The 142,356-nt window shown below is 51.8% G+C and overlaps 3 protein-coding genes across 4 annotated transcripts; 1 reads left to right on the top strand and 2 right to left on the bottom strand.

Moving 5' to 3' along the window:
• Window positions 1–4,439: 4,439 nt before the first annotated feature.
• Window positions 4,440–8,707, bottom strand: LOC123929086. 2 transcript variants are annotated; one of them, XM_045984329.1, is made up of 3 exons: window positions 8,396–8,707; window positions 6,643–6,737; window positions 4,440–4,800 (listed from the first exon to the last, which is right to left on the bottom strand). In XM_045984329.1, the coding sequence occupies exons 1-3, from the start codon at window positions 8,539–8,541 to the stop codon at window positions 4,697–4,699; spliced, it is 345 nt and encodes a 114-aa protein (XP_045840285.1). In that variant the 5' UTR covers window positions 8,542–8,707; the 3' UTR covers window positions 4,440–4,696. The 2 variants fall into 2 exon arrangements, with proteins under 2 accessions (XP_045840285.1, XP_045840284.1); XM_045984328.1 differs by lacking the exon at window positions 8,396–8,707 and having other exon boundaries at window positions 6,643–7,578.
• Window positions 8,708–26,892: 18,185 nt separating this feature from the next.
• Window positions 26,893–94,749, bottom strand: LOC123930003 (receptor-type tyrosine-protein phosphatase N2-like). The gene is made up of 13 exons (XM_045986231.1): window positions 94,679–94,749; window positions 92,004–92,208; window positions 91,782–91,854; window positions 91,605–91,690; window positions 81,365–81,512; window positions 69,740–69,813; window positions 63,645–63,722; window positions 55,021–55,140; window positions 53,933–54,099; window positions 48,114–48,167; window positions 45,844–45,908; window positions 32,343–32,416; window positions 26,893–26,964 (listed from the first exon to the last, which is right to left on the bottom strand). Exons 1-13 carry the CDS (start codon window positions 94,747–94,749, stop codon window positions 26,893–26,895), a joined length of 1,287 nt encoding a protein of 428 aa, XP_045842187.1.
• A 16,522-nt stretch (window positions 94,750–111,271) lies between these two features.
• Window positions 111,272–120,016, top strand: LOC123929090 (60S acidic ribosomal protein P1-like). The gene is made up of 2 exons (XM_045984333.1): window positions 111,272–111,662; window positions 119,513–120,016. Exon 2 carries the CDS (start codon window positions 119,631–119,633, stop codon window positions 119,973–119,975), a length of 345 nt encoding a protein of 114 aa, XP_045840289.1. The 5' UTR covers window positions 111,272–111,662; window positions 119,513–119,630; the 3' UTR covers window positions 119,976–120,016.
• The last annotated feature ends 22,340 nt before the right edge of the window (window positions 120,017–142,356 follow it).

A 142,356-nucleotide genomic window follows, 5' to 3' on the forward strand; every position in this document is an offset into this window, starting at 1 on the left:
GGGGCAGGAGGACTGGCATGAGAGTGAGCACTGACTGTCCAGCTGTCCTCTAGCCAAGGGGGTTTAAACCTGAGAGCATTTATCCTGTTTTGCATTTGAAATAAAACAGGCTGAGCCCTTCTAACAGGTATCAGTCCTTCCTGCAGATAATTAAGAGGAGGCTTGAGGTCCTCTTGGGAACAAAGCCTGGGCTCTGGAGAGAGCGGCCTCCGCAGCCTTCAGGATGCCCACAAAACCCACCCTCCTGTCTGTACCGTGGAGCTGGACAGAACTCTGGGTAAGTGCCTGTGTGACTGTGAGCATGTGAGCACGTGTGCGTGTCTGTTACTATGATCATGTGTGTGTGAGCACGAGAGTGTGCACACGCACATACCCGTGTGTTTGTGTCTGTGTGTTAGTGCATAGGGACATGTGTGTACATGTGCACGTGTGTCTCCAAGTGAGCATGTGGGTCGTGTGTGTACATATCTGATCATGTGTGTCTGCCTGTGAGTGCGGTCGTCTGTGCATGTGAAGGAGTGTATACCTGTGTGTGAATGTGGGTACATGTGTGCAGATGAGTGTGAGCACGTGTCTGCATGTGACCATGTGTGTGCATGTGTGTGGACACGTGTTTGCATGCGTGTGAGCACATGTCTGCGTGTGAGTGGGTGGGTGGGTGTGAGCATGTGCATGTACATGTGTGTGATTATGTCTGTGTTAGTGCATGGGCAATGTGTCTCCATGTGAGTGCACATGTGGGTCATGTGTGTACATGTGACCACGTGTGTATGCTGTATGTGATTGTACATGTGAACAAGTGATTGTATGGGTGTGTGTGTGAGCACGCATGACTATGTGTTCCCATGTCTCCAGAAGCCCCCGTGGTGAGTGAGTGGGGATGAGAGGTCAGGATATGCTGCAGGGCTGGGCTCCGTGCAGCATCAGGTGAGGCGGGGCAGCGGCCGTTAGGCAAGGGGGCCAGGCCCCAACCGTGTGTGCTCCTGGCTGCGCCCCATGGGCATGTGGCCTCTCCCCGAGCTGAGCGTGTCTGCCACAGGCCCGCCAGCGCCCTGGGCTTCTCTGGGACCGATACACAGGTTACTCCTCCTGCATTTCCGCTGTGCGCGCTGCTCTGCCAGCCCCTGCGGTTCCCCCAAGCAAAGTTGCAGCTGTGGCCTGGAATCTGCTGGGCCGTGGCAGCTCTCCATCTGTCCTCTTGCTTCCTGCAGCCCGCTTGGCTCTCTTTGGCTCTGATTCCAGGTTGGGCAGGAGGGTGGGAGGCCCAAGGGTGAGTGGGCCTGGCCCTCCAGCCACACCTCCGCCCTTCCCAGCCTCCCTGGCATCTGGGTCTTCTCCCCAAAGTCACACGGGGCGGGGGGCCGGGAAGAGTGAGGGCCAGAGCTGGGAGCCAGGCTCAGGAGGCAGCCAGCATCCGGCTCTCCATCCCGTCGAGACTCTAGGCTCGCTTCAGGGGGTGTGGCGACCCTTGGGTGCACGGCAGGTGCGGCCTCCTGGCAGGCCTCACCTCTTCCTACGACTCCAGAGAAACAGTTTCATCAGGGGCCTTCCCAGACTGAATCTCGGAGCCCGGGCCGTGCCTGCCAGCATTAAGCAGAGAGCGGCTGTGGGACGGCCTAGGACAGGCTCAGCACCATGGTGGGTTTGGCAGGGACCGGTGTGGAGGCCTCCCTCCGAGGACGGGCAGCCCGCCGGGCCCTCCACCCCACCTGCTCTCACCACAGTGGATGTCGGCTTCCCCGGGGCCCGGGGGAGTGCAGGGTCAGGACGTTCCAATGCTGGTTTCCCCAAATCTCTCACCCCGTTTTCTTCCCCTGGCACAGTTTGGCTCAGGCTGCAGGAGGGCAGACCAAGGGGCCCTGCCACCATCTCTCCAAGCCTGGAGAAGCTGTCGAGGGGCCCACACAACATCATCCACCTGGCAGGGGTCCAACCCCCCCACACACTGGAGACCTGGTAGCGTGGCCTCATTTTGAACCCGAGGTACCTCTGAAGGAAGCTCTATCCCTCCAGGCTGAGCACCAGGTGGCTGAGGATGGTCCTTCTCTGTGTCCCCACCTCTGTCCTCACCCACCCACTCTGCCCCCAGCTGCAAAAACTCAGACACACATGTGCCACAGACCTTCCCCCTGTTCTCCATGCCCCTGAGCCTTTGCACACACTGTTCTCTCTGCCTCAAGGTCCTTCCCTCGGCTCTGCTGGGGTAATTCCTACAGATCCTTCCAGACCAGCCGGTATGGTGACCCTGAGCCTGCATGGCAAGCACAGTCCTCTGCTACTGGGTTTCTTCCCCTCTGTGACCACCCTCCTCTGCCCCCTGAGGCTGTGAGCTGGGGGGGCAGCTTTCCTACCGCTCACCCCAGCCACCAGCCAGCTAGCACACAGCAGCCCACTGTGCTCATTAGGACCCTTCTTCTGGGGTGAACGAGTGGGAAAGACAGCAGGCTCCCACAGAGACAGAGGGTGTGGCGATGAGGCCCAGGGATCCGACAGCAGGGTGTGGGTGTTGGGGGGTGGGTGTGTGTGAACTCAGAGGATTTGGCCATGGCCCTTCGCCTGACGGTTGTGTGGATGGGGACATGGCCAAATTGGGTAGGGCCACCGGTCCAAGTGACACCAAGACCTATCCCTCCTGGTCTCCCCATGTGCATCCCAAGCTCCCACCTGGAGGCCAGCCCTTCCCTGCTCCATGCTCCCTTGCCCCACACCCTGCCTCTAGGACATGGGAGGAAAAAGATAGGCAGGGGGCCCCTCCTGGTGCTGACGTTGGATGGGGTAGTGGGGGGTGCACAGAGCTGTGGCAGGTCCTGGGGTCAGTGTGTAGCATGGGGTCAGGGGAGGCTCCACTCTGCACTGCCAGCCGGTCTGCGGAGAAGGGAGATGCAGGCAGGGAGCCTGGTGGCCATACCACAGGTGTTCACAGGGTGTCAGATGTCCTTTTAGGGTCACAGCGTCCGGCAGCCTCCGTGAGCTCACGTCCATGCTGCGGTACTCACTGCCCACAGCACTGACGCCCGCCCAGCCCCGCACCAGGGAGCAAGGACTCCGGCCAGCAAGCCTGCAGCGGGAAGCGGAAAGCCGCATGGGGAGCCCAGCGAACACGCCCGGGCAGGCGTCACCAAGTCCGAGCGGGTCCCCGCAAGCCTGCAGCGGTGCATGCAGCGGGTCTGTGAGTGCGGGGTTCCTGTGGCGGCTCTGGGAGCCGGCCCTGTGGAGCAGTGTCCGGGCGGCGCGGGCGGAGCAGGCAGGCAGTCATCTGCGCACATACTCGCCGGCAGCCCGGCCCCGCCGTGGTCGCGCAGCACCTTGTCCACCATCCAGATGTAGCCGTCGATCAGCGCCCTCATCTCCGGGGTGAAGGACTCAGGGTCGTGCGGGCGCCGGCCACACCGTCGGAAGCTGCATTCTTTGTTGTTCTCCACGCACAGCAGACACTCCTCGCTCACGGACACGTTGAGGAAGGCCACCATCTCCCGCAGCGTGCGCAGCTCCTCCTAGTGCACCACCAGCAGCCACTTGCCGAACTGCAGCCAGTCCAGCATGTGGTAGATGTGCACGAAGTCTGGCCACTCTACGGGTAGAGACGCGCAGGTCAGCCCCGCCTCCCGGGCGCTGCGGGCACGGAGCCCGGGGAGGCGGGCGACCAGGACAGGTGACCCCTCAGACCAGGCCCTCCTGACGCCCCGCGGGCAGTAAGAGCAGCACCTCGGGGCCAGCCTGGGTCACCGGGCCATGTCTGCCTCGGTGGCCGTGCAGCGCCACACAAGGACAGATGCGGCGTGTGTGGAAGAGCTGGTTCCCTCTCTCGTGGATGGTGAGCGCCCTGCCTGCGGGGCCCACGCCGGGGCAGGGAGAGCTACGTGGCCCTCGCGGCAAAGTGGTGTTTGTCACAGGTGGGAGATGGGGTGACCCTGATCCACGCTCACCTTGCTCTGTGTGGCGGGGACAAGCAGGGGCACCGGGAGAAAGGGCGCAGGCCTGAGCACCTGCCGGAGTCTTCCTGTGAAGCTAAGTGAGCGAGGTCCCTGCCTGATGCCCACCACGTCCCGTGGGGGTGGCCAGTCCACCCCATGATGCTGACGAGCAGCCCACAACGTTTGGGGAGGATCTATCCATGAGAGCTTATCCCAGCAAATACAGACCTGCTGTGGCTTTTGTCTTGCTGGGGACAGTGTCAATATCAACAAATACAGCTTGTGACCATCCTGCCACCTCGGATGGCGTGGGAACACTTCGCTTTCCCTGGTCTTCATGACCACGATCAGACAGGGACTGCCTTGGTGTCTCGGGTGGGTAAACTGGGCCCCTGGGAGCCAAGGAGGGACCAGAGCTCAGCCTCCTGCACCTGGGGCGCCAGCAAGGGGCAGGGAGGGCTGGAGGCGATGGGGGCATCTGCCGGGACAGGGTCTGTGGGGACAGGCCTGCCTGCCGGACGGCCCCACACCTGCTGCCCTCTGACCGCTCAGTGTCCCAACACTTGCCACCTGGACCCGTGTCCCAGCCACAATGCAGGCGGGCAGCAGCCGAGCCCGGATAGGGCCGGGAACGGGTGTCTTTGCACAGGAGAAGAGCTGCCGGGCCTCCCCACCTCCCTTCTGCCCACCTTTGCTCTTCCAGTTTCAGTTAGCCTCATAGCCCAGGTGCCTGGTACACTTGTGGTTGAACTCGGCCACCAGGGACCTGTATGGGTTCCAGATCAGCAGGATGGCTGAGTCGAACATCTCGATCTCCCTGTGGCCGCTCTCGTGAGTCTTCTTGCAGATGGTGCGCAGGCTGCGCCAGTGTCCTCGCCTTTGAACCCTGCAGGGGAGATGGGGGGGGACACTGAGGATGGTGATGGACCCCGCCATGGCAGCAGGCAGAGCTGAGCATACCTCCAGGAGACCCCACAAGTCTGGTGGCAGGGGCCTGATGCCCCTGTAGACCCTGCAAGCATGTGTGTGTGGGCGTCGCCAACAACCTGTGAGGGAGTCGTGGCCGCAGGCATGGCTCAGAGTGGGCAGACACCTGCCAGGATCACAGGGCAGCACGGGGCTCTGGGCACCTGGTGCAGGTGTCCCTGTTAGGATGGGCTTCCAGCCCCCGCCCAGCAGTGGGCCTCGGGGTCCTGTGGCCAGTCCAAGCCCTCCCCACCCGTAACAGAGTCACACGTGGGTCAGCAAGACGCTGTGGGCTCGTTCAGTGGTGGCATTTATGCTGGGGATGGAGGGGCTCCACATGCAGTCCCAGGGAGCACAGCGCCTCCCAGGAACTAGGAGTAGGGGCCCGATTAGGGGGTGCATCTGGATGTCACAGAAGGACCCCTGGAGGGGTGCCCCAGAACCTAGACTCCAGCCATATCCCGACACACTCGGGGTCCGCCAGCTGGGAACCCATTCTCCATAAACGAGCATGTGTGTCTCCTGGGCTCCTGGGGACAGCGCCGAGCCCCAACACCACCTGCTTTGTGAGCGGGGGCGGGGTGCACGCAAAGGTGCAGCAGGCAGGGCCAGGTTCTTTGATGCTGGGAAACAAGGCTCTTCTGAGTCGGGTTTGCCTCCTGGAACCCAGCACAGTTCAAACAGATCTCTGTCCCAGGCCTAACAACTGCCAGTCTTCGCCGGGGCTCCTACTGCCCAGCACCAGGGACGAGGGAAGGAGGAGCCAGACCATGGGCTGTAAACACGGGATCGGGATCGGGTCCCCAGCACCCCAAGACTTGCAGTGTCTTCTGTGTGCGGTGGGCTGTCCCCACAGCGGCTGCTCTGCATGTCGCACGGGCCACAGTCACCCAGGACAGACCAGGTGCCCATGCATGTCACTGGGGGGCCGGTGCAGAGGCCGGCAGCCACCCGTGCCAGTCCCATCAGCCTCACAGGGGGAACCTCCAGGGCCATCACACATGGCCATGCCAGCCACTGGGCCCCCGGGCCACTTGCAGACCAAGACCACCAGCTGTGCAGATGGCTACGGTCCTCTAGATGAGCAGGTGGCCAGCAGCCCATGCCACGGGCCAGGCTGTGCCAGGCCACAGAAGGCAGGACCCCAGAACAGGTCATCCGGCCAACCCCTGGGGGTGCCGGTAACACTCAGGGCATAGGGATGAGCGACCAGCTTTCTTGACTTCTCCCACCAGACCAGAGCCCCCGTCAAGCTCAGGACGCTGTGGACCTGGGCTTCACTTCCTAAACCAAAGTCTGGTCAGGAATCTGGACGCAACAGGGGTGACACCTGACGGCAGACTGACAGCCCCTCGCTTGGCTGGGGTTCTCGGTCCTACTCAGCACAGGGAGGCCTCTCGCTTCTGCAGGGGGAGACCAGGGGCCACACAACTCCAGGGGGTTTTGCACCCATCTTCAAAAACACAGCGTTTTGAGGCGCTCCTTCTGGCCACACAGAAAGTCAGACAAACGAGCTGGTGATGTCTCACAGAATTACTGCGGATTCTGACAACGAAGGGAAATTCGGAAAGTGGTCATAGAGTGGGAGCGCAAGCCACCAGGATGGATGTCCCGAGTCCTGGGCTGGCCGCAGGGCTGGGAATGTGTTTGCAATGCTGGTTCCCCGGCCCCCTGGACCAGCCCCAGGACTCCAGGCCCCGTGGCCCTCACTCACCCTTGTTGTACAGGGTCCCGCACATCATGCCCCAGCCGCCAAACTCACCCTCCATGGGCGTCTGGTAGACCTCACAGTACTTGGTCAGCCTCTGAGCCTTGGGTTCCTGGCCACACAGCGCACTATCCACGGCATCCCGGAGGCTGAACAGAGGTGTGGGGTAAGCACAGTAGACCTCCCAGCCCCACAGGATGGCCAGAGGGATCTTCTGCTGGGGAGCGAGGGGGGAGAAGCATGTGGGGTGCCCACTGGGGCCAGGCCTCCTGGCTCCTGTCAACATGGACGGTGCCCATCCTTCCCGAGCCAGGAGAGGCAGGGTGCATGGGAAATCACTTTTGCCCCCAGCAGCTGAGAGCGGGTTGGGGACCTGACAACAGTCAGCATGAGCCAGGCCTGGGGCTAACATTGGGGGCCGGAGGGAGTGCAGGGAGGACCAGGGCAGGGGCGTCTGCAGGAGCCAGTGCATGTGAGGGTCAGGATGGGGCAGGTGAGCACACATACTGCGTTGTGGGCCCACTGGCCCTGAGTCCCGAAGGGACCTCTGGCCTTCCCGCTGGGGCTCCCTGGGGCCCAAACACCACCGACGGCACGCGACCCAGACCAGTCCTCGAGAAGCCCAGCCCAACCCCAGCCTTGGCTCCACGTGGGGGTCCATGAAGTCACTGTGGCCTCGCTCACCAAAGCGGAACACTGAAAACTACAGAAGTGCTCCACAGCGAGGGAGGGGTCGTGTAAGCACCACGATGTCTGCGCGAGGGAGCCCAAGATGGGGAAAGTGCTGCCCGTGCCAGGACGGAGCAGTCCCTGAGCCCGACCCACCAGCGAGGAATAGGAGCTGCCCGTCCCCTCCCCAGACGCCGCTTGGCAGGAACCGCGGCACCGTCCGGACGGGACGGGTGCCTGCTTCCACGGCCACGACCCCCTCTGGCTCAGGCAGTATGTGGGGGGCAGCGTGTTCCCCTCGGAGCACTGGGAGGGTAAAGTGGGTCACCCGGCATATGGGGCACCTCCACGTTTGCAGATGGAGTGGCCAAGTCTGTTGCAGCGGAGCTCCTTGGACTGGTGATAGCAGTGGGCACTCTCGGGGCTGTGGACTTCCGGCAGGTGTGCAGAAGCCCTGGGAGGGCCCATGTAGCAGGTGCACACGGCCTTCCACCCACTGTTCTGCTCCCACATGAGGAGCATGGGAACGCGGGCCTCAGCCAGGTGCTGTGAGCCCCCAAGGACACCCTGGATACCTCGAAATGCTAGAGCCACAGAGACCCACTCCAAAGGCTGCTGCTTGGCCTGGAAAGTGCAGGAAACGCTCTGTCTTGGCCCTAATGGGCGCATCTCAAGAGGCACCAGGGAGGGCAGGCTTCCCGGCGTCCCCAGAAGCCTGCTTCCTGCAGCTCTGAGCCACCGGCGGGGTCAGAAGCAGGGGGACTCCCTGGGTCCAAATCCTAACTAGGGATTTGGGTAGGGGATGGGTAACCTTGGACAGCATGCGTGACCTTCTCCACCTCCATTTCCTCACCTACAATCACAGCATGTCTCAGCACCCACCAGACATGGCCATTAGGAAGGTGGAGTGACTTTCTATGTGGCGAGGGGTGTGGCCACCGCCAGATGAACAAGGACATATGTGCCACCATCAGCAGGATACTCCCGTCCTAGCCCCATCCTGTTATGTGGCCTCCGGTCACAGTCCCCAGCACAAGGAAGCAGCCCTGAGCTCAGCCTACTGCCACGCCCCGGGGCCCACATGTGGGCCACTGGACCGCACCCCAGACCTCAGCACTCTGGGGGTCCCGTTGCTTACCAGCCCGACCTGGCCTTGACCACCGTGTCCCACCTAGAGGTCCTGCACGAGGCTGGGACAGAGGCCTCTGCACCCCGCCTGTCTGCAAAATCGTCTCCGAGCCCTGGCTGAGACAATGGCACACGTGTGACCGTGGCCCTGGTCATGGGCCGGGTTCAGCGCCCAGCCCTGTCCATCGGCACAACTGCTAAGCCGTCCACTCTCCCCAAGCCCGAGCCAGCACGTCTCACTAACAAACCCAGTCAGTTTGACACCTGCCATCGGGGAAGGCATGATCCTTCCAGCCTCACGGCCCAGTGGACAGCACCGTGGCCAGCCTGGGGTGCCCATGCAAGCACAGATCACACGGCCAACCCAAACCTGCGTCCCGCCCGGGCTCCTGCCCCGTGCAGCACACCGCGCACGCGCATGCGTCACAAGTGCCGTTACCTTCTGGGAACAAAACTCTGAGTACACATCTACCATCACGTTGGCCTGCTCCAGGGAGTCTGGGAAGGTGTGGGTGCCGTTCTCCGGCAGTTGGAAGCATCCACGGTACATGACAGTCCTCCCTGTGGGGACAGAATGGGTCTCTGGTGAGACATGATTCCCCTGGCTATTGGTGCCTGTCCAGGGGAAACAGTGGCTTTGGGGTCTAGAAAGTGGCAAATAGAGTCAGTGGGGGTTTCAAGACAGACAGCAGACCACTCTGGACGGCGTGTGGCAGGCCAGGCTCCTGAGACCCTGGGCACCCGAACCTCTCCATCACGGTCACCAACAAGGGACCACATGGCTGCAGCTGCTGACTTCAGGCCACTTCTGCCAGCTCCGCGGGATGGTTTCTGTCCCCCCTCTGTCCCTCCTTTCTTCTCTCACCAGCTCCGCAGGATGGTGTCTGTCCCCCCTCCATTCCTCCTTCCCTCTGCTAGCTTCCTGGCGATGGTATCTATCACCCCCCCTTCGTTCTCCCACCAGCTCCTGGGGAATAGTGTCCACCCCACTCCGTCCCTCCTTCCTTCTCCTACCAACTCCTGGCAGATGGTGTCTATCCCCCCACTCTGTCCATCCTTCCTTCTCTCACTAGCTCTGCAGGATCGTGTCTGTCCCACCCCACCACCCCGTCCCTCCTTCCTTCTCCTGCCAGCTCCCTGGGGATGGTGTCCATCCCTCCTTCCTTCTCCCACCAGCTCCTGGGGGGATGGTGTCCTCCTCGCCCCATCCCTCCTTTCTTCCACAGATCTGCACTAGGCCACCCAAGCTGCTGATATTCTGGAAAATTCTACGTCCCTGCCATGCAGGTATGAGGAGAAAAGTAGATCCAGAAAAGTGAAATGCTGCTACGGCCCCTCGCTGTGCTGTGGGGTCAGACCCGCACTCCCGCCAGCCCCAGGAAGGCTCCCCAAGCCCACAAGCTGTCTTCCAGCCCAGGTGGAGTAGTACAGGCCCGAGTGGGGTCCTGGCTGCCGGGCCTTCTGGAATGTTCCAGCTCTGACAGCTTGCACTCATGAGGGCTGCTTAGGTGGGAGCCTCACTGTCATGCCCGCTTTGCCCAACCGCCTCAATAGCGCGGAGACCCCGTCACCAGCCAGTGCCCTGGGTGGTGTCTCCATGCACGACTGTAGAGCAGAACCAGTCCTGGAGTCTGGGAGCCTGTCAGGTGGGCCAGCCCTCCATGGCGAGTGGGCCCAGCGAGTGCCCGGCAGGGACGGACACGTAAGAAGCAGTGTGACTTGCCATGGGCTGGTGGTCCCAGTGGCACCGGCTGCATCCGTCTGTGCCACCATCACGGGGAGTGACTGCCATCCAGGGCACAGGGCCCCCTCGTGCCCGGGGACAGCCCAGGGCCTCTGGGGTCACACAGCACGTGTGAGACCCCCAGATGAGCGTGTCTGTCCTGCAGGCCACGAGCCCACACAGCCCTCGGCTGCCCCCACGCCCACCACACGAGCCCCTCCAGTGAGGCCTGCAGGGAAGGGAGGCCGCCAGCTCTTCCCTGTGTTGGGCTCCGGGTGGCAGACGGAGCACAGGGAGAAGCGGCCACACTCACGCTTCCTGGAGCCAGGCGGCAGCTCCTCCACATCGTAGACGGACAGTTGGCCGACACCCCCGCACAAGGAGCCCTTCTTCCCTTTGCACTCGTGGTTACTTGCCTCGGCCTGACGCTGGTCACCGGGAGCCGGTTCCCACAGTAGCACTTGGCCGGACCTCCAAGCCTGCATAGGTGTAGGACCTGCAGGGAGAGCGGCCCGGCTGAGTCGCTGCCCTGGTCCCATGGCAGCGGTGACCGAGGTCGGGGTCAGGTCGGGAGGCCGGGGCCGCAACGGTTGGACAACAGCTGCCATAGGGGCCCATCTTCAGCCAGACTTAGAGGTCCCCCAGCTGGCAGGGAGCAGGCCGTGCTTCGTGATAAACTAGTTTGATCAGCCCCACTCGTGCCCAAATAAGAGCTCTGTCCCGAGGCCCCACCCTGGGAACAGTGGGCCCGAGGCCATGGTGGTCTATGAATGGGCTCTCAGGGCCAGAGGACGGGAGCCTGAATTCGGGGCACCTGTCAGCACCTGGGACGCCAGCACTCCCGCAGTGGATGAATTCAGCACCGGGCTCATGTTGGTCCTCGCTGGGCCAGCACAGGTCTGAAGCACCAGCTGCCAGGCCTCCGCCGAGGGCTGCTCCCCACCTGCAAGGACCAGGCATGGCACCAGCATGGGGGAGGAAAGACAGCAGACAGGCCCCAGCTCAGGCCACATGGGACACGAGCTCTGGAGACAGGCCAGGGCGTTCACGCTCCTGGCTCCAAGGACTGAAAACTCCCTGCACTCCTCATCCCCATGTGTGGCCACTGGCTGGCCATGGGGCCCAACTGTCCCTGTCTACCTGCGAGTCTGTTCCCCAAACTTCTGGGGAAAAGCTCCCAGGAGCATGACTAACACGACCCAGGATCCCTGCCAGGCTCACAGCCCTTCAATGGCTGCTCTGCGTGGGGCACAGCCAGCCTGCTGTGAGTGGAAAGACAATGTTTGGACCCTCGTGGCCTGGCATTCCCAGGGCAGAGATCCAGCGCGGCCCCCCTGCAGCATGGCCCTTTCCAGCTCAACTCGCAGAGCCCCCAGGTCCCAAAGCCCTGGAGAGGGCTGGGTCTGGGATCGCGGGGGCAGGCCCTCTGTCTGCAGCCAGAGCTGGATTTAAACTCTCAGCTGGGAAGCCATTCACACCAGTCTCCAGAGCTCTTGCTTTCTCGTTAAGCTGGCGTGCGCCAGGCCCACACATTGTCTTTCTGCTCACACCAGCCCAGCTGTACCCTGCGCACAGAGCAGCCATTGAGGGGCTGTGGGCCTGGCAGGGGTCCCAGGCCGTGTTAGTCACGCTCCTGGGAGCTTTCCTTCCCAGGACAAGACTGTCCTTATGCCGAGGGCCACCCTCATGCCACGGCCTGGCTCCTGGCAGCAGCAGGGCCCCTGCCAGCCCCTAGCAGCCCGCTTCAGGGGTACCGCCAACTGGAGCCAAAGCCCAGTGTGAGAGCCGAGGGCAGCCCTGGGAGGCCTCGCTGAGCGCCTCCCGCCTTCCCACTACGGGCCCCAGTCTCCATGAGCAGGTGCGCAGTCCCTCACCCTCTCCCGGGCTTTAGGGACTGTGTAAAGCTATGTAGATATGTGTCAATGTACCTCCTCATACACACATATACGGAGTTGGATTTCTTTGTTCCTGTTTTTATTTTTGTTTTTCATTACCTTGAACAACTCTATAAAAGTTATCTTTAGAGGCACCTGGGTGGCTCAGTTGGTTAAGCAGTTGCCTTGGGCTCAGGTCATGATCCCAGGGTCCTGGGATCAAGCCCCACTTTGGGCTCCCAGAGAAGCAGAGATCCCGCTTCTCCCTCTCCCTCTGCCTGTGGCTCTGCATACTTGTGCTCGCTCTCTCTCTCTCTGTCAAATAAATAAATATAAAATCTTTTTTTTAAAGTTATCTTTATAAGTTCTTACAAATTGGTACATTTGGTTCTACAGAATAGTTTTCTAGGAAAGGAATAGGCTTTTTTTATTAGTAGATATTGTCATATTCTCATTTTACAGATTAATCATACTGAGGCTTTTTAGAACAGAAGGCTGAACTCGGTTAATCACATTACATTTCAGCCAGAAATCTAAGCCTACCCTTTCACCTCATGTCCATATCAACATGAAATCTGGAGCATTTAAACTTTCTCTCGGGTTAAATCAATATATAGATTTCTATTTCCTTAGTAATTAGTCAATTTCCTTTTTCCCCAGGGTGTTAGTCATTTGGATTTGCACTTTGTACATTGTATATTCATATCTTTGCCCATTTTTAGACTCTGTGTTTGTCTTTTTTCCTGACAATTTGTAAGAACTTTTTGTGTATTACTGAAATGAACTCATGGCCCGTTATTTGCATTTTCATCTTTTCCAGATATATCACATCTAACTTGCTTGGTATATCTTTTTTTTTTTTTTTTTGGATACAGATGGCTTAAATTTCATTTAATAAATGCTGAGTTTCTAGATATTCTAGGTGTCTAGCATTGTACATGAACTATCTAGATTTTCTTGCACTATTGCCAGAAAACAATCAGTGTTTTAATTCGACTGGTGTTAATTTTTGAAATAGTGTAAGACAGACAGGATCCCTTTTTAGTTCCTCGTAGATCAATGCATTGCTGTTTCAGGACTGAATATGAAATTTGCTAGTCTTTTCTCATTGAATGCCTCTACCACAATTGCTGTGTTAACTTTACTATTTTGACAAGGTATTCAGAGTCTGATGCTTATTGGACTGAGCTACCCAAGCACCCCTCAATTCCTTTATTCATAACAACTGATTCTCTTTCTCTATTAACTTGTTTTGTCAAAGGTGAGAAAGACCAAGAAATATGTAGAAAGTCCGTGATTTGTCTTCCTCATCCCTTCCATTCATTTCTGCCTTTTAATGTCTATTTCTCCTCTTTGCTTCCTGAGAACCTTCTTTCTACTTCTTCCCACCCTCCATTGGTATCACTCCAGCCTCCTGTCGAGCCCGCCTTTCTTTATTCCTCTCAAATTAGTCATATCCTAATGCCTTTCTACGTGTTTTCCTATCATGAGATAGGTTGATATATAACTTTGTACTCCGTTATAATTTTTACAGTGATCCCCAAAAGTAGGTATTATTATTCTTATCAATGTTACTGAAGAGGCTATACGACCTGTCCAAGAACCAAAAAATGCCAAGAATTGGCAAAGCTTATATTCAAACACAGACATTCTGATCAAAAATTTCATGTGTTTTTTGCTGTCCTTTATTTGTAAATGACTGTTTTGTTTGATTGACTAATCTGAGTTAGGGTGACATGATTAAGAATCAGTAGATAATTTTCCAAAGTGTATCATGTCAAATGCGTTTTCTACATCAATTGAGAGAACCATGTGGTTCTTCTCTCATTGATTTGTTCTGTCCCATTGATTGATTTGCGAATGTTGAACCACCCTTGCAACCCATGGATAAATCCCACTGGGTCACAGTGGATGATCTTTTTAATGTACTGTTGGATCCTATTAGCGAGGATCTTGTTGAGAATCTTGGCATCCATGTTCATCAGGGACATTGGTCTGAAATTCTCCTTTTCCATGGGGTCTTTGCCTGGTTTGGGGATCAAGGTAATGCTGGCTTCCTAAAAAGAGTCTGGAAGTTTTCCTTCTGCTTCAATTTTCTGAAACAGCCTCAGGAGAATGGGTATTATTTCTTCTTTGAAAGTTTGTTAGAATTCCCCAGGGAACCCGTCAGGTCCAGGGTTCCTGTTTTTTGGGAGGTTTTTGATCACTTCTTCAGTCTTGTTAATAGATATTGGTCTATTCAGCTTGTCAGTTTCTTTCTGATTCAGTTTTGGAAGTTTATAGGTTTCCAGGAATGCATCCATTTCATCTAGGTTGCTTAGCTTTTTGGCATATAACTGTTGATAATAATTTCTGATGATTGTTTCTATTTCCTTGGTGTTAGTCGTGATCTCTCCCTTTTCATATATAATTTTATTAATTTGGGTCTTCTCTGTCTTTTGGATTAGTTCGGCCAATGGTTTCTCGATCTTATTGATTTGTTCAATAAACCAGCTTCTAGTTTCACTGATGCATTCTACTGTATCTCTAGTTTCTATCTCATTGATCTCCACTTTAATCTTGATTATTTCCCTTCTTGTGTATAGGGTTGGTTTAATTTGTTGTTGATGCTCCAGTTCTTTAAGGTGCAAAGTTTAACTGATTTAACTCACCATTTAATAGATTTATTTGGTCACAGAAATGAGTCTGTGTATGTGTGTGTGTTTTTTCTTCAGGACATAGTTTTAAGTTATTACCTCTACCAAAAAAATCATATTTCAAAATGAGGCAAATAGGTTTAAATGTGGAAATATTTCACATGCCATAGGAGAGTGACTAAGAAACCAGAGTAAAGACTAGAAGTAATAATAATAAAATATAAATAAAATAATAATAATATAATATAAATAATATACAAAATATATTATAAATAATATAAATATTATATATTATAAATAATATAAAATAATAATAAAATATAAATAAAATAATAATTTAAAAAGACTAGAGTAATCCAGAAGTTGGAATTATTATTTATAGGAATATAATGAATAATAAATATCTATTATTTACCAGGGACAACTACGGTACTCAGAATGTCACTGGACATCTCAGATGTACCCTTACTTCACAATTCTAAATACTCAAATATTAGATACTACATTTCTTTTACATGGAACAGCATGCACTCCTTATGGCAAGGCATCATGAACATGTGCATTTGTATTAGAATCTCCATATGTAGCAAATAAAAACACAGAGGACACAGTTATATATGCTTCTCAGATAAAGGACAAATGTTATTTTTAGTATAAGCATGTGCCATACAATACTTGGGATTCATGTATACTAACATTATCCATTTTTACCTGAATTCAAATTGAACTATGTATCATGTACTTTATCTGGCAACTATTTTTATGTATCTAACACTATACTCAAATCTGTGTTCATATTGATGTTCAAGACAATAACACCTGCCAACAGCTACATAGGATCATCACATTGAATTAACCTTTTTTTTAATGTTATGATAGAACCCATATAACATAAAGTTTGCTGTCTTAACCATTTTTAGGTATGCGGTTCAGTAGTGTTAAGTGCATTCGCATTGTGCCACCAATCTCCAGAGCTCTTTCCATCTTGCAAAACAGAAGTTCTATACCCGTGGAAGAACCTGTCATTTCCCCCTCACTGCGGCCCATCAATCACCATTCTACTTTCTGTCTTTTTGAATTTAACTACTCTAGGAACCTCTTATAAGTAGAATCATGAAGTATTGGGGTTTTTGTTTTTGTTTTCCGGTGACTGTCTTATTTCACTAAGCATAGTGTCTTTAAGGTTTACACAGGTAGCAGGTGTCAGAATTTCCTACCCTTTTAAAGGCTGAATAGTATTCTACTTTTAGTTCTCTATTCACCTGTAAATAGATATTTGGATTGCTTTTACCTCTTTTGGTTATTACAAACAATGCTTCAGAGTTGGTGTCTTGGTCCCTTCGGGCTACAGTAACAAAAGTCCACTGACTGGGTAGCCTATAAGCAACAGAAATGCATTTCTCACAGTTTCGGAGGCGTGTTTGGGTGAGGGCTCTCTTACAAGATGCAGACTTCTCACTGTGTCTATCCATGGTAGAAGGGGCTGGGCAGCTCTGTGGGATCTTTCTTATGAAGGCACTAATCCTGTTCATGAATATTCTACCCTGAACCTATTTACCTGCCAAAGGCCTCACCTCCTAACACCTCCACACTGGGCATTAAAATTCTAACATTTAAATGTTGGGAGATCATCATAATTTAGACCATAGATTGATTTCTCCTCAGGATCTTCTTCTTATCCTATAAATGGCCATTTTCTCCCTGTATTGTCTGTCTGTATCCTAACTTTATTTTCTTATTGAAACACCTGTCACATTAAGCTAGGGCCAAACTCATTTAAATTTAATTATCTCTTTAAAGACTGTATCCAGATACAATCACTTTCTGAGCTACTAGGAGTTAGGAATTTGGAGGGACATAATTCTGTTAGAAATAGGTATAAAACCAAAAGTGAAATTCCTAGACCATTTGGAAATTTTTTTTTGAACTTTTGTTTTTATTTTTTTTGGAAACTCCATACTGGTTTTCATAATAACTGCACCTTTTTAATATATTTAAAAATAGTGCATAAGGATTCTCTTTTCTCCACATCCTTCACAACACTTGTTACTTTTTTTGATAGTAGCCATCACAGTGGGTGTGAGGTGCTATCTCATTGTGCTTTTGACTTGCATTTTCCTAATGTTGAAAATCTTTTCACAAACTTATAGGCCATTTCTGTATCTTACTGCAAAAATGTCTATTGGAGTCCTTTGCCCATTATTTGTTTTTATTTTACTTATTTATTTTTTTAAGATTTTATTTATTTATTTGTGAGAAAGAGATAAAATTAACGCAAGCAGGAGGAGCAACAGGCAGAGGGAGAAGCAGACTCCCTGCTGAGCAAGGAGCCTGATGCAGAACTTGATCCCAGGACTCTGGGATCATGACCTGAGCTGAAGGCAGACACTTAACCCACTGTGACCTTTTTTTAAATTGGATTGTTTTGTTGTTGAATTGAAGGAGTTTTTTTTTTTTTTTTATGTATTCTGGATATTAAACCTCTGTCAATATATGATGTACAAATATTTTCTATCATTCTGTAGGCTGCCTTTCACTCTATTGATTATGTCCTTTATGCACCAAAGTTTTCAATTTTGATGTATTCACTTTTTCTGTGTTAATTTTTGCTGCCTGTGCTTTTTCTGTCATATTCAAGGAATGCATTTCCACGTCCTATATCATAAAAACTTTCCCGTTTTCTTCTAAAAGTTGTATAGTTGTAGCTCTTACATTTAAGTTTTTGACTCATTTTGAGTTAAGTTTTGTATATGGTGTAAAGTAAGTGTACACTTCATTGTGTTGCTTGTGAATTTGCAATTTCCCTAATAGCATTTGTTAGAAAGACTTTCCTTTCCCCGTTGAATGATTTTGGCACCTTTGCCAAAGATCATTTGACCATTTAGATGAGAGCTTATTACTGGATTCCCTGTTCTTTCCATTGACCTATAGGTCTGTCTTTATTCGAGTACTACGTTGCTTTTAGTACTGTTGTTTTATGATAACTTTCAAAATAAGGAACTGTGAGAACTCCAACTTCATTCTTTTTCAAGATTGTCTTGGCTATCCTTGTCTCTTGTGATGAATTTTACGATAGCTGTTTTTATTTCTGTAAAAAAATTGCATTGGGATTTTCATAGAGATCACATAAGTCTATTTTTTTGGTGGATAGTTATTCTGTTCTTACTCCAATACAGTTCTTAGTGTTTAGAGTCATTTCTAATTTTATTAGTTTGGATATTACCTCTCCATGGGAGTTATGTTAAAGATGCTACCTGGCAGCAAAAAGCACTTCTGAGATAGGATAGCATAAAGAGAAAAATAAAAACCTTAATTTTTCAAGTATCAAAAGTTAAAAAAAAAAACAACTTGATATGTATGTACGTATTTATGTATTGTTGTGCTCTGGCTGCCATAAAAAAATACCACAGGCTGCATGGCTTAAATAGTAGGAACATATTTTCTCATACTTCTAGAAATTAGAAGTTCAAAATCAAGGAATCTACAGCTTTGGTTATAGATGAGTTCTCTTGCTGATTTTCAGAGAGCTGCCTTCTTCTGTGTCCTCCCATGACCTTTCTTCTGTGCTTGATGAGAGAATGCTGTTCTCTGATGTCTCTTCCTCTTCTTATAAGGGCACCGGTTCTGTTGGTTTTGAGCTGAACTTTATGACCTCTTTCAACCTTCATTACCTTCTGAAGTCCTTCTCACAGAATACAGTCACAGTAGGTTTAGACCTCACCTGTGAATTTGGGGGTGGGAGTGATCAGTCCATAATAACATAGATTAAAAAATAAAGAATAAAAATGTGTGTCACTAAAAAATAATGGCAGCCTCTCATTGAAATGGCCACCTCTGCTGCTGGGGACAGAATTAACAAAGTGGAGGAATAATGGATAATACTTTATCCAGTGTCCAACATTGTAAAAACCAACCTCGTGTGAATGAGAAGACCAACCTCCCTCACTCATTGGCTTTTTAAAAAAATTTTAATTTTTTTTCAGTGTTCCAAAATTCATTGTCTATGCACCACTCCCAGTGCTCCATGCAATATGTGCCCTCTACAATACCGACCACCAGGCTCACCCCACCCTCACCCCCCGCAAGCCCTCAGTTTGTCTCTTCAGAGTCCACAGTCTCTCATGGTTCCTCTCCCCCTCTGATTTCTCCCAACTCACTTCTCCTCTCCATCTCCTAATGTCCTCTGTGTTATTCCTTTTGCTTTATAAGTAAGTGAAACAGTATGATACTTGACTCTCTCTGTTTGACATATTTAACTCAGCATAATCTTTCCGAGTCCCGTCCATGTTGATACAAAAGTCATGTATTCATCCTTTCTGAAAGAGGCATAATACTCCGTTGTAAATAGGAGCCATATCTTCTTTACCCATTCATCTGTTTAAGGGCATCTTGGTTCTTTCCACAATATGATGACTGTGGCCATTGCTGCTATGCAATGGGTGTAAAAGAAGGGTACAGATGTCCCCTCCTTTCACTACATCTCTCTCTTTGGAGTACATACCCAGTAGTACAATAGCAGGGTCATAGGGAAGCTCTATTTTTAATTTCTTAAGGAATCTCCACACTGTTTTCCAAAGTAGCTGCACCAACTTGCATTCCCACCAATAGTGTGAGAGGGTTCCTCTTTCTCCACTTCCTTTCCAAAAATAGTTGTTTACTGTCTTGTTAATTTTGGCCATTCTAACTGGTGCAAGGTTGTATTTCAGTGTGATTTGATATGAATCTCCCTGATGGTCAATGATGATGAAAATTTTTTCATGCGTCTGTTAGCCATTTGTATGTTTTCTTTGGAGAAGTGTCTGTTCATGTCTTCTGCCCATTTTTTGGCGTGATTATCTGTTTTGTGTGTGTTGAGTTTGAGGAGTTCTTTATAGATCTTGGATATCAGCCATTTGTCTGTAGTGTCATTTGCAAATATCTTCTCCTATTCTGTGGGTTGCCTCTTTGTTTCATTGACTGTTTCCTTTGCTTTGCAGGAGCTTTTGATCTTGATGAAGTCCCAAAAGTTCATTTTCCCTTTTGTTTCCTTTGCCTTTGCATACTTTATCTGGAAAGAAGTAGCTGTGGCCTATGTCAAAGAGGTTACTGCCTGTGTTTTCCTCTGGGATTTTGATAGATTCCTGCCTCACGTTGAGGTCTTTCATCCATTTTGTGTTTCTCTATGTGTATGGTGTAAGAGAATGGTCGAATTTCATTCTTCTACACATAGCTGTCCAATTTTCCCAGCACCATTTATTGAAAAGATGGTCTTTTTCCCACTATATATTTTTTGCTGCTTTGTTGAAGATTATTTGAACGTAGCTTCCAAGTGTTTGAACTCCTCCAAACTTTTTCTTGTGGTTGAATTCCAGTTTCAAAGCACTGTGGTCTGAGAATATGCAGGGAATAATCTCAGTCTTTTGGTATTGGTTGAACCCTGATTTGTGACACAGTATGTGCTCTTTTTGTCCATCTCTTTGTCAGTTTTTTCATTTGGGGCCCATTCTGGCTGGGTCTTCTCTCTCTCTCTCTCTCTATCTCTATCTCTTTTTCTCTCTCTTTCTCTTTTCTTTCTTTTTGGTGGTGACTTACAATTCCTCAGAAACATTCCATGGTGTACCTTGCCCAGATCATGGTTAATATATTCAGCTACACATCCCTTTCACCACCTCTCACCAAAATGACTAGGAGGAGGAACACCCGACAGAGGACAAATTCGGAGACTGTGCCCTCGCCATCAGTGCTACTGGATATGGACATAAACAGTATCTCAGAAAGGGAATTCAGGGTAACAAAAATCCAGGCAGTCACTACCTTGGAGACAATCATTAGTGACAATATGCAATTGATTAGGGCAGAAGTGAAAGCTGCCCAGGAAGAAGTCAAAAGTGCTATCAATGAGATCCAATCTAATCTAAGTACTCTAACAGCTAGGGTAAGCAAGGCATAATGAAGAATTAGTGATGTAGAGGACAAACTGATAGAGAAAAAGGATCAGGAGGAGGCCTGGATCAAACTGCTTAGAAGCCATGAAAACAGAATTAGGGAAATAAATGGTGCCATGCAATGTTCCAGTGTCAGAAGTATTGGGATCCCTGAGGGGGAGGCAAAAGAAAGAAGACTAGAAGATATAGTTAAACAAATTCTCATGAAAATTTTCCCAATCTGGGGAATGGAACCAGCGTTCCTGTCCTAGAGGTAGAAAGATCACCTCCCAAGATGATCAAATCTAGAAAGACCTCAAGGCACTTGATTACAAGACTGACAAATCATAATTTTAGACAAGCGTTTTTGAGAGCAGCTAGGGCGAAGAGATTCCTTACATACAGAGTAAGGTCCATCAGAATCATGTCAGACCTGTCCACAGAAACTTGGCAAGCCAGAAAGGGCTGGCAAGACATACTCAGTGCGTTAAATGAGAAGAACATGCAGGCAAGAATCCTTTATCTAGCAAGGATGACATTCAAAATGGACGGAGAGATAAAGAGCTTCCAAGACTAGCAAGGTTTAAAAGAGTATGTGGCCACCAACCTGGCACTACAAGAAATAGTAATGGGGATTGTATAAAAGAAAAAACCCAAGAGTGACATAGAACAGGAATTTGTAGAGACAATCTCTAGAAACAAGGACTTCACAGGCAATGCGATGTCAATAAAAACATATCTTTCAATAATCACTCTCAGTGTGAACGGCCTATATGCACCCATAATACGGCACAGGGTTGCAGATTGGTTAAAATGATAGGACCCGTTCATATGTTGTCTACAAGAGACCCATTTGGAACCTAAGGATACATCCAGACTGAAAGTGAAGGGATGGAGAAGAATCTTTCATGCCAATGGGCCTAAAGACAAAGCTGGGGTAGTGATTCTCATATCAGATAAATTAGATTTTAAACTAAAGACTGTAGTCAGAGATAAAGAAGGACACGATGTCATTCTTAAAGGGTCTGTCCACCAAGAAGATCTAACAATTATAAATATTTATGCCCCCAATATGGGAGCAGCCAACTACATAAGACAACGGGTAGTCAAGATAAAGAGTCATATTGGTATGAATACATTAATAGTAGGGGATCTTAACATGCCACTCTCAGTAATAGATCATCCAAGAAGAAAATAAATAAAGAAACAAGAGCATTGAATGACACATTCGACCAGATGAACCTCATAGATATGGATAGAACATTCCCCCTAAAACAACAGAGAATTCATTCATCTTGAGCTCTCAGTGGCTTTCAAAAAAATGACACACTATACATTTTTTATTTTTTGAAAACAAGCAAGTATAAATGAGAACATTTACATTTCTAGATATTCAGTTTATATTTGGAGGAAGAGTGGATTCTAGGAAATTGAGTGAGATTATAGTAACAATTTCCCTTTCCTTTAATTTAGAATAAAATATTTAATTTAGAATAAAAGTTTCCTGAAAATGCAAAATATTAAGTCTTTATTGATATTGCAGTGAGAAAAAATGTGAGCTGATGTATAAATGGTAATGATTTATATTTTTAGACAAATACTGTTCTAGCCTCCACATGATCTCTTCTAAAAAAAAAAAAACTCAAGTAAAAGTTAAAAAGAATTAGAGGAACTACTGAGTATTGGACAGTGCTCCTACATATGAATGAAATTGCAAAATTCTTACTTGAAAGCAAAATTGGTGTTTTTACCTTTATAAAATTTAGGAAAACTACACCCTTGAAAAATCACTGCCTTCTAAAATTATATCAAAAATCTATGCTATTTCAGTCACCACGAATACATCAGAACTGTGTACAGACTTTCAAGTATCATTTAAAACCACCAGTTTCTTTACCAAGATTATGGATTTAAAATAGTAGTTAATCAATTCTTTATATAATAATACTGTTTCTTGTATCACTGTTTATGTTATTTATTTATTTTTAAAATTTATTCTCCCTCTTTCTTTTTTAAACTAACACAGCCAGAGTTTCCCAATTACCCATGAAAATCATGTCGCCTGAAGTCAAGTCACTCGCTATTTAGAATAACAATATTTTTGAACTCACTGATAGGAAGTTCCACTTTCACTGTTTTTGACAGCAAGTTAATTCTCCTCTATTACAGTGACAGGTAGCAAAATTTAGTCAAGGACAGCTGACTTGCAAACAGAACATTGTATAATAAGAGTATTAGTATCAGAATATGGTGAATTACAGCCATAGCTTGAATTAAGACCTGGAAGATATTCTAAATCTATCACTCCAAAACTATATTACCCTCAGCTTTTTTTAATCATTCAAATTGAAAAGGTAAAACAAAATAATGAAATGGAAATGTAGTAATAGTTGTTTTACATAATGAAAAGGGTGTTGAAGGGACTAAATGTCTGTGAAAATGCCTGGCATAGTGAATTTCAAATAGACTTTATTAATGAGTATTCTACAAGAACTTTATATGTTTTTTTAAAAAAAACACATAGTGTTATATGTGTTTTAGAGACACATGGAATTATAAGTTATGGTTTAGATCATTTCTGTTCCTAGAATGACATTTTGATATACGTGGGGAGCCAGTGGTTTTATGTGGCCCAGAGAAATGATGCTTTCAAATGTCCAGTATCTGAAAACTTGATATTCTTTTGTATTTATCACCCAGGGTTCAGCAATTCATCTTTAAAATTATTTAGGTACTATGTACTATATACTCCTAAGAAAGAATGATATGGAAATAATCTGAGTTGCCCCCTCCTTACCATTTAATCTTAAATAATCATACTGGATGTGGATTACTAGGACAATATATCAGATTTTCAAAAAACAACAAATAGGGGTGCCTGGGTGGCTCAGTGGGTTAAAGCCTCTGCCTTCGACTCAGGTCATGATCTCAAGGTCCTGGGATCCAGCCCTGCATCTGGCTTTCTGCTCAGCAGGGAACCCGCTTCCTCCTCTCTCTCTGCCTGCCTCTCTGCCTACCTGTGATCTCTGTCTCTGTCAAATAAATAAATAAATAAATAAAATATTTTAAAAGTAACAAATAAATATACAAGAAAACAGAAAAACTGCATGCTTAGCTCCCTTCTGTGACTAACACTCCTTGTATGAGTTTAGACAACTCATCTGACCTTTTATATACTTGGCAATTCTATTAAAAAATGGGAGGAAAATATCATGTCTTGTATCCGAAATCTTAAGGGGATCTTAAGAGAGTCTTAAGTTCCCTTCAAACATTAAGATGTTTAATCAGTATAAAGCAGTATAATCTATTATAATCAGTATAAAACATCTATTTAAATCTTCCACAATTTCCAAACAAAAACCATTCTACAAATGCAATCCCTTGACTCTGGAAAAGAACCTGAGGGTTTTGAAGGGGTGGGGGGGGGGGATGGGAGGTTGAGGGAACCAGGTGGTGGGTAATAGGGAGGGCACGTATTGCATGGAGCACTGGGTGTTGTTCAAAAACAATAAATACTGTTAGGTTGAAAAATAAATAAATAAAAATTTTTTAAAAAGATGACATCATCCAAAAGGAGCTATTCTTTGTTAAATATTCATAAAACCCAGTCATTTCTATACTGCCTGTGGTACATCAGCTATAAGGAAATACAATATTATTAACACGAAGGAAATTAAAATAAACATAAAGTGCATTTAAAATGCAAATTAGTTTATCTGATTGCACAGCCTACACTCAGAGTACCTCAAACCTGCAAACTCTATGACAAGCAAGATTACAAAGTGAGATTAGCTCTGTGCCAGTAACATGTAATTTTGCTAAAGTAAGTGATTAAATTCCTCACATGCTTCATTTTTAATCATATATGTTGCTTTGGAAATTTAACAACTAAACTAAGAAAAAAACTATGAGTTTTTTTATGTTGATACAGAAACATATAAGGAAACTTGCCACAAAAAATACACGCGCCCTTGGCTTCGTGGCCTGGATGATGAGGAGGACTTGCTGTGTCACGACCGTGGACTGGCCGAGTGTGCATCCTACGATAGGCTCAGCGCGTCTCTGCCTGTGCACGGTCACGGGGAGCCGGCTCTGGCCACCCTCCAGCACAGTGCCTCCCGGGGCCATCTATGTGGGGTCAGAGCCGGGGCTCAGAACCGGCCCCCAGCCCTCATGCGGCTTGGTGTCCACACTCGCCAACGGGGATGGCGGGTTCCTTCTTGTCCTTTCCTCAGAGCTGGCATGGACCACATGTTTCCAGCATATCTTGTCCTGTGTTCCTGTATTCACGGTGGGAGGGGACCTTTCCTTGGGGATAACCAAGACTCTGGGGCCGGCCAGGGGTGCATTCGGACGTTGGCTTATCACGAGAGGCCTCCCTTGTGTGACGAGCTCAGTGTGTGCGGGACCAGTGACCACAGTGTCAGTGACTCACGGCAGTGGCGGCACAGTCCCCTGAAGCCCGGGCAGGGTTTGACCGTGAGGCCGACTCTGCACGGGGCGTCTGAGAGACAGATGTGACTGGTGTCCACCCAGTGAGACCGGGCAGGCTGATCTCCCAAGAAGTGCACGCCAGTGTGTGGGGGGACACTGAGGCCCTCAAGCCGATGGGACCTAATTCCATGACAGCTGACTCCACACACCGCCTGCTCTGCTGCGGTCCCCGAGGCGTTGCAGGACCAGTCACAGCGCCCCACCCTGTGCGGCCCGTCCCTTGTCAGGTGAGATTCCTGAGTGAGCGTGTGTCCTCTCGGAGTGGCCACTTGGATGTGCAGAGATGGGCCATTTGCCAGGAGGGGGTGGGACCCTGAGGCCCAGGAAGGAAGGGTCACCGGCCACTACCCCTGAGCTCACAGCATGCAGATGGGCACGGGAAGGGGGTGTGGGGACACTGCACGGAGCACGGCCCTGGATGGTCACAGAAATCCTGCGACCTGTCTCTGGGATGCTCTAGCCTTGGCACACGGCTGACCCTGCTAGTCAGACCTCTTGGAAAGGCTCCCACCTGCTCCCCGACCTCTAGGAGCAAAGGATGGGCAGGAAAGTTGTTCTGTCCTCCCCAAATAAAGACCATTCGAATGTGAAATCCAAAGTTTAATCTGACACAACTAAATATATTCGTATATCTCACACTGGAGGATTTTTCGAAACATCAGAAGTTAGAAATTACAAGTAGCTATTGCTTCCTATATTCAGATACATTTGTTTTTATTCATTATTTTGATTCCAAATAGGGAGAGACAACTCTGGCAAAAAATCGTGGATCTATGAGAGCAGATGGCATGAGAGTGTCTCTTAAAGACGCAGACAGTGTTCTGGCCTCTTCCTCCCCAGCACAGGCCACGGACGCTGCTGGGTCCTGGGAGGAAGACTCTGTTCAGGGCGGGAAGGATTTGTGGGGTCAGCAGGCAAGGAAGGCAACCCAGAGTCTCCCCACACCAAGTCCTATCACAAAAGCTACAGCCTGTCTGTCTGCCTTCCTAGAAGCCGTCATTCCAGCGACATGAGTTCCTCTCGTGGCGGGGGGCGGGGGGGGGCGGCAAATTCAAATCCCCTCGACAATCAAGTCACACCAGTGTCTGACCCAGGTGACCCGGGGGAGGCCCAGAAAATGCTGCCATTTCCACTCTTCTCCCTGCTGTGGGGATCTCACACCCAGTAAAGCCAGAAACACCTGTCACCCTGCATCTCCTTCTGTGAACGGGGAGCCCAGAGGCTGCTCTCGACACCGGCAGGGCCCAGGTCATCTCCCAAGAGGTTAGCACAAGTGCCTGCGGGAGCCAGTGGGCTCGCCAGGGACCCCAGAGCTCGTTACCTGCCAGGCTGGCTCCCCCAGTTCTGGTCATCCCCAAGGAAAGAGTGGATTAGCAGGAGCGGCTTTGGCAATATGCAAATCCGGACTTTAAAGTTAAAAATGTGGCTCTAGACTGGTGGGAGATGTGAGGCCTTCCCTGGGGCGGCTGGCCTGGGGCTTGTGTGCCCAGAGACCCTGCCCTTCTTTGGGAGGTGGAGGGCGGAGATGGGCTGTCAACAGCGCCCTCTCCCCGCCCAGCTGGCCCATCCCTCCAAGCTACAGTCCACAAGCCAGCTCTCTCGGTGGCGACATGCGGAGTGCGCCCGCCTCATGGCTGCAACACCGTTTGCTGGTAAGAACGTGGAAGTGTGCTTTACGGAAGTAAAAACAGATATGGTGACTGTCGCTGTGATTGGATGATCCCACAGATCTCCCCTTAGCATTATCTGGGTGAACACGAATGCACATTGTAACCAGGGACCGTGCTGACGAGGCAGGGACACTGGAGACACACAGCTAAGCGGCATCACGATTCGCAGCAACGGTCACGGGTGTGGGCCGCTCCCAGCCTCGGTGGTCACTGCAGGAGGGCCCTGAAGATGGCGTTCACCTCCTCCGCCATGGCCATCAGTGCAAACTCAAACTGCTCCTGGAGGGACAAGAAAGGGAGGGAGAGTGGGTGGGACCATGTTCCTCTCAACTCCAGCCTTCAGCTCGGCTGTGTTGTTCTGCAGAAACAGTTCACGAAAGAAAAGAAAGGCCACTTATGTCCCTAGAAAGGAGAGGACGGATGGCTTGCACGACGAGACCCCGTTTTCATGGTGACTAGGGTTTCTCGCTCATCTTCTGTCATGGAGGGGCCCCCGCCTGGTCCCTTGGATTGCACAGGGACGGCAGAGTGCCCAGCCCCTGGGGCCCAGGGCAGACACAGACCCTGGCCGCTCTGAGCTCCAGACCCCACGCCAGCTGCCGCGGGACCAGCCACACGGCCTCCCCTCGGAAAGGCAGAGGGTAGTGTCATCGCGGTCATGGGCCATTGACCTAGTGTCCAGCTGCGCCCCATCCTGTCGCACCTGCCAGGAAGCCCCACCTCACCACAGCATGTCCAGTTGCAGACGTGTGTGAGCACACATGTGCTCCCAGCCACGGGCACACGCTGGAGGGGGCACGCTGTCTCACACGCAAACCTGCCAAGACCAGGAGGTGGGAGCGAGGGCGGTGTCAGGACTGTTCTCTGGAAGTGGGGGGCTCAGCAGCCGGAAGCAAAGCCCACTCTTCCACGCGGCTCCCAGGCCACCTCCCTGACCCGCCTGCCACTGCACGGGAGGCTCACAGTCATCCCAGAGTTCACAGGGATAAAGAAGTCGCAAACACCATTGCTTCTGGTGAAGGAAAGCCTGGGGGATGGTTTCAGTGCGCGAGAACGCAAGGGGAAGGCAGCTGCAGATCCAGAAATCAGGTTAATACTGACTCTGAATGCCGGGCACGTGGCAGAAACAACAGAACGGTGGGATACTTCAGCGCTCACTTTGGGACCAAAGACTGTCACTGGGTGTTCTCTTCATGCTGGCACTGAAGGACTGACCCGTGTGGACCCGCATGGCGACCTTGCTAGTGGGCGCACAGCCTCCTGACGCACATTCTGGACACGACCGTCACAGGGGTGCCCGGTCGAGTGCAGCAGTGGCTTCAGGAGGCAGGCCCCATGCGCCCGGCATCCCTCCTCACTCGAAGATCCCAGAGGAGTGGCCTCTGGCTGTCACCGGGGACAGGAAGCTGTCTGCTGTCACTTTCTCTCCCGGTAACAGCCTGTTCAGGGGGACACGCCTTCGGGAGGACCCAGTTTAGGACGTCCGAACAGTCACACCCAACCATTTCTTCCCCAATCGCCGACTTGACGATGGGGAGAGCAGGGTTTCGTGATGACTTGAAACGTGCAAAGACAAATGGAGACTCTGGGACACTCACATCCAGGATCATGTGCCTGCTACAGCTTCTGACACCCTGAAAGTCAATCCCGGGACATAACGTTGATGAGGAAGGTGGCAAGTTCACACACTGCGAAGCCTCCGTGGCTGTCAGGAGGACCCGGTCGGGCCAACACGTGCTACAGCGGCCGCGACCAAAGCAGACGGCATATGTGAGCCGGTGCCTCGACTGCCCTCATCAGACAGTCCATGTTGGCAGCAGTGTGGCACGTCTGCAGGCTTAGATCCTTACTGGGTGGTTCGGGTGGACCCGGGAACAGGAGGGCCTGCGGGACATGGTTGGGGGTGGCACGACCCTGGGTCCCAACACGGGAGTAGCTCTGGGCACACTGGTAGCAGGAGTGGGGGGCTTCCTGGGACGAGGGACTCCTGGCAGAGGCGTGCTGTGCGCTGCGCCTCGGGGCAAGTTGGCAAGGACATGGGGCTTGTCAGCCCCTCTGCTCCTTCCTGGAGAAGCAGCCGCGAGTGGCCGTGCCGCCGTGTGCTCTGGTCTCTGGCCCCCGGTGAACACGGGTGCACACTCACATTTCAGTGGTATCACCTCTGCTGAGAGGCCTGCGTCGGCGCCTCAGAAGTCCGGGGAGCCGAGCCGACAAGCTGGGCAGACCCAGCCTGCGACGAGCTTTTGCCATGGTGACTGCAAGTACGAGTGGAGGCGTTCAGGACTGCTGTGTCTGTGCGGGTGTGTGTGTTTGCATTTATAGTCACACTCAGATTCGTGTTTGCGATCCCTGTGGCTCACACAAAGAGCTCGGGGCACACACAACATTGCCATAGTACTGTCATCGTTACTGATTTTGAAGGGGGTCACAGTGAATGCCTGTCCCGGGGGCTGTCACCCTGCACGCAGAGCCAACGGCCCCTCCCCTCCTGGGCAGCGCTTTCCCGCGCCTCCCTCAAGGTGGGGGGGGGCGGGACGGAACGCTCTCCGTGCCCCCAGCTCCGGAGAGGGACAGGCGGGAGGTGTGGGCAGCACACGTGTACCCCATGCACACCCACCTGGGGCCAAGCGACATCAGTCCTTCCTGGGGACACACGGGTCAGTCGGCTTTTCTTTTTGAAAATGAATGTCGAAGAGAAAGTATCGTTAGAGAGCATTCAGGCCTTCAGTTAAGGAGGCACCTTCACGAGATGAGGGCACGGAGGGGAGGGTCTGTCCCACAGCAGGCGTAGAAGACGAGACATTGCTCACCCCGTGACTGTGCTGTTTTCACTATGTCCGCGATTGCATCTCCCTTCCTGAAATGCGCGTCCTAGCATGCTCCTGACAAATGTGTGGTGAGGGGCTTGGGTGGCCTCTCCTTTGGCTCAGGTGGCCTCCATCAGCTCGGGTCTCACGGGCTGTGACCCCGCTGCACAGGACGTGCCCTCGGCTGACGCCAGCTCCGTGGCCAGTTCCTGCCCCCGGAGACGTGCAGCCCGTGTCTGGGCCTCGTTGGACTGAGTGTTTGCTTCCAGGTGGAGAAGCGGCTCTCGGGTTTTTTGAACGTGAAGATGGAGTTGTGCGGTCAAGGCTGTGCGCTGGGGCCGGGGCCGTCTCCAGTCCTGGTGGCGAGGCGCCTGCCGGCCCCTGTTCCGTGTCTTCGGCTCCCGTGGCAAAGTCCGACCACACGCGTTTGCGTGAACTGTCCACAGGCGACCTTCTCTTCGCTTCGACAGAAGAGTATTCACATTATACGACACTGTTTTTCTCACAGGAATTTCCCTTTTGTTCAATTGACCGTGAGGGAAACTCCGTCTCGTGGAGTAGGGCTGGGCAAAGCCGCCGTGAATTAAGGCAGACGGGGGTCTGGATGTGCTTCTTTCTTCACGCCTGGAGATTCCAAGAATTGCATTCACGGACACACTTCGCGACAACTCTTGAACGCCGACCTGAAGGAAGAGGGTCCAGTCCTGCCGGGAAGCTATGTGACGCCAATTCTCTGCTGCCTGCTTCATCTCCCTTTCCCACAAGGCCTGGGGGCCACCCCCTGGGCCTCAGGACCTCATGCCATGAGGTCCGTTCTGGCAAACAGGACGCAGACAAGAGGGCCGATGGGTTTTGGGGTGTGTTAGGCATTGTCCCCACAGTTTCTCCCAGATCCACTCTGGAGTCTGCGTTTTGGGTGTCCTTGAACCGTCTGGGGTGGAGGAAGCCTGCCTGGGCGGGTACCCAGGTGCAGAGAGTAAAGCGGGTCTCAAACTGATGATTTCCTGCAGATTATCTGTGCAGCATCGAGATTCAGGGGAGAGAGAATCCATTTCTCATTCCTAGTTATTAAGTGTCCTTGCTCACCAGGTCCCGGTTCTCAGCAACCCCCTGCCCCCCACCCAGCCTCCTCCGTGGCTGCTGGTGGCCTGGTGGGGCCAGACCATCCAGGACAGTGCACTGACCCTGCCGAGCTGGCCCTTAGGAGGCCACCGCCAAGTGGCAAGGGCAGGCTAGTGGGACAGACATTCCCTGGGCACAAAACCTGCAGGTTACTTGTCACTGCTGACATTGTGATAGAGCACAACAACAAAGACACATGAAAAACACCAAAGCTCTCCCCCAGGACACTGCTCACACCAAGGAGAGTAGCCTGGTGGACAGCCCCTGAGTCGAGTGACCGAAGCTCACTTCCTTTTGAGATGGTCCTGCCTGAGGGGTACAGCCGGAATCCATCACAGGGACGGCAGACAGACTCAGTCACACCTGCCAGTTCCCTTTGGAGGACCTTTCCAGGCCACCCAGCTGTCCCACTAGGGGAGATGTGGGAGGTGGGATGACGGAGTACAACTTGGGGGGGGTCCTGCTCCAGGGAAAGGTTGCTAGGGTCATGGGTGAGCTGGGACCCAGAGCTGCACCCGAGTAAAAGGCTCAGACCGGCGCCGTTTCCTGGCCACGGTCACCTGGAGTTGCATAACGTGCTAGCAGTGGGACCCTAGTGAGGGCACAGGAGAACGATCTGGATTGTTTCTGCAAGTGTTCTGCAGGTCTGGAATAATTTCAAAATTTCAAATTAAAGAAAAGCCCCAGGAAAACAAAGTGTGTCATGATGGATGAAATCCTTTCATTCGAATCAACTGTGATCATTAGGACAGCCCGCGGGCGGCCACCAGTGGGACACAGTGAAGGGCAGGGTGCTCGGGGCAGACCCACTTCACACGAGGGCTTTTTATGACTGTGGTCCTTGTGGGCATAAGGAAGTCCTTCTGCAAGGGCATCCTTCAGTGCCTATGGACTTCCATGCAGGTGCTGGCGGCATTGGGGTCGGGACCACCTTAAGAAGGGCAACATTCTGTATTTCATGACGTTGGGACCTTTATGGAACTGATGTGCGGGAGTGTCTGTGCCCCTTGGACCCCGATAACTCTGAACGCTAAAGGAACATCATATTGAGCCCATTTCTAGCTCTGCTTAACCCAACGCCAACCAGGCAGCTTGTGCTCACTCTTGTTGCAAGTGTCGCCGTTTCAGTAGGCAAATCAAGGCATTGTGAGGTGTCAAGGGGCCTGCGTCTAGCCCGGGGCCTCTCGATGACCATGCAGCAGAGCTGTGGTTCTGAGGGCCAAAACAGGGGAGTCTGGCAGGATGTTTGGTGAATCTAGAACATTCCCCTGCAAGGGTGCTGGGGTTATCACCGACCTCTTTTTGTTTAGAGAATAAGAGAGAGCAGGCAACAGGATGGGCGGAGCGAGAGGGAGAATCCTGAGCAAACCCCCCACTGAGCATGGACTCTGAGGTCATGACCTGAGTGGAAATTAGGGGTCAGATGCTCAACTGCCTGGGCCTCCCAGGCGTCCCTGTCACGGAGCTCTTATAAAAATGTGATGCTCTCCCCGTCCCTGAATCTGGTGAGGGAGGGCTCCAAAGCCTGGAGATCCTACCGAGTCTTTATGTTGAAATGCAGGTGGTCGCCGGAACCTCGGGCCAGCCTCTGGGGAGGGGCCTCTGAAGCCCGCCTGGGACCTGTATGGGCGACGCTCGGTCCTCTTCTCCTCTCTCTTGGCTTGGAAACACGTGCAGAAAGACAACTTCCTCCCCCCACTCCCGTCCCCGAGGACTGGCCAGCAGTACCTTCGTCTGGACCATGCCTGGTCTCTGGTCCCTCAAGTGCTCTAGGGTTGCAGCGATGTTGATCTCCTTGGTGCCTGCAACGACACACACAGGTCAGCTCAGACTTGGCGCCGGCGCTCGCTGTCCCTCACCCACACCAGGCTCCCTTCCGGCTTGGCCCTGTTACACTCGCTGCTCACAGGTCTGGAGGGCAGCCGCCCTGGCCGCATTCATCTGGAAGGATGTGGTGCGCTGGTTTCTGCGGGTTCCTGCAGGAACGCGGGGCTGGGACTTGGCTGTCAGACGCGTGCTAGGTCCTTACCACAGTCATCGCTGTCAGAGACAACAACCTGATGCCTCATGTGTATGTGTGGCATTAACAGAATGTTTCAGCAATTTCAATTGTGTAGGTTTTTAAAAAATTTTCACGTAATGAGAAATTAGACTAATAAATCCTTTCTGTCTTATATCGAAAGGTAGAGCTCCTGGTGAGTGTCTCAGACAATAACAAAGGGTGGAGATGCCCTTGTGTGTGTCCGCGGCAGAGTTTTGCTGAGAGACCCCCTCACCCCCCGCAACAGGCAACGTCGGGCTCACGGCAGGTGACCCCGGCTTCACAGAAATACCATTTGGGTTTGAAACTTTGACCTTGTCATTAATTCAAAGTGAGTTCTTGTTTCTCTGTCTTAGTAGACAAGGAATGGCGCTGGGTCCCAAGCCCAAAAACCTTCTCACAGTTGAAGGCACTGGGACACATCCACCAACATGAAGATGAAAATGTGGGAACTGGGAGGGCGTAGTCGCCTCTGAGGTGGAAGGACCCTTGTGCCACACATGAGGTGCCGTGTTCCGAGCGTCACCTCAGCTCGTCACAAGAGCACAGGGGAGTGGGAGCTGCCACCCCACCCCACGGAGGAGACCGAGGCTTGTCCCGGTAGAACAGCCTGTCCCTGGTCACACAGCCCATGGCCGCGGTCATCATCACTCCGCACCAGGCAGAGGGGTGAGAGGCCCCTACGGGCCCCTCTCTGTCTCCACAACCTACGTGAGCACGTCGCTCCTCTCGGGCACAGAACCAGGACCACGAACTTGCATGTTTCGATGGTAATTTTTCAAGTTCTGGGCCTTATTTGGCTGGAACCGAGCAGCCTGTGATGTTTCCTGAGCACAGTGGGTTGAGCCGGGCAGAGAGGAGGTGAGGTGGGCACTGTGGCCGCTGCCCTCGTGCCCCCCCTCCCCGCCGGTCCTTGAGCAGACACAATGGGGGACGGCGCTCAGCATGCCGAGGCCTGCAGCCAAAGTGCTGGCCTTACGGGAACTAGGTTGGCAGTCCTTTCAGACACGGGATACTGTGCTAGCAGGAACGGGGACACCCCGAGTTTCCCCGAGCGCTACCTCAGGGCCTTCATAGCAAGGAGAAGAAATCCCCCTATTGGAACAGCCAGATGGTCCCCCAGGGTGCTCGGCAGCTGGGGTCTGCTGAGAATCTCATCCAAGGAAAAGACAGGGGTCGAGTTCTGGACGTGCGTCTCCTCGGGTGTGACGAGGCCACAATCAATGGGATTTGTTTTAAGGGAACCCACAATCCTCTGTTCTGTCCCGTGGATCTGTGTGTCTGTTTTTGTGCTGGTACCAGATTGGCTTGACGATCCCAGCTTTGAACCGAGCTCGATGTCCGGGATTGTGATGCTGCCAGCTTTGGTTTTCTTTTTCTTTTCTTCTTTTTTAAAAAATATTTTATTTACTTATTTGACACAGAGAGAGAGAGAGAGCACAAGCAGGGGGAGGGGCAGAGGGAGACACAGGCTTCCCGCTGAGCAGGGAGCTTGACACGGGGCTCGATCCCAGAACCTGAGCCCAAGGCAGACGCTTAACTGACTGAGCCCCCAGGTGCCCCTGGTTTTCTTTTTCAAGGTCGCTTTGGGTGTTTGTAGTCTGTTGTGGTTCTGTATACATTTAAGGATTTGTCTAGTCCTGTGAACGATACTGGTGGTGTTTTGATAGGGATTACATGAAATGTGTAGATGCTTTGGGTAGTGTAGACATTTGAACAATGTTTGTCAAAAACAGATGAACAGAGGGGAAGGGCGGAAGAGAGGAAGAGAAGGAACGGGACCGGAAGAGACTCCTGAAGACAGAGATCACACTGGGGCCTGGGGATGGGCTGCACGGGTGCGGGCTGTAAGGAGGCCCTTGCGGGGATGAGCACTGGGTGTGTAAGTGATGAACCACTGAATTCTACTCCAGAAACCAACACTGTATGTTCACGAAACTTTAAGTAAGAAAAATAAAGTTCAATGGATCAGAAACAGTAAGTAGAAGTAAAGGGAACTGCCGAGTCTGAGAATCTGAAACAAACAGGAGTTTGCCCACTACGAAATGGGGAGATGGAGAAGATAGGAGCCCAGCAGTCGGGGAGGGAGGCCACGGCGTGTGGTGCCTCCCATGGCGGCCACGGCCTGAGGATCCACTGCCTCATCTTCCCAGGGTAGGCTGGGCCCTCAGGGCCCTCGTGCGAGTTATCGGGATAAGTGTACAGAAACAGACTTCTTTAAGACACTGACTTTAGGGGGCCAAAGGCTCCACGCACAGGGAGCGAGGGGCAGACGGAGTTGTTCCACCCACGTGCAACACTGTTCTCCAGTGGGCAGGGGTGGCCGCAAAGGTGCCTGCAGGACTGCTCCCCGTGCCTGCCACCCAGTGCCAGGAGCTTGTGTTGCTGCCCTGCCCCAGTCTAAGCGGGCATGGAGCACCAAGGATCCGACACAGAGCGACACAATGCGGCCACGATTCACAGTCCTGACAGTGCTAGACGCTCGCAGCTTCCGGAGAATTAACCTGCTCGGTTCCGGCCATGCTGGCTGCCAGCCGGGCCCATGGCGATTTCATCCCACGACCTCAAGGCCTGGATTTGGGAGAATCAGGTGTGGGGCAGAGGCTGGTGCAACAGAGAGGAGTCCCAATCCTTCTGAAATGAAATCCACGGCTTCACGTGGGATTCGGACTTAGGGAGAACCCTCTCTTTCTAAGGCCGTTCAGGGCACGCACTTTGAGTCCTTGAAGCTGCTTAAAACTTCTTCCAGGGCTCTTTATTCCGAGGGGCTGCTCTGTATGCTGGGACCATACAGAGGCCGTCCCTGCTGGAGGCCACAGCCGGGGCTGGGGACACATGCACCCTCCCTCCTGGGTGGCAGTGTGCAGGTCAAGGGATGATGGCCGCTGTCCCAAGCCGGCAGCTTGGATAAAACCCTATGAGGAACCTCTCTTGTTTTATCACTTGATGATGCCCCTCTGGACCACTGTCTGTGGGGAGAGGGAGGGGCAGGAGGGGAAGGCCAATCGGGTGGTTCCTAGATAAGGCGTTTAAGCCACCAGCAGAGCCAGCAAGAATCCTGCTTCACCTGGAGCCAGTCGGACACTTGAGGAGGTCAAACCAACACTGAAAAACATCCAGAACAAAATTTGGGGAACTGATCGGTTTAAAAGTCAAGTCCATTGTGGGATGCGGGTGGCTAATGTCCGCTTGCTTGTCAGAATTGTGACAATAAGTTCTTTGCAGGGACACCTGGGTGGCTCAGTCAGTTAATTGCCTTTGGCTTGGGGAGCAATCCTGGGGTCCTGGGATGCAGTCCCACGTGGGGCTCTTTGCTCCGTGGGGAGCCTGCTTCTCTCTCTGCACCTCCCCTGCCCATGCTCGCTTTCTCTCTCTCTCTCTCAATTAAATAAAAGTCTTAAAAAAGAGAAGTTACTTGCAGTGAGTGCAGAGAGAGAAGTTCACAGAACTCAGTCCGTGGTCTGTCGTGCATGCTGGGGTCACATGGGAAGGGCGGTGGGAGAAGGTGCTGCCTGGCACTCAGCGCCCGTGAGTGCAGGGGGCCTCACAGAGCAGGACGCAGAACCCGCATTTGTAAAGCAGACCCATTGGGTCGGGAGGGCGGGGCGGGTGTGTGCATCCCTCCTTGCTCTATGAAGGGATTTATTTAAATCCCCCCGATTCCAGGAAGCTCCCTTCAGTGCATTTAAAGTGGAATTCCCTCTTTAAAAATCCCGTCTTGCTGACAACATGAGAAACTGGAGGCGGATGGATGGACCTACTGCGTGCGGTGCTCAAATGGGAGAGCCTGTAAGTCCTCAAAGAAGCAGAACATGCGGAAAGATGCCCCTGGGAAGACCCGATGGGCGCGAGATACGGGGGAGCTTCCCGGCCTCCCCGCCTGAGAAGCATCGCTATTCCAACAGCAGATCTCTCAGGGCCTGCCCAGCGCAAGGGGTGCCCCCTGGGCTCGGCTGCCCCTGCCCACCCCGAGGTCTTCCCCACAGCCCCCTGGGGTCGGCTAGTGCACATGGGGACCCACCCAGGGCGGCGCTCCGATCACTCTCAGTCTCTCCTTAAATTTCAAGAACATTGGTTTCCAAGTTTACGTACCCATTAAATACATTTTTAAGCCTGGAGAGGTTTTTAGGCCCTAGATAAAAAGTATTAATCATGAAACAATGAAAACCTCGAGAGCACTAGTATGATTAAAGCATTAAAACTTTTTTTGGAGCTGGGGCGTCTGGTTGGTTCAGTCGGTCAAGCATCTGCTTTCAGCTCAGGCCATGATCCCAGGGTCCTCGGATCAAGCCCCACATCGGGCTTCTTACTCAGCTGGGAGCCTGCGTCTCCTGCTCCTGCTTTCCCTGCTTGTGTCCCCCCTCTCGCTGTCTCTGTCATATAAATAGAATCTTAAAAAAAGATAAAAACAACTTTTTTTTTTACATTGAACGGATGTTCTCGAAATTTAAGAAAACCAAGGTCTTGATGGGGTTGGCTTCGAGCTCTCCTGGTGTTTGTTCCCGGCCGCCGACTCGTGTGAACAGTCCTCCCACCTTGGCCTGCAGGCCTCCCGGCAGGTGCGCACCCACACACGACCTCTGTGCTGATGCCCGACACACAAACCAGTTTCATCGGTTTCTACCCACAAGGTGTGCAAACAGCAGGACTCCCGTGCGCTCTTTTCTTCAAGGTAGAAAGACAAGGTGTGTCCAGTGTGCAAGAGGGAAAGCCTTCGGTTTGCACAAGCCAGTGGTCTGGCTTCTGCTGTTAGGAGGCGCCGAATGCGGGCAGTGCTCTGGCCGAGGAGCGCCGTACCCAACACATCCGGCCCCAGCTCCGCCTCGGACAAGACCCGGTGGCTTGGGCGCTGTCTTGGAGGTGTGCCCACTGCACACACACGCCTGGCACAGGCTCACGCACACGCTCCGCTGTCCAGAGCCTTCGGGCTGTACTTGCAGCAGCCGGAGGGTTTCTGCTGGCCTCGGAGATGAGCTGTAATCTTTTGTCTCTGGATCAAAGGGGACAAATTTGCATCCTCCTCCCTTGAAAATCAAGGGTACCAGGACCTAAACCCAAAATACTTTCCATGTTTTTTTATAAAAAACAAGTTTGGAATCATTTTTCAGGAGAAACTATGATGCTTCCAAGTTTGTATGCAAGCCGTGAAGTCAGACAGAAGCAGGCCGTGCCGGTGGGCGCACTCACGGCGAACTGCAGGATGTGGGGCTGCTGGGGGTGCCGGCCGCCGGTCCTCCAGCCGGGGTGTCTGCACACCACGGGGCACCCATGGTTGTGAGCATATGGGCCCGGCGCCCAGGTGTAAGTGAGCCCGCTGGCCGTTGGGTGTGAAAAGGGACGGATGAGGGGAGACGCCCAGCACTTGGGGAGCAAGCCACCATGCACAGGTGTGGCTGCCTCTCCCACCACCGGAGCAGCAGGTGCGGTACGCTCAGGGAGTGAAGGAGATGCAGAGGCTGCGGGGGTTGCGGAAGCCTGCAGGTGTGGTCAAGCCTCCTGTCCATGAGGGTCCACGCAGCCCAGAGAAGGGTCCGAGTCATGAACGCGCACACGTGTGTCCTGGAGCGCATCCTGGCTGCAGGAAAGGGGCCTACAGGACCACCGCCAAGTCCTCGGGAACACCGGGGGCTCCTGGTAGGAGAGTCTGCAGCTTGAAGCAGCTTTACCCAAATGTCTGGGCGGTGGGGATGCAGAAGCCAGCCGGGCCAGGCTGCACGGGCTGCTCTTGGTCAGAGAAACGAGTCCTTCAGCGTGACTGACCCTCCAACCTCTGGTCACCAAAGTGGCACCGTGGGCTCCGCTGGCCCCTCCTCCCTCAGTCCTCCCTCTGCTTCTGACTCAGGAAGCGGAGTCTGAGGCCTGGCTGGGGACGGTGCAGAGCACCACCGTGACTCCAGGCTCTGTCGGTGCCGCCGGTGAAGCACTGGGCCCCTCCTCTGTGGACTCCTCCTGGCCTCGTGGAAAGGAGGAGCAGATGCCCGAGGAGGCGTCGGGAGGGAGCCCAGAGGTCGGGAGGACAGCGTGGGACATTAACATGTAGCTCCATGTGTTCTGTCCTGCGGAAGTCCAGGTGACTTCAGGGGCCCTTATGAAAGAGTCACTAATTCAGGGGACAGAGACACATCCCCTATACTACTGCCCCAGCCAGACGGCCCCTTTCTCGCTCAGGCCTCAGAATCCTACTTGGTACAGCCTGTGAACTGTCACTGCCAAGAGACCAGGATGTCTGTGTGTGGGGACTTCTGCTATCAGGAACGGATGGGGGGGTGGTCTCAGCAGGAGCAGGGACTTGCCCTCCCTGTGCGGGGAGGAAATGAGCACGAGGTGGGAACTGCAGCAGAGGAGGCCTGGGCAGGCCTCCGGGGTCTCGAGGGAGAGGGTCGTGGTGGCAGATGGAGTGGCCTCAGCGGCCCCGCAGTGGGCAGAGCTCTGCTGGAGAGTGCTGTCAGCAAAGCCGCTGGGCATGTGTGGCAGGGCCCAGTGATCAGGCCTGCCTGGGGGTGGCAGGACCGATGGTGACGCTGCTCACGGGGAAGGGGACGAGTGGATGGACAGGCTGGCAGCCCAGGGTCCAGCAGGAGGAAGCAAACTCATAGGAGGGACGGCCCAAACACCAGCCAAGTCAGGCGGGTTGACCCAGGTTTTGTGCTGTGTCAGCTGGGCTGGGTGTCTGTGGGTCGCCCACGGACTCATCAGACAGGGAGGAGCGGCGTGGGCGACCCCAGCAGGCCGTGTGAGCATCCAGATCTGACCCAGGAGGTATGGGAGGGAGGACTGTTGCTCTGTGACGGCCTCACGGGGACCTGCGTCCCCCCACTGGCTGTTCTGAGCACCCAGAGCCGACACCCTGACTGCGCTGCTCATCGCGGTGGCTCACTCCACGGGATGGGGACTGTTTAGGAGGTGAACTTGGGATCGTGGTTCACAAAATTACCCAAATACGTGGTGTTCATGCTGTGTCCGTGGGGTAAGCGGCCCATCATGTCGTTCTCTCTGGTAAGCGGCACCCGTGGTGTGGCCCGGCCAGGGTCCTGGCCCGCAGATGCGGCTCCGGGCCGCTTCCCTGAGTCAAGGCCGCAGCCGGCCACTGGCGCACGTGGCTCCCATCGCTCCCAGTGCTCCCAGCACCGCTGCCCCGTCTGACCCCGCTGCCTGGCCCTGCCGCAAGCCACCGGGCAGCTCGTCGTGGGAATGCAGATCCAGTCGGGTGGGGGATGGTGCCTGCACACCCCACCTGCTGCACTCAAACGGCTCCCAGTGTCCTGACACGTTGTCACCTGGGACCGCACGATGCTGGGGAGGAGGCGTCTGGCTTGGAGGCCGTGCTGAAGCCAGACTCCCTGTGGAATCCGCTTTCCGCTGGTTCTTCAGGTTTTTTACACTCCGCCACACACAAGGTGATGCTGCGCCTCGACACGCACCGTCCTCCCGGCCCGTCCTCCCGGCCCGTCTTGTCTGTGGCAGAGGCCGCGTGCCCAGCCATGGGCGTCCCCACGGCGAGGGCGGGCTCAGGCCTCCCGCACACTCCTCCCCTCGAACCAACAGTCCCACCAGCCTCTGCCTGCCCTGTCGCTTCTGCAGTGGCTTCAGGCCGACCCAGGTCAGTGGGGCTGCCACTCCAGCCTGGAAACAACTCCTCTCAGCTCCCTTGCTTGCCCCATCTCTCTGGGGCCCGTGCCGGGTGTCCTGCTGCTGTCTGTCCTCTCTTCCTTCTGGGCTCTGTCACATGCAGAAAGACCTGGGCTCTGCATCCACCCGGCCAGTGGGAGGCCACCTGACAGGTCGCCAAACCTCTGAGATCTGCTGCCTCAGTCTACAACGGGGTGTCCGAGTGAATGAGCTTCAGGCCCCCTTCTGTCCGAGGTTGATGGTCCAGAGCTCTGCCCCAGGTGGGGAGTGAGGCACCCCAGGGCCCTGCGTCCCGAGTAAGGGGACTCACGGCACGCTCCACCCCTATAAGACGCGACTCCATCTGTTCTTCTCCATGGAGGATAAACTCAAGGAAGGTGACCTTGTTGTCTGGCCTCGTTCACTGTGCCTCCCCCGACACCGTGCCTGGCAAGGTGTTCTGTAAACAGGTTGAAATGACACTCCTATGGCTTCGCCCCAAGAAGGACATTGTGGTACAGTGACAGTGGCCACGAGGCCCAGGAGGACCCATGAGAGAAGAGAGGAGCTGGGGAGCCATGGGGCAGTACGTGGGAGGCCCCGAGCCCTGAGGTCAGAGAGGCCGTGGGCCCGAGGGGCATGGTGGAGGAACAGGAGGGCTCCACAGGCCCCCGAGACTTACTCTTTCAGATGTCATCGAACGCCATGTGGAGAACAGACGGGGTCGGGACCGAGCAGGGACATCTGTCCAGAGGCCGCCGCAGTGGGGCTGGAAGGAACGGGTGCCCACCATCAGTGCTGTTCCCTAGAGCTGCATGGCCCTGTGGGACTCCCCGTGACGAAAGAGGTGCTCCATGTCCCCACATGGCAGTCAGGAGTCACGGGTGTCCTGGGCCGTGAAGTGTGGCCAGGGTGACGGAGGCACAGGTTTTCACATTTTAACCCACTTGCGTCGGCACGTGTGGCTGATGGCTACGTGGGGAATGGCGCGTCTGAGGAGGAGCAACAGGTTGAAAGGTTCAAGCAGCCATAAAACGTTGTTTATTATACCGGACAATTCACTGCGGACTTTAAAAATGGGGTGGTCTGTTTGTTGCCTTGGAAGAGGCAATGGTATAGCATTATCAAGGACACGGGCTGTGAAGTCACATCCCAGCAAGGTCACTGATGGCTGTGTGATCCTGGGCGAGTTAGGCCTGAATGTCTTTACCTGAGAAATGGTAATAAACATGTTACCATCTGCTGAGCCCTTGTAGGACATCACTTGAAATGTAAGTACATAAGAAATGAAGTTGGGGAGAGGTTTAAAAAAACCTCTGTGTATTTTCCACATTGATTATGTATTACTTTGGGAAACATAGTTGTAATCAGCTAAAGAAATGAAAATTGCATGTGTCCATACACAAAGTATTAAAATGATGCCCACTAAAGAGTTAAAAATCATCCCATCTGCAGATAAAGGCAAAGAGGTGGGAAAACTTGCCCTTTTCGCTTTATATGTTTTTCTAACATTTTGACAGACATGTATATGTTACTGCTTTTATTTATTCTCGTTTTTTGGTTTTATTGAGTTTTAGATTTTACTTCTAGTGTAGCAAACATACAGTGTTACATTAGTTTCAAAAGTACAATATGTAGGCAAAATCTTCATGACATTGGTTTTGGCAAAAGATCATCCGGGTAGGACACTAAAGGCAACACCAGGAAGAACAGACAAATGGGGCATCATAATAAATAAATAAATAAATAAATAAATAAAAATGCTTTTGTGCACCAAGGACGCCATTTGAGAGAAGGAAAATATTTTCTCCCACAGAATTTCCCTCTTCTGTGGGAGGAAATATTTGCAAATCACGTATCTGATAAGGGATTGATATTCACAATATATAAAGAACCTCCTAACTCAATGACAACAAAATCGAACAGCCCAATTAAAAACTGGGCAAAGGGCTTGATGAGACAGTTCTCCAAAGAAAATACCCAACGAGCCAACAAACATGTAAAGATGTCACACTCATTAGGAAAATGCAAATCAAAACCACGAGACCACTTTGCACACTTAGTATGGCGACTCCCCAAACCACACACAATAGCAGATTTCAGAGAAGACGAGGTGAGACGAGAGCCCTCGCGTGCTCTCTGTGGGAGGGTGAGCTGGCGCGACCTCGGACGTCAGCCCTGGCATGGGCAGTGTCCGACCCCTTTCCCCGGGGTCTGCACCCAGAAGAGGGGGAGCCAGAGCTTGGAGATGAGTTTGCAGGCCCATGTTCATGGCCACATGATGCACAGGGGCTGCAGGCTGGACGTGCCCCGAGTGTCTGTCCATCGGGGGTGATGGTCAACGAAGGGTGGTCTGTGCACACTACCGATTGCGATCCCGCCGCCTGCGCCACAGGTGAGCCCGGGGGACACCAAGTGAGCGAATCCCATCACAGGAGGACACATGCCGCGTGGTCCCAGGCAAGAAGCCCACGGCTCGGTGAGATTTAGGGACAGCGAGCAGGATGGAGAGGACACATTCCTTCCTACAGGTGGCTGTCACCTGAGGGGCACTGTGTGACAGAAAACAGGAAGCAGGCCAGGCCACTGACACAGAAGGAGGGGCCGGACCCCATGGGCACAGAGACCCACGCACGTCCCCACGGCGTGGTCACTTCCGTGGCCCGTCTGCACCCCCGTAGGCCTGCAGGGCACGTGATGTGCATGTGCAGTGCGGTCCCCGGGCCCTTGACCCTCGGCAGAATACGAAAGGGGTTTCTGGACATGGGCCGCCAGTGCGGAGGCCAGGAGGCCGTGCTGCGCCCCCGGGGCAGCCCAGTGGGGCGGGGCGGGCGGGTGTCCGTGGTGGCCCCCTGCGAGTGACGTCGCCATCCAGCAGCCAATGCCTCGGGGTAACCCTCCACCCCTCTGCCTGGCCGAAGAAATGGACACACATTCAAAAGGCACAACTTGGGGAAACACGTTGGTAGCAAGCGCGTCCCAGCCCCCTGAGCCGCATGCACTCTGGAAATGCGTCCCGACCAGGCTAGTGCTGATGACGAGTGACAAGCGCGCTCCGGGCCGCAGAGGAACATGCGGAGGATCGCACCGAGGAACACCCAGAGGCTTCAACCGCAGGGCAGAGAGCTTTGCTTTCTGCTGCCCCGTCGTCTGCCTGCTACTGAGCCGGCGGTGGAGAAAGAGCCGGAAGGATGCCTCGCGCTTTCTCCGAGGCCCTGGATAGGACAGGGGCCCTAATCCCCAGGAGCCCGAGTCCGTGGGCGCGGGTGTGTGTGCCCCGTGTGGGCCTGGGGCACCGGAGGCCGCAGAGGGGGGGTGCGTCACAAGGGCTTTCTTTGGTCCTCAGGCAATTCATTCCTTCTAAGAAAAGGAAATGGGAAGACAGGTTTCGTGTCCAGCCTCGGGGCCGTTGATCATCCGATGACCGTGGGGTCTGCTGCTTGGCCTGCAGCTTCCCAGGCTAGACAAAGGCAGGCTGGGCCACACCGCCCGGCCAGCTGCGAGCCCAGAACAAAACCACAGGCGGCCGCACAGTGTGGCGGCCTGGGAAAGACCTACCTTGGCCTGCGAGGGGCTGCCCTGCCCTTTGATCTCTCCTGAGACCCAGTCCTGGGCCCCAGGTCAGAGGATTTCACTGCACACTCCCCCCCCCACCCCGCAGAAGGAGCAGGTGAAGAACAGAACGGCCAGACAGTGGCCCCCCTTGACTGGCTCCTTCCACGCTGCTGCTGGGCTGCACTGTTGATGGCTCCCGCGCCAGAGGGGGAGCTGCGGGCCCTGCAGCGGCAGAGGCCCTCAGGGGTGGGTCCATGCCCTGCAGAGGCCCTTGGACAGGCCAAGCTTGGACAATGAAGTCTGCCCTGCTCCGGGCGGGCTTCAGGGGCCGCAACATTCTTCAGCCGCTGCTCCGGTGAAGCCGGCCTGCGCCTCTGAATATCTAGGACACCCCCATGCCCCACGGCTGAGAGATCGGGGACGTCTGTCCACTCTCTGTGGGTGAGCCGGGCTCCTGTCAGACGCCAACGGGCCCCCTGTTTCCCTTGTCGCCTTGATTCACCCACATGGCGTCATGTCAAACAGCAACAACTATGTGCAGCCTTCAGAGGGAATCCTGGTCCAGCCTCAGGGAAATACCACAGGTGAGACAGGCAGAGAAGGAGGGAGGTGTGAGGGAAGAAAGATAACTCTCTTGAGAGCTCTGAGCTCCCAGTACTTGCAGATTTGCAAATGAAAAGATGTCCTCTGAAGCCAGAGTGCCCTCCAGGTCAGGAAGCTTTTAACTAAAGAAGTTAGGGCTGTGTTAGGACCCAAACCCAAAATAGGTCATTAAAACCAGCACCAGACTGTTTGTTTGCTTTGGCTCTTGTGTTTGCACGTCGCCTGCACTCTGCTCATTTGTATGCTTAAAATAAGATTTGATGGTGCAAAGCCCATTTCCTGCTCTCCGCGGTGGCTGGCCCGGGGGACTGCTGATAGAGAGGGGTAGGGTGCCCAGCCCAGATCTGCTGCTGACCCTCTGGTCACTGGTAATGTGCGTCCATCACTCAGGTGTGCTGGTCCTTACGTGTAGAACAGGGCTCATGACCACATCCTTGGTCTGGTGGTGTGGTCCGCTTTTCTCCTCCTTTTTCACCAGAAGAGAGTGGGGTAAGGAAAGTGCTTAGTTTGGGCTCGCTGGCATCTGCGGGAACACACACTGAAAATCATCTCTGTAATCAGCACCTGCTCCTGCTTCTGGACACACGATGAAGGACGGCTGTCCCGGAAGGCTGGGATAACATGCAAGTGTGTGCCCGTGTGTGTACAGACCAAGAGAATGTTCTGTTCTCGGGTGAGAGGGATGGCGGGATCCCCGCCTTGGCGGGCCCTCCTTCCAGGTCCCATGGGCCACAGACGGGCATGATGGGAAGAGCAGTGTTTCCTGAGTTGCAGTGGGAACTCACCAGGACTCTCCAAGAGCTGGGTCCCATGTGTATCCTTCCCCAAAAGTGACTGTGGGGTGTGCTCCCTGGTCTCTGAAGAGATGCCCCCCAGCTTCGGTCTGGAGAGCGTGTCCCAGTGACCAGAGCAGCTCAGCGTCCACACATCTGGGGGGCCCAGGGGGCAGGGGCCGAAGCTCTGCCCCTGCCGAGCCGCTGGCGGCCACGTGGGCCCCCAGTGCCAGACCCGAGCCTCCTCCTCCCGGGGTCAGGTGCAGCAGGGGTGAAGTGTGCGGACCAGAGTGCGAGGGGCCGCAGAGGGGAAGACCATGGCACCCTGCTCACCCAGCTGTGGCAACAGGGAGGCTTGCACAGAGGGCGCGGAGGACACTGGGGCTGCTCAGGTGGCTGAGCCCGCGGCTGGCTCGGCCTCTGCAGGGAGGCTCCCCGGGCCCCAGGCAGCGACTGCTTATCCCCACCCTGCACTGGGCTGAGTACTGCCCTGGCCACAGGCACCAGCCCGAGAAACACCCTGCTCACGCGGACGGCTTTCATGTGACCCAGGAAAGGGACCAAGGCCAAGGAGAAGAGTCCCCCCAGGTTGCCATGGCAACGCGGTCCTGGCTCAGCTGCCACAAAGCAGCAGCCCTGCCCGCCTCACCCTTGGCCATCTTGTTGAGAACCATGTCGATCAGGACGTAGGTGCTGCTCCTGCCTGCGCTGTTGCTGCCAACGGAAGGGGAGACGTGAGAACACCGCCGGCCATGGGACCCCCATGTCCAGCAAAGCCAGGGACAGTGTATTTCCCTCCGCGTTTGAGTGAGGCTCACGAGGGGAGAGGGAGACTTGATTTGGAGAGAAAGACGAAGAAAGTGGGATGAGGAAGAGTAACAGGATGGGAGGGGGAGAAGGAAGGGGAAGAGGAAGGGGAGGAGGGGTAGAGGGCAGAGAAGTGGAGGAGAGAGAGAATGGGAGGAGAAAGGGAAGAGGGGGGAGGAGAGGAAAGAGAAAGAGGAGGGTTGGGGTGGAGGAGGAAAGGGAAAAGGACAGGGGAGGGGAAGAGGAAGAAGGGGAGGAGGAGGAGAAAGAGGAGGGAGAGGGAGGAGGAAGGGAATGAGGGGGAGGAGGAAGGGGTGAAGGAGGGGGAAGGGGATGAGGGAAGCTGAAGGGAGGGGGAAGAGGAGGAGGAAGGGGAGAAAGGGGAGGAAGGCCGGCGGGGAGCTGATCAGCGGCAGAGGGATTAGCTGTGTGTTTGTACAGATTTGATCCTGTCTCCCCTTTTCCTCCCTCTCTGGCCAAAGACATGGTCGGTTTCGTCAGAATAAACAACACATGAGTCTGGCTGGGTCCGTGCTGAGGGTGTCTGCACTGGCGGTGAGCAATGTCACCCCAGCTGTGACTGCAGCGTCCCTGGGAGAGGGCAGCAGCCCTCAGAGGGCAGGGAGGGCCCTTTCTGGGGAAGGCAGCTGCTTTGTGAGGCGTGAGAGCGTGTCTCCCCTCACCAAGAGGCCATGAGTTCCCACTCCCAAAGCAGCTGCTAGATGGGGACTGTCACATGCATACTCCTAGCTGAGGTGGTCGTACCCACTTCAGGATCAGGAATTATGTGACCACGGTCCCGGGAGAGCTGGCAGGGCCTTGGGTGGCCTTTGTGGGAAAGTCTCACAGGCTCTGGCTTTACCAGACCCTCAGACCCATGGCTGGAAAAGCTGCGGGGACCCGCAGGGTCTGTGCATGTGGGGAGCTCGCTCACCGCCCCGTCCGTGCTGCTCCCCAGGTGACACCTAGCTGTCCTGGTTTGGATGGGCCTCCTTCCCAAGGCTGCTCGGACACCCGCACACACTGGCCACTGCTGCGGCCGCGGGGCACCTGTGCCTCCAGCCTCTTCTCTCTGCTCTCCGAGGGCCCCAGACCACGGCTGGCTCAGGTCCTCATCACAGACCCCAGGGATGCACATGGACACACGCAGGGACATGCCACGTGCACTGGCACAGACACACTCACACACCAAACACACACACATGCACCTGACACACACACACAGAGGCATGAACCCACGCACACACACGGCACACACACACACACACTCAGACACGTACCCAACACACACACACATGCACACACACACGGAGGCAGGCACCCGACAGACACAGAGATGCACACAACAGGCACACTCATACACAGACACACATCTCACAGGGACATGCACACACCTGACAAACACACTCACAGGCACACACCTGACAGACACACACCCGACAGGCACACTGACACACGCACACACACGTACACTTCCCCACCGCACGGACAGACTGGGTGTCTGATCCTTGGAGAGCTCCTTTCTATCCCAGCAGAAGGGAACGTGCTGTAAGACACTTCCACAAATCGGAGCACGGTTCTCTACCCCAAGGAGGTGGGTGTGAGGCCCTGACGAGAGGGCACCGTGACATGGCCTTCTGGTGGGAACTCTGCTTGTCTGTGTGGGTCCAACGGGCTTGAGGAGCCCCCGGGTTTTACTCCATGGCCAGACTCGCATCCTAAGCTGGGTGAGGCCAACCCTGTGCTAATTCCCGACTCTGCCCCTGCTCCCGACGGGCCCCAAGCACGTCCCAGCCTCTCGGTTCCAAACCTCAGCTAAGTGAGCTGGCGGCGGAGACAAGGCCACGGATGGAAAACACCATCCCATGGTGTTTGTGTGCGGGCAGCGTGCGGGCCTGAGAACAAATGGGTGTGAGGACATGCGTGTGTGGTGGCGGCCCAGGCGGGTGGACCAGCCCAGCGGGGCACAAGCAGCCGTCTACAGCCTGGTCTCCTTCAGCAGGGCCATTAGCTGTGCGTGTGAGGCAGCAAGAAAGCTCAACATGGGAATGTAACTGTGACTCCTTCTCAGGTAGCGAGCAAGGGGCAATTCGCGTGAGGAGTGGTACTTGCCTGCAGTGAACAATTATTGGACAAGAACGGCCCCTGTAGCTCTTGTTTACTTTTCTGAAATAAAAAGGGACAGAAATCATGGTTATGCACTATGACTCCTGTCTTCGGTTTTGCAGACAAAGTCCTAAGCCCACACCAACAACTGCGTCTGTGACATCGTTTTGCAACCGTAGCCTCTTTTAACAAAGAGAATCAAAATTACACACACATTTTCAAAGATTTATTTTTCTGTTCAATATCAAGGGATTAAACAGAGCTTTAAAAGCAGTTCTTACATTTCCACACTTCCCCTTTCCCAGCAGGAACCCACAGCCTCTGTCACCAGCCTGTCCCACTGCCCCATCTAAGGCTCCAGTCACCTGGGCTGCTTAGTGGCGATGGAAATATCTAGATTCCTTGCTAAAATGTTTGAGTTCTTGGGGTGCCTGGGTGGCTCAGTGGGTTAAGCCACTGCCTTTGGCTCAGGTCATGATCTCAGGGTCCTGGGATCGAGCCCCACATCGGGTTCTCCACTCAGCGGGGAGCCTGCTTCCCCTTCTCTCTCTGCCTGCCTCTCTGTCTACTTGTGATCTCTCTCTCTGTCAATAAATAAAAAAAAAAATTAAAAAAAATAAAATGTTTGAGTTCTGCCATTTATGCACCAAGTTTCTTACACCCTAGACATCATACTGGAACGTAACACAACTATCATCTCCAGCATCTCACAGGGCCTCTTGGCTCTGTCCATCGGTGGGAGCTCTACATCGCTAAGAAACCACAGTGGAGACAAGTAATTCCTTTGTATGTATATGTGTGTGTTTACAAGCAACTCTGCTGTGCAGATTTTAGACCACAGTTTAGAAAAATTAACAACAACATAGATTATTTTGTCACCGAGCCCTAAATCAAAGCAAAGCACCGATTTCAAACGCACTGTATGAACTCCAAGTTTGTCGGAAGTCAGTGAAGCATGAAACAACTAAGCGTGTTTACGAAGTGCTTCGGAATTCTCAATAAAATATTTCTGCAGAGAAAAAAGTCAGTGGAATAACGTGTGCGGGGCTGTGTTCTAAAATACTCCCTATGAATTTCTACAGTGTATGACATGAAGCAAAATTGAAAACAAATGACAGTGCAGAAAAAAAAAATCTTTTTCCTTGCACCAGACATGGGAAAACGTCACCGTTCTTTGTAAAGTCTTGCTGCCCAGCACGGGGTCAGCTGGAAGCTCATATTCTCTCAATTGGTGGCCTCGTCCTGAAATCCCAGAACTGAGGGGTCGGGAGGTGGGGGTTGTGTGCAGTAGGGAGCTGGCAGACCGCCCAGGCACCCAGCACGTGTTTCCACGTCCACCCCCAGAGCAGAGCTGGCTGCTCCTAGTTCCTGTACGGGCTGAACAGAGTGAGGTCCACACGGCCCCCCAAAAACAAAGGGGTACCTGGGTGCAATGCACCCCAAAGATGGGCCATGCCGGAAGCCACTGGGGTAGCCCTTGATCAGGGCTGCCTCCCGCACTGTGTGGAACGTGCAGACCACCCAAAACCATCTTAAAAATGAGAAGACCCAGAAACGTGGAGGAACAATTGCTGAGGATCCCTGTGACCACATCGCTATTTCTGCTGGAGCTTTTTCTCACTTGTGAGGTCATTGCAGTGTAAGAGTTTAGCGGGAAGGTGAAGAAGGTACGAGTGCACTCATTAAAATCAGCAGCGGGCCAGGATGCCCAGAAGATTCTTGGACCTTTGTGAATCAAATGGATTGGAAAATAAATCTCTTAATTTCTCCTTCTAAAGCCTCCTACTCTTTGGGTCACCTGGCCAGCTCAGTTGGTGGAGTGTGCGACTCTCAGGGTCGTGAGTTCGATCCCCAGGTGAGGTGTACAGATTACTTAAAAATTAGGGAAAAAAATCTTCAAACTCCCATTCTTAACTCAGGTTGTAAAGGCAACATGAGCTTTAGGTCTGACGAAATGGACGCCAAACCCACAGGATGAACCCCAGACGTGAGCAACGAGAGGCCCGCTGGCCCCCACCCAGGCTGTGCGCATGGCCGCGGACCTGGCGTTTGCCTGCGTGTGTATGCACACACGGTGCGTGCACGTGCCAATCAAGCAAGCCCAGGCTCAGACTCGATCTGTGGAAGGTTCATTCCTACAGGCCTTTTAGTTTCAAACACAAGGTTTTACTAGAAATCTCTTGGTCACTGGATCTTTTCGATGCGAACATTCTGGCCGTTTCCTACTTGGCAGTCCAGGCTGGGTTTAAAACGACTCTACCCAACGTTTGCCTGCTCACACATGGCTCAGTCTCCAGGTTTGGGGCATTTTTTCTGATGGGGCCGAGCATGGAACTAGTACATTAAAAAGAAAGAAAGAAAGAAAGAAAGAAAGAAAGAAAGAAAGAAAGAAAGAAAGAACGAGCCCCCAGATTCCCTTGTTTAGACTGTACCGGTTTCAGAAAACAGTCACCATAAGGGGCTAGGAGAGCATCAACATCCCGTTTATAGCTGGTCAGCCCCATTTCTGGCAAAGTGCTTTGAGGATAACTGCTCTTAGAGAGGACGGTGTTCTCTAGTAAGTGCCCCTGTGGTCCCTGCTCTTATGTGACAGAATAGAGAGCTGCTTTCTCTGGTGGGCGGTGACAGGCCAACTCAGCTGGACCCAGGGAGGGCTCACTGCGGTTTAACCCTCCACGCTGACCCCGCCCTGGCTTAACATATTTACGAACAGCTAGGAGTCCAGCGTGCATACAGCTTGCTGCCCGGTGGAGAGTTTTATTTACAAAGAATCAGAAGCTTGTATCGTTACAACGTAAGACATCACAAATAGGAAAGTAACAGCATCACACAGTCAATAGAAGCATTCACCTGGTCGACTCCAGACAGAGGCGCAGGGTGTTCATGCAGATAAGCGATACACAGCTGTCTTGTTTGACTCGATTAGAACAAATCAGCAGTCGGCGAAAGGTTGCAAACGTTCGGAAAAATGGATATTATATATATTTCAGCAGGAGGAATTCACTGAGAAAGAATGATTAGCAATACAAACCAACCCCTTAGGTCCCTGAGAAGGAACCATCATGCAACCAACAGCTAGCCATGGTCAGAGGTCATTAGAGGCTCAGAAAAGGGGCTTCCCACACTGGCTTGCAGCAGAGTCACAGCTTCCAATGATCACTTTTGTGACTATGCAACTGGGCTCAGCTGCAACATCACAAAAATAACACTGGCCACCACTCACGAGCTGGCAAAGTAAGGGTCTGTCCATTTCTACAGGGGTCAGCGTTGTGAGTGCCGTTGCGTACAGCAAGAAGGGAGAGACTCAGAGACACAGAGGGAGAGAGAGATAATTTTTTTTTAAAGATTTTATTTATTTATTTGACAGAGAGAGACCACAAGCAGACAGAGAGGCAGGCAGAGAGAGAGAGAGGGAAGCAGGCTCGCTGCCGAGCAGAGAGCCCGATGTGGGACTCGATCCCAGGACCCTGAGATCATGACCTGAGCCAAAGGCAGCGGCTTAACCCACTGAGCCACCCAGGCGCCCCGAGAGAGAGAATTTTTAAAAGCAAAGCCCTCGGGTGCCTGGGTGGCTCAGTGGGTTAAAGCCTCTGCCTTCAGCTCAGGTCATGGTCTCAGGGTCCTGGGATCGAGCCCCGCATCAGGCTCTCTGCTCGGCAGCGAGCCTGCTTCCCTCTCTCTCTCTCTGCCTGCCTCTCTGCCTACTTGTGATCTCTCTCTGTCAAATAAATAAATTAAAAATTAAAAAAAAAAGAAGCAAAACCCTCACATGTGATGCTGATTATCTCTTGGCTTCAGCGGCTTCCCTTTAAAGTGGAAATGTGCTCCCTCTGGGCTCCTGAACTGTGTAATCACACATCTCAGTGCCTGACGCACCCTGGCCAGAGCAGGGGAAGGCGGGGTGCATGGTCGGGGATGGGGTTGGCGGGGGGACCCCGCATAAGGTGACCAGTGTCTCTGGAAGCCAATGCCCCTTTCTGATTGCTGACTTTTGGGAGGTTCTTCTACCCAGAAAACCCCAAAGCGGCAATCTGTGCCTGAGCACGATGCCTCTGAGAATGCGGTGGCTGCTGCCCACCATCCAGAGAGTCCATGACAGGCAGGCTGGTCTGGAATACTGGGCGGTGCCGAGTCAGGCAAGCCCGCAAAGCTTTTGATTCTAATAGACTGGCACATTTCACCTGAACAAAAACCTCCCGGAGCCTTATTTCCCAAGCTTCCGGGGAGGGGGAACTTGGGGCATCCGTGTTTCTTGGAGCAGGTTGTACGCACTGAGGGCTGGTCGTGTATTGTTCCATTCCATATAGGGATATGGATTTCCATGTCCACCCATAGCATACATGTGCGAACACTGGGTGAGCATAAAGACGAAGCTGGTCTCTCTTTGTAGCCACGTCCTTTGGCCAGTAATGACTCCTTCCCAAGACGCTATCTCAGGAAATGCACTCTAGGTCAGATTCTTAGGTAGCCCACGTTTAGAAAGAATGATCAGCCTGAAACCCCACTGTCTCACGTGACATGGCCACAGACTCAAGGGTGGTAACTGCTCGGATATCAATCCCTCTGGGGTGGGGAACCACGCTGGACTAAGGTGCACTTTATTTCCTAGTTCGTTGTTCTGGATGTCTGCCTGCTTTTGCAATGAGGCAGGTTTCCCACTGGTTAAGCGTGAGAGGGGTCTGCAGAGCCAAGAGCTCGGGCACCGTGCTGCTCAGCACCTGCCTCGCTGGGTGGCTGCTCATTCTTGACCTCTATAGGCAACAGCTAGTGCTGGCCCCCATTACCAACTAGTCCAATGGACAAGCCAAGCTTCCATTCTGAATTCCCCCCTTTTTTGCCTTGTCAATAGCTTCCTGAAAGATGGAGTCTGGCATTCATGTCAACAGCTCAGTAACCACCCTCTAGCGCCAGACAGCCCCCTGGGCAGCTGGCTGGTGGGGCGTGATCAAAGACTGGATGTTTCCAGACTGTTGGCTTCCAAACTGCACTAGAACACACAGTCATGCACTAATTCCATCTGTGCTCTCCCCCAAGGTCTAAGGCCCCCCAGGCCAGATCTGGGCCCGCGCCTGTTACATCTCATTATCCTGTCCGACCAGAGATTATCCAAACTAAAACCCTGCCTTTTCCTCATCAATATCCTGCGAAGCAGGAACTTCAGGACTCCAGCACTTGGAGAATCTTATCAGAAACAAGGACCGCATTTCCACAATTCTAACATGGCTACATCCCCCCGTTTTAACTCCTGTAAAACCAGAAAACACCTTGCGGGTACTATGTACCATCATCGAAACCCCTTCCCCTCCCCCTCCTTTGTGTCATACGGAAGATATCGCTGACCCTGGAACAGCGCGGCTCTGAGCTGTGCTGGTCCGCTCACACCCGAATTTTTTTTTTTCCCTCGATAAATACAGGTCAGCACTGAAAATGTATTTTCTTTTCCTTGTGATTTTCTTCATGATGGTTTCTTTCCTCCGGCGTACTGTACTGCAGGACCGCAGGGCCCAGTACACCCAGCAACCAGGATGTGCCGACTGGCTTCTTGTGCCACTGGTGAGGCTTCTAGTCAACAGAGGCTTATTATAGTTATGTTTTGGGGGAGCCAAAAGTTAAACGTGTATTTTCCACGATGTCAGGGGGCTGGTGCCCCAAGCCCGTGCTGTTCAGGGGTCGACTGTATGTTTATGATCTATAAGTGCAGACAGATGGTGCGTTGTACAGCAAATGACCCCTTAGACACAGGAAACCTGGTGTTGGACCGCGCTCCCTCCTCTCACGCCTGCACTCCAATCATGTTACCCTGCTTGCAGGGCTGTTTGTCATACCTGCAGAAATCCAGGAGGGACCTCACGGAGGAAGGCACTCCCTGGTCATTCCAGCTCAGGAAGTGGAACTGGGTCATTGTGCGCATCTCCTTGCTTTGAAGGATCTTCAGGTAGAAGCTCCTGATGAGGAAATCCTCACACCAGCTGTGCTTGGAGACAAGATTCACCTGTACAGTAGGACGGGGAGGGGGGGCATTGGGAAGGTAAAGCATTGTCTGAGCACCATGGCATTCTGAGCAGCGAAGGGCGAACATTACCCGGACCACACATGGGTCAGCAGTGGCTGGACGGCCCCTCCTACCTTCTCAGTTTTAACTGCGTTTATGCAAACGATAACTGTGGGTTCTTAATATCACCCAGGTCCATTAGCCAAATTGTTAGAAAATTATGTTACAATCCAAAGTGATTCTAGCTTTCATCCTTTGTATCTCTAAGCCATCTAAACCTGCAAAAAAACTATGCTTTGGAACAGAAACACCAGTGGGTTCCACTGTACCTTAAATCTCACTGCAGGTGGTTATCACCTCGAGGTGGAGAGGAGACCAAGGGGTTTATGCAGACAGCGGGGCTGGGCGCTTCTCGGGGTCAAGGGCATGCTCAGTGGCCTAAAAGCCAGGACTCTGAGCTAGGGCTGGTCTTCACACCCCTACCCCCACGGGAATCTGCATTCTGACTGATGTTTAATGCAGAACATTAAACATAATGTGCTCATGCGCTCATGCGGGTTCATGTTGAGCTGCCCAAGTCGGCACAGTTCATCGTTGAAGTGGACAGAGTGTCCGGCAAGGGAAGGAGGCTCGAATCTGTGCTTCCACAGCCTTGAACGCCACAGGAGGCCACCGTACAGGCAGGCTCTTCCTACAACAGGCCCAGGAGCGTCTATTGCTCGGGGCCTGGCTCCATGGGCCTCCTTGGGACATAAATGTTTTTTGGTTCCTTCTGTCTGGATTTGGAACCCTAAAGCTTTAGAATTTATGCCAGAGCCTGGGGCGCCATAGCACGGCTGTTTGGAGGGTCTGGGGGTCCATGGACTGTGGGACCCTGGGGACGCCTGCTTGCCCACCTGCTCCTGTCCTCTGCGGGAGTACCTGGTAGACGTGGTAGAGGTTGGAGTCTTTGTCGGGCCAGGAATGGTAGCACTGCCGGACGCCATTCTCCGAGAGGGGCGTCAGCATCACGATGACCACGCAGCTGCTCTCCCACACCATGCAGACAGAGACAGAGACAGGCCACGGCCACCTCGTGACTACTGGGTCCTGCGTGACGCATGCAATCCCTGCGCTCCTTGACATGGGCCATGGGGGCTCATGCTCGAGCACTGCCCTCTCTTTGGCCACGCCTCCTCTGTGGCTGGCTTCCTGCCCCTGAATACACCCCGTAGCTTCCACGCTCCATAAAATATGAAAAACACACCACAAGTGGCTCATTCCACACCTTTTAAAATGTCTCGAGACCCACGTTCAGCCGTCTGGCCTCCCAGCTTTGGACCTTTGGAGGGAACCTTCTACCACACGGTACGGACAGGCAGCGTGGCCTCTGACACTGTCCCCAGCAGTGCCACTGGGGGCACGTCTGCTCCCACATGCAGTGCAGATGGAAACTGGATGGCACGACTGTTTTTTGGTCGTTGTCATTTTTCTGCATGACGAGAAAACCGTTTTTGCTGTGTGAAGCTGCCGTCCTATGGGAAGCAGACTCTGCTTACAGAGAGCCATGGCTGGGGTTTCATTTACCTCCACGGAATATGGCCACACTGGGCCACGAACACAATTCACAGTAGCCACGTTACGAGCCACAGCGAATGGATGGACACACATCCAAACATGGTGGAGGGCAGACACTGGGCCCTCCACAGGGCTTCCTCTCCAGCTCCCAGTCTGGTGGCTGTGGGCCTGCGTGTTAACCCTGTAGTGTCGTCACTGAGACTGAGACCGCTGGTTCTGTGGGCCACGCAGAGGCGGTGCCGGGGAGCGTGTCAGCCTGGTGAATTGCAGAGCCCGGACGAGCATGCTTTGCCTGTGGTGGGTTACGGGGACTTCACAGAAATATTTACAAGCAACTGCATTTCGGGGGTCTGCCCTCCTGCCCGCAGCTCCCTCCATCTGGTGACATTTCCCAAATGGGAAACAGCTGCTTCTGACCCTGGATCCAGATGAGGCCACCAACGTCGATGGAACACGAGCCTTCAGGGATGATTCTTGAGTATAAACGGGGCCGTGCTCGGAGGAACTGGGTCCCGCTTGCTGGAGAGCCTCTGCTCGGATGCCCCAGGGCCACTGCTAAGACCTGGGACGCCTCCATGGCATGGCTTCACGCACCAAGGCAGTGACCATGGCAGCCTCTGGTGTATCTGGTCCCTGCTGGCCTCTTCTTCGGCAATCGTGCACTGCAGAGTTGGGAGCAGTCCCAATGTCCTGTGCCACCACTGGCTGCCAGTCCCTAGGAGCCCGCCCCAGGCTTCTTCTCCGGGATGATGCAGCAGTTGAGCATGCCTGCAGTTCCAGGGGCACAGACGAGCCTAGTTAAAGCAGATGGAAAGAAACCGCCATGTCTCTTCATTCAAAGTCCATCTTGAAAACTAACTATTCAGCAAACCAAACTCTTTGAAAGCCCCACAGAGACCTGATGAAAGGAAAGCTGACCCATCCAAAATCGCAGGGAGCCCAGGTCACGTTCTCTGCCAGGCACCCGCTCCCTCAAGGCATAAAACTGCTCTCTGTACTTAGATCTCTTGTGATGTGTCCCTTTCTACCTTTGTTATCCTTGTTCTGTACTCATGCCTTTCTCCCACTGGCCCAGCATCTCTGAGAAGACCAGAGGCTGGTCTGGGCACAATTTCCACTCTCCCCGGCAGCCAGGACCATGCCTGGTTCTAGTGAGTGCTTGGCTAAAAACAACATGTGTGTTTAGAAGAGACCCCTTGAATATTTCTGTAAAAGGAAATAAAGAAAATCCTGTCAAAGGCAGGCCTGGAAGGAGGTTTCCCGGGACCTGCTCAATGCCAGAAAGGCTTTTTTGTTTTTCATTTTCTTAGCATGGGAACCATGTGCACGGGTGTTGGAGCCATGGGCACATGAGGCAGACAGCTCTTCTCGTGGGCGCTGTAGCCCCCACGGGCCTAACCGTGCAGCTCATTTCTGTGCTGGACTTACTTTTACAGCTTGAACAGAGATATCTGAAGTCTGGCCAAGATGAAGTTGACTCACATTTTAGGAGTCAGTTAATAAGGTTTAGTAACACTTGCGTTTTCGTCCTTAAGGGCTCACTGGTGTCTGTTGGCTCTACCGTGGTCTGAAACACATCCACAAGGGAAAAACAAGAGTCTGGGACACTTTCTGCAGTCGAGACCCCCAACCCACCCTCGGCCTCCCCGAACGCCAGGTCTGAGCACTGCAGCAGGCTTCCTGTGGTCACGGGCTCTGCATCAAGCCACTTTGAGGACAGGCGGGGAAACCTCTGTCGTGTCTTCCGCGCACAGCTCAGAACACACCCACCCAACCTGCTATTTGGCGCACAAGCACATCCGCATGGGCCTCCCTCAGCGATAAAGACACCGTCCACGCTGGCGGTGTGATGTTCGGTGCCGACATCCTGCGCCCCAGCCGGTCATATGGCCGCCATCCCACAGGCTGTACACGGCAGTCTTGACCTCTGAAATTCCCTCCTACCAGGCGTAAAGAAGGCATCTCAGTAAGAAATCCTTGTCGTGTCCCTGGAACGGGGTACACATTCTCTACGGAAGATAGCACGGCTCACTTAGCTGGAGGCTGCTGGACGCGAACCCTGGTCACGCAGGTGTTCCCAGAGCCAGGGCACACGCTTCCTGCCACGTCTGCGTCATCCAGTCCTGTGCAGTCCCTACAGGTTCTCATCACAGTGTTTGGACATCTAGAACGCTCCCTGGAGGAGGGAGAAAAGCAGGGTGGAGGTAGGTGAGGGAGGGGACAGAGGGAGGGGACAGGGAACCAGGAACACACTTAAAAGCAGAACAGCCAGGATGTTTGCAGCTGTGATCTGGAATACCAGCTGAAAAAGGAACTCAGGTGGCTCTGGGGGTGCCTGGGGGACTCTGTTGATGAAGCGTCTGCCTTCGGCTCAGTCGTGATCTCAGGTTCCTGGGATGGAGCCCTGTGTCCATAGGGCTCTCTGCTCCATGGGGAGCCTGCTTCTCGCTCTCCCTCCGCTTCTTTCCCGTTCATGCTATCTTGTTCTCTCTCAAATAAATAAATCTCTTTTTTTTTTTTAAAGGAGAGAAGACGACACTCAGGATATCTGTCTTTCACCGAGGCCCGCCCAAATGCGAAGGCTGATGAGAGGACTCAGGGCTCTCCGCTGTGCGTTCCCTATGCAGAGTCGCAAGTGCTTGGCAGATCAGGGGTTTCAAGCCCTACGTTGAGGGGAGGTGATGAACTTGTGTGTAGGGAGTCCGGTGAGACGATTTATCTGCGGTAAAACATCCTGGCATGTCCCTGGCATGGGACTGAAGGGGTTTTCCCAAGAAATGAACTCTCCTCAGTTCCTGTATTTCTTTTAATTTAACCCAACAATGTGCTTGAAAACCAGCCAGTCCCTAAGCTAACGGGGCTCTGGAGCCAATGTCCGCTTCCACAACTCCTCGCTGCCCCAGAAGCAGGAGACCCCTTCACACATGACCTAGAGGGTGTCCAGGGGGAAGACCAATGACAATGCATCAGGAGCATCACACAGCGATGGGGCTTTGGGGACAAGCTCAGACTCTCAGGTGGGGCCTCTGAGGACGGCTAGGAGTCCGACTTCTGACCTGAGCCCTGGTGTGATGTGGTCCCCTGAGGAAGAGGGACGAGGAGGCCACGGGGACCCTGGATCTGGGGGAGGCTGGGGCTGGCCCTGGGGACCAGGCTGGGGCTTCTCTGGACACTGGCTCCGCTCCTGCAGGCTTTGACGGTGATGCCTCTGACAGGGCCGTGTGTGGCCGGAGTGGACTGCCCAGGCACCAGCCTCCTCCCTCCCTCTGCTCTCCACCAGGCACAGGCCCAGGGCCTCCAGGGCAGGACAGATGCATGGACTCGGTCCCTGGCCATGTCTGGGCCCTGGGGACCTGCCGTATGCATGCTGCTCGCTTGGGCTTTGTTTGACTCTTCCTCCCGGGTCCCCTTCTCACCTCCTCCCCACAACCCCCAGCGGAAAGTGCTCAGGACAGGGAACCTTTGCCTTCTTGGGCTCTCCCATGGGATCATGGCAAGAACTGCGATAAATATAAACCTCTATTTAAACCCAGCCCATCCCTCTTGGGAAAGAGAGCGTGCCCCCGGTGAAGGCTTCATAATGGAGGACCTTTGGAAAGTGGGGGACAGGACTCAAAGGGAGGGCTTTCTTCTCGGTGACACGTTGCTAACCGTGTCTGTGTTTGTGTCCACCGTGCACCAGCGGGACCCCCTCTATGGGGTGGCCCTCTGACCTGGGCTGCAGACTCTGGGCCCCATCCCCACTTGCTGGCTGCTGGTTCCACCTGAAAGAGCTCATCTGTTTGGCGGGATGGGCCGGTGTCCTCTTGGCTGAGCCGCCCCATGGTGAACGGGGATGACAACCAGTCTGCAACCTGTGGAGAATGTCGCAGGTCCTGGGCCGGGAGGCTGCCGGTGCCCTGCTCTACCACTCCCATCTGCAAGTCGTCCTCTCGTATCTGAGCTCGGTGAACGGGGTGGCCTGACTTTCCGGTGGTGACGCATCAACGCGGCCACTGTGGAAAGGACCTGGTTTGGGCAGCTTCCCCTATAATACGAGAGGAGGGAGGACAGTCACCTGCCTCCTCAGATCAGGATTCCCTCGGGCCTGGGTGGGGAGAGAGAGAGTGTGTGCAGGTCTGCTGGGAGCTACACTGTGGCCATGGGAAGAGGGGGTACCCGTGGCAAGAATGGCAACTGGCCAAGTCCCCCAGGATGGCCCCCTCCTCCTGCTGCCCCGGCTGCCCACATCCCCGTCCCACAGAGATGTCTCTTCTGGGTGAAAGCTGTCCTCACGCTCCTCTGGAGATGTCTGGCATGGAGCTCAGCCCACGGGCTCCGGGCTCCAGGATGCCTTGGGGGGCCAGAGCTCACTGCCTGCAGCTCTGACATGCTCTGGGCCTCGAGAGCCAGTGACGCAGCACCTTCGTTGGCAGCAATGTGTTAACTATGAGAACGCCCACCGTCTCTGCGGGGAGGCTGCCTGCCTTGTGTTTCCGGGAGGGGACGCGCCTGGGAGCAGCGCCTCCCCCAGCATGACGCCGTCTTCCCTGCCGAGTATGGGCAGCAAAAAGCCTGAGTTCTGGAGATCTGGGTCTGCATTGTGCCCAGCCTCCAGCTGGCTGTGCGGACTCGGTGAAGTCGTTAGGGGCCCCGGGCTCCAGCCTTCTGGTAGAACAGGGACCACGATCTTCTCCCACTGCAGTCAAATAAACCTAGGATGCACCTTCTCTGTCGTTTTTACAAGCAGACTTAAGCAGCGTTAAGTACTCGTTGCCACCACTCATCCCAGAACGTTCCGTCTTCCTGAACGCAAACTGTCCCCGTTAAATACCAGCTCCATCCCACTCCCCTGGCGCCCACCCTCTGCTTCCTGTCTCCCTGGATTGGACTCCCTGCAGCCCTCCTACGGGGGCCCTGGGAACTCAGGTTCACCCTCGGTCATCAGGGGCGTTGGCGAAGGTGGTTGCCCGCAGCGCCGCCCAGGGTCGGGCACATAGTGAGTCCGCAGTGGGTTTTCCCTCTCTTCCTGCTCCTTTCCTTCCACTCCCTTGGACTCCAGAGCCGCCCGTGCATATGTGTGCGTGTCTTTCTCTCAAAGGAACCACGCAGGCCACACCACACAGTGGCGGACACCCTCCCGGATCAGGACGTGTGTTCCTGCCTCAGCGCTCGAACCAACAGATGGCTGGCTTCTCCCGCCTCCTCCTTCTCCTCTGCCCTCCAGTCCCGACGTTCCCCTCCCCACATGGCTCATCAACGCCCAAGCTTCCCGGTGTCTGTGGGCTGTCACAGGCTGTGGGACTGTCCGCTACTCCCTGCAAGTTAACTGAGCAGTCCTGGGGACTTGCACATTCTGGACATGCTGGGCCTGGCTTGGGCCCCCTCGCTGACGACCTCCCCTGCCCCCACCGCCCAGCAGCCTCTCTCTGGATTCCCGCAGTGGCCACGTGTCTGTCTCAGCAGCAAAGTGTTTGGTCTCAGCCAGTGCTCTTCTCTTAGTAATGCACGGAATAGTGTCCCCCATAGGTCACACACACCTGGAACCTGCGGACATGACCTTCTTTGGAAATAAGGCCTCTGCAGGTGTGTTCAGCACGATGTACACTGGCCAGAATGGACCCTTAGTCTAATGACCAGCGACCTTGGAAGAGGAGCAGAATTTGAGGCAGAAACACAGATATCCTGTGGGGGGTCACCCCGTGGATGGAGGCAGGGGGGTGCAATGTGTCCATGGCCAGAACCCCAGCCATGCTTGCTACTCCAGAAGCGGGAGACAGAGACACGAGCAGGTCCCCCCACAGAGGCTCCGGTTGGAACCAGTCCTGCCCACACCTGGTGTCAGGGCTTGTATGCGCTACTTTGTTAAGTCACGGCAGCCTTGGAGAAGCCGTGCCCCCACCTTCCTCGAGACCATGGCATCTAGCCTCAGGGTGTCTGGAGTCGAACCAGTTTCTTTATGATAGACTTCTCAGCGGCTTCGGTGTGCTGTTGTGTGCAATAATCCTGGAGTGTGAGCTGGTCACCTGCAGAGTCTTCTTGTCCTGGGACACCTGCTACCATTCAGATGGACACTGGCATGTTCTGAGCAGCATGACTAAGGCTGCGATCCCGCCCATGGTCATGTTTCTCACGTTGCTTCATTTATGATGGCTTCTTCTGTTCCTGAATGTCAGACCTCCAGACACTTTGGAGAGTGACCCACGCCCTGCAGGCCCTGGTGACATGACGTGGGTCACTCTGACAATTACCTCCATCTGGAACACGGGGCAAGAAAAACATCCCAGCGCTCACGCTCATGTGACCTGGGCAAAGCGGAGGCCTCTTCGTCTTCCGACAGCAAAGATTGTTTTAACACACACACAACCCTCTGGACGGGACCTGGTCCACGGTAAGTGGCTGTGGATGTGACCAGCTGTTACCGCTGGGAAATGTCCTTGTGCCTTCCAGAAGCCTCGCATGTGGGAAGCAATTGCCGGCACCTAACCGTTGTTAGAATCGGATGATGGGTCAAGGTTGAGGACTCCCTCCTCCCGGCGCACAACTTGGAATGTTCTCTGTCCCTCCTCCTGAGCATCAGAAGCCGGGGAGGCAGCTGGAATGGGATGGCAGCGGCACATCAGTGATGTTCTATGAGCAGAGCCATAATCTGTGGGCTCCCATGAGTCTCAGCTGAGCCTCTGCACGAAGGTCCCTCTGGAGCTGGTGTCCCAGGACCAGGTGGCCCATGGGTGCTGAGCTCCAAGCAGGGAGGCACCCCACGCATGCCACATGGCCTCTCTGGGTGTGACGTGGGAGAACGTCAGCGTCTCGTGGCTCGGGACCCACTGGTCCTCCCACCATCCTAACGTGAGTTTAGTGGCTCTGCACCGCAGTTACAGGTTTGGACAACAGAACCCTGAGGCTCCGTTGGTTTATTTTCTTCAGCAGCATAAAGGCTGCGAGGCAGAGCCCGGGGCTGCATGGACATGCTCTGATCTTGGTTCCAGGTGACGTCTGTGGTAAGCTATGGCACCCAGGATCAACACACTGAGAAGGCAGGGGTGCATGCGGGACCCTCCTCCAAGTTCTCCAGAGCCCCCCACGCTGGGCACGTGCCCTGCTGCAGGTGGGGAGGCTGCAGAGGGCCCACAGCACACTGGGGAGCAGAACAAGAGACTCTGGGGAACAGAAGCATGGAACCTGTCAGCCCAAGGAGGCCTTTACTCTTAGAACTGCCACTTTGGACGCCAGCTTCACCAGCTGGGGTCCGAGGTAACCCCATCTGAGCGCATGGCCATGCTGCCGGGGTGGGGGCTTGCCATCCTCCCAGGCACTCTGTCTGCTCGCCCTCTCACCTCTGTCCTCCACGGGTTCGGCTGGGCGGCTGGATGCCCCCACCAGGGCTGGGGACAGCAGCGTGCTTGATGCACAGGGGAGTTGGTTTGACCGTGCCACCTTGCAAAGCCCCTTCCCCCTTAGCTCTGTGGCATGGCAGAAGCTGGAGCAGGACGTGGGGGAAAAAGGGGAGGCCCCTCGCTCTCCTGTCTGCTCTCTGGGGCCTGTGCTCATGCTGGCTCTCAGCGGCTGAGCCTCCGTCTGGGTGTTCAGGACTCTGCTGGATGGAACAGACTAGCCTGGCCCTTAAATGAGTGAAAGAGGGTCTACAAAGAAGAGGAGCTATAATCTGACACCACTGTTTACCTTCAGAGAAGAGAACCATGGACAAGGACACATTTGGACAGAATGCAGTAATTTAAACACTTATTAATTCCATTTCCTACTATTTCATGAAATAAAATTCTAAAGTGTGTAGAAAAGTAAGGATCTTTAAAGTATTCAATCTCTCGAGTTTTGAAAAACAGAAGATTAATAATAGAAACCATTAAAGGACCCGCATAAATCAAGTAACATTGATGAGTGCCGCCTAGAAACAAGTTTACATTTACTGAATCAGGTCCAAGCCATTACTCGCGGCCCGTCTGTCAAGGTCTCGTCGTCAGAAGAGTTCTGACTCCCTGCAGACTCACCTGCCAGAAGTTGGCCACGGTGGCAGGCAGCGGTCCCTGGGTGGCAATGTAGGCAGGATTCCCAAGGTGGTGATCCATCTGCAGAGACAAGATTAGAGGAACAAAGATGAGCCAAAAACCTAGAAAACAACCAGGAAAGAGAACACGGCTAAGGAGGTGAAGGTGGCATGTCCCGGGCCAGATGCTGGTCCTGGGGTCGCAGAGTGAGAAGAGCAGGCCGGGCTTCCTTGCTGTCCCTTCTGATTGCGACAATGCTTGGACCTCAGCAGAGCCCCGTGGCCCTGGGCGAAGACAGGTGGGGCGCCCACGTGGCGGTGTGTGCAGGGATGCGGGTGTTCTAGACCAGCCCAGCCACGGACCAGCATGCATGGCCCCCACCTCAGCCAGGAGCCTTGGCCCCGGCCACCTGCCATGTAAGCTGCCCGCACCCGTACCCCAGGCCACGTGCAGGGGTGTGGCCAACACGCCCCTGTAGGAATTGCAGGGGTAGGAATTGGGAGAGGTGAAGCCGGGGGTCAGACCCATGAGACCCCCTTCAGGGTCCCAGAAGAATGAATGGAGGAGTGCATCCTGCCTCCCACGAAAAGTTAGCTCTTCTCACACGGATGCTGGTCCCCATTACCCAGAAAGGGGTGCCGGCACCCTGATCAGGCTGGGGGTCTGTGAGCGTGGGGTGCAAGACCTCCCCTGGAGATGAGCCCAGCCTTCTGGCTGCTCGTTTCCCATTCCAGTCCTACAGAGCCAGGCACGGGGCTGAAGACAGACAAACAGCAGAAGACGCCGCGGTGGGCGTTCTGGCTGGGTGGTCTATCCAAGCACAGCCTGCTGGTCGAGACAGAGGGAGTCTGGTTTAAAATACCTTTGTTATGACATTTAATTCAAAGACGTCTAAGCAGGAGAATGCAGGGAGAAAGTGACCCAAGGAACAAAGCCTGGAAAAGGAAAGTGGGGGAAATGCAATCTGAGGGTCATCGAATGGACAGCCCCTTCCCTCCCGGGTCTTCCCGGCCCACTGTGCACCCTGGATGGACGGCACCATGGGGGGTGGACTGGGCCTTGAGCTGAAGCCTCACCTCGGCGCCAGGCTTCCGCTCCCCTGTCCATCCCTGATTTTCTCCCATCTGGAGCTAAAATATACTCTCCTGATACCAAGGTTTGAGGAGAGATTTAAAATCCTCTGTGTTTAAAGATACCTGTTAAGAAGACATTTCCCAATACAATGAAAAAAGGAGGCGTTTTCAACACACATGGTTGTGTGGCAGCCCACGGGGGTGTCGGCTGTCTACCCCACAGCCATGGTGAGACCCGGCCCAGCGCTGGGGTTGAAGTTGCCGCGGGAGGCGCTGTCTCTGCATCTGGGGCGTCCTCGCAGAGATGACAGCCGTCAGCACAAACGGGTGCGGGGCCCACCTTGTAATTACGAGGCTCCTGGAAGATCGGATGCAGGTCAGTCCCACAGAACAGCTGTGGGACGCCAGCGGGGGTGGGGCAGGAAAATGCTTTTTCTGCCTCTGGTCTGTGGGTCCCGATTAAGACTGGGCCTCGTTTTCAGAACACGCATTTGTTGGAGGCAACAGCTATGTACAAAAACCCTGTCTCTTTCCAGCAAACAATTTTGCGTGAGAAGTAAAACCCCACCTCCTTTTCAAATGTGGGTTTTCGCCCAAAGCAATTTAGAGAGCACCACATTTAAAAATCATCAGTGTGTTCAAACTAGCACCTTAGTTGCTTTCAAACTGAGAAATCTCTGATTAACAGTCAAAACCTGAGGAGGGCTTCAGGAGGGTAAACAAGGCGACTCACTGAGGTTGGTGTCCGTGGTCCGCCATGGCAGGGGAGGGCGTGGACAAGGCCCACCGGTCTCCCAGGCCCTCGGCCACGGCCACGCGGCTGCCACTTGGCAGACAGTAGACAGCATAACGATCACAGAGTGGCGGAATGTGTCATGCAACCGTTTAACAATAATTCACAGACAATTAGGATTATTTCATTCTGCGTACATTCTGTTGAACAGAAACTAATCTGGACAGAAGTGCTTTGTATGTGCAGCAAGTATCGGGCAACAGAAGGACTTCTCATGGGTTTGTGCAATCTTTAACCCAAAGAGAATAAAACAAATACTTGACTAAGTGAACAGAAGCTTATATTTAAGATTTCCAAGGCAGGAGGAGCTCCCCTGTTCTTGGCAGAGAGCACTTCACTCGTGCGCACGTATGTTCACACATGTCCGCTCTGGGACGGGGGAGGAAATCAGCAGCTGTGTCTGGGCCCCGCGGTCAGGGTCCGTGAGGTGGGGCGGGTGGAGGGGAGGCTGCACACATGACCCCGTGGCCCATCGGCTCTGGGAAGCCACGTGCATATGGTGCGGACTCCCCTGTGCGCGCCGTGGGCGTGTGTTGCCAGTAACCTTGAGGCTATCAGTCAAAGCCCGTGCAGTTCACACCACGCCCTCAGGTGGCCTTCCCCGTGGACTGCAGGGCCCCCAAAATCAAACAGGACTTACGCCCAGTGACTGCATAGCAGGCGTGGGCCATGGGGTGCCGGTTCCCAAGTATGACTCACACCACCATTTTGCTCTCACAGACTGTTGATTCCACTGTCCATGCTCCTGGCAGGGTACGGAGAGGTGTGTTCCCATGAATTTCTGAATGCACAGGCCCTGCAATGCAGTCCCAGCCAACTGCTCTAGGCTGTGCAATGCCAGTTAGTAAAGGGGTGCAAGTGGCTTTCAGAAACTCTAACCTGCGTTACAAACTTGGCAACAGTGTCCTCAATAGTACGAACAAAACAGACTTTTAACCTCAATCATCCAGCATGCCAAGTCCAGGGACCCATGTCCCAAAGCCATTAAGAGCTCGGGGGAGAAGCCGGCGGGCTGCCCGCTGCTGTGTCCTGCGGGGTCAGCCAGCTCTGTCCAGCACGACCCTCATCTTGACCACAACCCAGGGAGCAGTGCGGGGCCAGGCCTCTCACTCCGGGCTCTCAGAGAGTAAACACGCACGTCTTCCTTCTCTATTCCTATCTGACTGCCCCTGCATCTGTTTTTTCTAAACTTTAGAGCACACTTCACAGACCATTTTCTTCAAAACAAGTGAGGATGAAGCCAGAGTTTTCAAGTCAATTTTCTAGACACCCAGTCTTTGTAGGGGAATTCACTGAGAAACGGTCGCTTCTGTAGTTGATGTGAGAGAGGCTGATTTAGGAGCCGAAGCTGTTTTCATACTTTTTTCTTCTGAGTTGGGATTCAAGTAAATTACAAAAGATAACATACACACAGAGGTGCTTGCGTGTAAGTGTTTTCTGAGAACCAGAGAGTCGGCTCCCATATTTGGCCTGTTTCTATGATATTCACGACACCACACCGGTCACCCTTTCCTGAGGGGTCCAGGTACGCCCCTCACATTAGTTAAATGTGTTCTGGATTAAAACGTTCAACAACTTTTTCTCCCTCCGTACACAGCGGAAGGAAGAATAAGTTTATTTTCGAGTCGGGGGGACTTTCAGACCCATCCCTGGTCACGATGTATGTGGCGTTTCGAGCACACGGCATGGCAGGCGTGTTAATGACCTGCCTCAGTCCGCATCTTCGGGAAGAGCCGGCACCCCCACATGCACCCCCCCACGCGCCCCCCACCATATGCCCCCCACATGCGCTGGGCAGGAGCACGGAATTCCCATTTACTTCCACAACCCCTGCTCTCAAAGCCAAGACTGCACGTGGCTGGCGCGTGAATGACTTCCCCGGGATTCAGTGAGGACTAAGGACAAACATGACGGATGTAATCGTCATAGTTTCATTCCGCACAGCCAGGGTCTTCTTGGGCTGCAACTGAGCTTTCCGTTCAAGTGCAGCTGGGAAGCTCATTGTCACCGTCCCTCAGTCATTTCAGAAAGGTACCACGGTTCATTCTTACGACCCAAATGAGGAAAAAGAATTCTGGTGTGAAATGAAGGGGAAACATAAAATATGGCTTAAATCCCCTCTTTCTCCTGGCATCGCCTCACAACCCGTGCCATGGCCCCATGGGGTCAGGGTCGGGGGTGTAGTCCCTTGTTTCCTGCAATGGAGGTGAGGGGTGTGGGAGCAGCTTGGGCCCCGTGGGAGCACCAGCCGTGTCCAAGGAGAACACAGCTTCTGCATTGACACTTCTCTTCAACTGGGGATCACCAGACAGTGGGACAGTGGGCCATTGGAACCTGTCAAATAGGCGGGGCAGTTGGGGGAGGCTGGATGCACCCCAACTCTGAACGCTCACCATTTAGCTTGAAAGTAACAGCTCAGTCCTCTTCCTGGCCCAGTCACATGGTTTATGCCCAGGACGAGGAGTCCAGCAGGGGGACATGGCGCTCCAGGAAGTTCTGCGCTGCCGGCACCGTGGCTTGCCATGGGGGACCACGTCCAGGCCCTCACCACGGCCTCCCTCCCAGAAACCCCGCTCCACCCACAGGAGAGGCTGCACACCCATGAGGCTTTGGCTTGGTTCTGAATCAGCATTGACAGAAACTACTGAGCCCAGTGCGGCATTTTTTGAGAGACTGGCTCAGGATGAGAACCTTGAAGACACGGGTGGGGCCAGTCCTTGTGGTCTCCCTGCACTGGGGGAAACAGTCACTCCTTACCAGCAACCGCAGGAGCCGAGGTCTGGGCTCGGGTATAGACGGAACAGCAGACCAGCCCATAACCTGCTTTCTCGCGGTGAAGACGCTACCCTGTGCCCCTGCTGTGCACCATGAGGGCCACGGGACGGGCTCAGACCCATGGCACCCTGGGCTCCTAGGAGTATGCTTATACGCCGGGCGCCCCGGAGACACCTGCAACCAGTAGCTACTAGAATGTTCTGAAATCAGAGGGCGAACGTCCTCAAGGAAAGCCTGCTGCTGCCGGAATGCAAGTTTTTGTCAGGACGCTGCGGGGTGTGTCCCGAACACAGACGAGCTCACCGCCTCCCTCAGCCACCCACAGGTCACCAGCAAGCCCCCCGAGCTGGGACGCTATGTGCACTGCTCCCCGGAATGCAAGTTTTTGTCAGGATGCTGCGGGGTGTGTCCCAAACACAGACGAGCTTACCGCCTCCCTCAGCCACCTGCAGGTCACCGGCAAGCCCCCCGAGCTGGGACGCTATGTGCACTGCTCCCTGGAATGCAATCTGAGGCTTCACTGAGAAGTCCTGACGCCTCCCTGGTGACCAGCTTTGACGCTGCAATTTATGGGGGGAGGGACAGGGAGGGGACACACCAACTGTCCCCTGGAAATCCCTGCTCGCTCCCAATCCCCACGATAAGCCATGCTGCCTAATACTCACACCACGGAGGCATGTTTCCCCGGCCTCCCACTTATGATCACTCGGACTTCACCTTGAGAAGCCAGGCTGAGCACCGTGCAGGCTGGTCTCTGACCATCACCCTCTGGCTGCCCCAACCTCCCTTCCCGCCGCTCTCCCGTGGGGCTCATGCTGGCGTGGGCTGCAGGGGATCCTCTGGGAGCTGGGGTGCCCTGGGTCACGGGGGTCCCCAGGGGTTCTGTTCGCAGGACACCTGGCCTCGGGACGCACCGCCCCGCGCACCGCTCACTGCTTGTCTTAGGGGAGGTGCACCTGGAAACAGCTGCAGGGACCAGCCTGTGCACGTCTGCCTCGGTGCCGCCAACTTTTCCATGAGGGGAGGGCTGGGGCCCGTTTCTGCTCCCCCTGAACACACAGTGAACAAGTGGGTCTAGAAAGGAGGAACGCCCCAGATTTTCCTGAAAGCCATAGGTTCCCATCAGAAAACCAGCGGCCGCTCTTGCTGGGCCCCCAATCCAGGGTACCCAGGACTGCTCTTGCCTGGGGAGGACTCAGCCCAGGCCGGCTGGTTGAGAGGACTCACCTGGTTAGGATTAACTGCCAGGTGGAGTCTAGTTGCCTGTCAAATACTAATTACCTGGTTCACGAGTCATTTGGTTGAGCCCAGTGCCTGGCTGAAACTACCTAGTTCCCTAGTCACCAGTTGAGACAGGTCACCCGGTCAAGACTAATCACCTAGTTGACTAGTTGCCTGGCTGACACAACGGGGGCTCACGACTGAGGACAGGCAGGGGGGCCCAGGAAGGTACTCACGATGGGGCTGGCGTTGATATAGTCCAAGTTGCTGTGGCTGTTCTCAGATTTCAGCAGGATCCTGGAGTGATCGTCTGCAAGCAAAGGCAGGAAGTTAGATGAGCACAGAGGCCGGTGTCCCCAGGGGCCACACGAGGGGACAGCAGGAGCCGAATGCCCTTCGAGGCTGCCAGCTGCCATGCTGGTGTCCCTCCTTGGGGCTCTGTGGAGGCCACTATGAGTCACATCCCCCCCATCCTCCATTCATACCCCTTCAGCCTCAGGGTGGAGAAGCGGGGAGTGTGGCAAGGGACACTGGGTTTCATCCAGCAGAAATGAGGTATTCTTGGGTTTTTCTTAGAGTCCGACACTAGGGTCAGGTGTTCCACTGCAGGATTTTCTCTGGGATCTCCCTTCAGCCAGTGGACACATGTGGCCACCCACAGTAGACATGTTTCTATGTGAATACCCAGGTATCAGGCAACTGTTCTCTGCACACAATTTTGTGGTCTGGACACCGTTCTGTTCTGGAGATGACAGCTTTTTTTTTTTTTTAATTATTTTATTTTATTTTTTTTAAAAAGATTTTATTTATTTATTTGACAGAGATATCACAAGTAGGCAGAGAGGCAGTCGGGGGCGGGGGGAAGCAGACTCCCTCCTGAGTAGAGAGCCCGATGCAGGGCTCAATCCCAGGACCCTGAGATCATGACCTGAGCTGAAGGCAGAGGCTTTAACCCACTGAGCCACCCAGGCGCCCCTATTTTTAACTTTTTGAGGAACCTCCACATGGTTTTGCAGAGTGGCTGCACTGGTTGGCATCCCCTTGTCCCAGCATTAAAGAAGCCTGCGTTTGTGCAAGGCCATTTGGTTCTTTAGGATGAAAGGCTGTCATCTTGGTCTGTTGGGTTTCTGAATGAAGTCGCTTTCCTTCCCTCACCACCCTACCTCTCGGCTTACTGGCCTGTTGCATGGTGAGCAGACTGAGCCCGGCCCCGGTTACACTACGCCCACGAGGTTCGGCAAGCCGCGGTCCGCAGTGTGGTGCCTCATGCACACGTCCGGCTAGAGACCGTGCTGTGTTGCTCAGACGCGGGCACAGTTTCTGCAGGACACCCTGGGTCTCCCGCTGCAGCCTACACAGGATTCTGGAATAAAAAAGCAGCACTTTTGGCTGCTTCCAAAGGGTTCCAGAGAGCCTCCCGGGGCCCTGCCACGTTGGAAATACGCTTGCCACAGCCAGCCTCCGGAGCCGTTGATTGCTGCAGTGGGGATCCCTCCCGTCGGTCCGAGAACCTTTTACAAAGAGCAGGGTCACAGGCGAAGGGACGGGAGGTGTCTAGGGAGGAAGAACAGCACCCCCTGATTTCTGGCCTCAGACAGCCCCAGACGTCACTCAGCCGGACAGACGCAGGCCTGGGGGCCACTGGGCACCCTTCACGTCGGCTGGCACTGCTCTGTCTGGTGAGCAACCGGCCCAGGGCATCCCAGCCCGGCTGGAGTTTCTGGTCAGCACGTTCACGCTGCACAAAGTGGGAGTCTCGGTGACATAAACATGCAGCCTGGCATTGCGCTTGGCACTCAGAGCTCTCCATTCGGACAGCTGAGGAGACAGGCTGTTTGGAGAGCCCGAGCCCAGCGAGGAGGACGGGCTGTGCTCCGTGCGGCCCCGTGAAGCGCTGTTTCAGCTGCGCTTGCTTCCTCCAGGCTATGCTTTCCAAGCTGCCGTTGAGTCTGGGATGAGGACTTCGAATGCCTCAGAGTTCCGCTGCCTCCCATCACACACCTGACTTTGGCAGCAACACACTCATTTCACGGTTAATGGTGATCTGGTTTTATTTTTCATGTTGGGGCGCTGGGTGACTCATAGGTTGAGCATTTGCCTTCGGCCCAGGTCATGATCCTGGGGTCCCTGGATCAAGTTCGTCGGGCTGCTTCTGCTCCTCCCTCCCCTCATAATCTCTTTTTCCATCACTGACTCTGTCTCAAATAAGTTAATAACGTCTTTAAAAATAAAATCGGGCCATCTAAACCTTCCTCTGGAGCAGCTGGAGCTGCCCCAGAAGGGTCGGAGTCCAGCAGAGGGACACTGCTGTTGCCGGGATGGCCCGGGGGGACTTTGATGGGTTGGGCAAATCTCATCAAAGTGGCTCTTGTGGCTCGCTTGTGGCTCTTGGGGCTCGCTTTTTCCTGCTCATCTTTTTAAAATGGCTGATGTGGGGGCCAGTGAGTGTTAGGATGTCAAGCTGCCATCAAGCAGAGTCTGGCTGCCTCTAGTCTTTGTGTGGCCTGGCAGGATCGCAGGGTCCCCCGAGATCGCTTGAGCACGCTGGAGTTGAGGCAGGGCAGAGCTCATGACCACATGGTCCTCACCATCGCCAGTGCTCCCCTGACTGAGCACGGCCCATGTGAACACACACCCCTGCCCCGGAAGTAGATATGGGGGCCCCAACCACGGAGCGAGGATGCATAGCCACCTGGGGGGTTGCCCTTCGGCTGAGAAGGCCATGTGTTCTCTCGGTTCTCCCAGACCTCGCTCAGGAGCCAGGAAATGGGAACTCAGAGTCCTCCTGTCTGTATTAAGCCCTAAGACGGAGCTGTTTTCTTTCACGGGGTCCACAATAGTGAGCTCTGTCAGGGAGAGGAGGAGAAAGACACCTACCAAGAGGAAACTTGTTATCTTGGTATCAACTTGTTATCTACACATGTAGGGCACGTTCCTTCTCTTTTTTCTTTTTTTTTTTAAAGGTTTTATTTATTTATTTGACAGAAAGAGATCACAAGTGGACAGAGAGGCAGGCAGAGAGAGAGAGAGAGGGAAACAGGCTCACTGCTGAGCAGAGAGCCCAATGAGGGACTCGATCCCAGGACCCTGAGATCATGACCTGAGCCGAAGGCAGCGGCTTAACCCACAGAGCCACCCAGGCGCCCACGTTCCTTTTCTCAACTCCTTGCTCAAGTGCTTCAGTGCTCTCTGCTCAAGGGTAGTCACACACACACACACACACACACACACACACACACACACACACACCTTTCATCTTCCGGGAATGCGGCGCTAGAGATAGAAGGGGGTCTGTGTCTCCATTTTAGGTTCAACTTATTTTCATAAATTCCAACAGAAGAAACAAGTTCTAGAAGTTCTTCTTGATTATGAGTGGGACAAAAAGCACGTGAAGACAGCCCAAGGTACATCTGGAGGGCTGTGGCCGAACCGCAAGTGGGCACGTTCTGCTCTCACTGTTGTCTAGAACATGTCCACAGGAGCTGTTCAAGGATGGTGTGTGGAGGCTTCCTTCTAATCTGTCCTGTGGCACCAGGGTCCTGTTTCTTTAGGATCCTGTTATGCCATTTGTGCCAAGTGAGCTGATACATGTGGTCGATGACCTTCACAGCAGGAGCAGATGAGTTACTGGACACTGACTGCCTTCACACGAGGCATGTGCAAGGTCACGCTGGACATCGGCACCGCGTGAGGGAAGTCTTCACTGAGCGCTCTGCCCACGTCGCCGTGGGGCCTCCCACTGGTTCATGACTTTCTCTCCTGCTGGCTGCTCTTACCTTAACTTCGGTGGTGTGGCTGGCAGAAATGCGGAGTGTGTCCGGTGACACCCAGCGCCGTGTGCTGTGGAGTTGGGGCTCTGAGTCTTTACGGGGACCCATTACCCAGGGAAGCTCAGCGGCATCCGCGGCTGCCAGTTTCTCCTCAGATTTCACAGGGCCATGGACAGTCTGGTGCACTGTGAACACACAGCCTACGGCTCTCTGCTGCCGCCAGCTCCCAGCCGCTAAAGCTGGTCTAGCGATCCCGGCCAGTTCTGCATGGCAATGTCCTTGTTGATTTGGACTCGGCATCATTAAGCAAAGCTATAAATGTCTGCAGACTGGATTCAAGACTGAGTAGCTACACAGATAGCAAGCTTCTTTGCAGACCTGGGAAGCGGAAGACCACAGTGAGGTCAGGAAACAGGCCTGCTCTGAAGCATAAGTCCTCCAGAAAGGCTGGCTCAAGCTTCTTCCCATGGCCTTACCTTCCTCAGTAAGTAAGCGGGTGCTCTGCTCTCGGGTAAGCATGTTTGAAACCCTTAGCTCAAACTCTAAAGATCTCTAAACCTCCCAGAAGAGAAAGCCACAGGGTTCCGCTCAGTGCCCCTCGGGTCAGCACACAATGCTGCGTTTGGGGGTCTGGGTGGTGAGATCCCAGTCACGGTGCCCTCCCGCATCCAGAGCTGGTGAGGGAACACGACCCGTTCTGTCACCCTACCCGTCACCCAACACAGAGCCTCTCGTTGGCCTCCGGCTCCGGATGCAGCCAGGGGAGGTCTCGGAGTCCCACAACGGCCTGGTCTGCCTCGTGGCTTCAAGAGTTCCACCCACATTGCCACCGATCTCTCAGAAAGAAATCCCCAAATTGGATGGGCAGCTTGCTCTCCAGGGGAATGACAGTGCAGAGGAGGACGAGGGCTGGACCATGCCAGGACAGCCGCGCACGGGCCTCACCCGTCACCGCACAGCCCTGGGGACAAGGCACTTTTGTGTTCGGCATGTGTTCAGAGCACAGCACAAGCAGGAACTGACCCAGGGGTTCCTGGTGTCTGGGGCCTGGCACTGCCCACCCAGCCTCTGTGGGGTCAAGAATTGACCCGGGTGACCCTTGTCTGCTGGCATCCCCACCCCAGGGCCCTCGGGCCCCACATGGAGTGTCTGGTGTCCTTACACAGAGAGGCGGTCATGGAAGGAAGACGACGTGTGAGACGCTGAGCAGAGCCTGGAGCCGGTGCTCCCTCAGGGCCTCCGACGTCGGCCCCGGGGCCGAGAGCTGCTGGCTGCTGTCGCTGCTATGGCCTGTGGTCTAGGGTGCCCCGGGCTGTACACCTGGAGTCAGGTCTCCATCCCGCTCCAGCTTCTGCACAACCAGCTGGCCTTCCCCTCGCCTGGCTTGTCGCACGTTCCCTGACGCAGTTTCCCCGTCTCTCGCAGCGAGACCATCAGGAAGGGTGCCAGCAGCGGGAGAGGATCCGGATTCTCCGAGAGCGTTTGGCAGACAGACGAGGGGCTGCATCTGGAGCCCGGCCCGAGTGGGGGAGCGGGCACTGGCCCTGCTGGGACGTGCGGGCGGCCCGCCGCGGCAGGTGGAAGGAGCGCTCTTCCCACGCTGGTGTCGGGGCCATGGCTGCCGAGCACACTCGCAGGGCGCCACGTCCAATGTGGAGGGCAGAGCCGAGGGAGGCAGTGTGGCCGGCATCTCGTGGGAACGGGGCCACACGCACACCAGTGACCAGAGCGGACGCCACGTGAGCACAGCCTCACCATCCGCATGATTCTGCTGAGCCTTGCAGTCAGTGCCCATGGATTTCACCTCTGCTCATGCGAGGAACCACAGCACACACGAGGCTGGGATGAGGAAATGCAGGGTGTGCAGGTGGCAGAGGGTGTGGCTCCCGCAGCCCCGGGGCTGGGCAGTCACACACATTAAACAACAGAGCTGGGTTTGTGGGGAGCACAGGCTGCCCCCAGAAAACAATCCCACCTACACCCATGCTGACGGGGGACTAAAGCCCCTTGGGGGTGGACGGTGGGCATAAGCCATCGTCTTCGAGGACAGTCCTGACATCTGAAGGGGACCCAGGCGGACAGAGTGTCCCCTGACCCTTGGCGCTGCTGAGACAACATTATTCCCCCAGGCCTTGCACACTCGGATACTTCTGGAAAAGTAACAGAAGAGAGCACGGCAGAAAACTTGCTGATTAATGTAACAGAGGTGGGGAGCAACTCCTAGACACCCCACAAAACTATCCCTTTCCATGGGAGAAGGGGTGTGGCCCTGGGGATGGAGGACCATGATTGGACGTGGGAGCAGCTTCTGGCTTCCTCAGTCCGTGCGACTGGGCCCCAGCGGCCAGCACCTCCCCCTGGGTCAGAGGGCGCCACACGGGCGAGGTCAGCGTTCCCGCTGAGGGAAGGCCGGTGTCCACCGGCATCTTCTGGACCTTTCCCTATGCGACGATGCGAGCACTCTCCATGGAAATGGGGTTGATGTGGACGAGGAGACAGGGAGGGAAGCAGTGGAGGGGAGGGGAGTAGAGGGAGGGAAGCGTGGGCCTGGGGATGGAAAGTGCAACTTCGAATCCTGATTTCCCGAGGTCCCGGGAGCCCACAGACGAGCGTTGCTACTCACCCGCACTGACTTCTAATGAGGAAAATATTACTGAACTCATAGCAACCTTGAGAGGAACGTGGACAGCTCATCTTAAAGTGTCAGGTTGCCAGAAAGAAAACCCTGGATGGACAGTTAACATGTAGGCAGAGGAGAGAACTTTGTTCCAGAGATCCTAGAAGGGAGCCCAGCCCCAGAGAGAGGATCGCTCAGCATTGGGGCCCCGAGGCCATGGCTGCAAATATCCCATGTAACAAAGGGACAGATGCCCAGAGCAGCAGGACGTGTGGGATTTCGAAGGCCACATGCTGTTGTCCACCCAATGAAGGGGTCACACAAGGGTGCAGACCTCATAGGAGAAGTGCTGGGAAGGCTGACGCCCTCTGTGGGTTGATGGTGGAAAACAGAGAGGATGATCACTGACCGCCTTTTCAGCTGCGTTTGTTTAGACCTAAAGATCTCACCAGGTACGAAGTCTCTGTCTGGTGCAGAGGAAGCTATGTTAACAGGCGATTTGGAGAAAAGGTATTCGATTACAGCTCTGCCTGGACCATCTCTTTCCAAACCAGGAAGGGCAGAGACAGGGGGTTGAGGGATGGTCGGCGGATGCCGTTCGCTGCCAGTCTGGTGATCGATCGAGCTCAGGCATTTATGAGTCCTGCAGGGACGCCACAGAAGCATGCTTGCAGCTCATGTTCACGGGGGCCACTTGGAGATGTGGAGACTGGCACGGCCACTCTCAGTCTCATGGCGCCCCTGGGCCCCGGGCCTTGGCTGCGAGACCAGAAAGGGACGGGGCCGTGGAAGGGGGGAAGCAGGCCTGCAAACAACAGGTAAGCTCCCCACGGACCCATCGGGACAGTCCGACTCCTCGCTGATCCATTCGCGATGCTGGAATGGGAATGCGGTCGGTGGGAGAGCAGCTTCATTAGGGACAGGTCACGTCAGAAAACATAAGGAGCTGTTTTCACAGGACCCCCAGGAGGGAAGCTCCACCTGATTACATCGTGGTCATGCAACGTTGTACGCAGGTGCCTGGGAGGTCCGCGGTGCTGATGATGGACCAGAACGAGAGGCTCGGTTTCTAGCTATAGTGACAGGGTTGTAGGAACATAGGAGAACAGAACATCCTTATTTTTAGGAGGCACAGTCTAAAGTATTTACATGGATGTCACAATGCCTAAGCTCACTTTGAAAGAGTTCAGCCAAAAAATGGGTAAAGCACATACATGTCGAGGAAAATCGGCACAAGACTGCCTGGCAGCTGGGCGGTGGGTTTGCAGGCCACCGCCCAGTGGTCATTTCTACTTGACTGTTTTCAAGCTTCTACAATAAAACATGTGGAGGAAAGCTGTGCTGCGGGTGACGTTTCTTTGCCAGGGCTCCTGGGCTGGCCCACATGGGAATCCCTCCTGGTCCGGTCTCGCTGCTGGCAGCCTGGGGCCACCTGCTTTCCTTTCTTAACCTCTGGCTCTTCTACGGACAACCGGGGACAAAGGACTGGAGCCTCCCGGGGTTCACATCTGTGGCTTCTACCCCCGTGTCTACATGTAAGTGCTGAGTGAGCATCTTGACTTCCCCGGGGCCACCCAGAAGGGCTGTACGTGAAGCCCTTGCTCTCCACGGTCCACTGAATGTCCTGGCTCAGACACGTGTGTCCACGTGGGGGGCCTGGGTAAGGCAGAGCCCGTACTGACCCCATCAGATGTGTTGTTATAGATGGAGACGCATAAATCATGTCTGTCCAACGTGCAAACGTCAGAAAGCTGACGGGGGAGGGGTGAGTGTGGAACCAGAAATTGAGCCCTTGTTGGCGGTGACCAAGGACCCGCGGATGGAACTGAGAGCAAAGTGTCTCAGCGGCATCTCGGTGAGGATGGGTGTGGACGGGCAGGGACGGGGGGTGGGGGGGGATGGGCGGGGATGGGCAGGGACTGGTGCATCTGGGTGACGGAGGGGACCAGCCGGCCTCATGGCTCATGGTGTGCGTATGGCAAGGTGGCTGTGGATGGGTCAGGGAGGAGGCACACCCCCAGTCTGGGCAAGGGAGCTGGGGCCTGTCCAGAGACGGTGGCTTGGGCTGCTGGCAGGCATCGTCGCGGCCCCAGACCTCGCACCCCCGAGGTCAGTCTGTTCACAGCAGCGGCGGGGAGCACAGGGACCAGAGGCAGTGCCCCCCACACGGCTCCATGAGCCTGTGGCCTGGCTCCGAGCAAAAGAGGAAAGGGAATATAAAACGTGAGCTGTGAGTGGTTAAGTTGGCTGACAGTCACTGCAGCTCCTGAACTGACCAGCCCAGGGCACCTCCAGCCCAGGTCCTGGAGGCACGGAGGGGTGGGGCAAGGACAGCACTCCTAGGTCCCCTCAGGACACGGCCTTGTTTCCTGAAACACTGTTTTTGCCTCTACCCGGCTTCCCTTCGAAACAAAATCCAGAACCCCAAAACGGGCCCTCTGCCCCAAGCAGCATGGCTGCCCGGGACAGCGTCTGTCTGACGTGCCCAGGACCATCTGCCGTGGTGTTTTCCTCAGCTCTGGGAGGTGGGAGAGGTGCCTCAGATGGGCCCGGATGCAGAAAGACGCAAAGGCAGGTGGAAGGCTCGGGGGCTGTGCGGGCTGTGTCCGGGCTCTGGGGAGCCACGGGGTCCAGCTGTTGGAGTCCACAGATGCCGGCCGGCCCGTGCTGTGGAAGTCAGGCTGTCGCTCCAGCCTCCTGGGTGGAGGAACCACTGAAGGGTTTCCTTGCGTGGACAGGTGCGGAGGCAGGAGGACAGGAGGCCCTGACTGCGGGGGTCCTGCCCTGGGTATCCAAGAATCTGTCAAACCCAGCAACCAGGGAGCTCAGGGGAAGGGACAGGGCGGGTCACAGCCCAAGAAGCCAGTGCTGGGAAAGACGGATCTGGCTCCCTCCTGCCCATGTGGGTGCCGAGAGGGGTGGGTTCTGTGCTGATGGCCCCAGCCCTTGACCATGGGCCCCACACTGGCTGGCAGAGGCCGGAGGTGCGGGGAGCCGATTCTGTACCATGGGGAGTGTGCACGCCTGGCCACAGGAAGCAGGGTTTCCAAAAGAGGAGGCAATTATCTCCGGTACAGTCTGGCAAGACCAAGACAGTACACGTCCCCACCCCCACCCTGCTCAGGAAGGGGTGCAGGCTGAGATCCGATGGGAGGACTCCCCCGATGAGGGAAGATGGCCAGAGGCATGTGGACAGGGTGGTCACTACAAACGCTTCTGTGCCAACAGCGTGTGGTCCCTGCCCCGACTTCCCAGACCAGCACAGCTGCGCCTTCAGGACCCGGGACAGCGAGGAGCCCAGCCAGGCTGCAGGGCACCGGCCACGTCTCCCCAGTGCCACGGGAAGAAGCAAGAGGCTCCTATCAAAGGGCAGGTGTCAGGGCTCCCATGACCTTGGGACAGGACACTGCACCATCACTAAATTCCTGTGGGCACAGGGGCCCCATGGGCTGCTGTTGTGGTCTGGGTTTCCATTGTGGGAGGGGTGCTGGAAGAAGGAGAGACTTTGGGTTTTAGTATTTACTGTTCGGGACCCCGTAGTCCAAGTAAGCGAGCAGACCCAGGGGATGTTCTGTGTAGGCCTGCTGGGTGTCCGTGTGCCCCAACCACTGTGCACCTGAGGCTCAGGTGTCAGCCTGCCCCCATCCCCAGCCAGGTCCTCCTTGAGCTCAGTGGCCTAGCTAGAGCCTCACATCTCCCAGCCTGTCGGCGGCCCCTGCACACAATAGGCACCTAATAAATATGTCAGTCAGTTGTGGGTTCTTTGTTACTTACCTTCTAAATACAGAAGCTCTTATTTTTATGTTGCTTTTAAAATTTTTTAAAAAGATTTTATTTCCTTATTTATTTGAGAGAGAGAGCAAGAGGTGAGGAGGGGCAGAGGGAGAGGGAGAGGGAGAAGCAGGCTTCCCGCTGAGCAGGGAGCCCAATGTGGGGCTCAATCCCGGGACCCTGAGATCTTGACCTGAGCCGAAGGCAGATGCTTCACTGGCCGAGCCTCCCAGGTGTCTGTAAAACCTCCTCTTTTTAAATCCCATCACGGAAAACACCTCAGACCTCATGGAAACGGAGGGCCTGGTCTGAGCCCCCAGGGAACTGTGAGAAAAAATCCCCCCCGGAAGGGCCTTCAGATGTCAAGGTTCTGTGGTGCCTGGGTCAGTGTCAAAGGCAGTGCAAGGGGTCAGCTTTTAAAAACCCTGACCTGTGAGGGGCGCCTGGGTGGCTCAGTGGATTAAGCCGCTGCCTTCGGCTCGGGTCATGATCCCAGGGTCCTGGGATCGAGCCCCACATCGGGCTCTCTGCTCCGCAGGGAGCCTGCTTCCTCCTCTCTCTCTGCCTGCCTCTCTGCCTACTTGTGATCTTCTCTCTATCAAATAAATAAATAAAATCTTTAAAAACAAAAACAAAAACAAAAAAACCCTGACCTGTGAGCCCAGTCGGACTGCTGCCATTTACCATCAGCACACGTCCCTCGGCCGGTGCCAAGCCAGGTGAGGGGGGACCATCGGGAGCATGTTGGGGGGGCACCATGCAGGCGGCAGTGCTGGCTTCCAGGGTGCTGGGACACAGCGTGTGGGACACAGAGTGTGGCTGCGCTGTGTCTTCCAAAACGTCAGCTGACCAAGAACATTTTCCTATGTTTGAAACGTGCCCGACCACTCTTGCCTGCAGTTCTTGGGACGGGGACCAGGTCACTCGCTCACACATCAGCTGCACACGTGGGCAGCCTTCCGAGAGCATCTGTTTCTGGTAGCCACTTGGGTCCCAAGCGCGCCTCGCAAGCCTGTCCCCTCTGCAGGGGGTTCCTACCTTCATCTGGCTACGAGCCTGGCCTGAAACCTGCTGGAACACGGGAACTTGCTGCGTTTCTTAGCCATGTGACTGAGAAAAGATCCTGGTGGCCAGGCAGGGGCAGACCAGGCCAGTCTGTTTTCGCCCTCTGCGTGGGCCTGTCTTTCTGTCTGTGAGTCACACCACATACAACACGTAATCTAAGACTGTCTCCTACTGGATGCAAGTTGATTAAAGCACTGGTCTCTCTCTGTGTCTGCTTCCTGGTGCCAACCTGTGCAGAGAGCGGGCTCTCCATGACACGGTCAGGACGCGGGAGGCTGGTGGGCATCTGCGGACCCTCCCCCACACCGGGCCCACAGCACTGACAGTCCTCAGGCTCAGAGCTCTCCAGGATGACGGGAGGATCACAATCAGACAGGGGAGGCTCCACGAGGCTAAGAAATGAGTCTCAAACCACACAGCAGCAGCGCAGAAGGCAAGTGTTCACTGGGGCCCAGACGTCCTCAAACCAGGACTGTGCCCCTGGACCACAATTGAATCCACCGACTCCGTCTCCGGGCTGGAGATGGCTCCCCAGCCACGAGCGCCCTGCAGAAACCCAGGCAAGCAGGGGACGGCGTGGTGGGCCCTGCTCAGCCTGAGTTCCCCTCCCCCGACCCAGAGCATGGCCTGGTACGTACAGGTCAGCACCGCTGGAGAGCGGTTCTTGGGCACATTCTCCTCCCTCTGGGCCACGAGTGAGCTGTTGGGCTTGGCCTGGTAGACACAGAGCGCCACCCACTCCTTCTCCAGCCAGTTCTTGTTCTTCAGGTGGTCCTCCATGTAGGCCTGGAATGGAAAACAGAGACTCAGGGACGGCTGCGGACGGTGGGTCCTTGGTGTGACACGGGACACAGGGCGCAGCCCATGTGTCCCTGCGCACATGGGTGAGGAAGTGGTTCTCCGTGGACCTGGGAAATGCACAGGCCTACCGGATGCACAGGGCAGGGCAGGCTCTTTACCTGTTTCGCTGGTTGGTTTCCGGCTGTTCGTGGCATGTGTGTTCCAGGGGCAGAGCCCGGCGTCAGGAACACCCAGGCATGGCATGGCCCCATCAGGTATTACCAACCAACGGGCAAAGAGAAGGACACAACACAGACCAGATCTGATCAACCGACCTGAAGCCGGTATAGACAACGTGTCCACACAGACACCGTTTTCCTTATAACTGACCTACTTTTCTGAATCAAGTGGGTGAGGCACTGAAGATACAGGCTGCTCTGATGTGTGCCTTGTGTTAACCAGTGTGGGGTGGCCGCAAAAGACAAACCAAAACCAAAACTCAGAACAACGGAGCCGATGTCCTGACCCTCGGCTGCTCAGATCTTAATCTTTCCGGACCCTTGTCTGTCAGCAGCAATGGCTGGAAGTGGATGAGGAAATACTTCCAGAACATTCGCTCCCACAAAGACAGCCCTGTCCGTGCATTCTCACCAATTTGTATAGCTGAGAAACGACCATGGCTTTAAGGAAAATCATTTCAAAGGACCAACCCCCAGCGGCTTTATTGTGCCCAACGGAAATACTGGTCCCACCCTGGGATGCCGTATTTGTGGGTCTTTGGTGTCATGTGTGGACACAAGTCTTCAGCTATATCCACATGCAAAATGAGACACACGCACACAAGTCCGGGTCCTTGGTGGTTAGGCACCCCCACGCCCAGTGAGGGTTGGCCCTGACCCCCGCCAACCCCTGCCGTCCTCTCACTGTGGGGAAGCACGCATGTCAGGCCCCTGCACAGGCCAGGACAGGACTGCCCCACACCTCCCCCCTGGCCAGCTGCACTGGACTTGGGGGAACCACCTGTTGGACTAGAGCTGACTCGGATTGGTTTGTGTTATTCACTCAACAAACAGCAGCTTATCCACATCGGTCCACAAACGACGGAAAGTGCCATAGGAGAGAAGGCACCACCCTCAGGGCTGCCTGGCCCAGCAGGAGGGTCAGCGATGGCTGTGACCAGCAGCTGGGTTGTCACTATCACTTGGGGAATGGACACACAGACTTTTTGTACAGATGACACCGAATCACATGAGCCACGCGGTGGCATCCCTGCGACCCTCCGCGACACGGCCTCCTCAGGACGGGAGCCGAGGTTGCTGCGCCTGCCCACCCCTCCCCGCAAGGGCCCTGCACCGTGACCTCCACCCAGACAGCCCCTCCGGGTTCTTGGCAAGGGCAGGCAGTGGATTGAAATGAAGTCGAGTGGCCCAATCCGGAAGACATCAACTGCAAACTGCCTGGTTCTTTTCTTGCAAGACATCCTCCTGGAATACCGAAGACAGAGTTACCCTGATGAGGACAGCTTCGCATAAGATGACATTTAAATTCTGTGAAACATTTACCAGCTACAGTATGGTGTGAGGGAGCTGGGGGAGGGACAATTCCGGCTGAAGTGGGTACTCTCAGTGTTTCTGGGGTCACTGCCCTCAAGATGCTGTCTGCGAAAGGGGAGTTGGATGCCCCCTGAATTCCTGCAAACACAAATGTGCACAGGTTCACCTCGACAGAAGCAAAACCACGCCATGAGCTCGCTGGGATTTCTCAATTTACAGTGAGAAATACCAACCAGGACTGTAGGAAGCATGGCTGGAGGGAGGAGGGAGGGGGCAGAAAAGAGCAGATGTGGCTCTTTTTCCTCATTGAGAACAAATCATGTAAAGATACACTTGATTAGATTAAACGTGAGGGAACTTTTTCATTCTCCAGGCGTGTGCGGCTCCGGTAGCCTGTCTGTCATGCTCTGGTCTCGATTTGATCTGTTCTGTTAATGTTTTCATGAGACATCATTTATGATATAAAACTGATGTAATTTCCCCATTCATGGTTTTGGAGAATTTCCTCTTTCACGTTTGTAGATAAGATTCTTGCTTTTCCTTTCTTTCTTTTTTGAAGATTTTATTTATTTATCAGAGAGAGGGAGAGAGAGAACACAAGCAAGGGAGAGGCAGGCAAAGAGGGGGAAGCAGGCTCCCTACTGAGCAGGGAGCCCCATGCAGGGCTCCATCCCAGGACCCTGAGATCATGACCCGAGCCGAAGGCAGACGCTTAACTGACCAAGCCAGGTGTCCCAAGATTCTAGCTTTTCATCTGTGACACGAGAGTATGTTTTCATGTTGTCTGTGGGGAAGCTAGGCCTTAGTCATAAAATAATGTGTTTTAAACAAAACCAAAACCAAACTGGCAGAATAACTTAATTCTGGGAGTTCCTGTCTCTCAAGGGTGTGAGATGGGTGGATCAGAACAGGTACAGTCCCCTCCTGAGACACAGTCGCCTCTGGAACAACGGGGCAAGTCAGCATATGGTGAAGCTCCACTCAGGCTCTTGCCCCCAGAGTGAGCACAGAGCTGCGGGTGTTCAAAACTGACATCCCGATACTTCTGTTTTGTGTGTGTGTGCACGTGCCTGTGTGCGTGCGTGTGACAGTGAGTGTGGTGGCAATGGCGGGAGGGTGCAGGTTTTAAACTGCACATGTTTATTACACAGTAGCATGCATAGAAAAGAACAAAAAATGAAGGTAAGTGTCATGAAAACAAAAGCCACTCATAACTCTGCCACGCGGAGCGAACCATAAGGCTCTTCCGAGCCCTCACACGGCTGCCTTTCTCTCCCTTCTTCAGTGCCACTCACTGCTTCCGCTTTGGACAACATCCACGTTACAGGACTTTCTTGTCCAAGATGGAAAGAAGCTGAGATGAAACTTGCCGCTTATTTTTGGAGAAGCCAAGGCCTAGATTCCTTAAACACTTACCCCAAAGCCTCTGGCAGCCACCAGCAGCACTGGAGCTTGGGTCTTGCCACCTGGGACGCAGCTGTTCTGTCTTGGCTCCCTCCTGCAACCTCCTCCCCACACCCCTCCCTTCACACCCACTTCCTAGTCCACTCACAGAGCGACAGGATCGCCACTCCTGGTCCCAGATACCACCGGGTTCAAAAACCACCAATGCAGTCTAGGCCAGCACTAGCCTTTGTCCAAACTTCGTTTGACCAGTCTGCTCGTTTCTGTCTCACCAAGACTACTTCCCCGTGTTTTGACCACCCCCACCCCACAGCACCATCATTCTTTACACTTTGTTTGTGTGATTCTTCTGTAATGAATCTATCCTGACTTTGAGGTTGGTGCAAACACTATCATGTCCTTTGTGAGTCTGGGGCATGCTCCAGCCAGCCTGTCTGGTTCTCATTTCCTACAAACCCACCCTCTTCATCAGACACTTACTATTTTAAAAGCTACGTCTTTGTGACAATCATCGCATTCTGCATTGTGCTCTGGCTCGGGGGCATCAGGACATTCCGTCCCTCATGAGATCAAGATTGTTGAGAATGGGGCCAATGTCTCATTCACTTGGCACAAGCTTTGGGCACACGGTCAGTATTTGTTGGATGACTTCTCACAACCTGGAAGTTTCTGGAAGTAATTCGTACTACAGATAAACAGTTTATGTCAATGATGGCATCCAAAAAAACTGCCATAGGATCTTCTGAAGTTGGAAGAAATGCCCTGACAAGTAACGCATGGACTTTGGAATGTTTCATTATCTATTTACTCACCTCCTTCCTCCTTGTGGGTTATGCAAGCCCTCCAGCATCCACGCCAAGTGGATGCTGCCACTTTCGAACGGTCCCGTGGCCACCCGGGCATAATGGCAGCCTTAGGAACTTGGAGGAGCCACAACAGTTCAGAGAGCTCTTCCCCCAACCCTCCTCCTTGGCCCTCTGTGTCCAGTTGTTGTCTCCCCCAGTTCTCCTCTGTCATTGTGTGAATCCACGCCCTTGACCAGTGCCTCCCATTCAGGATGTGATACGTGCTGCCATGGATGCCACGAGGGATGTTTCTAGAACCTGTCATCCCCAGAGCTGTGAGCATCTGCTGGTTAGATACCCGCCTCAGCCACATCACTTTACACAGTCCCTGTTACGGGCTCTTGAGTACCTCTGAATTGAAACTTCAAGAGACAGGCCCTGGGATACACAAAGTACTAGTTAATAGTACTAGTTAATAGGACTAGAAGGAAAGCAGCCTGAGCTGGTGGGACCCCACTGTGACGTGCACTCTGGAAACGTAAAAGAAGTGAGGAGTCGGGGCTTAGCAGTAGTTGGTTCCATCTGCAGGGCGTCGGCAAGTCAATCTTGACAGCTACTTCTGGTCATTAAGGAGTGTTGGGAAGCAGGACCCTGAGCCTTGAGAGGGGTTCACTGTGCTCTTAATACTTGTGCCCAATTCACTTGTGCCCAATACCTTGTGACCAAGCTTTTGGATGAGTGCTGAGCGGGGAGCTGTATAAACCTTTTTGAATTCTGATAGGTTTCCTGGGACTAGACTTAATGGGCTTGCAGAAAAGATAATTCCCAGATAAAGTGTTTGTGGGGAAAAGGCCGTGGGTTCCAGAACATGGCTTTTCCATGTCAGTAACCAGGACACACCAGCTGACGCCGGTCTCAGGCTCTGTGGCTTCATAGTTAGGGCAGGTGGAAGAGGAGCCAGCACTTCTTCTGAGTCCTCTGCCCAGCGAGAATGACACCAGCTTTTGTGAGCCGTACTTTATGAGATATTAACCCAACCAGAGGTTCCCCCATTTAATCTTCCTCGTACGAGTCCAGATTCCCATCTCGTGTCTCCTTTTCTGGTTCACACTATTAGAACACTGGTAGGAAGACTAAAGATCCTTTCTGGGTCACAGGGACTGTGGCCACCAGATGACACAGCGTCCATGTGTCAAACAAACTGACGGGCCTCCACATTGAATGGGATCATTTTACACAGAATCCCAAACTCTTGGGATGAAAATGTTATTGCTTGGAGACATGTCCACCATTTGTCTGGATAGCGCAAACATTTTCTGTGATGAGCTTTCTGATGGAATTGTCAACACTGTGACGTCAAGAAAGTGATTTCTAGAAATATGGAGCATTTGGGATGCTCTGGCACATGATGGGGTTTTACTAATAACCGCCAGAGAATTGTGTGTCTTTGGGAGCTGATCACAGACTCCACCAACAAAGCCTTCAGGAAAGCCCCGGGAGCTCCCACTCTGCTGGGAAGCAGTGGAGGGGAGCAGGCACCGGACTGGGCTTTGGAAGTCTTCTTAACAGTGTAGGACACGGCAAGGGCTGGTCCCCACATAGACTTTCTGGTTATACTCTCCTCTCACTAGCCCTTAATTCACTGCTGCATAAAATGGGGATCAGAACAAGGATTTCTCAAGGCGGTTCTGAAGGCTGACTGGTCACTTTGTGAAGTCGCTTTGGGAATATGAAGTGTGCCCACGCGGAGAGGATGGTGATCGCGGTGGATCTCCGTTTTTCTTTGGAAACAGAGGGACTCTCTTGAGTTGGTGTCTGCAATCTGTGACTTTACGGCACGTCCTGGGGACATTGTCCCTGACCTAATGACATACAACACATGGGTCTCCAGAAACAGCAGCCGCTGGTGCAGCCTGAACACAAAATCCCAGGGCTACTGCGGGGGCACTGCCACGGGGGCCATCGCCGCAGGTGCGTCCGCACCGTCGCCCTGAGTGTAGCGACACCATGGTAAATACTGCCGGAGAGGAAAGAAGCAGCGCCAGCAAGCACACAGTCCCTGGCTTCAGAATCCTGTCCTGGTCCCCATGGACAATGGTCCTCCTCACTCAGTCTCCACCTCGTGTGGATGGAGCCAACATGTGCTGGGTTCACAGCCGGCTGACCGTGCAATCAGGGATGGTTCCGGAACTCATCCCCTCCTCTCGCCGTGCTCCCATCTGTGGCTCAGTGCCTCGGGAGGGAGGTATTGGTGGTCAGGCTTGAGGAGTCACTGGAAAACACCAGTAGAAGAGAAGGTGTGAACTCAGCCACTAAGGAGACGTTTTCCAGTGTGGAGAGCAGGTGCTAATACCCTGTGGCTGTTCGGACTCTGCGCCCCCAGCCCCCGTCCTGATGGGGACTGTTTCCCGGGCATTGTCTCATGTGCAGTGTCAACGTCCGGACTGGTTCCCAGGGTCACGAAGGAAATAATGCCACTTAGTAGAATTAGTGTTTCCCCACATGGGACAGGTGCACGTCTACACTCTGATGCCAGGTGGCAGGGCTCTGCCTGCCTCTGAACGTCGGGTGCAGGGGCTCAGTGTTGTCGGGGATCATCTGGGCCCAGTTCAGGGCAACACGGAGGGACAGCGAAGGTTATTAGTTCCATGAAATGTGGGGCAGTTTCTGTGTCATTCCAGCATCTCCTGCCACCAGCAATGAAGTCATGTGATGCCTGGCCAGCAGGTTCATTATCACCCGAGAGAACAGTGGGAACAGCTCCCTCTCACGGAACACCGACGCTCATGGGGATGGAGGCCTGCGGACAAAGACGTGAAACGACCTCCACTCGGCCTCACGTCCCCTCAGCCAGTGTATATAGAAACCATCAACGTCCACATCCGACTGCCCTCCCGGGTGTCCGGACACCTCCTCTGTGGGTCCTCACATAAGAAACACGCAGAGAACCACCCGGTGGAGCTTCATTCTACAACAACGCTGCCGGACACCAGCACCTGCCTGCCATGTCCAAGGCGTGTTGAAGCAAGCTGGGCTTTGGGAGACCCAGTTTTTATGGGGGAAGCTTTGTTTCCATTCCTTTCTTTACCTTGGTGCCTATGAGCGCTTTACTTTACTGTGTGACAATCAAACCTTTTGTCCGAGTGAAGAATGCAGCCCATTTACATTTCCTTCCTCCTGAGAGGACCTTGTGTTGTGCTGTGAAGTCCGCGAGCAGTAGATGAATGTCTGTAAAGGCAGGAGTAAGCTGCTTCTGCTGCCGTTTGGGCAAAGGGAGGACCTTTTCCTCTTTAAAAATCAACATTGCCACCTATCTTCATTAATACATGAAAGGCAAATGTTGATGCTAAATGTTTGATTTCCCGCAGTGAGAGGTTTGGATTCCAAGCAGAAAGTATGAAAAGATGAACGGAGAAGTTCGTAGGTGTCGTCATCCTGACTTTAGCGGCTCTCGGTGCCGGCCGCCGGCTTGGCGAGGGGAGAGGCTCCGCCACCCGCACAGAACCACTCCAGACCCATGGCCGCGCTGCTCTTTAACACCCTGAGCGGGCATGTGAAGGTCCTTGAGATTCAAATGAAATTTGACATAGTACATTCACGTCCTAAGAAGCACAGATCTGGTAAAATGATCAGAGGGTAGCCTTGTTGCTTCTCAGCTTAGGAAAGATTTGCTAGAAACAGGAAATGTGCTCCCAGATCATGTTCAGATCGTCGCCTGAGTCCTCCACAACAAAGCCGTGTAGTGGGGCCCTGCACGGAGGCCATCGCCTGCCGGCCCAGCGGGTCTCTACTATGCACCCAAGCCCTGCACCTCCTCCTACTTGCCACGGGACTGCTCGTCTCCCCGGGTGGCTCAAACACGCGTTCCTCTGGCAGATAGACACACATTATCCTTAAAAATGGCAAAAAAAAACCCCACAGACCAAGGAAAGGCCAACTCAAAGCATGTTCCTGTGTTGTCAAAACGGACTTTACCTGGGAAAAGCAAACACAGTCTGGCCTTCAGCCTCTGGGTCATGTGTATAAAAAGCCTAAAGATGTATGTGTGAGGAATAGAGGAAAGGCTTGGGGTTCTAATCCTTTTGATTACATTTTTGAAATCGCTGCCATGGAAATTCATTCTAGGAAGGGAACATTTCCACACGTCTTTGCAGTGAGCCTGGTTCATCCTGGTGAGGTTGACCAGCAGGAACATCATGTGAGTGGCAGAAATGACCTCACCGGCAAGTGTGAACCCTTGTCATTTCCCCCAAACCCTCCCTCCAGGAGCTCTGGAGGCCCAGCAGAATCCCTGTGGAGGGGTGTCAGGGCTGTATCCGTGTGACTTAGAAACGCATGCTCACACGTTATGTCGTCGCCAATCCGACGGCAGTGACAGAAGTGTGAAAGGGTTAAAATGGTGGAGAAGAGTTCAAAGGCTGCCAAGCAGAGAGCCTTTAAGAGAGAGTCCCCAGCCCGCACGCAGGCCAGGCACGGAGTGGGTGAACATGGGGACACAACCAAGTACAAAGGAACATGCTGGGTTTGAGCCTGTGAACACTGAGTTCTCGGTTTTATTTAAAATCCCTTTTGTGACTGAAAAATAAAACACATGCCAGAACTAGGAAAATAAACAAAACCTGTAAAGAAAACAATATGTTTTTCAAAGAACGTCTGGGACGCCCCCTGGGCAGGAGTCTCCAAGGCAGGTGTGGAGACGGCTTCCGCATCCCCTGTGCTTCTGGAGGCTTGGGGAGAATGCAGGGGCCTCTCGGCAAAGCGACCACAGAAGGGGACTTGGAAAGTCATTACATCTTGATTATGAGGAACCAAACTAATTGGGAGCGTTATTATAATTTTGGGTCTTGGTATCCTGCATCTAGAACCAGGTCCAGAATGGCTAGTGATCGTATTGACAAAAGAGGGGCCTTGAACTGCAGCAGACAAGCCTGTGGGGCATTTCCTGGAATCCGTCAATAATTACCCCGGCCACAGGGTGGTCTTCTGGGGGTGCCGCACACAGATGGGCGGTGTGTAGCAGGCCACCCTGCTGGACTGAACACGCACGCTCATTGAGTACATGCGTGACTTCCATTATCCTTTACCTCACAGACTTGCAGAGGAAGAAAACCACAGCTTGATGAAAACTCACGATTAAAACCTCTATGGGAATGGGTAATAATGAACGCCTTCTGTCCCAGAAAGGTTCTATTTACTAAACTTCAAGAAAGAGGCAGATCTGTCATTACCACCTACTCTTACTAAACAGGAAGAAGGGAGAAGGTCTGTCCTCCAACATGACGGGGGCTCCATGTGCACGTGGGGGCAGCGGGAGCGACTCGGGCTCCGCAGGGAGACGGGGTGGGGGGGGCGCATGTTGGTGGCAGTCACGCTGTCCCAGTGTTTCAGGTCATCACTCCTCGAGGAGCTGGATGAGCTTAAATAAACAATTTTATGAGTCTTATTATCTTATACAGCATCTTAGAAATTAAGGTTCTATGAACAGAGGTTAAAATACAGTGATGGAAAATAATTAAGAGAATTATACCGTACTTTCCATCCACGTACAGGTGTTAAAGTTTAAATTTCAGGCAAAGAGCTTCCTTGACTGTATGAGTGAAAGTGGAACTTCTCCTGTAATTGGGGGAGCGAGACCCGAGCTGCACTCCTGGTGCAGACTCCTGCCTGGTGCTGGTGGCTTAGTGACTTATTTATTCATTATTCACGTGGTCTTGAGCACGTCAGACGAGCAGTGTGTGTGTGTGTGTGTGTGTGTGTGTGTGTGTGTGTGTGTGTTCCGGGGACCCAGCAGAGACTCAGTCTGTGTGTGGCTGGTTTCTTCAGGCAGGGGACAGGCCGCAGACAGATAAATGAACACGGTTACAATGGTGACTTCATAGAGCGGTAAGAACACACGACAGAGATTAGGCGAGGAGTGGGTGCGGGAGGCAGGGGCTCAGACCCCAGGAGGGGAGGCCCCTCTGATGAGCAGATTTCTGAGGGTATCCTGCCCGGTGGGAAGGGCTCATCGTCTCCAAAATGAGTGGTATCACAGGGAGACAGAGCAGCCAGAGTGACAGCCCGGGGTGGGAACGGGTCTGGACTAGTCCAACAACAGAGAGAAGGCCAGCATGGCAGGAGCCAAGGGAGCGAGGTGGGGCAGCGGCCTGTGCCCCGACTCCAGGGGAGCCTGCCAGTCGCGCGGAGGGGGGGGGGGCGGCGGCTGAGGTCGGCAGTGAGATCCGCGGGAACCCTCTGGGGTGTTTTAAGCAAAGAAAGCACATAATGGGAAAGATGCTTTTAAAAGGTCACTCTCACCCCAGGCGGAGACCAAGCCCACAAGATGAGCCGTCCGCATACGAAGTGCGGGGGCTGACATTTGGCGACAACAGCGGGGAGTAGGGCACAGAGAAAGGGGAGGAGGCGTCCTGTATTCCGGAGCCGAACTGCCGGGATTCATTCACTGGCAAACAGGGGACCCGAGTCCAACAGAGACGGCGCATCTGCTTCCCCGGCTGCTCTGCCTGCCACTCCTCGGTTTCTGGGACCTGCACTTTGGATGACGTTCTGCAGCCGGGCCACAGCTTCGTCGGTCACCCAGCCGCCACGGGGCAAGGTCCCGCCGAGCTGGTCGGAGAAACAGGGTCACAGCATTCATCTGCCCCAAGTCAAACGTTGGGGTAAAATCCGACACATTCCATCCACATTCTTGGCATTTCCAGCACCCTTCACGCTTTCCCAGCGTGGACGAAATGTGCGGATGGCTGCTGCCCCACACGGTTGTCAACATCACCACACGTGTCCAAAGAGCCACACAGAATCAACAGCCGACCGCTTGGCTCCCGGTTCAACACGTACAGTCCCACAGCCACACTGTCCGGAGCAGCCTGAGGCACGCAGTCACGCGTACAGTGGTTCCCCAGGCGCACACAGGTGTGCGAGCGCGGCTGGGCCCAGGCCCCGGAGGGCGGGGGCTGCGTGCTGGGCAGGGGAGACGCGGTGCTGACTCCTGCCCTCCCACAGCCCCCGCCAGGACGTCCCGCCGCCGGCCCCAGAGCTGCTTCCACGTGACGCCAAACGATTCCACGAGAGGTCTGCGGATTGGAGGAGAATGATGGATCCGTGCATTAAAGTGTATTTTTAAAAATCTTTTAAAGACTGAAACCAAGAAGACATCAGGTTGAAGGAGAAAATGAGACTTCTGAGGGAACGGAAAGAGAACTGCTCTGCACCCCCTGCCTGTGCTCTTTGGGCGCCAGGTGGGGGGCAGCCCAGAGTTTCCGAGGAACTGCCACAGAGCCCCACGTCCCACGAGTCCTCCATCCGCGCGTGGCTCTAGCGTGGCCTGAAGCCCAGAACACATGTGGGGTTTGCTGGGAGCCCTGAAAGGGAACCTGCCCTCCCACGCCAAGCTTCCTGGGCTTCTAGAAACACAAACAGGCCCTCCCCTGTTGGTGGCGACACCAGGCACTCACCCGATGGTGCTATAAATTTAGTATTTTAGTCCACATCCTCAACTCTGGGGAAAAGCAGGACAAAAAAATAAACATGAGCCACATTTTAGGTGCTCCCAAAAGGCCAATTATTTTACCCCTTACAGTCTCTCCACTGCCTGCAGGGAGGCTGGCGCCTCGGCAGTCAACAAATATTTGCTGTAGGAATCCCCTCCTGAGACTGTGGGAGGGCTCCATGTCACCAACTCGTGGCCCCGGTTTTCGGAAGCGGGGCCCACGTGGGGACACCTGCATCCATGCAAGAGCCTCGGCAGTGTCGCCAATGAAATCTTCCTGGGCAGATGGATCCCAGTGCTCCGTTTAATGGTTTTCTTTGAACAATATTTACCATTTATGATCTCAACTCACAGGAGCATTCAGAAGTGGGGAAAGGCAGATTTCTAGACTTTTAAGCAGATTTCCATTGCTTTTAACATATTCTCATATGTTTTAAGTTTTTCAGCTCTGGCTCCTTCCTCTGGCTGCCTGACGGATCCACTCACCTTTGCTGGGATATTTGGGAATATTGCATAATCCGTTCCCGGAATGCATGAGCAGTTCTGGGCCCTATAAAATACTCATTGACTTTTAAAAATATTTGCACCCCACTGTCAATGAGGACAAATGCACACAGAGTCGCAGAAAGTGGCTGTTTTAATGGCACACACTTTCTTCAAACCTCTCTTTCCACTAAAACATTTTCTTCAAAATTATTTTCATAAGAAAGATGAACAATTTCAACATTAGCTGCTAATATCCTTTCATTTAAAACTCTGCTGATAAAATTCTTTGCTTGTCATTCAAATAGTAAGTTATATATAGATTTGAGGCTTCCATCTCTGGCTTCATTAATGGTAAATTGCATGCAAGTTTGAAGCGTAAGTCCGCTTTGATACATCTCAAAATGCAATTTCCACAGCCTCCCTGGGCTATGCACAATTAATTATACAGTTAATAAGGGTACTATATTAATGAAAGGAGCATTATTCATCCAGAAGACCCGCCTTTACCAAATATCTTCTGTGTGATTCTCTTCTTTTTGTAATGTTGGTGTACAGACAATAACAACAACCAGCACCCGTCCCCACAACTCCTCAACTGACAACATCACGATTTTAAATATCCATCTGCTCATTGGCAGCTCCTTCAATCATCACAAGTCTAAAGAAAAAATAGTTCAGCTTTATGATATTTCTGCTGATTTCTGCTTCTTAAGAGTTTAAAAGTCTGCCCATGGCATGTTGAACTCTTGAGACAACTCTTTCCTAAGCAAGAGCCTTCCTACGACAGCATCTAGCTTCTACCAATGACGGGCTGGGAGTCAGAAGGGACTTCGCAGAGACGACGGGACCCGATGGTCCCCCGTTCCCTCCTCCCCCATGCCAGGTCTCTGTGTTTTGCAGTAAGTAAATCATTCCATCTGTAAGACTGAAGTTTGACTACGGTTCTGCGCAGACACTGATGTTAACTTTTACAAAGAAAGTTCACGTTTCTGAAACTCTGATGTAGAACAGAAATCAGAACACTTTAACTGGAGAAGAAAGCCACCCGACAACGCTGCATTTCTATTTATTTCTACAGATTACTTCAGCAGTATGAAAGAATGTGTTTGCAAAGGGTTTTACAAGTCCCTATTGATATAAATTAATATGCTTTTTATTAAATGAGAACATGAGAATTTGATTTCAGCTGTAACCATGTCCCTTTGACATATGAAAAATACCTAAAGATGCAAGTTATTTAGAGACTCCATTCATGTATGAAATCCAGCAGGAAACCAACGCTGGGTTCCAAAGAGTTGACAGGAAATGCAAGATGGGGACACAAGAGGAAACATGTCATGAAAATGCAGTCCTAGGACAACCAAACCCTGAAAGACCTTCCGTTAACAAATTCTTGTAGAAAAATAGGGTCTCCAAACCAAGGGCACCCACTGCCACCTCTGGACCTGGAGGTACCTGATGGCCACTGCTACATCTACATGGCAGTGTGGGCACCCGATGGTCACAGCTACATCTACACCAGCCATGCGGGAACCTGGTGGCTGCTGCTACATCTACCCGATGGCTGCTACTCAGCAAGAGGAGGTGAGATGGAGGAATCGGTTCACCTGTCCTCTCTGTCTACACTGGCGTCCATGACTCAGGCAGCACTGGTTCCTAGTGCTCTTCAGAAGCAGGTTTTGAAGAGCTGTGTCTCCATGCGGTGGGCCAGCAGACTCATGCATTGAATGGCTGTCCACCTACCGTCCCCAAGTGGAGGGTCAGCTGCAAAATTCACAGGGCCTCAGTGGTGTGACACGAGCACGGTGTCAGCAGTCTGAGGACAGGGCCCTGGAGAGAGGGGGAGGGTCTGGTTGCCCCGCTGCCCCCAGGTGGCAGGTCCTCCCTGGGCAGCACTGGGCGCCCCACACTGATGACGACATCCTTGCTGTGACCTCCTGAAGAGCGCTCAGGGAGAAGAGAGAGTCGCAGTGAAGCAGTGAGGTGACGTCGGCTCGGCACACAGACACGGAACTTCCCTCCCAGGTGTGGATGGGCAATGCTGGTTCCTGCCGCAGCGCACTGTCGGGACATGCTTGCAGGAATTCTGAGAGCACTCCTTGGGTCCAGAGCATTTTGGAGATTTGCTGTCATAGAACCAACAGGCTACGTGCTGCGGGCAGTAAACGGGAATGGGGACCAGCCCATGGCGCAGATGCGAGCAACCCACAGAAGACCCCACGTTTGTTTTCCCCTGGAAGAGGTCCGAGTGTCCGTGACTTTCCCACAGCATCCTGGAGGCAGTGGGACAGCTGACACACGGTGTGGGCCTCGGAGCAGCAGCAATCAGTCGGCCACCACAGCTAGGACTGATGGGCTTCAGTCTTCAGTCGATGCCTTTGAAATAAGGAGCTCAAAGTAGAAAAGAGAAGTGAGTTGATCTATCAGAAATTATCTTCACTTGTAGGGTGAAAAGTTAGAGGTAAGACTATCAAATATATTTTTAATCTTCTAGGTCAGCTGCCAGTCTGACGGTGGACGGCCTGCATCCCATGCCCACGAGTTCTTGGGTCTGATGGGTGAAGTGAGAGTACGCTGTCAGACGTCACACCACCTACTCTCCTGGCCCCGCGAGTGCAGCCATGGAGCCTAGAGCCACCCCTGCCCACAGCTGTCTTTATTGTCACTGCAACAAAGTACCATCTGGAACACCTCCAGGGCTGCCAGCCATCAGCACCAAGGGTTAGAGGCTCTGGGCAGTGCACACCCTCGGACAGTTCAGTTTGGACGCTCGGGTGCGGTGACACTTCCTGAAGCACGTAACACCTTTGCCTGTGGATGGTGGGGAAGCGTGGGACCAGTCCGAATGAGGCCACCGCCAGGCTTTCTCTGACAAGAGCTGCCACTGTTACGTCTTCCTCATAATGCAGAACATGAAGTCGGCTCTCAGACGCGACTGTCAAGGCAGTGTGAAATCAAACGGGGCTGCGCACTTTCCCTGTGTTCCCTATGTTTAACCTGCTTTAAGTCTCATGTTCCCAGAGGCATGAGGAATGAGGTGTCCTGAGGAGCCTTCCCGGTGAGACACGTAGAAGTGTCACGTACATGCCACAGTCAGCTCTCCATACGATGAAGAGAAGTCCTCGGAGATCCACAATGAGGTGGAGAATGGACTGGTTAGCTTGTGACCCAAAGGCACTCAAGCCCTTGCGAGAGGGCGGGGTGTGTAGTTTCCAGCCCCTCAGACCCAGGGTAAGCATGTCTCTTTTCACAGGGATGCAGAACGGGAAGGCTTTGGACCACCTGGTTTAATGGGAGCCTAGACTGTGTGGCAAAGTGACCTAGGACCTCTCTCGAGTTAAACACCCTCCATGCAGCCTCCACAAAATTCTGAAAGATGGACGTGATGGACTGCATCAGACAGCAAACTCGCCCCCTAAACAACTCAGCAAACACATCAAGAGCAGGATCAGCTTCAGAAGAACCTGGATGACAGAAGCATTAGACAGAAACAATCAAATCCTGGGTTTACAATGACTGAAGATACTGCAGCAGGGACCAAAGGCAGAAGAACAGTATGGCAGGCAGATTCAAGAAAGAATAAAGACATCAACCACAAATGAAGAAGATTCCCCTTGGAGTTATCCACGTGATGGGTGGTCACACATCGATTAGACGCTGCAGAAGAGAAACAAGGCAAACTGGACAGCAGACCTGAGGGAGTGCCCTGGAACTCAGGTGGAGGGGCGACAAGAGACCGGTGAAGACACATGGAAGAGATGTGAGGGCCACGGGAGCACCACGATAGATGCTTCCCCAAGAGCAGAGAGCACAGACTGTCACACGTCAGTTGTGAATGACTGTCCTTCCTGGGGACCCACGCACAACAGGGATTCTCCGAAGGAGGAGTACAGTAAAGCTGGGGCCAAAGGAAAAAGAAAGTAGGTCTGCACCCAGACTGGGTGCAGGAAGATCCTGGAACGACACAGGTGTAGGGTTCAGGAAGAACGTGGGGAGACCCACAAAGGCAGCCACAGGGCCGGTCACCAACAATCTTCTCAACAGCTATGGCATCAAAGACAACAGAACTTTTGAAGGAACGAAGGAACATCAACGAGACTTTTGCCTGTTGACTGATCCATGATGTAAGCATGAGGATTGGTAACATTCGGGCCCATTTGTCACGGACACTCTCACCTCCTAGTCAATGAAACAAGCCGAGTAAACCAGCGAAGGTCACTTCTCCTGTTTTCAGGAAACCACAGCAGTCATGTCAGGATCAAGCCCAGGCTCACACGTGGAGCCTCTGTCCGGCTGGGATGTGGTCCAGGTTTATGCACACGCTTCCAGACCCGGGGCCAGACTCAGGGCTCCGAGGAGCTGTGCTGGTGCCTGCTCTCTCAGCCGCCCACCCCAAAGAGCTGCTCCTTCTTGGCTAACACATGGAAGCCGGCAGTCCTACAGGCCTTGAGGGACATTTCTGAGGCCATTTTTGCAAGGAGCCATAAGTAGTTTTCAAACGCAGGAAACGTTCCTCAATGTCATGAACATTGACAGAAATGCAAATTACAACTGCCTTATAATAACAGCATTTTCCACATCCCAGCAGCAAAAACGAAGGGTGGTCAGTATCCAAAGTGGGCAGGGTCTGGGGACACAGGCACCCTTTTCTACATAGTTGGTGGGAGTGTCAGTGAGTCACGCATTTTGGCAGGAAGTTTGCTGTTGCGTCTCAAAATAAACGAGAGGCCTCTTCCATGACCTACGGTCTTCTAGAAATGTAGCCTGCAGTGATTTTCAGCGTGCTGTTTGTTTGAAGTGCAAAATTTGAAAATTGTCTAAATCACCCTTAGCAGTACAAAATAAATAAGTTATTGTACGTGGGATAACAGGAGATCATGGGTCCACGAAGATGAGCAGAGTCGGGCCGCCAGTGCCGCATGGAGCCGCCTCTCAGACGCTGTGACATGTGCAGGACGGTGTTTGGTGCTGAGTGGCTGTTACTTTTTGTCACAAAAGGTCTATAGCAGTGCTGGCTTTGGGGAAGGAGCCTGTCCCTCACCATGAGGACAGCTGCCAGGGTGCCGTGGGCACTCGCTCTGGTCTCACAGAGCAGGGCCAGGGAAAGGGCACCCCAGAACCACGTCCTTTTAGAAAGACTATAACATACTGGGTTTTTTTTAGAATTTTTTATTTATTTCTTATTTTTTTATAAACATATAATGTATTTTTTAAAAATATTTTATTTTATTTATTTGTCAGAGAGAAGGAGAGAAAGAGAGAGAGAGCACACAGGCAGGCAGAGAAGCAGGCAGAGGTGGAGAGAGAAGCAGGCTCCCTGCTGAGCAAGGAGGCCATGCGGGACTCGATCCCAGGATCCCAGGACCATGACCCAAGCCGAAGGCAGCGGCTCAACCCACTGAGCCACCCAGGCGTCCCTATCCCCAGGGGTACGGGTCTGTGAATCGTCAGGTTTACACACGTCACAGCACTCACCATAGCACATACCCTCCCCGATGTCCATAACTCCCCTCCTCCCCCTCTCCCAACCTCACCTTCCCCCAGCAACCCCCAGTTTGTTTTGTGAGATTAAGAGTCACTTATAGTTTGTCTCCCTCCCAATCCCATCTTGGTTCATTTATTCTTTTCCTATCCTCCTAACCCCCATGTTCATCTCCACGTCCTCATATCTGGGAGATCATATGATAGTAGTCTTTCTCCGATTGACTTTTATTTCACTAAGCATGATACACACTAGTTCCATCCACGTTGTCCCAAATGGCAAGATTTCATTTCTTTTGTTGGCTGCATAGTATTCCATTGTGTATATATACCACATCTTCTTTATCCATTCATCTGTTGATGGACATCTAGGTTCTTTCCATAGTTTGGCTATTGTAGACATTGCTGCTATAAACATTCGGGTGCACGTGCCCATTTGGATCACTACGTTTGTATCTTTCGGGTAAATACCCAGTAGTGCAATTGCTGGGTCATGGGGTATCTCTATTTTCAACATTTTGAGGAACCTCCATGCTGTTTTCCCAGAGTGGTTGCACCAGCTTGCATTCCCACCAACAGTGGAGGAGGGTTCCCCTTTCTCCACATCCTTGCCAGCATCTCTCATTTCCTGACATTAATTTTAGCCATTCTGACTGGTGTGAGGTAATATCTCATTGTAGTTTTGATTTGTATTTCCCTGATGCCGAGTGATGTGGAGCACTTTTTCATGTGTCTGTTGGCCATCTGGATGTCTTCTTTGCAGAAATGTCTGTTCATGTCCTCTGCCCATTTCTAGATTGGGTTGTTTGTTCTTTGGGTGTTGAGTTTGCTAAGTTCCTTATAGATTTTGGATACTAGCCCTTTATCTGATATGTCGTTTGCAAATATCTTCTCCCATTCTGTCAGTTGTCTTTTGGTTTTGTTAACTGTTTCCTTTGCTGTGCAAAAGCTTTTGATCTTGATGAAATCCCAATAGTTCATTTTTGCCCTTGCTTCCCTTGCCTTAGCCGTTGTTCCTAGGAAGATGTTGCTAGGGCTGAGGTCGAAGAGGTTGCTGCCTGCATTCTCCTCAAGGATTTTGATGGATTCCTTTCTCACATTGAGGTCCTTCATCCATTTGGAGTCTATTTTCGTGTGTGGTGTAAGGAAGTGGTCCAATTTCATTTTTCTGCATGTGGCTGTCCAATTTTCCCAGCAACATTTATTGAAGAGGCTGTCTTTTTTCCATTGGACATTCTTTCCTGCTTTGTCGAAGATTAGTTGACCATAGAGTTGAGGGTCGATTTCTGGGCTCTCTATTCTGTTCCATTGATCTATGTGTCTGTTTTTGTGCCAGTACCATGCTGTCTTGATGATGACAGCTTTGTAATAGAGCTTGAAGTCCGGAATTGTGATGCCACCAACTTTGGCTTTCTTTTTCAATATTCCTTTGGCTATGCGAGGTCTTTTCTGGTTCCATATAAATTTTAGGATTATTTGTTCCATTTCTTTGAAAAAAATGGATGGTATTTTGATAGGGATTGCATTAAATGTGTAGATTGCTTGAGGTAGCATGGACATTTTCACAATATTTATTCTTCCAATCCAGGAGCATGGAACATTTTTCCATTTCTTTGTGTCTTCCTCAATTTCTTTCATGAGTACTTTATAATTTTCTGTGTATAGATTCTTAGCCTCTTTGGTTAGGTTTATTCCTAGGTATCTTATAGTTTTGGGTACAATTGTAAATGGGATTGACTCCTTAATTTCTCTTTCTTCTGTCTTGTTGCTGGTGTACAGAAATGCAACTGATTTCTGTGCATTGATTTTATATCCTGACACTTTACTGAATTCCTGTACAAGTTCTAGCAGTTTTGGAGTGGAGTCTTTTGGGTTTTCCACATATAATGTCATATCATCTGTGAAGAGTGATAGTTTGACTTCTTCTTTGCCGATTTGGATGCCTTTAATTTCTTTTTGTTGTCTGATGGCTGAGGCTAGGACTTCTAGTACTACGTTGAATAGCAGTGGTGATAATGGACATCCCTGCCGTGTTCCTGACCTTAATGGAAAAGCTTCCAGTTTTTCTCCATTGAGAATGATATTTGCGGTGGGTTTTTCATAGATGGCTTTGATGATATTGAGGTATGTGCCCTCTATCCCCACACTTTGTAGAGTTTTGATCAGGAAGGGATGCTGTACTTTGTCAAATGCTTTTCAGCATCTATTGAGAGTATCATATGGTTCTTGTTCTTTCTTTTATTAATGTGTTGTATCACATTGATTGATTGCGGATGTTGAACCAACCTTGCAGCCCTGGAATAAATCCCACTTGGTCGTGGTGAATAATCCTTTTAATGTACTGTTGAATCCTATTGGCTAGTATATTGGTGAGAATTTTTGCATCTGTGTTCCTCAAGGAAATTGGTCTGTAGTTCTCTTTTTTGGTGGGATCCTTGTCTGGTTTGGGGATCAAGGTGATGCTGGCCTCATAAAATGAGTTTGGAAGTTTTGCTTCCATTTCTACTTTTTGGAACAGTTTCAGGAGAATAGGAATGAGTTCTTCTTTAAATGTTTGGTAGAATTCCCCTGGGAAGCTGTCTGGCCCTGGGCTTTTGTTTGTTTGGAGATTTTGGATGACTGTTTCAATCTCCTTACTGGTTATGGGCCTGTTCAGGTTTTCTATTTCTTCCTGGTTCAGTTATGGTAGTTTATATGTCTCTAGGAATGCATCCATTTCTTCCAGATTGTCAAATTTGTTGGCATAGAGTTCCTCATAGTATGTTCTTAGAATTGTCTGTATTTCTTTGGTGTTAGTTGTGATCTATCCTCTTTCATTCATGATTTTATTTATTTGGGTCTTTTCTCTTTTCTTTTTGATGAGTCTGGCCAGGGGTTTATCAATCTTATTGATTCTTTCAAAGAACCAGCTCCTAGTTTCATTGATTTTTTCTATTGTTTTTTTGGTTTCTATTTCATTGATTTCTGCTCTGATCTTTATGATTTCTCTTCTCCTGCTGGGTTTAGGGTTTCTTTCTTGTTCTTTCTCCAGCTCCAGAAAGGGATTATTCTAACAGAAGGCTTTAATGAAGCCGGGGAGACAACGGAAAAGGGAAACAGGCAATGTTCCACCCTGAGTGACCAGGGCATCCCCAGCTGCTGAGCTTCAAGGATGTGTATCCTCCTCTCCACCGGAGGCCTGCTGCTACGTACAGGTTTTCTCAAGGTCATCCTCAAGCATGCTGCGTGACCAGTACATTTTCTCATTAGTGATATTTTAAGCAGTCTATCGTTCTTAGGGACGGTTACATTTCCTCCTTTTTGTTAATGCAGAAACAGCAAAATCTGTTTGCAAGTTCTCGAAACTTTAGTCGTCAGAAAGATTTCCGTGAACATTTGAGGACTAAGCATAAAATGATTATAGCAATAAAATGTGTCATCATTCCACCTATAATGCCAAGACCAGTGTTTTGATCCAAGCAAAGGGCTTTAACCTCAGACAGAATATCATTAATCCTTTGTGCGGAACTCACTCTTGGAACTGATTGTAAGAATACTGAGGAATGCCCTGAATAGTATCTTGAAGCTGTTTAATATCCACTGGTAAATTACTGCTATAATGACTGGTAATATGGGTCTGGGATGTATCACATAGCACAGCATGGCCTGGGACTTGAGCATAAGTAGAAGTACTTGACTGGACATTTAGATATGAGGAATGTGGCAAGTCGCTGGGTTTCAGTGATACTTCTGTATCCATCATTTTCATATATTCTCTACTCAATTTTAGTTAATGTCTAAATCTGCACTCTCATTCTATCCGTCCTTTTATTTCCCCTTGAGATTTGTTTAGATTGAGATCCACTGTTTCTTGGGCAAATAAATCATTTGAATTTTTTGTTTAATCATCACTTAAAAGGGATTTTAACTCTCCCCGGTGCAGGTTTCCTGTCCTTGTAAGAAAAAAAAATTTTTTTAAAGATTTTATTTATTTATTTGACAGAGACAGAGATCACAAGTAGGCAGAGAGTCAGGCAGAGAGAGAGAGAGAGAGGAGGAAGCAGGCTCCCTGCTGAGCAGAGGAGCTGAAGGCAGAGGCTTTAACCCACTGAGCCATCCTGGTGCCCCCTTTGTATGAAAAATTTTAAGATACCCATCTGCCATATTAAATTGCTGATTTTATGTGAATTGCAACCCAGATTTCCTAATTGAAATGATAATTGGTTGAACAAGCATCTTTTCATTTCATTTCATTTTTCATTTGCAAGTGGTCTGCTTTTTTGGTTCATCCACTTGTTCTGCTCTATTTCTCCTGTAGCTGACATAGGATGTGGCCTCTTAGTAGTCCACTTGGGAAATAGTAAGGGCTTCTCGTGGCCCTGGGGGAACATGGCAAACTACCGGAAGCCTCCCTAGGACAGAGCTGTGACAATGCAGATCCACGATCTGGACCACAGAGTGGTGTTTCCATTCACTGGGGCGGGACCTGCGGATCTGTGTGGTCTAAAGTTGTTTAGGTCAGAAAGGGCATCTAACCGGGATCATTTCCCAAAGAAAGGAAGGAGTTGAATCAATGGAACTAAGTCAGGAGGAGGAATTGAATGTGTGTTAGTCCGCATTCTCCAGAGAAACAACTGTGTTTATACCTACATCTCCATGTAATCTTTCTCTAGAGATGGATTTATTAGAAACTGGCTCACACAGTTATGACCCAGGCAGGAGAAGACCAATGTCCCAGCTCAAAGACAGAGGGTTAGAAAGAGGGGCATCTCCCTTACTCAGCCTTTTTGTTCTGGCTCAACCAGTTGGATGAGGCCCAGCAGCATTGGGGTGGCAATCTGTTTTACTGAGTAACTGATTCAAATGTTAGTCTCATCCAGAAACACTCTCATACTTTAAAAAAAAAAAAAAAGCAACAGAAACAATCTCATAGGACCAGAGCAAAGTTTCATCCAATTCGGTACCTTGTGGTCCAGCGAAGCCAACACAAAAAATGAACCATCACAGCATATTCCACAAGAGTGAATGAAGCTTCTGGGTCACGGGGAAATGATACCAAATTAGGTCACGGAGGAAGAAAAGAGAGATCCCCATCTAGGAGGCTGTGCAAGTGCATTTGAGGACCTTTTAAGGGCTTTGAAATTTCATGGAGAGTTTTCTCCACATTTTCCTTGTTCTAATCCTTGTGGCATCATTGAGAGTACCTTCAAATCTGGCTCCTAGTTATTTAATTCCTCTGTATCTGCTTAGCCCTCTAGCTGAGTTTGTAATTTTAGTTATTTCACTTGTCAATTCTGGAAGTTTCACCTGGGTTCCTTTCAAATGTCTGGACATTTTTGGTAAGCTTTCGTCTTGATGTCAATACATTCTTTTGAAAATATACAGAGTTTGTCATTTGCAGTATGTGGTCTTTGCAAGTTTTTCTTCTCCTTCCCCCCCCTTCCCTCCCCTCCCCTCCCCTCCCTGTCCCCAGTCCCCTCCTCCTCCCCCACCTTCTTCTTTTGTTCACATTCTGCACTGTTGTATGGGTTCTGATTATTTCCTCAAAAGTTTTTCAATAGGAATATATTAATGCCTGGCTTTAAAACACATTTCTGTAGAGTAAATTTTATATGTATTCGTCTCGGTACCTCCAATGCGAGTAGATGTAGTAAACTCACATTTTGGTTTAGATTTCTCAGTCCACACAGGCAATGTGAATTTCAGGCTATGAAAATTAATAAAGGGAATTTATAAATAAAATGAATGGAAATTAATATTTAAAGGCTTAATTGTTCATGTTAAAAATAACCATGCTTTGGGAGAGCAGTGGTTTCCCAGTGCATTTAAGGGGATGACCTTAAGCATCCCATCTTGCAACCTGGAGATCTTGTCTACTGGAAAAGAGCTCCAGAAAAAAATCTCTTCAAGCTCTTTGGAAAGGCCCATATCAGGTCTTGCTAACCAACCCTGTGCTACCAAACTCCAGAGAATAAGCTCTTGGATTCACGTGGCACATTTGAGGAAATCTCCAGATTCTGTGGGACCTGCACACCATGCAGTGACCTAAACGTACAGATTTCCCAGCATTGAAGTGGATGGCATCTCAAGAGACAGCTTTGCCACGATGCCTGGATGAGACCCATGTACCTTTTCTCACCCTTGCTTCCTCTCCTTCCTGGAAAGACAGTGCTCCATCCCACACTAACCCTTACAGAAGAGGCAGCATTTTGTTGTTGTTGTTGTTGTTATGATCTTTCAGAAAGAGCCTCCTCATAATACCATGACAAATCAAACTTTTCCCTTGTTTTTGCTGGAGGGCAGAAGTTCCTGAATCCACAAGAGTCTTTCTTTCATCAGAACCACTAACAGACTCCGGATTCTTAGCCACATTCACGGTCTCCGCATTTGTGCACTTACAGGCTGTATTATTGGATAACACTGGTTTCTAAACAGTTCTTTGGGATAATACAATTCTAATGCAGCTGTGACATCTTGCTGTTTTGCAGATAGTTGTCCACCTCTTTTGTCGTGTCTATACCTGCACTGCATCTTCCCGAGGGCACTCGGTTGATTCTCTGACAGGCTGCTTGCAGGGCCCACTACTCTGTTTTCATGGCTGTTTGAAGCAGGGACTGCAGGAGGCATGCATGGCTCTGTCTGGGTTGGCCTCCACAGGGAGAACTGTTCTCTCCTAAGTCACAATAAGTGCCAATAACTGTTTTCAGTTGGCTACTTTCTGACCTAGGGTCCTGATTTAGAACCACAATACAATTTGGAATTTTCATGTGAACTTTTATTTTTCTTAAAGATTTTATTTATGTATTTAAGAGAGGGAGAGAGAGCATATGCAGCGGGAGCAGCAGGCAGAGGGAGAGGGAGAAGCAGACTCTCCTGCTGAGCAGGGGACCCGAGGTGGAACTCTGTCTGATCCCGGGACCCCACGATCATGACCTGAGCCGAAGGCACATGCTTACCTGACTGAGCCACCCAGGGGTCCTGGATTTATTTATTTGAGAGAGACTGCGTGTGTGAGCTCTTGTGTGAACAGAGGGAGGTTCAGAGGGGGAGGGAGAGGGAGAGGGTGAGAGAAGCCTGAGATAAAGAAACATCACCCACGACAGAATGGGAACTACTTAGTGACAGCAGGAGAGTGAGTGGGGGGGCACCTGCACCCCTGCATTTGGCAGAGAATCAAGTCAAAGGCAGGTGGAGGAGCAGGAAATCTTTTGGGTGGTGAAAGGGGAAGGTCCGATGACAGGTTGTTGGGGTGGGGGAGCGGGACGGGAGCTGACTGAAGAGGGCTGTTCTATGTCACAGACCATATTCGAGGAGCATATCTGTTTCCCTCATGGTCTCAAGTTCGGGGGTGTGTGCTAAGTTGGGAGCAAGAACAAGAAAAGCTATCTGGGGCCGATCGCTGCAGAGATATGGCTTGGCTTTCCAGGAGGGCCTCTGCAGAGCTTGTGGGTCCAGCCCTGCCTGGTTCCTTGGCAGATTTAAGAAGTTCCAGAAACTGGAATCCCTCTCCTAAGCTGTCTTCAGACAACTGAACACCTTCTATGGATAGAGAAACTGTATTCCATAGCAAGTATGATTAGTACTGTACATAATAATTACAATAATGATCAATAATAATGATAATCACCTACATATCATTCAATGTATAAATATTAATATGTATGAAATTATATAATCGATATATCATGCTTATAGCATGTATTTAATTATACATATTTATAATTATGATAACATAAGTGATAAACTACATTAAAACATAATAAAGTAATACATGAATGAAGTATTAAATAATAAAAATTTTATGATAAAAATGATTGACTCACTGGGAGCCAGAGATGCTCCTTTTCCTTATTGTGAGCTGCTCCTAATGCTTTAGACTGCCAGGTATCTGATCTCCAGATAACCGAGTGTTTCTGTACAGGGATTATCAGTGTTTTAAGCACTTTGAGCAAGGGACCACCACCTGCACGACCAGACTATGACCTGCTTTGTGTGGGCCCCACGAACTCTGGCAAGACCCTTCTGTTGTCAAAGGCCTTCAGTGAAAGCCCTGAGAATTTGATCTCAACTTGGAAAATTATGTGATGAAAAATAAATGCACAGAGGTATGAAGGACAATGTGGGGTTGACAAAACAGATTTTAGTATTTAAAAGCACTGTTATTCTAGAATGCCATCTTGAGGGGTGCCTGGCTGGCTCAATGGGTATAGCATGTGCCTCTTGATCTGGGGGTTATGAGTTCAAGCCCCACATTGGGCATAGAGATTACTTAAAAACATGCCATCTTGAATGTAAAAGAGCTTGAAGAGGCTGATAATATCTGGAAATACTCCCAAGGATCTCAAGGGATCTGGAAATGCTAGAAAAGGACTGCAACTCAGCTCTTCAGCACCCACTGTATCCTTTTTACTATTTGCACATCATCAAGACAAGCCATCTGCTCACTCAGTACAAGAGACCAAAAGCTACTTCGAATCTGAACCACTTGCATGTGGAAAACGCTAGATCCTCATCCTTACTTGCTGGGTGACTTGCATGTCCTGCAAGACAGCTTCTCTCAGCTGATGAATTCATTAGAAGGAAAAGACAGGTGTCAGGCTGTGAGAAGATGAAATCTGATGAACACAATCATTTCCCAAAGGCCTTGAACCTATTGTGTTCTTTTCTCATTGCTATTTTATTTTGGCATCAAGTCTATAATAGCTCCAGTATTCCTTGAGTTATCTCAGACTCTCCTTTCTAGACAAGTGAATATTCTGTAAATCAGGAGAACGATCATTGGCATTCACATCACGCACAGACAACTGAGAGAGAATGGATTCTCTGTTTACCATTGGATTCTCTGTTTATCCTCAAAGCCTGCCTCCTCCTTCTGTTCTGTCTCCTCTATATACCGTGTGAAAGTGGATGGAATTCATAGCTCAGGGAAATCAATCCCTTGTGAAGAACTCAGCCTGGGTCTGTGTGCGGAGTGTTGGGTCCCTGGTACTTTCTCCAAGATCTCTATCAGTTCCAAGATCTGGGGATTTTATTTTAGTGTGTGTGTGTGTGTGTGTGTGTGTGTGTGTGTGTGTGTGTGGTGTTTGTTTGTTTGTTTGTTTGTTTTTTGTATACTGGCCTTATATGTTGGGAAAAAAATAAGTACCAAAAACTTCAGTTAATCTCTTTAACAGAAAGGAGTAACCTGCCATAGTAAAATTAACCTAAAAAACTTAAAAACAACATGTATGTTTCTTTGATGACATCTGAAGCCTCATTCCACTCTTAAGGGCAAAGACATTGTTTTAGTTTTGGAGAGGAATTAGATGAAATTTAGGCACAGTGAAGGCATCACTAATTACTATTCTATCATTTTCAAGCATTGTTAATGGAAGATTACTGTACAAAATCAAGATACACCATAACATAAGTATATTTTCCTAAAAGTCTTAAGTGTTTGAAAAAAAGAAAAGGAATTTTCAGGTAATAGATACAAAATTTTAAAACCAGCCAAAGGAGTATAGTTTATATCAGCTAAATGCAAACTGACATGGATTTCACAAGATAACAAAGCCAGAATCATCTGTATATTCATCCATTAACTGCTCATGTGTCTTGATGAGCTCGCCAGCCTGCACCAGCCGTAAAGATACAACCTCAGCCACAGACAGAGCCTTGGAAAATTTGTCCACGGGACTCTGGGCCAGGGATATCTGTCAGGTGAAGGATGGGCTCTCCCAGGCACCTCCAGGCCCACGCTGGGCCGGTTCTTGGCTCCAGAGTGGAGCTGAAAATTTCACCAGGGGCACCCTGCCTGGACTCTTCTCAGCCAGTGTGAGTGCTGCCGGTCTCATGAGTACGATTCAGAAATATCCGTGGACAAAAACCCATCCTTCCATCCTTTCCTCAGTCCATTGGACACCCTTTGTGGATAGAGAAACTATTCAAAAAATATAACAGCGGGGCATTGGGTGGCCTGGTCTGTTAAGCATCAGCCTTCTGCTCAGGTCATGATCCCAGGGTCCTGGGATTGTGCCCCGAGTTGGGCTCCCTGCTCAGCGGGAAGTCTGCTTCTCCCTCCCACCACACATGTTCTCTCTCTCTAACACATAAATAAAATATTAAAAAGTAATAATAATAAATAGGTCAACTAATCTTCAATGAAGCAGGAAAGATTATCCAATGGAAAGAAAGATAGTCTCTCCAACAAATGGTGTTAAAAAATTGAACAGCCACATGCAGAAGAATGAAACTGGACCATTTCCTTTCAGCAGACACAAAAATGACTCAAAATGGATGAAAGCCCTAAATGGGAGACAGGAATCCATCCAAATCCTGGATCAGAACACAGGCAGCAACCTCGGTGACCTCGGCTGCAGCAACTTCTTGCTAGACACGTCTCCAACGGCAGGGAAGGAAAGGCAAACCTGAACCACTGGGACTTCATCCAGAGAAAAAAGCTTTTGCACAACAAAGGAAACCGCTGGGACAGAATGGGAGAAGATATGTGCAAATGAAAAATCAGATAAAGGGTTACTATCCAAAATTTATAAAGAACATGTCAAACTCAGGATCAGGGAAATACAAATCAAAATCACAATGAGATGACCACCTCACACTAGTAAGAAGGGCTACAATGAGCCAGTCAGGAAAGGACAGATGTCGGAGAGGATGGGGAGAAAGGGGAGTCCTCCTCCACTGTCGGCGGGAATGCAAGCTGGAGCAGCCACTCTGGAAAACCATATGGAGGTTCCTCAAAAAGTTGAAAAATAGAGTTACCCTACCACCCAGCAATTGCACTCCTGGGTATTTACCCCAAAGATACAAATGTAGTGATCCAAAGGGGCACCTGAACCCCAATGTTTATGTTTATAGCAGCAATGTCCACAATAGCCAAACTATGGAAAGAGACCAGATGTCCAATGACAGTTGAACGGATAAAGAAGATGTGGGACACACACACACACACACACACACACACACACACACACAATGGACTATTGCTCAGATATTTTAAAAAATGAAAGCTTGCCATTTGCAATGATGTGGATGGAACTAGAGGGATTTTGCTAAGCAAAATAAGTCAATCAGTGAAAGACAATTACCATATGATCTCTCTGATATGTGGAATTTAAGAAACAAAACAGAGGAGCATAGGGGAAGAGAAGGAAACAAGATGAAATCAGAGGGAGACAACCCTTAAGAGACTTAATCGGAGGAAGCAAACAGAGTTGCTGGAGGGGAGGGGGTAGGATAGGGTAACTGGGTGATGGGCACTAAGGAGGAATGTATGCAATGAACACTGGGTATTATATAAGATGGATGAATCACTGAACTTTACCTCTGAAATTAATAATACAGTATATGTTAAATAATTGAAATTAAATTTAAAAAGAAAAAATAAATAATAAAATTATCCATATTATTACAATAATGGTTAAAGCAATGACAAAACCAGAATTATTTACTATTTATAGTAGCTCAAATTTATAGTTAAATTTATATTATAATTCATATATATGTAAAAAAATTTAGCACCGGTGTCCTTATAACACTTTATGTTTCTATAAAAAGTATCATTGCTGTAAACCTCAGGACACCTATTCCTATTCTATCTGACAAACACCACAGATTAACCTGTTCATTTGGGGTTCCAGTCTGTCCACCTGGTCTACCCTCCGTGACACAAAAGTGTTCCAGCCCTCATTTTGGCGCCAGCGACCAAGTCCGTTTATTCCCACGGTATCTTGGTGCCAGTTTTTAAGTCTGATTTTCCAATCAACGGGGGGGGAGGGGGGGTCTCATATCTGAAACTTCAAATTGACCCAAAAGCAATCCTGAGGTCCTGCTGGTCAACCTGGACCCCAGAAGGCGTCAGGACCGCCAACCTGCTCTTTTCTCAGGCTCAGCGGGTGCCCCAACACTTGGCCCGCCGTCCCCTTGCTCATGTGTCCCTGAGAAGGGGACCCTGCGAGTTGCCACGTCCTATCGCCTTTCTCGGTGGCTCCCACTGCTCCCCAAACCTGTCCCTGCCCCTGTTGAGACCTGGCAAGGTGGGGAAGGAAATGGGAGTTGGCCATGGCGGGTATGGGCCACGGTAGCGATTCACAGGGAACCACGGAGAACCCGTGGCGCCCTTTCCGCACTGCGGGGTCCCCATCTCTGGGTCCCGAAGGCCCTATCCTGTAACCTCTCGGCCCTCCAGTCGGTTCCCGCCGGCGGTCGGACATTGGCGTGTGCTGGATGACCCTCTGCGAGGGAAGTGCGAGGCCCACCTCTTCCCCAGCAAACCTACTGGTACAGCCCTCGGCGGATTGGAGACCTGCAGACACCCGGCCCCGCGAGGAGATTCTGGGAGCACCGTGGGCCTTCCGGAATGCTGCTTCGCGGACTGCAGCCAAATCCCATCCCTTGCTCTGGAGGCACACTATGACGGCGACGCCAGGTGGCGCCAGACAACAGGCCAAAAGTGCGGGCTGTGCACCGGGGACGCAGGCCCGCGGGGTGCGCAGGTGGCTGCTGCAGGTTGGATCGAATCCGGTCTGGCTGGGATCCCACTTCCCAGCGCGAGGAGGGCATAGGGCGCCGGTTGTGGACCGGGATAGCCTGGCTCGGAGTACAGGGCCAGCGGGATCGGCAGGCCTGGCACCCCGTGACTCCAAACGCAGAAGAAGGGCTTTGACTTTTTTATCCAAGAGGTGTCCTGAAACCGCCTTTGCCTGCCCGGGACTGCCAAGGAGAAGGCGGCTGACTCTTGGCGACTCCTGTGCCAGAGGAAAACATCAAAGTTTCCCAGAGACGCCAGCAGCCCCCATGCCCTACCCCAGCTTCCCAGAGCGACAGCGGTGCTCCTCCATCTCCAGGGTGGACAGAGAAGATTCCATGGGGGTCCAGTGGGCCTGCCTGTGAAACTGAAACCATGAAAGTACTGGCCGAAAACGTGGATGGATCAATTTCAGTGTATGACGTTGGAGTGGACAAGGTCTTAGGAAGCATAAAAGTAAGTCCAGAATCCATAAAGGAAATATAATCGATCAACTTGACCACCTGAGTAAATACAGTTTACCTTTGCATAAACCACAAGGAAAGTCAGCAGACAGTAAATAGGTGTGGGGAGCATTCAGGTATATATGGATGTTCTAAGAATATCGATTTCAGCATTCCTTGTTTCAGGAACAAAAAGTTGGGGAAAAATAATAGTCATTCAGAGGAGCCAGATGAATCTCTGCTGTGTCCATACAATGCAGTACAGTGTGTGTTCTGGTTTATGAGCAGTCCAACTCAGTCAGCTGTGACAAGTGACTAGAGACTGGGTGACTTTAAAACAACAGAAATTCATTTCTCCCATTTCTGGAGGCTAGAAGTCCAAGGTCAGGGCACTGACATGGTTGGGTGAGGGCCCTCTTCTGAGTCGCAGACTTCCCTTATAATCTCATATGGCGGAAAGATCTAGGGAGCTTTATGCAGTATCGTTTATTTTTATTTTTTATACTTTATTTTAATTCCAGTATAGTTAAGTTTCAGGTATAAAATACGTGATTCAGTAATTCCTTACATCACCCAGTGCTCATCAGGACACGTGTCCTTCTTGCTCCCCGTCACCTATTTCAACCATTCCCCCCCGCCAACTCCTGCTCTGCTCACCATCAATTTGTTCTCTATAGCTAAGACTGTTTCTTGGTTTGCCTCTCTCTCTCCCCCGCTTTGCTCATTTGTTCTGTTTCCTAAATTCTACATGAGTAAATCATATGGTACTTGTCTTTCTCTGACTTATTTCACTTAGCATTATATTCTCTAGTTGTAGCCATGCCATTGTGAATGGCAAGATTTCATTTTTGTGGCTGAATAATATTCCGTTGTATATATATATGTCCCATCTTCTGATCCATTCCTCTCTTGATGGACACTTGGGTTGCACTCACCGTTTGGCACTCTAAATTTTAAAGAATACTGCAGTAATCACAGGGGTGAGTGGGTCGCATTCAAATTAGTGTTTTTCTATTGTTTGGGTAAATATGCAAGTAGTGTGATTCCTAGATCAGAGGGTAACTATTTTTAAAATTTTGAGGAAACTGCATATTGTTTTTCAGAGTGGCTGCACCAATTTGCATTTCCTCCAACAGTGCAGGAGGACTCCCCTTTCTCCCCATCCTCACCAACACTTGTTTCTTGTCTTGCTGGTTTCAGCCATTCTGATGCATGTGAGGTGGTATCTCGTTGTTTTGCTTTGTATTTCCTTGATAATGAGTGATGGTGAGCATCTTTTCATGTGTCTGCTGTCCATCTGGATGTCTTCTCTGGCAAAACGTCTGTTCGAGTCTTCTGCCCATTTTTTAATTGGATTATTTGTTTTTTGGGGGCTGTTGACTTGTACCAGTTCTTTATAGAGTTTGAATGCTAACCCTTTATCGGATTTGTTGTTTACAAATATCTTATCCCATTCAGTAGGTTGCCTTTTAGTTTTGTTGATTCCTTCCCCATGCAGAAGATTTCGATGATGTCCCAATACTCCATTTTTGTTTTTGTTTCTCCTGCTTCAGGAGACATATCTAGAAAGAAGTTGCTATGGCTGATGTCAAAGAAGTTACTGCCTGTGCTCTCTTACAGGATATTTATGGTCTCAGGTCTCACATTTTGGTCTTTAATCCATTTTGAGTTTACTTTTGTGTATGGTGTATGGAAATGGTCCAGTTTCATTGTTTTGTGTGTAGCAGTAAAGTTTTCCCAACACCATTTGTTGAAGAGACTGTCTTTTTCCTCTTGGACATTCTTTTCTCCTCTGTCAAAGATTGACAGAACACGTAGTTGTAGGTGTATTTCTGGGTTTTCTCTTCTGTTCTATTGGTCTATGTGTCTGTTTTTGTGCCAGGACCAGACTGTTTTGGTTCCTACAGCTTTCTAATATAACTCGAAGTCTAGATCCAGCGTCTCTGTTTAAAACCACTCATCCTACCCACAACTTGTACAAACAGGAACTCCGATGATCACATACTTAAAGGTAAAAGGTAAAATTACACAACTTTAAAGGAAAAATTCTAATAAAAATATGTGGACTGTGGGGCTAAGCAAAGAGAGTTTAGACTTGACACTCCAAGTGTGATTCATGTAAAGGAACGGATCAGCTGGAATTCACCAAACTTAAGAATCCAGGCTCTGTGAAAGGGACTCTGAGAGCCTGAAACCAAGACTGAGAAAATATTTGCAAACCACGTATCTGACCAAGTGTTAGTAACCAGAATGTGTAAAGAACTCTCAAAACATAGCAGCAAAACAGAAACGGATTTGAGATAGCCCATACAATCAAATCAGTCCAACAGTATAAAGGTAATCAAAAAACTTGTCATAAAGGAAAAGGTCAGGGGCGCCTGGGTGGCTCAGTGGGTTAAGCCGCTGCCTTCGGCTCGGGTCATGATCTCAGGGTCCTGGGATCGAGTCCCGCGTTGGGCTCTCTGCTCAGCAGAGAGTGTACCTAGTGTACCTAGCAGGGAGCCTGCTTCCCTCTCTCTCTCTCTCTGCCTGCCTCTCTATCTACTTGTGATCTCTCTCTGTCAAATAAAAAAAAAATCTTTAAAAAAAAAAAAAGGAAAAGGTCAGGAACATAATATAAATTCAATAGTACAGTTACCCTGTAAAATACTTGACAGTAACACATGACATGAAAGAAAGATCTTACCCAAGTATTCAAGGATGATTTAGCATTCCAATATCAGGCAATGTGTCACTGCACTTAAAAAATAGATGTAATAACGTTTTAAAAAGATTTTATTTGAGAGAGAGAGAGAGAAAAAAAAAAGCACAAGCAGGGAGAGGGGCAGAGGAGAAGGAGAAGCAGACTCCTTGAGCAGGGAGCCCTACATGCGGTTCCATCCCAAGACTCCCAAATCATGACCTGAGCCAAAGGCAGATAGGTGCTTAACCTACCAAGCCACCCACAGGCCCCATAACAACATTTTTGAAGTTCAATATTTGCAATGATTACAAATTTTTAAAATACTAGGCATAAAAGGGAAAATTTTTCAGCGCTAGAAAACCTGCATATTTAAAGACATCATATATGAAATGGACACATTTTAAGACATTCCACCCCTTGCCAGTTGCTCTCTTGTTTAACTTGTTTCTCTGACTTTTCAGGAATTCCACATTTGGAGCTCTCTAGTTTACTTTCCAACCTTGGAACTCAGAACTCATTGATACCATCCAACTACTAATATTCCCTGGTTTGGTCCTGTCTGTCACCTTTGGAGGCTAGAAGAGATATATACTTTCTAAGGAGATAATTAGCCATTCAAAAAACCTCCAATTTGCTAACACGGCAATAGAAATTTATGAAAAACTCTACAATTTTAATTGATTTGAACAATTCCTTATTTCTAAACTATCTTCATGGCTTGTTTCTCAATTAGTATATGCATTTTATATTCTTGTTTTTGTAAGAATATGAGTATATAGTATACATGTATGTGCACATATTATGTGAACAGAGAAATGTCATAAATTTATGATTCTCAAATGATGTTAGTGAGTACCTTGTTTTTGGTTTTATTTTTAGAAAACATTATTAGAAATATTAGGAATACAGATTCTATTAGGATATTTCTGACATAGAGTGGTGATCTCTGATCAATAGATGAGACAGATGCCTATAAAATAATTTGGGGAAAGGAAGATACAAATGGAAGAAATAAGCAGAATTTGGAGTTCTTGAGATTACAAATAATAATGACAGTTCTTATTTTTTTAATTAAAAATTTTTTAAAAGATTTTTATTTATTTATTTGACAGAGAGAGATCACAAGTAGGCAGAGAGTCAGGAAGAGAGAGAGAGAGAGGAGGAAGCAGGCTCCCTGCCGAGCAGAGAGCCCGATGCGGGACTCGATCCCAGGACCCTGAGATCATGACCCGAGCCGAAGGTATGGGCTTAACCCACTGAGCCACCCAGGTGCCCTTTTTTTTTTTAAATTTTAAAGAGAGGCAGGCAGAGAGAGAGGGGAGAGAGGGAGAAGCAGGCTCCCCGTGGAGCAAAGAGCCCAATGCGGGGCTCAATCCCAGGACCCCGGGATCATGACCGGAGCCAAACGCAAAGACTGATCACCCAGGTGCCCCAATAATGACAGTTCTTAATATATTTCTTATGATTTTTGAAAACTATATCACTGTGTCTCTATCATGGCTGTGAATCTCAGTTCTGTTGAAAGCTTATTTTTGCTTTTTGTTTTTTTTTTTAATTTTGTTTTTATTTTATTTTATGTCTGTTTAGTGTTTTGATTTATTTGTCCTTTTTTATTGAATGTTTTCCTTGCCTTATAATTACTAAATCAGAATCTCAAGTTATGATGCTAAATAATTAAAAGTTTAAAGTCTCTATATTCTATAAAGATACATATGACAACAGAAATGCATTTTAAATCATATTACTAAGTATAAACAATTCTTAGGCACAGCACAATTTAAATATATAGATATAGATATAGACATAGACATATGTATGTATATATACATACATATTATATAAAACTCAAAGTTTCGAGTAAAAGTCATAGCAAAGGAAATCCACCAGAGTAGTTGCCTATGATGATGGGTGATAATGGGCCTTCTAATCAGAGCTAGAGAGGGAGAAATAACATAAAATAAAATAATAGAGACATTGTGCATGAGTTAGTATTTGTGGTAAAGACTGAGTCATTATTCATTCACACCACTGCCTCCTATGAACACAATGGAAGACTGTGTCTTTCAGACTCCATATGAGTTGATTGCAACCATGTAAGTGAGTTCTGAATGATGAAATGAAAAACAGAACTTTTAGCCTAATCATTACACCTTGTGCATAATCACCCCTTTGTTCTCTTCTTCTGCTTGTGAATTCAGCATCATGGATGAAAAGATCTTGGATACCTGACTTACCACGGAGAGTCTGCCTGGCTCATGACTAAGTGAGAAAGAATCATTTAGGCTGCTAAGCTAGCGAGATGTGGTGTCGTTAGTGTACCTAGCAATATCACCCTTAACAGGATGATGATGGGGTCCCATGAAGCATATGATTCAATAAAAGTTGTTTCTGTGGAGAGAAATGTAAAAGAAGAAGGGAAAAAAGCAGAAGAGTAAAGGTTCCACATAACAATATTTTACAAAGCCTCCATCCAAATCAGTGTTCATACGTATTATTATATAAGCAAAAGCAGAGAAGAAAATTCTGATTTAAAATATTCACAAGTTCAAGCTTTGTCCATATTAGACTAACTGGAATCAAATATCCCTTTCTGCTATTAAAAACCTGATAACCCAAATGAAAGAGTTGATTTCACAAACTGGAAAACACAGCATGGGAGTGTGACACATAAGGCAAGGAAAAAAAAAGAGATTAAAATCATGGTTACTACGTTTGCTATCTAAAAACACTTTCCAGATCATGGCATTGGGAGGAGAAATCCAATGGTAACTGTGTTGTCTTGTTGCATTTAGAAAACAGAAATCACTTTTGGGGAAGCCTGAGCCAGCTGGTCATGCAAGGCAGAATACTATAAAGGATGGAAGTAGGCAGAGGGATCGTTTTAAATTGTGGGTGCATGTTAATCTGTGCACACAAAGGAGTAACCTTCATCAGGCTAAGGAGGTGAAAATTCTCAGGACTTCTGTGCTGAATAATTCAGAGATCACACAGACCTGGGAGGATAACTGGGGTGTTCAGGAAAGACACATAAAATGCTTTTTTTTTTTAAAAGCAGGAATGAACTAACCTAGAGTAAAGGCTATTTTAGACCTTGCCTTCAAAGCTTACAAAGAAGTGTCCAACAGACCAAAGTAATCAGTTAAAATGTACATTGTCCCCAAATTTATCTATGAATTAAATCAGTCTCCATCAAATTCCAAACAGACACCTTACAGAATCTGAAAAGTACATTCAAAATACATGAAGAAATGAAGAGAACTTAAAATAACCAAAATGATTTTAAAAAATAGGAACAACTTTGGAGATTTACACCACTTAAATTCAAGATTCATTATACAGGTCAAAAATCATGACAGTGTAGCATAAGCATAAAGGTAAGACAGAACTGAACGAGGGGTGCCAGGCTGGCTCAATTGGTGGAGTATGTGACTATCTCAGGGCTGTGAGTTCAAGCCCTGGGGTGGATAAGGAGACTACTTAAAAATTACATCTTAAAAGGAAAAAAAAAAAAGATAAAAGTGAATGGACCAGAATAACAAAACCAAAAATAGAACCACATACATAAAGCCAATTGGCAATTCAGTGGGGATAGAGATCAACAAATTATGCTGAAAATAGAGGCTAGCCACATACAGATAATAAAATGAATCTCAAATTTTACCTCCTATCATACACAAAAACAGACTCAAATTGAGTCATAGACCTAAGTATAAACCCCCAATTATGAAACATCTAGAAAAAAGAATAGGAGAAATTGATTTTTTGTCTGGCAAAGATTTCTTAAATAGAATGAAGAACACATACTTGGACTTCCTGTTTCTTGTCCACCGTAGAAGAAGTTGGGAAGTCGCCACTGTATTCTAAGAAGTAAAAAAGTGAACAAACTAAAAAGTCAACAGCTCTTCTGAGATCTTTGAGAGAAGTGAGTTTACAAGCAAGACTGCTGTCCCTAGAATTGGAAAGACAGGTGAATACAGAGAATCATAGATTACTATGGCAAAAATCCACCGGCAGAAAACTAGGAGCAGTATTGGGGTAGGGAAAGCTGAACTTTGACAACTTCTAGAGGCTTGGTATGGACAAGTCTAAGAGACAAAAACTCCATGGGGACCCAGTCATAGACCTCCCACTCCCCACACATTGATCTCTTGAAGCTTTACCAGGTTCTCATGGGAACCATGTGCATTCTGTTTTTCACAATGTTAGCCCTCAGGAGGATTTAACCACACCCTAACCTTCTGGTCCTTTCACAGAGCCTAACTGACCTAAGAGAAGCAAAATACTCAATTCCATTCCATTGGAGCCATCCTGTCCCAACTAATAGTGTAAACTTCTGACCCTCCATAAGGTTGAACAAGTACAGACAGACTTTCCCTGTGCTTTTTTATCTGCTCAGCCATCCAACAAATCATTATCATCCATCTGCCGTGTGCTGCGTGCTGTATTCAGTGAGGATATAGCAGCAAAGAAATAGTCCCTGCCCTCCTAAACTTGATATTCTAGTGTAGAAGAGAGACAAGTAAGTAAAGAAACAAATGCACTATGTAATTTTGTGTGTTAAAATTTTCCATGAGGAAAAATCAGTTAGGTTAAAAACCCAATTGTAATCCATGAGATGAATTATCAGAAAGTTTTTGCCTTTGTAAGTGAACTGTGTTCATAAAGTTTGATATGCCTACTCTGGAGATGGAGGTACATAAAGGCAAAATTCCATGTGGACAGTAAAAATATATATATGTGCTGCCGAAGCGAGCATTGGACAGTAAAAATATAAAGTGATTAAGAAAAATAAAACCCTGAAATGAGTAAGTGACTGAATTAGATTGGGTTAACTATGTGATTTTGTTGTTTAGCTATATCGTGATATGGTGTTGAAGTGAAATTACTGTGTTTGCATTGAAAGCAAGTTCTATCGTGCTTTCAAAGGCCAGGTCCTCAGACCGCATGGTAGACAACAACACTGAAATACAAGAAGAGATAATGCTTAAGTACATTGGCATAGTAACAATCTAAGATCTCCTATTCCTCGGCATACACAGAGGCAAAATTTGATGAGTCACATGTGTGAAATTACCAGTAAGAACATGCCAGTAATGAGATTCGTTAAAAAGTTTTGTTTTTGTTCTACAGATTTAGAAAGTTCTGCAGATGATAAACATGAGGTCTCCTTTTTTCCTCAGCTGCCGCTAAGGTGCTCGGTTCTTCCGAGGAAGCTAAGGCCATGTTGGGGTGAGGCCCTCACTTCATCCTGGGACTAGCACCGCGCCCAGCAGCGTCCGCTCAGCACTCGCCAGCACCATGGCCTCGGTCTTGGAGCTCGCCTGCATCTACTTGGCCCTCATCTTGCACGACGATGAGGTGACGGTCCCGGAGGATGAAATCAATGCCCTCATTAAAGCAGCAGGTGTGAATGTTGAACCCTCCTGGCCCGGCTTGTTTGCAAAGGCCCTGGCCAACGTCAACATTGGGAGCCTCATCTGCAATGGAGGAGCTGGTGGACCTGCCCCCGCAGCGGGTGCTGCAGCAGCAGGAGGTCCCGCTCCTTCCACCACTGCTGCCCCAGCTGAGGAGGAGAAAGTGGAAGCAAAGAAAGAAGAATCTGAGGAGTCTGATGATGACATGGGCTTTGGTCTTTTTGACTAAACCACTTGTATAAGCTGCTCAATAAGAAGCTGAACTCTTGAAAAAAAAAAAACATGAGGTCGGCTGTTTGACTGTATTGATTAGAATTTCTTAATTAGCATCTTTTCAAGGTGTAAAGGGAAAAATGAATGAAACAAAACAATGAAAAGACTAAAATGAACACATTACTGGACAACTAATATATTTTAGGTACCAGGTAAAGCAATTTTGTGTAGATTATCTCAATGTTAAGAGGAGAAAAAAGTAAAATAATGACATACGTAGCAGTGGAATTCTGTGACTCTAAACATTTCTTCCACTTCTCATTAATAAGGGATAAAATGAAGGCAAACTCTGGATGTTTGTAAGTGATGTTGATTTCTGTAAGTGTGTCCCACTGGGAGAATGGGGCCATAGGGTCTCATTCTCAGTCCCAGGGATTGTGGTTGCTTTGAAGTTCTCACAAACTTTTTTCTTTTGACCGAATCATCTATTTTAGTGCATAAAAATGGATTTTTGTCTTGAAAAACCTGAAGTTTAAAAAAGAAGATTACTGTCAGTATCAGTTAAAAGGGTGGAGAAGAGAAACATTCAGTGAATTTTTGCTGTTCATCGGGACATATCTTTAAAAGCATATAACCTTCCTAAGAGAGAGCATGGAGACTAGATCAGACATGGGTATAATGTGCTGAATTATGGTGCAGAAATGAAGGGTAAAATATTTGTCTCCATGAGGACAGATCCATAACTGCACTTTTCAAAATGCCAAGGTTACATTTGAAAAGTAGTTACAATTTTCCCCCATCTCCTAAAGGTAATTCTCTGCTTGTACTTCACACAGAAAAAGCCATGACTTAATGAAAATTTTCTTTACAGTATTAGGATAATAATCCCACCTAACATAGCTTAGAGTACAGTGTATTTTTTTTCTTAATCTCCAGATTCCAGGGAATAAAAACATAGTATTGTTGGCGAGTTAGTAATATTTTGTCTTTTTGACCACTTCAGTTTTGTAGGAGCTCATGGTTTGTTTCAGAAACTGTCAAATAAGGTATCTCTTTTTGGAAATATTAATCCATAAAAGAAGAAAACATATTCCTATATGTTTGAGATTTTTAAAAAGATTTTATTTATTTATTTGACAGAAATCACAAGTAGCCAGAGAAGCAGGCAGAGGGAGAGGAGGAAGCACGCTCCCCGCCAAGCAGAGAGCCCGATGTGGGACTCGATCCCAGGACCTTGGGATCACGATCTGAGCCAAAAGCAGAGGCTTTAACTCACTGAGCCACCCAGGCTCCCCTGAGATATTTCTATTTAAAACAGCCTACCTCAGATAAATTGAATCTTGCTAGATAAAAAATGTACATTTGTGTAAATTTGATATGCTTTCTGAAGTCCTGATTATATATGCAATAGCAGCACAGCTAAACATTGCAGTATACTTTTACAACTATTAAACCATCAAAGTTTATTGTGGTACAAATGTAAAAAATACTAGTAGCTAGTTGGAGGTAGATATTAGATGGTGATGTTTAATGAGATGGAATGAATGGCAAATGGAAAATATAATTCTCCAATAATTTTAAGGAAAACTAATTTCAATTTATTAGAAATCTTAATATAACACATATTTTAAAAAGTCCATGTAAGGAAATTCTGGAGGATGGTCAGTCGTTGAAAATCGATAATTAGAAGCATTAAAGGAAAATTTCTGTCACCATGCTGGGGAGTGAGAGGACATATGGACAAGATTTTAAAGATTTAAGTCATTTTGCAGATGTCAACAGGTAATTTGCCTTTATGTTGGACAATTATTTTTAGTCCATAAACTATTGACACAGAAAAATTGTACCAAAATTATGGCCTTTCCTTGCAGAAATTAAACAGTGTATCTTTGTAAGAAATACTCGAACATGAAACATCATTTAGATTCAACTGAATATCATAAATATTATACTTTCTATATGTTAAAAACAGGCATTTTCACATGGATCATCTTTTTTTTTTAAAGATTTTATTTATTTATTTGACAGAGAGAGATCACAAGTAGGCAGAGAGGCAGGCAGAGAGAGAGGAGGAAGCAGGTTCCCTGCCGAGCAGAGAGCCCGACGTGGGACTCGATCCCAGGACCCTGAGATCATGACCTGAGCCAAAGGCAGAGGCTTAACCCACTGAGCCACCCAGGCATGCTGGATCATCTTTTTTTCAAGATTTCATTTGTTTATTTGAGAGGGAGAGAGAGGGAGAGAGTGCGGGCACACAAGCGGGGTGGAGCAGGGGTAGGAGCAGAGAGAGAGGGACAAGCCACCTCTCCACTGAGCAGGAATCCAAATGCAGGACTTGGTCCCAGGACCCTGAGATTCCACCTGAGCTGAAGGCAGCCACTTTAACAGACTGAGCCACGCAGGCACCTCTTCAGTGCGTTATCTTAGGTCATCTTCACAAGGACCTTGTGGAGCAATTATTTTAATTTTAAAGATAAGAAGATTAGACTTACAGAGTCTTAGGAACTTGTTCAGAATCTCAGCTATTTGTTGGTCAATGTGAACCTTAACTGAGCTCTTCTACCCCAAGTATAGTGTCTTTTCCACTACCTTTGCCCACTCCAATAATTAATAGCCTCATTTAGACATCTCAATAAATCTCTTATTTGTTCAGTAAATATCTACAAGATTTCTAGTATTTCTGACATCTCTGTGTTACACAGTAGAGAATGAAGAGTTGCCTTGACTGATCTCAAGTAAATTTTGTTCTTCTGTATGTTGTTTAATATGTTGTTTTTCTCTGGCTGCTTTCAAAACTTTCAAATTAAGTGTAGATTTGACTGTATGTGAGTAGACGCTATTTTCCTTGCAATTACTATGCTTGTGTTCTGATGAGCTTGAATTTGTACATTTATGTTTTTCACCAAATTTGAGACATAAGCCCCACTTCTTCATCCACTTATTCTGTCCCTTAATTTTTTTTTTCTCCTGGTACTATCACTGCATATATATTAGACCGTCTTCAATTGTTGCAGTTTTTCTGAGTCTGTTCATTTTTTGCATTTAATTGTCTCTCTCTTTTTTTAAGATTTTATTTATTTATTTGACAGAGATCACAAGTAGGCGGAGAGGCAGCAGAGAGAGAGAGAGAGAGAGAGAGAGAGAGAGGAGGAAGCAGGCTCCCTGCTGAGCAGAGAGCCCGATGTGGGGTTCAATCCCAGGACCCTGAGACCATGACCTGAGCTGAAGGCAGAGGCTTTAACCCACTGAGACACCCAAGCACCCCTAATTGTCTCTCTTATCTAATTTATTATTTATCTGTCTTAAAGTTCATTTACTTTATCTTCAATATGTTGTTAATCCTGTTAGGTGAAATTTTTATTTCAGATTTTATTTTTCACTTTTCAATTTCCTTTTTATACTTCTTTTATAGCTTCTGTTCCTTTGCTGAGACTTGTCTTTTTATTCATCATCAATATATTTCCATATCCATGAAGATAATTACAGTAGTTTCTTTAAAATCTGTTCTGATTCCAACATTTGATCCATCTCTAGTTTTGTCTTCATTGATTGTTTTTTTCTTTGAGTGTGGCATTTTTCCATTTCATTGAAATTTGTGTGATTTGGATTTGTGTTCTGGGTATGAATTATGCATTGTTGAGATTCTGGATTAGGATATATGCTTTCAAAGAATGTTGATTTTTTTTTTTTTTTTGAGTGTTCAGTTTGACAGAACTCAAACTACAATTTTTTTTTCCATGTGGTGCATGGCAAATTCAGCCAAACATTTAGGTATGATGTGGTGTTCCTACCTTGTCTCTCTTTTTAGAGATCCTCCCCTCACTCCACTCTGCCCCCTCTTAATTTTTCAGCTGTGTAGTTGTCCCAGATTCTGTCCTTCTTGGTTCATCAGTCTAATAAAAAAGTCTTATCACATCCATATTGTAGTTGCACAACATTGCACTAATGGTGTCTGACCTCAGGCTCTGAGTAGTAAAACTAGGAAGCTTACCTAGGATTATTCTCTTCTACCAAGTGTTGACTTACCTGTAACATCTGCCTGCTTTGCTCAGTCTTCAGTGACCTTAGAGGATTGTTTTCTTTACACATTACACTGTAGTTTATGGAATCATATAACATGAGATGTTTGTATCTGGCTTCTTTTACTTATCGTAATGCTTTAAAATTAATTTGCAATATTGCATATATGTGATTATTCCCTTATGTTCTTATTCTTTTACTATTGAGTAGTATTTTGAGCAATGGTACAGAGATTTCCCACATACCCCATCCCTCCCTCATTATAAGCATTTTTACACAAGAGTGGTATATTTGTTACAATCTGTGAACCTACACTAACACATAATTACCACCTAAACCCATCATTTACATTATGATTCTCTCTTGGTATTGCATATTCTATGATGTTGTACAAATGTATAGTATCCACCGTTATACATATGTAGGTATATGCATATATACGCCCTCATTCGCATCAAAGAGCAGGATGGACAGACTGGTTTGCAAACCTGCAGGCCAGCTTGGTGGCTTAAGTATCCTTCCATTTACAGTGCATGAGCATCCTTACCTGGACTCTTCCCGACACAGAAAACTGCCAATTTGATAGACATGGGATCTTGGTTTTCAGTGTGTGGTTTTTGTTTTGTTTTGTTTATCACCAGGGAAATGGTTATTTTTCATATGTTCCTCAGCCAGTTCTATGGCCTGCGTGAACTTTTGGGGCCTGGTGGTGTCCGTTCTTCCACTGGGGTGTTCATGGTATTCTTTATGTATGGAGGTTATTAATCCTTTCTCTGTCGTGACCAGTCAGATACTCTCTCAGCTTGTCATTTTCTTCTTGGTTTGGTTTAGGATGCTTCTTTTTTTTTTTAAGATTTTTAAAAACTTATTTGAGAAAGAGAGAGCAAGAGTAGGGGGAGAGGGAGAAGCAGACTCCCCACTGAGCAGAGAGCCGGATGTGGGACCTGATCCCAGGACCCTGAGATCATGATCTAGGCTGAAGGTAGAGGCTTAACTGACTGAGCTGCCCAGGCACCCCTGGTTTAGGATTCTCCTGAGGCACAGAATTTTCAACATTGTCATCACGTCTTTACTACTTTCTCTGTGGCTTTGTGCCAGCCGGCAGCTGGTAAAATGGTGGCATCATCTTCCAGGCTTTTTTTTTTAACAGTTAATTTAAAAAAAAAAAAACTAGTCTAGGACTTATTTTTACCAAATTGTGTGATGTGATGATCTAATAATTTATTTTTCCCCATACCACAAGTTCCCCCCAAACTGAAAACATTCTATGTATTCCCACCAGCTGCTGCTACAGGAAATATACAGGAAATATTAATGAGAGTGCTTACTCATTATTATAAACCAGACTCATTTAATGTCCTGTCTCATTGATCTGTTTGCTGATATTTCTCCTGGTTTCCTTATCCTGTGGGTTTATAGACTTTATATATGTAAGTATCTCACGTACAAACCCTCATTGTTCCTTTACCCAAAGATTTCTTTTTTTTAAAGATTTTATTTATTTATTTGACACAGAGAGAGAGATCACAAGTAGGCAGAGAGGCAGGTAGAGAGACAGGAGGAAGTAGGTTCCCTGCTGAGCAGAGAGCCCCATGCAGGGGCTCGATCCCAGGACCCTGAGATCATGACCTGAGCTGAAGGCAGAGGCTTAACCTGCTGAGCCACCCACGCGCCCCTACCCAAAGATTTCTTAGCTGAAACTTTGTCCTTTTCCTGCTTCTCCCATGTTTATCTGTTCGGAATTTTCATTAGGGTTGTATTAAACCAAGAATCAGCAAGCTTTTTCTGTAATGGGTCAAATACTAAATATTCTAGTCTTTGTGGGACACAGGTGTTTTATAATTCTCCCTCCTCTCTCTTTCCTTTTCCTCCCCCCAATCTTCCCTCCTCTTCTTTCACAAATGTAAAACATAAAAAACATTGTTAATTCAAGGGCTGGGGAAAAACAGCCCGTGGGCTGTCATTCATGGGCAGGTGATTTAAACCATTTCTGTGGGATTCCTGAGGCTATAACAAAGAACCACACAGGGTTTGACTCAACATCACAGGAGTTTATGGTCCCACAGTTCTGGATGCCTGTGATCCAAAGTTAAGGTGTCCGCAGGACCATGTTCCCTCTCCAACCCACAAGAGAGTTCTTCTTTGCGTCTCCCTGGCATCTGGCGCTGCCGGCCATGGTTGGTGTGCTCGGTGGGCGGGCAGGTGGGTGCCGCTCTCCAGTCTCTGCCCCTGTGGTCTGGGCTTCTCCTCGTGTCTCTGTCTTCTTATAAGGACACCAGTCTTCCTGGATGAAGGACCCACCTGACCCTAGCATGACCTCACCTTAACTAATTCCATCTGCAAGTCCCTATTTCCAAATAAGGTCCTGTTCTCAGGCAAGTGGGGGGTGCATAGGGCTTCACCGTATCGTTTTTGGGTGGGAAGCCATTCAACCCATGACACCAATGAACACATTTGGGAAGACTACAAATCGAAGGGAACAGCAGAAGACATCCTTACCCCGTTTCACATTTCCACCCAAAAGCATCAGAGGTGTTCTCCGTTGCTCATTAACGATGTAAGTTCAAGCCATTTTTGCAAACGTGATCAATCCATTTATTTGTCCGAGTAATTTTCTCTTTGTCCTGCCTCTGCTTATACAGGCACGTGTATCAGCACTCCCAGACATGCGTGTCCTCACTCTCCCTCTGCTGACGTTTTGCCACGTGCCATGCGGACCCTGCTTCCTCCATAGAAAGTGCAGCTTGGCTTTCCAAATCCGTCGGCGCATTGGAGTGGGAGCCCTTGACGCAGCGCGGGAGTTAATGCATGTGTGAGTGAAGGATCCTGTGCCCTTTCTGGGAGGAGATAATGTCTTAACCTTGCATTTCCCCATGGTGGCTGTTCCCTTCCTCCGAGGGTGCAGGGTCAGCTCTGAATCCTCAGGACACCGGCCCCTGAGCTCTTAGAATGAATGTAGTCCTGTGACTGGATGCACCGAGGGGACGCGCAGGTCCTGGGACCCTGCACTCAGGGAAGTGATGGGTTGGGATTTGACGGCCTCTGATGTGGGCCTTTCCCTCAACGCTGTATCTGCTGCTGTACCTGCCAGGCCATCCCCCGCCAGGCACTGAACCAGATACATCTGCGCACATCCATGAGCCAGCGGTGATCCAGAGAAGCATGTGTGGGAACCTGAGCACGTTGTCCTTGGCCAATGGCTGGCGCCTCCCGCAATGGCAGAGGCGGCAAAGTGGGACCAACCCCTCCGCCTTCCCCAAACCCGCCAGTGGGCAGCCCCCTTTCCCGCCGGGCCTGGGGCACAAAAGGCTTGTGGTTCCCGCACCTCCGTGGGGCCCCAGCACCCCTCCATCTGTGCAGAAGACTTGGCCTCCCTGCGGCGCTGCCATAATCCCATATGTTCCCCCATATGCCTGAACCTTTCTGCAATTCTTCCATCTGTTTCTGGTAAATGTGAAGGAATTTAATGATCTTCTCTGGGGTTATTAAACCGACAGCTGTTGTCATTAATAGAGGACATTCTTTACGGCACACTCGTGTGTAAACACTAGTCGTAACTCTGGCCTGTCACACACCTCGCGCTAATAAGTCACGTGCTCAGCTGCAGACCCGGGAGGTGGGCATGGCCAACTTTGAAGAATGACAGTCTCTGTTCTCGCTTCTGTTTTGTTCTCCACGCAGCTTTTGAAGCAAAATGTATATTTGGGGGGGAAAAAGAACTCAAAAAACAAGCAAACAAACAAAAACCCCACAAATCCAATCTGCCCACCACTGGCTTTCTCGAGAATGAAGGCGCTCGAGTGTTAAAAAGGAAAGATTATATTTTCCTGTGTGTTTCAAATTGCAGCTCATTTTCTGGTAGGCAGAGAGAAACTGGCTTTTATCATTTGAATTGGGGTTGTCTGCACAGCCACACACAGCTGTGGCGTGTTTCGGGTGCACGTGGGGAGCCCACCACATGTCACTTTGCAGGCTCCGAGCTGCCCATGGGGGGACAGTGCCTCCAAAAGACATCACAGAGATGCCACGTGATGAAGTCTCCTGTGGTTGGAAGGCTTGAAGACGCTGACCTTGGCAGAAGAAGCTAACACCAAGTAAATTTTATCTCAGACCCAAGCAATGCTGGGATCCCTTTCTAAAATGAACATATTTCCAAAGAACTCTGACCCACTTCTGTTGACTCAAGTATTCCCCATTATAATGTCACTTGAACATGTACCAACACGAAGCTGGAGGAGAATTCTGTTTATGGCTCTCATTTCACTCTAAAAGCAAAACAAATGGATGAATTACAGAATGCAAATTATGAAATAAATAAAATCCAAATTAATAGCATTAACTTAATGGGATGCTGTTTTACCAGGCCTCAATCACAGCCTTTCCTGTGAGCATGGGCTCCGCCTTCCTGTCATCACTCCTGGGAAGCCATCTATGGCTCCCCATGTCCCACTGCCTTCCTGCAGAGCATGCCTCCTTGTCCTGGTCTTCTTAGATCACCACAGTTAGCGAAAATAAAATTCAGTGTGATCCCTGAAAGCTAGAGATCTGTGGGAGGGGTTTTAAATTTATTTTTTGAAGATTTTATTTATTTATTTGGCAGAGGGAGAGAGACAGCATGAGCAGGGGGAGTGGCAGAGGGAGAAGGAGAAGCCAACTTTTCACTGAGCAGGGAGCCCGATGTGGGGCTTGATCCCAGGACCCTGGGACCATGACCTGAGCCAAAGACAGATGCTTAACTGAGTCGCCCAGGTTCTCCAAACTGTACTTTTCTTCTTTAAGCTTTTATTTCTTTAAGCAATCTCTATGCCCAACATGGGGCTCAAATTCACAGCCCTGAGATCAAGGGTCACATGCTGTCCCAAGTGAGCTGGCCAGCCAGCTCTGGAAAGCTGCATTTTTAAGCCTCACCCCCAACACACACACACACACACACACGCACGCACACACACACACACACACACACACACAAGTGGGTCTCAGGAGGGACTAGATGCACACATGTTGAGCATAGCATCTTTGTGTGGCTGGCACCCACCGCATGCTCCGACCAGGCTCAGAAGCACCGGGGGGTCCGGGCCTCCAGTAGCCCCCCTTGGCCCATGACAGAGAGAAGCGGTCAAACAAGGAGTTCAGTTTCCTTACTTGGGTGGTGGCGATGGGAGCGCTCCAGACCCGCTGCCCACAGGGGCATCCTGCTCATGAAGGCCCCTGGAACCGGCCCCCTTCCCTTCCCACCTCTTCACAGGGCTCCCGATAGTAATCAGCCAGGGAACCACCCATGCTCAAACCTCGATCTTGAAATCTACTTCTGGGGGGACCCAGACTTTGATACCACAGGGAGCCTGGGGGTGGGGGGAGTAATCCCTCCCATGACAAGAAAGGATATGTGCTAAGGTTTCCCTACAGGTGGCCCTAATACCCAGTCCAGAAATCCCAGCCGTGACAGCCCCACGCTTACGACAGTGCTAAAGTCAGCAGCTGTCTTTCCCAGCCAGCAGTCAAGGGCTGTGCGCCGTGCTCTGGAGACCAATCTCCTGAAGAGCCCTGCACTTGGCATTTGTGTAGAGGGCATGGAATCTCAGTGGTCACAGAGCTGACTGGGGGGGAAGTGTGATGCTCCTGATTGCTGCAGCTGGATTTATTTTCTGACTCCAAGTGCCCAGTGAGTGATTTCATCCCTTCACCTGTCCACTCACTGGGACCGCTGGCCCACTCTCGGCCCGAGTCCCTGACTTGGGGACCTTGAGGTGTGCATGCCTGTCGTCTACACCCCTGAGAACCTGGCCTCCCCACGCCTGCGGGTCCCAACCAGACCTTCCTCCTCTACATCACTCCCTCTCCAGACCCTGGAGCAGGAGGGTGCTCAGCTGTGCTGGTCAGAGTCACCTGCTCCCTCCACCACCCTCTGCCAGCAGTGGGGGCCTTCCCATATGGATCAGGGTGAGGATGGCTGGCTGGAGGGTCAGTCCTGCCTGCATTTCTCGCCTTTCTATGCTCCTATTGTCTCCACCTTAGAAGCCCAGAGAGAAACTGCACATCAGCAGTCCCTGCAATGACCCCGGTTCTCACACTTAAATGGGGGGGGGGGTATCTGTGTCTGTGCAGTGGGGGTGGCGGACAGCAGAGCAGTGTGCCATTTCTGAGGTCCCTGGCATCACCCTCCAGCCCCAGGTGTCTGGAATGGAAGAAGCATGAGCAGATGGCAACAGCTTCTGCACACCGTGTGCCCCTGAAGCGAGTCCAGTGCAGGGAGTGCAGGGTCAGAGTGGCACCAGCGGAACATGCCATGAGGCCCCTGTCCTGCTGTCCAGACTGGCTCGGGGCCCTGGCTCGGGTGTGGGAGGAGAACACGCCCAGCACAGAGCTCCTCGGCCTCCCCCTCTGCCCCCTGCACTGGGGCTGTCGGTGCAGGCTCAGCTCGGGGCCGGCGGCAGATGGCCAGGTGGGCTCCCCAGCCGGTCTGGAGCATGGGCTTCGGAGAGCGCTATGTTTCTCAGATCTCCTCTGCAAAGTCCCAACTGTGGCAACACCATCTTTCAGGCTAGGAAATGGAAACACTGCCAGATGGTGGGCCAGGCTGCTGCTTAATTAAGGACCCTCCCAGCTTGCAGGCACCAGTTGTGGTTTGTAAGTAGTTTGTGCACTGGCTACACCCACGCACGTGCAGTCAGAGTGCTCCCTCGCTTAGAGCAGGGGTTGCCCAGGCATCCCCGCCCACTGGGAACAGGAGGGGTCTCTGTCTCTGTCAGACGTTTATTCTCTGCCAGGCATGTTGTCCGCATTCATCCTGAGAACACAGCTGATGTTGAACTCATGGAAGTGCTCAGAACACGTCGTGAGGCAAACCTGAATTCTTTTTTTTAAAAAATATTTTATTTATTTATTTGACAGAGAGAGGTCACAAGTAGGCAGAGAGGCAGGCAGAGAGAGAGGGAGAAACAGGCTCCCCACTGAGCAGAGAGCCCAATGCGGGGCTCGATCCCAGGACCCTGAGATTATGACCTGAGCCAAAGGCAGAGGCTTAAACCACTGAGCCACCCAGGCGCCCCGAGGCAAACCTGAATGCTAAGCCTCGCTTTGCCATGGCGAAATAGGCGGTTCTGCGTATCTCAGGGGTTAATGGGAAGATTCAGGAAAATTACGTGGATGGAAATCTTCCAGTCTAGAATTTGACAGTGAACAATGTCTGCTGTGATGGTTGATCGTCTATGTCAACCTGGCTAGGGCCCGGTACCCAGGTACTCAGCCAGACGTGATTCTGGATGTTTCTGTGGAGGGGTGTGTGTGTGTGTGTGTGTGTGTGTGTGTGTGTGTGTGTGTGACTAAGACTCACGAAAGTGAGACTAAGACTACGAAAGAGGGATTATTTTCCATGGTGTGGGTGGGCCTTGTCCCATCAGTTGAAGGCCCTCCTAGGAAAGAGGAATTCTGTTCCCAGACTGCGTTCAGGCTGAAGCTGAGACACTCCCTTGGGCCTCCCGCCTGCAGCCTCACTTGCCACAGTGCATGCTTGCCAGCCTTCACCGTCCATGAGCCCATCACTGGAAATAACTTTCCATCTCTGTACACATCCTATTGGTTCTGTTTCTCTCGCCCATCCTGACTAAAACACCGACGAGGAGGACCACAGTTCAACAGCATGAGGTGTACCAGGATGGCGTAGCAGGCAGTCATTGAAGAGAACAGGTCACACCAGTTTTTTCTGACCTAGATAGACATCGGTCAGAAGACAGTTTAGCTTCTCAAGCACACGACGTCTTCAGCGGACAAGTGCACAGGGGAAAAGCGTGTGCATGCTTACAGGCACAGGGGAGGTGGAAGGGACATGGCACGCTGCTGGCCGATGCCCTCGGACCGTGACCAGGCTACTGGGTGCTGCTGGCAGGCAGGGAGATGCCCTTCTCTCTGTGCTCTGTGGTGCCTTGATTTCAGCGTAGGCCGTTTCTGTCATTAAAAGACCGGCAAGTGCATATACATAATGGGAAGGATTGATTTTGAATCCCCTTCCCAGGCATCTGCTGGCAGGGAGGACAGCGTGGCGGAGTCTGTCTGTGCCAGGGCCCCTCCTGTCCTGGGGCAGCCAACCGGTGCTGCCCTGATCCCGCTCTGGTTACAGAGCCTCACTGACACAGCTCAGAGTGTCCGTGGCCATGTGTGGTTTTAGAGGACACTCGTCCTGCAATTCTGGCCCTGGTTTCCGGGCTCTCCAGGAGCCGGGAGGCCTGCGGCGCAGCCGAGGAGGCCAGGGCCGCGCTCTCGCACCTGAGGGCACCATGCAGTATGGAGCTGCTCCTAGATGCCAGACCCTCCTGTGCGCTGAGAGGCCAGGCGCCGCTCGACTGGAGGTTCCCGTGGAGGAGCTTTCTGCAAGCCGCGAGAGCTGTGAAGTCTGGGTGGTGACGCCTGGCCACCTCAGCTTTGCCAGGGGCACTCAAGTAGCCCGATTCCCTTGCAGAGATGCTTGCAGGGTGGGCTGCCCACTGCTGGTCGCTGGCTGGAAGAAGTCCACTGAGGCAGCACCCACATGCGCCCTGCACAGAGACTTGCCTCCTGTCCCCCCTCCACGGAGAAGGACGCAGGACTTGAGGGTCCTAGGCATCCTCCTCGGCCTGCCACCCTGGGCCATTCAACCCAGCATGGGGTCGTCTGAAAGTAACCCCAGTCGCCACCTGTGGACAAGCCCTGCCTCCAGCATCTGAGCCCGGGCAGGCGCCCACAGTAGACATGCACGCGTTGGACAAGCGGCATTTGGGGGAGGCGCGTCAGAAGCAGCCAAGCGCCAGAGTGGAGCCCGCCTGCCCACATCCGGTGAGCGCCCCTAGCTCCGGAATCCCCAGGAGCTGTGTGGCGGGCGTCGGTCCCCTGGCTCCTGCCGCCTGGAGATGCGGTCGCCCCGGTAGGGCAGACCCAACTGCAGCGGCCCCGGATCTGTTCCGCAGTTGGCTCCCAGAAGCAAGGGCCATTATCCTGAGAAGCCGCGGAGCCCAGGGGTAACCGTGGACTGTCCAGCCACGTGTCCTTTGTCCCTGAGTGTGTGGAAGGGCGGGTCCTGCAGCTGACGTGGGCGGGCCAGGGACTGGGCAATGAGCCTGAAGATGCTTGGAGCTGCTGCCCAGCCCGCCCTGCCAGCGCCCTTCCAGAGCCTGAGGGCTGGGGCCATGCAGCTTCCGTCGTCCTTCCTTCCTTCCTCCAAGGAAGACAGCGGGACCACAGCAGCAGCCCGTCCTCCCGTCGCGGCTGGAAGCGCTGGAGCGTCCGCAAGTGCCGGAGTGTCCGCGCCCGCTGTGAGCGTTCGAGGGCCGCAGCCATAAGTGCCGGAAGTATCCCATGCCAGCCGGCAGCGTGGGATGGCCGTAGGAGGAAGTGCCGTAAGTACGCCGGAAGTGCCGTAAGTTCGCCGGAAACGTCCGCCGGGCGTTCACAGGGAGCGTGGCACACTGCGGATCAGGATGTTCTTGAGGCGCCCGCCGGCCTGCGCCCCCTCCGCCTGCTCCCCCAGGCCGGCTGCCGAGGCGCTGAGAGAGCTCGGCTGTCAACACCCCACTCCTAACAGCTCAGCCCGTTGGGTCACCCTGTGACTCCTTTGCGAGCCCCTCGTTGGTGGGTGCCACGGGCGGCTGCGCACTTCGCCTCCCGTCGCGTGGCTTGTGGCGGCAGAGCTGGGATTAGATCCCGCGGCCTGCGGGACAGAGGTGCCCCAGAGTCTCCAGAGCCCATGCCCCCCCAGCCGCGAGAGACCGGAACGCGTGCGCCCGGTGCACTGAAGGCTCTGCCCGCAGCTCCCTGGTCCTGAGGAACTGTCGTCCAAGGTGGGTCTCCGGTGGACCTTCCACTGCTCTTACTGGTAGCGAGCTGTCCCCTCCCCTGTCCGTAAGAGTTGGTGCTCTGGGTCATCCAGGCGTAATCTCATGCACTGCTCCAAACGACTTTGTCTCCACCCCCTTTCAGCCAGATATCCCGTGGGCTGCGACAGCCGCGTGGGCAACAGGGCCAAGGACGCCCCCTCTCCACTACTGGGGGAGCTGAGGGGGGGCAGCCCCAGGGGCTGGGGTTCAGGGTGGGCTGCGTCCAAGCTGGTTCTCTCTCTCTGGGACGCTTCGGGGATTCTCGGGGACTCTGGTGGCAGCACCCTGGCATGGGTGGGTTGTCCTTCCTTCCCAGGTGCCCCTCAGCCCTGGCTTCTCGCTGTACACTCTGCAGACTCTGATGGGATCCACCCCCACCCACCCCAGAGCTGGTCTGTGTCCAGCAGCCGTTCCTGCTCACCCTTTGGTGGTCCTGGAAGGCTTGTGTGCTGTCAGTGGGGTGCACGTGCTGCAGCCCGTGTGGTCAAGACCGATCAGTCCGTGTTCGTCTGGAAGGCTGCCTTGGGCTTATGACCAGGTAGGAAACCTCTTTCCCCGTGGGGAGGAGAGGGAAGGCACCGCAGAGCTCCGGAGAGCCCTGTGGGACTCCGTCTCACCATCCCAAGTCTCCCTGGCAGACCTGCGGAGTGTGTGACTTTGGGGTCAACCCTGTGCAGACCCTCCTGAGATGACCTAATGCATCTCTGTAGTGTGTAGATACCGAGCGCCCTGATCTCAGCCTGTGATGGGATGCAGCATCCCAGCATGGACCGCAGCAAGTCCCCCTCCACAAAGGCACACGCTGCTCCTCCTGCCCGAGGACGGATATCATCCCCTCCTGTAGCACTCGGCTGCCCTGCGGTCTTTTCGGATGCGCAGAATGTGCCAGAAGCAACACCGTGTTGTTCAGGGCTGGCCCCTGAGAGTCCATCCCATGCTCCCACTTCCCTGCAATCCTGCTGCCATGCTGTCAGGGCGAGGGCCACCTGCAAAGAGAGGCCCCCGGGGAGGACAGGCAGCAGGCCGTGCTTGCTGGACGTCTGCCCAGCCTGTAGGAGCGCTCCCAACCCCAGCCGGCCAGCAGAGGGCCGCTGCGTGTGTGTCCCTGCCCCATCAACCCCACTCACGGGAAATGATGTGACCCTGTGGTTCCGCGCCCCCAGATGCTGGAGCGGTAGTGGGCGACTGGAACTGGGAGGCACAGCAGGTTTTAGGGGGAAGGGGTGCTGCCATCGACACGGGTTTGTGATAAGTCTCCGTGTGTGACCTGGCAGGTTGATGGTGTGTCCTGAGGTGAGAGGCAGGGGAAGGGGTGCTGTGAGGGGACACTGGTGGGGTCATTGGGGAGCTCCCCTCTCCTGGGGACACGGGCATCACTTAGATCCCGGTCTCCACTCCCAGGCTGCAGTCTACTGGGGTGTGAGCAGTGTGTCCCAGTCTCGTCGCAGGCCTGCTGTCCCGCCTCTCTGCACACATTTCTGCGCCCGTTGCTGGTGTAGGGTTCAGGCAATGCCCTGCACTCCGTTCTCCCACGGTGGAAATCCGGTTCACCCAGATGGTGGAGACAGAGCCCTCTGGGCACAGGTGGAAGCCAGCACGCTGCCCGGGGGCCCTGCAGCCACAGCCTAGGGGTTCCAGGAAACCCGGGCGGACATTTGCTGGCTGCAGTGGGCCAGTAGTCCCGATCACCTTCAGTGGGGCCAATAACCCACTCTCATGGAGAGAGGGGCATCACATGTTTGGGGACCAGCTATGGAACCATCTGGAGGCACTGAGTTTTTCCACCTCTGGCTTGGCTTCTGTTTGTGCTGTGAAAACGCTGTGTCCCAGATGGGACTTCCCCTCCCTGGACACTGGGTGCTGTGACGGTAGAGTGGCCGTGGTTGCCTCAGGTGACAGTGATGGTGGCCCCCGGCTCTGAAATGGGGCTTGCTTGTTAGTGCAGCAGAGCCGGTTGGGGCCCGCCGGCCGGAGGGCCAAGACGTGGGGCAGGACTCAGGGCTGGCAGAGACGCGGGGATCTAGCTGTAAGGCAAAAGGGGGATGGAAGGTGGAATGAGGAGGGTTTGGTGGCCAAAAGGCTGCGGGGCTGGGAGGGAGCTGTCCAGGCAACCCCAGGAGCCCCTGCATTGGGTTAGGTCCCATCCCATGGACAGCCGGCCATCAGGCAGGGCTGAGTAAAGGAGACCCAGAGAAGCCAGAGGAGTCTGCCTGGAGGGCAGCTGGTTGGGGGGGGTCCTCGAGATGACCTGGCTTGGGTGATCCCCCACCAGAGGGCACTGGAGTCCCGAGGGCTCAGCCCTGAGCTGGATCAGCACCGTGTGCTTGGGAACTTACTCATTCATCCTTCCTTCAGCCAGCTAGCACGTTGTGAGGACCTGCTGTCTGCTGGGCACATTCCTCTGCATGGGACATAGAGGGATGGACAAGGCAGAATGTAGCCAGCCCTCAGGAGTTGGAAGTCCGGTAAATAGGCGACCCTGGCCTCCTGCTCACGCCCTGCGTCCGCAGGGGAGGCGGTCTCTCCGACCCTCTCTGCCAGGACGTCTTCCGGCACCTTCCTGGCACCACTCGCAGGCTTACCTGGTGGCTGCGTGCCACGTTTGGCCGATGGGTTTAACCTCTGTCCCCACTCCCACGTGCCCCTCTCTGTGTCAGCCTTTCTCGTCCCTCCTGTGTGGACATGGACCCTCGTGTGAGGATGGAGGTGTTCTCAGAGGAAATCCACCACGCCAGGATCGGGGAAGACCTGGCCCCTTGGAAGCTCCTGCTTCCGACACTGGGGCCCCGGGTGTCCTAGCGCAGGTGTGACCTTCACAGCCCCAGCAGTGACGGTTCTGGCTGCTGCCCCCAAATCCAATTCCAAAAATAACATCTATTAGACTCTCATGGACTCCATCTCTACCTTCTGTCCCCACAGCTCCTTCGCGCTCACATTGACAGCATCTCCGTTCCCCGGGGTGGTTGCAAAACAGAGTCAGAGTCCACCACGTCTCCTTCCCAGGGCTGGTAAGTGCTGCAAAGCAGACATCCTGTTTTCATTTTTATTGTTGAAGAATGTGTGCCAAATTTCCACAACACGGGATTCTTGTCATTAGGGAGGAGCTTTTATTAGGAGGGCTTTTTCCTCACTAACAGAGTGGGAACCAGTAAGAGTGTTTCTGGGGTTGGGCGAAGGCTGGTCAGACAGAGGTCAGGAGGTCTAGTGGACACTTGCCGCTGGAGGTTGTTGCTGGCCGAGCAGCACGATGGGTTTTCCTTCAGTCCGTCTCAGAGCCATGCTGAGGGGCACACACGTCTTGGAGCCAAGAACACTGAGCCTCGGACCCGTGGCCGGCTTGTTCACCATCCCTACACCCCATTCTCTGCTTCGGGATGTCCAGGTGGGAAGGTAGCATCCTCTGGCCTGTCGTAGACCCTTCCTCACATGCTTCCCGCCAGCCCTTCCCGGCCTCTGGCTAACAGCCCCAGCCAGGTGGTCTTTCCTGGACCCCTGAGCGCATCTTTCCTCCGGGTGGCCCCGTAGAGCAGCACTGGTGGAATTTTTATGGCTCATGTTCTGAACGTCACACCCGAGTTAAATCTGTGCCGATTCAATTAGAACATGTAAGCCGAGGGAGTTCTTCATCCCATGACTGGGTCCTGGGTGAGCAGCTTCTCTCTGGACACAGCTGTCCTCACTGCCAGGCTGTGAGCGACAGGCCGGGGCCTCCCTGGTCAGCCTGTGTGCCGAGCGGTCTTGCGGCAGGACGGCAGAACTGGAAGCCCATGCCCCTGCAGACACGGGAGACTGAGGGCCGGGCAGTGGGGGTGGCACACTGCTCAGAGCCACACAGATAGGCTTTGTCCGGGGAGGGTCAGCCCAAGGCCCGAAGGGCTGTAGAAGCTGCACTTGAGGAGCTGACCGGGGCTTGTGCCAGATGGGGTCCCGGCTTTCGGAAGATGCCATGTCCTGCTGCCCCCAACATGGGAATGTGTGACGTCACCTTTCAGGAGGGGCTTCACCTATGGGACTGACTCAGGGTTCTCACTGAGTGTGGGGTGATCCTGGATTGTTGGGACACACACCAGGTCAGTGCGAGGAGCCTCCTACGTGGGGGCAGGCAGGTCTGCATCAGATGAAGTGAGACAAGGGAGGCAGAGGCGTGTGTGTGCACACGTGTTTATGTTGCCGTGTGTGTGTTTGCACGTGGAAGAGACAGACCGGGAGTGAGGGAAGCAGGTGGAGGATTGCCGCCGCCGCTGGAGGTGGAGGATGGCCCTGGGGACAAGGACACAGTTGTGTCTGGACTCCTCGGAGACAAGAGAACGCACTTGCCTGGGTCCTCCAGAAGGAGCACGGCCCCGAATGTACCTCATGGTCCCAGAGCTGCAAGACAATGTGTTGTGACTTTTCCCAGTGGCCACGGGAAACCCGTTGGAGGCATGACAGCCTGCCTCTAGTTCAAGAGGGAGATGGGCTGTGAGCAGTTTGTCTTAGTACTGACCACGACCTTGGGGTGGCCCGGAAGCTTTAGGCCACACGTGCACAGTGCCTTTCTTGGCGACTGGAAGACAGGATTATGCAGTTTTAGGTAATCGAATCAATCAATAAGTTAAAGACCAAAAACAGCTGGGGGAAAAAAAAAGTCAAGTGTATGTTTTGGCACAAGATGGAACTTGTAAAGTCTCCAAGCAAAAGTTTTCATTCAGACATATTCCGAGTGTTCAGAAATATCTTTCCACCGTGCTGTCCCAGTTTCAGTCTCCTGGAATGAAGAGCAGACAACATATTTAAACTGATGCCTGCCTTTCTTCGTTGGCAGATCGTCACGGGCCGGCCTGACGGGGTTCTCCCCCACGTGAACAGTTTCCGTGAGCCCGGGGGAATGCTTCTTGGGGGCTGCCCGCTCCTGGAACCCCCCAAAGCCCTTCTGTGCTGGTCACCCACCGGCCTCCAGTGCTGAAGGCCGACCTCTGGGAACCCCACCCCAGCGCGTGCATGTCCTGCGCTCCATGGTGCCTGGTGGGGGTAGGGGTGCGTCAGCCATGCTCAGGGAGGGGTTGTCCCCGTGGTTTGGCCAGGGGGTGTGACTGGCCACCAAGGACCTACTTCCCTGAGAAAGGAGGGTCCTCCATTGGGGCAAAGACTGTCGGTGATCGTCTCTGCTCGTCCAGGTGCTGAGGTCCTGCATCTCAGAGAGCAGCACGGAAGGATCTAGGACGGGTGGCGCACCCACCGCGTGAGCTCCTGTGGGGGCCTGGTGGCACGTGTTTCTGCAGTTCAGGACTTGGGACCATGCACCTGCTGCAGGCCATGCTTGGGGCTTGACAAAGCCACTGGCCTCAGGGAACTCCTTGTTTTGAGAAAAAAGCTAATCCTTGCATGGGTGGGGCTGCAGGCCCAGCTCAGATGGGTGTGGGGGATCACAGGCAAGGGAGCATCGCCCTGGACGCGGGGGTCTCTCAGGAGCTGCATCTCCCACTTGTGCAGGAGAACCAGGGAGGGGCTGGACACTGTGACTTTCCAGTGGCTTCGGGGCCATGGGCTGGGGCGCTCCTTTGGGCCTTTCTTTCCGTGTGGACTGAGAATCCCCAGGGACGAGAACTCTGTCTTTTGCTCCTTCTTGCCCCTTGCTCCTGAGGGGATGACCAGGAGGCCGGCAGGACCAGCACAAAGAACGTAGTCTTCCTCTCCGTCCTGCTTCCCCAGGGCTAGGCCCAGGTCTTGATGTCCAGGGAAGGTGCTTGCCCTGGCCTGGGGCTCCTGGGTCGGTCCTGGGGATGGTGCGCTTGGTGTTGGGGGAGAGGCCTGGCAGCGTCTGATTTCTTCTGCCCTCTCTCCGTGCTCGAGGCCTGCATCCTGATCACAAGCCTGGGACGCTGTTCAGATGGTTTGGATGTGGAGACCGTGGCTTCCTTGGAAGCGCATCATCTCTGACTGGCCGAATCCTCAACCCAGTGAGGCCGTGTTCTCTCTGACTTCTGCGCCATCTCGCCCAGACCTGAGCATGCTCCCAGGGTCCAGGAGGCGTCGCGGCCCCGTCACTCCGTCGGCGCTTTGATGGGCTTCTGTTTTGAGAGCTGCAGAAGGATCCATCATGGCTAAGAAGAGGACATCCCCATCAGAAGGACAGCTACCCCTGGTCTCCAGCCTCCTGGGCCTTCATGGTTGTCTGTCTTTTCTGCTGCAGGAGGAGCTCAGAGCCAGGAAGTCGTCAACTGCTGGGGTGCCGGCTCAGGTCCCAAGAAGGTGGTGTCTCTATGAAGCGTGGGGATGTCCTGGCCCCTGTTGCATGCAGGGCAAATTCTGGGTCCCTTGTCTTGGCGGTGAAGATGCCTTTCTTCCAGGGCCGGCCTCTTCTGGATATCCCTCATCCCTGCATCCTGGGTGCTGCACGGAGGGCTAGTTGGGCACATTGCTGGCGGTGGCCCGGTGAGGAGCTCCCGACTTAGCAGAGTCACAAGGCCATGTGAGTCCCTGCCAGGTCTGGTCCACACCAGACCTTGAGACCACCCCACCCAAAAGGAAAGCTTTTCTCGGTTGGTCAAGTCTCTGCTGACAGAGTCCACAGCGTGGAGAGGATCAGAGTCTGGTGGAGAAAGTGACACCACGAGTGGTTCATGTTATGACCTAAGGAAATGCAGGCTCCTGTGGGCACACGCAGTGGAGCTGAGGACAGTCATTTGATATAGAGAGGGTGAGGATCTTCAAGACAACTCCTGTGTAATCAGGGAGGGCTTCCTGGCGGAGGTGACCCTAGCACAGTCTCAAGGACTTCATCGTCAGTGGCAGTTGTGCCAAGGGAAGAGTGGGTCGTGCGCAGTATTGACAGAGGCCGCTGGCGTGAAGTCCCCGTCCCATGTGGTGCAGCGTGGTGTGTGGGGAACTCGCACATTGTGCTGCAGCTGGAGCCCGACACGCTTGCTGGAGGGCGGAGCCGAGGAGTTGCTGAAGCACCGGAGGAGCATGTCGGGCAGGAGTCAGGGAAAGTTTAGGGAAAAGTCCACCTACAGGAATCTCGGGGCCTGGTGAGAGCTGACGCCCTCCCGCGCTCCTCACTGAGCGAGCAGGTGGGACCCACCCGGACCCTGAAGGATGGGCCTCATGTCAGGCTCCCTTCTGCCTTTGGGCTGTCCTGAGATCCCAGGGTGTGGAGGGGCGGGAAGGGGGCGGCCTACAGCTGGCGTCGGGAGCCTGTTAGACGAAGATGTGCACGTGAGGTAGATTGTGGATCGGCACAGAAGGGGCCCCGAGACGCTGGCTCCGTGACACGCAGTGGGCGGAACTTGTGGGCATTTTCCTCCTGGACACCGAGGCGTCATTATTTCAGATGCGCAGGGAGCCGAGCCTCGAGCCCCCGTTGGCCCACAGGGTGAGGATGTCTTCCCCGCGTTGTGCTTTAATTGCTGTGCTGGGCACAGCCAGCTCCGCGGCCGCTCGTTACTGTCCAGACGTCAGCACATACGACTAAATATCCCCTACTCGTGGAGGTTCCCATCCATCTCACGTGAGGCGTTCCTTCTCACACGAGGTTGAAAACTGCAGGCTCCAACCCCTTCTGACCCTGTGAGTGTCAGAGGCTCCCAGGTTAGCGTCGGTCTCATTTGCTTGCACCTGTGAGCACCCACAGGCCGGGCACAGGGTGGGCCAGCCCTCAGCAGCATCTAGACGTCATGAGTCACCAGCACCATGGCCTCTGGAAAGGGGAGATCAGCCTGGACTGGGAAGACTGCATGGAGAGAAGTGGTTTCTGGGCTGTGGGCCACAGGACGGCTTCCGGGGCTCCTTGGTGCCCCAAAGTTATTTGCAAACGGGCTTCAGCGTATGTTTCTGTAAACAAGGATATTTTCCCACACAACTAGGACATAGCCCCCGACCCAGGGGGTAGCCACAGTGTGCCTGATCCCAGAGCCCACACCCTCCAGCTGTGCCGGTGACGTGCGTTGCCCAAGAACCATGTGCTTCCCTGAGTTCTCCCTTTCCCTGGGCTCCCTCGGGCTGGAGAGGCCCTCGGCTTTCCCCTGAGGATGCAGAAGGCTACGGGACAGGAGCCTGGGTCCGTGTGGGGCTCCTCAAGAGGAAGGTGTGTCAATGCATCCTCCGCAGGATGGGGTACCTGTTCCCATGTGTCCTGTTGCTGGAGGCGATGGCTCCAGTCCCCTCATCAGGAGGACATCTGTCATGCCTCTGCGCTGCGAGACCGTGCTTCAAGTTGTGTCAGTATTTTACTCGTCGTCCCATTTTCAGTTCATTTGTACATGAACATCTATGTGGACTCACGGTTTCCTGTTTTACTCAGCAGGTTCTAATCCGTTACTACCGCCATTCGATTTCATACTCACATTATCTCGTATTTGACCAGTGGGAGCCCTCTGTGTCCCTTGACCCGTCCTGGCTCTGTCCCCATCATTCTAAGAATGCCTCCTGCTTGACCTTGACCCCTCCAGGTCTGGGATCAGTCCCTTCTCTGAGGAGCCCTTTCTGCTTTCAGTGGAATGTGGTATGTAGTATGGTGGTATGTAGAAGCCCAGACGCAGATGCTAGACGTGC

The sequence above is a fragment of the Meles meles genome, chromosome 18 (assembly GCF_922984935.1).
Source record: "Meles meles chromosome 18, mMelMel3.1 paternal haplotype, whole genome shotgun sequence".
NCBI classification, from domain to species: domain Eukaryota; kingdom Metazoa; phylum Chordata; class Mammalia; order Carnivora; family Mustelidae; genus Meles; species Meles meles.

Bases quoted from the DNA above. Each gene is read 5' to 3' on its own strand.
- LOC123929090 (XM_045984333.1), top strand. From the start codon at position 119,631: ATGGCCTCGGTCTTGGAGCTCGCCTGCATCTACTTGGCCCTCATCTTG.
- LOC123930003 (XM_045986231.1), bottom strand. From the start codon at position 94,749: ATGGCTGGTGTAGATGTAGCTGTGACCATCGGGTGCCCACACTGCCAT. The intron at 92,209-94,678 runs GTACCTCCAGGT...TCCCCTGCCCAG, and splicing joins GATGTAGCAGTGGCCATCAG to CACGCAGCCCCCGCCCTCCG. The intron at 55,141-63,644 runs GTGAGTCTGCAG...GTCTCTGTCTGC, and splicing joins CCGTGGCCAACTTCTGGCAG to ATGGTGTGGGAGAGCAGCTG.
- LOC123929086 (XM_045984328.1), bottom strand. From the start codon at position 7,249: ATGGACCCCCACGTGGAGCCAAGGCTGGGGTTGGGCTGGGCTTCTCGA. The intron at 4,801-6,642 runs GTGAGTTTGGCG...TCTCCCCTGCAG, and splicing joins CTACCAGACGCCCATGGAGG to GGTTCAAAGGCGAGGACACT.